Source organism: Pogona vitticeps, chromosome 3 (genome assembly GCF_051106095.1).
Source record: "Pogona vitticeps strain Pit_001003342236 chromosome 3, PviZW2.1, whole genome shotgun sequence".
NCBI lineage: Eukaryota > Metazoa > Chordata > Lepidosauria > Squamata > Agamidae > Pogona > Pogona vitticeps.
The window spans coordinates 77115275-77259453 of NC_135785.1; the positions used below are offsets into that span (position 1 = coordinate 77115275).

General features: G+C 41.1%; 1 long non-coding RNA gene across 1 annotated transcript; it reads left to right on the forward strand.

The window, feature by feature from the left end:
- The first annotated feature begins 29904 nt into the window (after nucleotides 1–29904).
- Nucleotides 29905–119736, forward strand: LOC144588397 (uncharacterized). The gene is made up of 2 exons (XR_013543941.1): nucleotides 29905–40743; nucleotides 118992–119736. It is a non-coding gene; the product is annotated as an uncharacterized LOC144588397 (long non-coding RNA).
- The last annotated feature ends 24443 nt before the right edge of the window (nucleotides 119737–144179 follow it).

Below are 144179 nucleotides of genomic sequence, written 5' to 3' on the forward strand. Positions count from 1 at the left end.
AACAGGATGGTGCAGATTCACATCTACCGATCCAAGGCCAATTAAAGGGGCACCCCTCCCCTAACATCTAGGCAGGGGCTTGGTTTGTTTTATCTTGCAGATGCCATAGCAATGATAAAAGGAAGCACATCATGATCGTTGGCCGCAGCTATGTTTTTGGCAGCTCAGTACAGTGCCATATCCCCTGGGGGGCAGTCTCAGCCTTGGAACTAGTGCTTGTATTGTAGGGAAAGGACACCGTGGATGCTGTGAGGCCAACTTTGCCATGCGGCTGCCTTTGGTCAACATCCCCCAGATGTGTTGGTACCCCTTGGATGGGAATGACCTGACCAGGATCTGCGGAAAGGCCTTGATCCTTGATGCGATTCAGGACCACACATGGTTGAGGGTTACGTACCCTGCTATGGACGTTGTACGGTCAGTGATCATCCTCAGCCAGTATGGAGGGATGTGAGTCATTTTTTGGCCCGCTAACACTGCACGAAAGAGTGTTAGCAGGGTGGTCTGCAGAGCTGTCTGCAGTGGCCTGGATTGGTGACTGGTCACCAGAGGATCCACAGATAGGCCTGGATTTTTCCGATTGGTGATGGCACAATGCCCTACTATGAGCAGTGTATGGCTGATGATCATCCCTCGGATGGCACAATAGGATGTGAGACTTTTTTTGGCCCACTAATGCTGCACAAAGTAGTGTTAGCAGGGCAGTCTGCAGAGTCGATTGCAGCGGCCTTGGATTGGTGTTTGGATCCGCATGGATAGGCCTGATTTTTTTGGAACGATGGTGTACATCCATCCAAACAAGGTTTGGATGTCTTCCTTGAAGACATCAAGGGGGGGCTGCTGTTGGAGCTTGGTGTGCTCGATGGTGGGCATGGGACTTAGCTTGGCTAGTCCCTATGGTGTGGCAGGTAGTGCAGATATAACAGGTTTTGTTGTCGAGTCCCATTGCAAACTCAGGTAAGCTATAGCCCATCTGACCTCCCAGTGCTGTGGATCATGCGATTACAGTGCTTGGGGAGGAAAGATGCACTGAGGCCACACCCAGACCAACAGTCAACAAGGAGAAACTGGCTTGAGGCCTGGGGGTGGTGAAATTGGGGCCGGCCGGGTTCTTGCAGTCTTTAAGACCATGAGAACTTGGGACCAGGGACTCGCCCATTTGTTGCTTAAGGAGTCTTTTGAGACCTCTGTGATTAAACCCGATTCTGCACTACAGCAAGACCTCCCTGTCGCCAAAGGATGGCAACACTGATTATGTTTAATAAAGTGTGACCTGTGATTAACCCATAATTCTTGTCTCGCATCTTCATTCCAGGGTTGGGAGGGCAACTTTATAGACACTTTTCTACAGAAGTAACACAAAGAAGGCAGTCTTTGGAAGTCTTATAAGACCTGCTTGAGATCCAAAGTGGTATAATGGTCAAAGCAAAAAATTATAGGTCAAACTAGACATTTGGAAAAATGTATGTTACTTGCCAGTACTTGCTTATGCCAGAAAAGACATCTTGCTTGTACATCCCCCCACTATACCATAATGTCTGTGGAGGTAATGAGACTGAGTCATCAGACTATTTATTTGCACTGATGACTGACCACAAAATGAAGCTTTCTGAAATGCTGAATGAAATCATTTGCTGTAACAAAAAGAAACTTCTCAGAACCTAAGAATGTTTCATTTCTAACAATGCAAAACGAGAACTGCTCTCTTTAGCAAACAGAACCTGTTCCCCTCAGGCAAGAATTATCCTTCCATCATACAGGTCACCCATGGGTTATATTACTGTGCTTCAGACACCTCAGCCCTGTAGAGCATATGTGCTTGTAATATTCATTCATTCATTCATTCATTCATTCATTCATTCATTCATTCATTCATTCATTCATTCTACTTTTATACCACCCATCTGGCTACCAAAACCACTCTGGGTTGTTCACAACATGATAAAAGAAACAACACTTGAAGAAACAGAATAATATACAAAAACCAAAATTAAACATTCCAATCTATATACACAAAACACAACGTCAAAATAACAAAAACTAATTTTAAAAGGCAAGATCATGGGATAGGTGATATAAATACTAAAAAAAACATTCTTACTCCAAGGTAGATTTTAGGGTACCCCATGTAAAGGAGTTGACATGCTCACATGGAGTTGGAATTCCTGAATTTTTTTCACATACCTTTTTATACTGAACTCTTTATGAATCAATTAGGAGGGACCTGATCCATCCCATGTTGCATAAATTTCAAGGTTGCTCAGATAAGTGGCTGGTCTTGTAATGCCTGTCAGACTAGAACTCTCATAAAACAGCTCAGGTTGCCAACTTCTTCCTGGCTGCAATTTGTAGAAAGGCTGTGTCACTCACCAATGTTTGAATATTGTATATGCTCCTGTTATCCTTCTCTCTCTCTCTCTCTCTCTCTCGTACTTTCTGGCTTTGATTTCATATGGGTCATATGACCACAATAAACAATTACAATAGTACCTCGACTTACGAACGTCACCACTTGCGAACGTTTCAAGTTACAAACAGCTCTGTTGGCAAAATATTGCTTCGACTTCCGAACAGAGCCTCGACTTATGAACCAAAAAGAAAAGAAAAAAAACTTTTTTTGACCTAAGTTCATCTTAGGTCAAAAGAAGAAAAAAAATTTAAAAAATTCTCCCCCTAGTGGTAGAGTACGGATTAACCGGCTTTGCATTAGTTCCTATGGGACAGCGCCTCGACATACGAACGAAAAACAGCCTGAACGGATTAAATGGTTTTCAATGCATTCCTATGGGAAATCTTGCCTTGACTTACAAACTTTTCAACATACGAACGCCATTCCAATACGGATTAAGTTTGTAAATCGAGGTACCACTGTATCATCATCTAAAAATGCACTGTGTTCTATATTGTAGCCTTATGACTGAAAAGACTCATGTTTCTAGTGCTCATTCAGCTCACTGGGTGAACCTGAACCAGTCACTATCTTTTCACCTTGCCTGCCCCATGAGCTTGTCATGTGGAATAAATAAGGAGGGCAGGGGAAGAATCATGTATATTACCATATGTTCTTTGAAAACAAGGCAGGATGTCAATATTATAAAGAAAATAGTGTATACGATACTTCGTTGGGTTTACCTCTGGAATTCAGAGTGGGCAACAACTGGGAGAGAATGGGCAAAAACTGTGTGAATCAAATTGGACATCATTCCTTTTGGGGGTGGGTGTAAGACAGGACTGTATTTTGTTACCTCTCCAAGAAGTTGAAACAGTGGTGTGGGTGGAGGGTCCTACTTAAATCAAAATATACAAAACTAAAAAAAACAAAACCTTGCATAGGAATGTTTGTCTCAACTAGAATAGTTCTATTGCAATCAATGGGATACATGAAAGTGGTGACTGTAGAGTCTCACCTGTATCACCGGGGCTTTTCTACTTGGCACTAGCATTAGATTTTAACCTCTAAAGAGTTGCAGCATTAAATTTTTCCTCATTCTACAACTATTTTGAACATGGACTGGAAACTATCACAAAAGAATTCACCATTCATCATTTTCAGATTGCCATCTACAGGATGGTTAATTATGGAAACTCTACAGTGTTATTTCAAGAGCCAGTCCTTGATTGAATGAAATATTTAGAACTACAGAAAAATAAAATTGACCATGTCAGTGACAGATGCCAGGCATTATTTAACAGAACAGAGGCATATACTATAGCTGTTAAAGCTATTGTACATTACACCTTTCTAGAAAAATAATTGTGTGGTCTCTAAGGGGTTGGTTACTGCTTAACACAATGGGTTTCTAAGTCATAATAGAAAATATGACATTGATTTACTGCTACTGTACTTTATAATGGCAAAAATCCCCAAGTGTCACATAAGATATGAAGTAGGAGGGATTTGCTGCCCGTCATTCAGGTTTAACATTTCAAGATTAATTTCAAAGATGCTTTTTTTGCTTCCAAATAGGAAGGACAGAAGATATGTGCAGGGTTTTTTAAACATTTTTAAAAAGAAACCTTTTTTAAAATCACTATAATCTATCGCAAGAGTGACAACCATTCTACCTGACATCAGACGTAATGTAACATAAGGATAGGGTAAAGAATAATTTCAAGTAATGGATGATTACATTCAATTTACATATATTTTCCCTTAATTATTTTATGCATAAAAATCCTTGCACTGCTAAATGATGTGAAGCCTTTTTCCATGATGTATTTCTAGCAATTTGCCTAACTCATATGTATAATTAGTTTAATTAGCAGGGTAATTATTAATGGGAATAACTATATCTACTGTGTGTGTTTTCTTGTTTACTGGACTGTGGACTTATTCTGAAAGCTGTATTTCTAATTTGAGCTGATCCTCAAGAATTCCAGCTATTACATTTATTGGTGCAAAATACGAATAGAACAATATGTTCTACTTTGTTTGGAGTGCTCTGTTACATTCCTTTTAGGTTAATTATACATACTCACTCATCTATACTTAGGGAAAAAGCTAAAGTGCTCCACATCGCCATCATATGCACTTTAGTGCGTTTTTAAGACACAGTGCTTAATAAGCAGAGTGCCTTATGAATGCATTTGGGGAACATCAAAAATAGCCTCCACCATCTTCTGAAAATATGTGACAATAATCCATTCTGCAGTAGATAAATGGAAATATCAATGTACTGCTAAAAAGTCTGGTTCTTCCGACATCTCTCGCTTCAAGAAAGCTTTCCGTTACAACACTTGAACATGCTCCTCCATTACTGTTACTTCAAGAGACTAACTTGGTTAACTTTTTCAAGAGTGAAGATTTAGGTCCTTCTAAATGCTGTCTGGAGAGCAAAGTGGCTTAGGTAAGGCTTAGGTATCTGACTGTGCAGCCAGAGGTTGGGAGTTACATTCCTCATTGTTCCTCCTGGGAAATAGCCAGCCTGTGTGGCTTTGGGCAAGCTGCACAGTTTCAGAATGTCCCCCAAAAAGAGAATGAGAAACAGCTTTTGAGTACTCTCTACCTGGAAAATCCTGGAAAAGATTGCCATAAATTGGAATCAACTTGAATTCCAATTTATAAAATTCCATAAAAAATTGTGGAAAGGACATACATTCCCCAGATGAGATCTAGATCCTACAAAATGGCATACAATATACTTTGCTGCATTATACTTGATCTTGTAAATGTGCAAGCGGTATAGCATACCTAACTGGCTCTAATCTGCTTTTGTCTCATTATGAATGTTACTAGCCAAAATCCTATTGTTTTGTGAGTGAACAGTACTAAAGAAGGCCCCTTGAATCAGTGGGGATTTGGGAAGTCAACTCCTCCATGAATCCATTAATTCTCATCTAAGTGCAACTCGCAGTGTTACAGTGCATCATAGTTAGAGTAGGTCCATTTGAATCAATGGACCTTAGGAGAAGTTGACTCACCCAATCCCCACCGATTCAATGGATCTACCATAGTGTGATTTACTGCACTAAGTAAAGGACATTGACCAATATTTTACTGAATACAATTTTAAGGTGTATTGGAAATTTTACAGTATTTGCTAAGATAAATAGACGAGTAATCCAATTAAAGAAGTAGTGAAAGGAATGAAAGAACAAGAGTTCAATTAAACAAAAGAATAATAATTTTTTAAAAAGATCATACATTGGAGGTTATTTTGCCATCACATCAAGCATGTATACAATAACATATTGTATTCTCGAAGGCTTTCATGGCCGGGATCTGATGGTTGTTGTGGGTGTTTTGGGCTCTTTGGCTATGTTCTGAATGTTGTTCTTCCTGACGTATCACCAGTCTCTGTGGCTGGCATCTTCAGAGGACTGGAGTAGAAACTCTGTCCATGTCTGTTGCTGTTTGTTGGATAGTTGAGTATTTATAGCTGAGGGAACAGCTTTTGTCATTTTTTGGAGATAGGGTGATCAGCGTGTTTTTGTTGTGGATGTATTGTTGTGATAAGGGGGGGAGATTATCTGTCACTGTGGTTGATGGGTGTCTTTAGCTGGTCTTTTTTGTGCAATGATCCCTGGTCCTTGTGGTTGGGTAGAGTTCATTGACCTTTTGCAGGCTGCATTTTTCAATATTGGGAGCCAGGCCGTGTTTAGTTTTAGACTCTCTTCTTTTTTGTTGAAGCTGCTGATGTTTATGGATTTCAATGGCTTCCCTGTGCTGTCTAACATAATGTTTGCTGGAGTTGTCCAGTACTTCAGTATTTTGAAATAGAATTTCATGTCCAGCTTGTTTTAGGGCATGTTCAGCTACTGACGATTTTTCCAGTTGTTTTAATCTGCAATGTCTCTCATGTTCTTTGATTCTGGTGTGCATTTTGTGGTTCCAGTATATACCTGTCCACAGGTGTATATCCAGATCCAGCTTCCCAAGGCTTAGATAAAGACCTGTGTATGCTGAACAGATTTTCAGAAATGTGTCCATACACTCTAGCCTTCCTTATCTGCCACCTGAAATGATGGAGCATGATTTCACTTATCATTACTGTATTTGCCAGCATACAAGGCGACTGGGCGTATAAGGCGACCCCCCCAACATTTCCACTCAAAATATAGAGATCCTTATATACTCGCCGTACAAGACTACTCCCTCTTCCGCACACCTTCCACACAACAAATGTCTGGGGTCGTGAGTTGTCTGTTTCAAAGCATCCGAAACACTTTGAAGTGCTGCCTCTGTTTGTTGCGTGGAGGACTCTGCTGCCAGAGTGATTCTCTTTCCCTCCAGAGGACCAGCGAGACAAAACAGAGAAGTGCTGCCTCCGTTTGTTGCCTGGAGGACTCTGCTGCCAGGGTGACTCTCTTTCCCTCCGGAGAACCAGTGAGACAAACCAGAGAGACCAGCCAAGAGGAGGGGGGGAGAGATACTTTTGAAAACCCCTCCGTGGATTGTGCCTGCAGGGAGACCAACTTGAGCAGCTCGAACAGAGGGAGAACTGTCGGGTCCAAGAACCGGAAGCGGCATTTTTGGGAGTTGGGAATGTTGGTGGAGCTTTGCCTGGGCTTTGACTCGGGGGAGCTCCCTCCTAGACTGGAGCTGCCGAACAGAGGGACGTGGTGCCCTGGCTTTCGGAGTCAGCCACTGGAGGGGCACTCGGAGACACGATTTGGCTTCACGCTGTCAGGAGCGCGTGGATATACCCACTCTGGGCTGGTGGGGTTGAAGTGCACCCAGCGTACAAGATGACCCCCCCACCTGGAGGCATGTTTTTCAGGGCCAAAAAGTCATCTTGTATGGTATATCAATAAAACCTATGGTTCCCCCCCAACATAGGATTGGAGATTAATTAGAATTTTGTTTCAGTACATTTTCAGTATGAATTTGCCAACATTCTCACTGTTTTCTTTGAGTATGAGATTATTATATATATAAAGAATTGCTTGAGAGAGAAAACAAAAGTTACACATCCATGTATCTGGTCCAGGGCTTCTGATGTTTAACTTTGACAGTGTGATCCCATGAGCATATAACTCACATTTTGGACCATTTGTGGCTTGTTCCGGTGTGAGCTATTTCCTGGTGATCTCACAAAATATGGGGTATTGCACTCCAGCTGGATCCAAATTCTTGTCCAAGCTGGACCTTTTTAGTGATTCCATGTTGGATATAATGCTCACTTGAAGGGATTTCAGTCACAGCAGTTACCTTTTCCAATGTGATTAGAAGAGCATCTTTCTCACAGTCTGATTGTACCCTGAGTTTCAATTTCTATCTGGTATACTGAACTAAACTAGGTGTTCCTTCCTTCCTTCCTTGGGTTAATATATTTGATATATGAAAGTAAGCACAGTATAGGATTGCTCTCTCTCTCTCTCTCTCTCTGTTGATTTTTTGAAAGGCTTCTCAACACCTGCATGACAGGTCCAAAATGATCTTCTTAGTTGTGTCTATTAAATCTGATAAGTGTAAATGTAAATAGGGAAAAGTTTCCTTTCTCTTCAGTTATGAAACATATGCCAAATATTCCACCAGGAATGTTCAAGATAGAAAGAACCTGAAATTTAAAATATGGGAAGATGGGAGAAAGCAAAACTGCCAGATTTTTCCTTTCAGAAAAGTGCTACACAGGAACACATCTGCATTTTAAAATGGAAACACTGTACTCTGCAGACAATGCAGACTTTCCTTATACTTGGGTAGTTCTAAGGAATGTGCATGGAAGTTGATGGTAGAATACAAGGTTGAATTGTGAGTCCATACATGTCTACTTTATACATTTGGCTGTGCCGATGTCTAGTTTCTGTAATATCAAAGACCATTTATGCTTTGCTCAGAAATGGAGGTCAAACTAATTGCTTATTCTCATAAAAAAGAGATATGATTGTCCCAAGAGGAATAATAACACCTATTTGTAAACAACACAGTAAAGTCCATATGCAATGGACAGTGAAATTCAGATAATTGCAAAATGCAAGGTAACACTTAGTTTTGCCCTAATATGCAGAACAGAAGCAGACTGAGTAGGAATGTAAACCATCGCCATTGAATTATTCATTGCATAGATTTAAGCTGATTCGGTTTTATAAGACATCATGAAGAGGGATTTCTAAGCCCCACAAAATTTGTCCTCAGGCAAAAGTGAGGCAAACAGCATGATTCCCTCTTGTCAGGGTCTCCATAATTTGTGCAAACTGTGTATGTGTGAAAGTAGTGTCCTTTCCCTTTGAGAGGGAAAGGACACTCTCTCACGCACACAGAGAGCCTTTCAATACTTTCTAATCCTAAAAAGTCTAAGCAACAAAACAGTTGTCATTGCCATTTTGTGCAAGCAGCATTATTTACATTAAGGGGCTCTTTGCAACAGAAGTGTTATTTTGTGTAATATTGCTTAATTTGAGCCAATAGGTGAGGGAGGGGATGTTTTCTTCTTGTCTCTTTACTTGGCATACATATAGTAAAATATCTCACCCTATTCTAGAGTTCAGAGAATAATTTTGCAGTTCCTTATCTGTGCAAGGAGGTGATAAGTGAGAAATTGCATTCTTAACACCCAACATTGCGTGTCCTTAAAGCAATTTCTTTTCCACAGCAACAAAACAAAACAAACACATAAGGAGGAAGACATCAGAGGTGATACCCTTCATTAGGACCAGAATATCTTATACTAGATTATCTCTGATCAGCAACTGTATGTAATAAAAAGCAGTGCCTTTGGTTATTTTATATGTCCTGTCCATAATGAAAGTCATCTCATGCTTAATGTTAATGCTCCTGTTCAATTGAAAGACAATGATACCAATTCTGAGATTACTGGGATGAGAAATTTTATTTTTTGAATTACTACTGGTTCAAATAAAGGCTACTCTGAAAATAAGGGCTGCTTTACATTTTATAGAAATGGAATAGTAGTTTTGTGAAGACAATGTTCTGCTCCCCTAGCTGATGCTGGCTTTTTTTAACCTTCCATTTGAGATATGCATGCCTTTGGATAAATGTGTCAACCCAAACAAAATCAGGGGTATTTATTTGTTTCTGGGGCAACAGCTGAGTGGAACAAAGGCCCAGAAGCACTAACAGTCAAAACCACAGATTCCTTGTGTTAAATCTGGCAATCTTGTGCTGTGATTAGAAGTCATTCAAGAGAAAGAAAATGCAGGAAGATGGAGGACAATATGCGCTGCCTTTAAAATGCACCTTTTTGCCTTTCCTTCTGCAAAGTGATTGATGGAACTGTGAGTCTTGTGGCTGCACCCTTAACTCCAGATCCTGGTTACAGGAAAGGTGGAGGAGAGAGAGAAAGGACAGAGAGTGCCGAAAACAGGCCCCCCTGCATTGTACCTTTAAAAATAATGCGAAGTGGTTGTGGCCATTTCTTTTCTAAAGTCTTTCAAGCAGTCCCTTCCTGGTGGCTGCCTCATGCTTGAAAAAAAGGAGAAAAATTAAAACAGAATGGGCAGCTCTGGAGACTAGCACTGGTTCTCTTCCGTCAAGTTTGCATCATCCTGTCCCAACATTTACTGTTGACATTCACATTTCCCCATTTTTCTGAATGGAGTTTTCATGGAGAACCAGACATGCACAAATGCCATCATGAACCTGGATGGGGATTGGGTTGGAGTGTCACCAGTAGGGCAAAAGGTAAATTGTCCCTGAACTGTCTACCCTTTATTTGTACACATAATGGGTCAGGAGAGGGCATGCACACACTTCAACTTTCTAACTGAGAAATAATTCAAATATAGGAACAATTAAAAAAACACTTAACTCTGTAATTCAGTGGCCCTTGCCTCAGTTGAAGCTTTGAGCTAGTAAGAATGGGAATACATTTTCTGTTCTCATTTGTGCAATGATGCCAAATTCTGGCAAATTGACAAAAACAAGGTAAATACTGCCTTGATGTTGTGGGTTTTTCGGGTTCTTTGGCCGTGTTCTGAAAATTGTTCATCCTGACATTTCGCCAGTGTGGCCGGCATCTTCAGAGGACTGGAGTAGGAACTCTGTCCATGGTCTGTTGCTGTTTGTTGGATATTTGAGTATTTATAGCTGTGGGAACAGCTTTTGTCATTTTTTGGAGATAGGGTGATCAGCATGTTTTTGTTGTGGATGTATTGTGATAAGGGGGGGAGATTATCTGTTATTATGATTGATGGGTGACCTTAGTTAGTCTATTTTGTGCCATGATGCCTGGTCCTTGTGGCTGGGTAGAGTTCATTGACCTTTTACAGGCTGTATTTTTCAATATTGGGAGCCAGGCCGTGTTTAGTTTTAGGCCTTCTTCATTTTCGTTGAATTTCTGTTGATGTTTATGGATTTCAATGGCTTCCCTGTGCTGTCTAACATAATGATTGCTTGTGTTGTCCAGTACTTCAGTATTTTGAAATAGAATTTCATGTTTTAGGGCATGTTCAGCTACTGCTTACAGTATTTTTCCGGTTTTTTAAGGAATGTGTCCCTGTTGGTTCTGCTGGACCTTTCAGCAGTTTTCAATACCATTAACCATGGTATCCTTCTGGGTCATCTCTCTGGGAGGAAACTGAGAGGCACTGTTTTAGAGTGGCTTCAGTCCTTTCTGGAGGGGAGGACCCAGAGGGTGGTGCTGGGGTACTCCTGTTTGACACCCTAGCCATTGGCCTGTGGTGTCCCTCAGGGTTCTCTTTTATGCGGATGACACCCAACTCTATCTCTCATTTCCATCTAAATCTGAGGAAGCTGTTTTGGCTCTAAATCAGTGTCTGGTGTAATGGACTGGATAAAGGCAAATAAACTGAAAATTAATCCAGACAAGACAGAGGTGCTCTTGATCTGTTGAAAGGCAGATCAAGGAATAGGGGTTCAGTCTGTGCTGGATGGGGTTACACTTTTTTCAGAGGTGCACAGCTTGGGGGTGCTCCTGGATTCATCTCTAAGTCTGAATGCCCAGGTTTTGGCGGTGGCCAGGAGCAGCTTTGCACAGTTAAAACAAGCTTCATCCATTTTTTTTGAGACCTCTGATTTGGTCATGGTGACACATGCCCTAACTACATCTTGGTTGGATTACTATTATGCACTCTATGTGGGGCTATCTCTGGAGAGTGTTTGGAAACTTCAGAGGATTCAAAATGCCGCAGCTGGATTGTTAACTGGGGCAGGTTACAGGTAACATGTAACACCCCTATTACAATAGCTCCACTGGTTGCCAGTCTGTTTATGGGCAGAATTCATAGCCTGAAATGGCTTTGGTCTAAGCTATCTAAAAGACTGCATCTCCCTCTGTGAGCCTGCTTGGTCATTAAGATCATCAGAGAAGGCCTTTCTCTTGGTCTAATCACCCTCACAGGTGCTTTTGGAGGGGACATGGGAGAGGGTCTTCTCTGTTACTGCTCCCAGACTCTGGAACTCCCTCTCAATGCAAGCTATGCTGCCCCTATCTCTGCTGTCCTTCCACAAGCAGGGAATGACCTTTCCCTTCAGACAGACTTTTCCTTTGTGACTGGAAGCCTGAGGGGTCTTTTTGTGCTCCATTGCTTTTAAATGTGTTTTTAGCATTGATTTCATTTACCATTTTAAATATTATACTTGTTTAATGTTTTTTAAATATCTGTTCCTGTTTTTAGCTTTTGTACATAGTCCTTTTAATTATGTGAGCTGCCTTGAGTCCTTTCGAGCAGAAAGGTGGGGTAAAAATATTATAAGTAAGTAAGTAAGTAAGTGAGTGAGTGAGTGAATGAATAAATGAATGAATGTGTTTTAGCACACCTGTAAAATCAGTTTCTTCCTAAGCATTTTGGCATTGTGAATGCCTCTGTCAATGATGTAAACTGCCTTGCAATGGTTGCCTCACATAGCCATTCCCTCTCTTGCTGTGGGGAGGGGAGACACAGCTGGGCTGGCAAGAGGGGAAGTAAGTGAAAATTTATGAGCCAGCAGAGTGAAAGGTTTGCTGGGTAAATTGTTCCCTCCTTCGCAAAGCAAAATCAAGATAAGGAGCTTCTAAACTTGTGGAGGAGGAGGAGAGAGGATTCTTCCCACTGAAGTTGCTGAGAAAGATGCTGTTGCCAGCAGCTGCTGTCACCGCCTGCAGCAAAGAACCAGCTGGTGCCAACTCTCCCCATTGGAGCTGCTGGAAAAGGAACTGCTGCCAACAGCCATGCTACCACCACTTCCCACAGCACAGGACCAGCTTGAATCTACTCTTCCCATCAGAGCCACTGGGAAAGGTGATGCTGCCAGCAAAACACTAAAGTGCCAACTCTTTAAAAACAAACAAACAGAGGTTCAGTTGCCTCAGGAGATGCACACAGTGATTCTAAGACCATGTCACTACCACGTGACCATAAATGGCTTCTGTTCACACTATGGCATATTCTGAGGTAATATTGTCAATGTAATACTGTAGTGAGTCCAGCAAAGCAACATCAAGACAACTGTCCTTTGCCTCACTTTTGGCCAGAGGTGAGGAATCTTGTTGACTTTTAAAATTCTTAATAGAGGTGTCTTGCTCTATTAGAAGAGTCAAAACGGACAAGTCCATGGAATTTAATAAGCATTCTTGTCATCCCTAGCAATGAAGGCACAAAACACTTCCTCCTCATAAATATATGACCATCACATGGAAAATTGCTACATGTGCTTTCAAGTGATCGCCTTCCACTCCTCATAAGTAGATAGCCTCCAGAACTTTTTTCATTTTTCTTGCTTTCTGAAAATGTTGTGGAACATCATGTAGCACTTCTACTGCTGTGGTGCTTACTGTTCCAGTCAGTTTGGATGTTGTCATCTTGTCAGTACCTGAGTCCATCTTCCTCTTGGAGGCATGATTACAAATGTCTTGTTCAGTAATATGGTCTCCTTCTCAGCATCTCCCTTCCTTGACAGCAATACCTATTGAACAGCTGATGTTGTCTTGCTGGACTGGCCATCACATTGTCTAAAGAGGGCATGACAGCTTGGAGTAGGGCAGCCTTGACTATAAATAAAGATATGGGCTCACGCTGAACATTAAGTTTATGTTTCAGTTGCCTCTCTTCCTCCTCCTGTTTATGTGCTGATGACCTCCATTACACTGAATAACAACAGAAAAAAGAAGAATTGCAGTGAGAAGATTGGAACCAGTACATCACTGTAGAAGAGAGAGAATATTAAGGAAAAAGTATTAAACCTCTCTTTTGTGTAACATGCACTTCTTAATTTCCTTCTTAATTGGAATTAAGCATATTAGATGTATCAGCTACACTGATTCAATCATGTGCACGAGCTGCCAAGATTGTAAGTTAGTTAATATAGGCCTTTTTAAAGCAGGATCACTGGTGGGCTAAAATTGCTGGCCCCAGGGTTACAGAGCATTGTACGACACACAGTGACTAAGGGACAAATTTCCTTCTAATGACAGCTGTACGGATTACTATATGGGTAACAATTTTAGTCCACCTTAATGTAGGAATTACATGCCATCAAGCTGATTCCAATTTCGTTCGTTCGTTCGTTTAGTCGTTTAGTCATGTCCGACTCTTCGTGACCCCATGGACCAGAGCACGCCAGGCCCTCCTATCTTCTACTGCCTCCCAGAGTTGTGTCAAATTCATGTTGGTTGCTTCGCAGACACTGTCCAGCCATCTCATCCTCAGTCGTCCCCTTCTCCTCTTGCCATCACACTTTCCCAACATCAGGGTGTTTTCCAAGGAGTCTTCTCTTCTCATGAGGTGGCCAAAGTACTGGAGCCTCAGCTTCAGGATCTGTCCTTCCAGTGAGCACTCAGGGTTGATTTCCTTTAGAATTGATAGGTTTGTTCTCCTTGCAGTCCAGGGGATTCTCAAGAGCCTCCTCCAGCACCACAATTCAAAGGCATCAATTCTTCGGCGGTCTGCTTTCTTTATGGTCCAGCTCTCACTTCCATACATCACGTCACTTCCAATTAAGGGGAACCCTTTCCAGGATTGCTGCCTTGTCGTGGCGAAGGGGCTTGAGTAACTCAGAGAAGCTATGGGCTGTGCCGTGCAGGCAATTCAGATCTAAAAGTTACACTATTTGCATAATTACACAACAGGATTTCAGCCTATGCATGTATATTCAGAAATGTCCTGCTGACTTTAGTGGAATTTAGTCTTACTGCCTAAATCCATACTACATTTATCATGCAACAGCGTACATATTTACAAGTGTTTATTGAATTAAACAATTAGAAATCATTTATCCCTTTAGTTTTTCACAGGATTAATATGTTTGTTACAGAAAGATCATTTTAATCCCATCCCAGGCCTATTAAGAATTAGGCAGCAGTCAGCGGATTTTGTTTAACTAGCCCCACTTAATTATGAAAGCATGTTTCCTATTCTAATGCTGAACAGTAATAACTTTGTCAAATAAATCAACACACACACACACAAACACATATACAAGCTCCCACGGATAATATGCAATATTCAGTGTCAGCTCACCTTCCTCCACATACACTTTGTTCCTATATACAGTAGATTGCCTCTGTGCCTTATTTTACATAGGACAGTCCTCTGTTAAAACTGCTGTCGAGTATTGTTCTGATATAATGATAAAGACCACGAGGAAGACAATCAGCGGCCTTGCAATTACTATCAAGCGTGATCATGTAGGCTACAGACTAAGGAGGCATCCAGGTCACTTGGGCATTGTCTTCCTAATAACAGCAAGACATACTGGTTTTCTAGTCAAATGATGATTCTTATTTCTAAATTTGCATTTATGAATATAAATTAACATGTGCATATGTATGCCATCCCTTATCCTTTTTTTGTTGACACCTTTTCTCTTTTATGACAATGCATAAACCATCCGCCTCATGAGCAGCATAACTGGCACAGCACTTAGTTGGATCAGGCACAAGGATCTTACATATGCTCTCAGTTATCCCAATTATGAACAGTCTGTAGAGGAGCCTCATCTCTCAAAAGTTGTTTTGGCTTGTTAAAATGGTCACTTCTGAGCAGGAGAGTTTCTGCTACACAGAGAATCAGTTCTGCAGAACCAGAATCAAGATTTTCTAGGATTCCAGGTCACAGAGAGACTTTCCATATATATGAGATCCCCTCTTGGATTATGATCTCATTGCACTCAGAAAATGCCAAATTACTCCTTGTTCAAGATGTAACCTGACTCATGCTGCACTCAGTTCAGCAGTGCTAGAAGTAAAACTAGTGTCACTGTGTCTCTGTCCAGCTGAGTCCTCTTATTACTACTATGTATGGATGTGAATATAAGACAGGTGATCTTTTGGAACTGCTGCAATATTTGGCTAATAGAGGATTTAAAAATTTTAAATAGAAGTATAGGGTGAAATGTAAGCATTTGGTTAATTTCTTTTTATACAGTGGTGCCCCGCATGACGACGATAAACCGTTCAGGGAAAATCGCAGTTTAGTGAAATTGTCCTCATGCAAAATAAGTTTCCCCATTGGAATACATTGAAACCCGTTTAATGTGTTCCAATGGGGAAAATACCTCGTTGTCCAGCGAAGATCGGCCATAGGGAAGCCATTTTGCGAAGCACCGATCAGCTGTAAAAATGGCTGCCCTGTGAAACACGGGTCCAGAAAAGACAGGGCAGCCATTTTGCGGAGCTGGAAAAATCGTCATCTGGCAAACAAACGGTTTGCGAAGCATGGACCTAATCGACGTCAAGCAAAAATCTCCCATTGGAATGATTGTTTTGCGAATTGCTATAGCGATCGCAAAAAGTCATCATAATGCGGATTAATTGTTCAGTGGGGTCATCGTCTTGCGAGGTACCACTGTATATTAAAACTGAACACTCTGCAGCCTTTGATGTGGGAAGCTGGAAACCATTAATGTGTTGCTAAGAAGAAGAGACCATTTATATGAAGAGCATGTTTGTTGTATTAAGAAACAAGATGCAATATAGGAAAGGGGAAAAATGCATTTATTTGGTGGGATTATCACAGAATCATAGAATAATGGAGTTGGAAGAGATCTATAAGGCCATCAAGTTCAACCTCTTGCTCAATGCAGGAATCTAACTCAAAGCAGATCTGACGGATGGTTGTCCAATGTTCTCTTGAATGCCTCCAGCGTTGGGGTATTCACCACCTTCCAAGTTAATTGGTTCCATTATCATACTCCTCTAACAGTTAAGAGTTTTTTGCTAATATTCAGCCAAAGTTTGGATTTCTTTAACTACACCACTACAAGCAAGTCACCTTCTTGTAGCTCAGGCTACAGGAAGGTGACTTGCTTGTAGTGGTGTAGTTAAAGCAAAGCTTCAGGGGGAAAAAAAGGATGTGCTGGAGGACTCACAAATAGAACTGCTCTGACAGGAAGCCCAATTCTGAAGTGATTACTGCTGCTAGAAGGGCTATGTTTTAATGATATGTCAAATGCTTGGCATGCAGAAAATTAAATGTTTGGCATTTCCAGCTAAAGAAACTGGGCCAGCAAAGCTTGAGGTGGGTCGAAGGAGGCAAATTTGGACTATAATGGGGCTCATCAGGCTCAATATAGAGCAGTTCCTTGCAGCCTTAACAGAAATTGGCCTTTTGCAGATGAAAGCAATTCACATAGCAGTTCTGGGTTATATGATTCCAATTACTTTTGTTCTGGAAACCATACTGTTGTCTGAACTGTAAAGAATATTAGGCCACTGTGCACGTCCTTCTTGAAGTAGTACCTTCTGTTGAATGAGGTGGCCCGGCAGGTTTCAGTAAAGTTCATGACAGGCATCAGAGAAGATTAGAAAATTAGACCAACTGCAACTGCAAGGACTTGCGAGATGTTTCTCTGGTAGTTTTTCTCTCTCTTTTTATTCTGTTTTCATATGACTCTAAAGCAGATGCAATTTCTCCATGATCTCATCTCAGATTGATTATTAGTGGCAATATCTATGAAGTTTGTAGGCTAATTTATTAGTCACTTAATTGTATTCTTTTAAAAATAGTTTTCAGTGGTGATTAGAGATGGGCACGAAGCGCTGGTTCAGTGGTTCATGCTGTTTTTTTTTGTTTTGTTTTGTTTTGCCAGACAGATTCAGTGTTTCCCTTCAGTGGGCACCCTGACTTCCTTGCCCTGTCTCCTCTGGGCACTTCCTCCTCTGGGCACTGCCATCAGAGGGTGCGAGCTGAGAACTGCTAAGCACTTGTTCGGCCAAGAAACAAACCAGTTCATGCCCCTCTTTAGTTGAGATAATAGCCTTTTTTGAACTTTTGATTGTAAATTTAGGTGAACAGTAAAATCTGTGTTTTCTCAGAGCCTTATCAAATTTTTAAAAATTGCTGTAGCACAAGATTTGAAAGAAGACAGCTGAAACTTACCCATCAAGCAGAACATGGTCCAACTCATGCATATTATGACCTGTCAAGTCCAGATAGATGTGGAAAATGGTTTATCAAACTCCTAATAGACCACCATCCATAGCTGATTCTTGGCAGATGACATCTTTTGCAGGCCTGATCTGAGCAACAATAATCCTGATTTGCCACCAGCCTTCACATAGTTTAGATGCATTATCTGTGAAAGTTAAATAAGCATGCATCCATAGAATGTATGTATGTAGGAATGTATACATATGTTCTTCTGTGTGACAGACACATACACAGTGGAGTCCTATGACTTTGTACCTCTTCTTAAGACAATGGTAATCACTTGAAGAGATGATGATGATGATGGTGATGATAATTCAAAAACACTAGACACAGTCAATCAAAGTTATAAAAACATTGATACAGGTTTTAACCAAAAATCAAGGTATCTGTTAAATATCAGTGCAGTATGTCTGCTGTGGGTGGTTTACAAGTAAAAAACAGATAAACAATATGAACCAATTACCACAACATCAAAATTAAACATCAAATAAACAGACTAGCAACATACATGTAAACTAAACAAAAGCCGCCTAGAGTGGTCGTTCGACTAGATAGGCGAGGTATAGATAGACAGACAGACAGACAGACAGACAGACAGACAGACAGACAGACAGACAGACAGACAGATAGACAGATAGATAGATAGATAGATAGATAGATAGATAGATAGATAGATAGATAGATAGATAGATAGATAGATAGATAGATAGATAGATAGGATAGTTTAAAGGGTAGATGGTGGAACAGATAGAATAAAACACTGAAACAGCCACTGTGTTAGGATGTTGAATACTCTGGTAAAGCCTGCCTGAAAAATATCATGCTTCAGGTGGGAGATTGTTCCAAAGATGCTCTGTGTGTGTGTGTGTGTGTGTGTGTGTGTGTGTGTGTGTGTGTGTGTGTGTGTGTGTGTGTGTGTGTGTGTGTGTGTGTGTGTGTGTGTGTGTGTGTGTGTGTGTGTGTGTGTGTGTGTGTGTGAGAGAGAGAGAGAGAGAGAGAGAGAGAGAGAGAGAGAGAGAGAGAGAGAGAGAGAGAGAGAGAGAGAGAGAGAGAGAGAGAGACCACTGGGAAGTCCTGGTGGCTTTGATCTTGTCTTTATAGGCCTCTCTCAGGATCACTGTTCTCAACTGCCCAGCCTGGGAAGATCATGTAGAATGGGCAAATCTCATTGGAAGGAAGTGTTCTGCCAGATATCGAATTCCCAAACCAATTAGAATGATGCTAACCTCAGCTCCAGCAAGTGACCACTTGACATTTCATTTCAACGGGTGAGTGATGTATTTGCTTGCTTGACCACAGAGGCTGCTTATTGTTTTACAGTATCCATGCTGACGTATCCTTTTAACTCACCTGCTCCTCAATACCATCCCCACTTTCAAATGAGGCCTTGTTTGTTCAGTCTGTAGAGTGTTATGTAAAATTCCTTGCCTCCCTGCATCCTTTTCTCTCTCTTTCCCTCTCTCTAAAAGACACATACTACCCTGCATATACATTTTCTAAACTATGTATCAGGCATAATTGATTGAAGAAAAAAGGGGGGAAGACAACATGTAAAGAAGTAGAAAAAGTATATTGAACTAAAGACATTTTGAAGGAATGTTTTGTTTTAACCTCATATGTACTTTAGACCAGATTCAGATGGCATTAGTCTTTTCTATTTAGGAAATATTTTACTTGACTCCTTTACGCAGGAATATCCAGCACTGAATGTACATGACAGTAACACAAGCAATTTTTAAAAACATATCTTGACATCCCTACAGGACCTTCTTGTTAAGAGGATTATAGGTGATGATAAACGAAAGATGCATTAACAAAAATTTCCACCCAAAGGGCAAGCCTGAAAGATCTTCATCCCCAACAGAACCATTTACTTGGAGAAAAATAAACTGACAAAATATTGAACGCTTGATGCTTTCTTTAAAACAACCTCAAAGAATTAGAATCACCAGCTAGGCTTGGTGTACAGCAATCTACTGCTATCAATTTCTAGTTCATACAGAGATATTTGCCCTTTCTTGACCTTGGAGCATCTGTACTGTGGCTTTGAAGGCAGTTTCAATTAACAGAAGGGATAGAAGCTGACCTTTTGGAGACTGTGGTTCTGTCCTTGATTCAGTAGCGAAAATGCGTGGGGGCATAGGGCTGAAAGGGTCCTTCGTTCTAGAATCGATATGAAGAAACCAATAAGTAACCCAACTCCTATAGTTTCAGAAAACAAGGTGAAACAACTCTTCTAAAAACATTATGTTCTGCTGAACTGAAGTGAGCTAAGCCATTTCTGCATTGCAGAAGGAGACAATTTTTGGTGACCTAGGAGGAGAAAGTAATCAAAAGTTGTTAACTGCCTGCTATAGGTAGTGAGTTACCATTATTTAAGATGAGGCACTGTTGTTGTTGTTATGTGACATTGAGTCACCTCCCATTTTATAGCAACCCTCTGAATGAGCATTCTACAAAATGTCTTGTCCTTGACTGCCCTGCTCAGCTCTTATAGACTCAAGTCTGTGGCTTCTTTTAGGGAATGAGTCCATCTCATCTTTTGTCTTCCTCTTTTCCTCTGCTTTCCACCTTGCCCAGTATTGTTCTCTTTTCCATAGAACCCTGCCTTCTCATTATGTGCCCAAAATATCACAGCTTTAGTTTTTGCCTCCCATGACAGTTAAGGCTAGATTTGATCTAGGACCCACTTGTTCACCTTTCTTGCAGTCCATGGTATCTACAAAACCATCTTCCGTCACCACACTTCAAATAAATCATTTCCCCCCTGTCAGTTTTCTTAACTGTCCAGTTTTCACACCCATACATGATGATCAAAAGTGTGGATGATCCTTGTCTAAGTCTCCAGTGACACATCCTTACACAAGAAGATCTTTTCTAGTTCTGTCATTGCTACCCTTTCTTGGTTGCAGTTTCCATTTGGATTGATGACTTAGCCAAGGTATATGTCATGAGTTCAGCTGAAGATCTGGAACCTGAGGGGTTAACTGTAGCTGAGGATAATGCTGAGTGATTAGAAGCACAGACAGCTGAATCGCCACTTGATTCTCCTCCCCCAGTAGCCAGGGTAAGGGCTAGGCTTTGGCAAAAACTTCTGATGCTAAGGTCAGAGGATCGCCTGAATGCTGCTCGCAGAAACATCCGGTCAGCTAGTCTTGAATTTTGACAGGATGAAAAGGCTTCCAGCAGTTTGATGACTGTTTTGCTATATAATCAGCTCCTAGACAGCTAGGAAGCTCATGGAATAAACAAGTCAAGTCCTCTGGCTCACATCCATGCTCCTGCTCATCTTGGACCTTGCCTTCTGGACCCTCGGCTTTGGATTCTGACTTCTGACTATGGTTTGTGTTTTGGCTCTGGCATTTTGGTATCTGTTTTGCATGTAGTGGACTTCTGACATTGGACTGGTTTATTGGACTTTTGCCTATTAAAACCCCTGGGAATGTGACAGTATACAACATCTTTAACAGTTTGAATTTCTTCATTGGTTACACTGAAATTGTTGTCTGTAGTTATGATTTTGGTCTTTTCAACTGCAATCCTGCTTTGGCACTTTGTTTTTTCACCTTCACTAAAAGTCATTTCAGGTCATTGCTGTTTTCTGCCAGTAGGATGGTGTCATCTTCCACCAATTTTCTCTCCTCCGTCTGAATCCAGTCTGGCTTTCTGTATGATGTGTTCTGTGTACAGACCTAACAGATGAGAGGATAAAATGCACCCTTGTAGAAGAGGTTTTTGGTCTTTTCCCTTAGACATGGTGGAAAAAATGAGGTTGTAGCAGACCACATTTGAGATAGCTGCTAGTTTTTCTATCTGAGAAAATCCTTCAAAAGCTCTGGGCCTAAGTATTTGGCACAGCTTTAGTGTGATTGTGTTGTAAACTGCAACATTGACAATACTGGGAATTCTAGGTCTAAGCCGACAGCATTTGAAACTGGGAACATATACTTCAGTGTCAATACAGATCAGCAGCCACGGCCTGCCAGGCAACATTTAGAGTGTGACGAATTAAAGAGGGATGCATAGATTCCCTGTGATCTGACTGGGTCAGAATTTCAATTACTTCTACATCGCGTTCCTTCTTTATTCTTTTTTAATCAAGACAATTTCTCAGATTCTGGAGTTGCTGCAGCTCTCTTTTTCTGCGGACCACCTCTCCTTAGCTTTTTAAGAAAGCATTTGGCTGAACATTTAACCTTGCTATATAGAAACACATTGACCTAAATCCAACAAGATGTTTGCAGTAGCAGCAGCAGCAGGATGGTTGACCTTTCCCTCCCCTGTAGCCTCTGCAGCTGCAGGGAAACGGTTGTGGCGGGTTTTGCAGCCAGCCAGATCATGTTTTGGGTACGCTTTGAGGCTTCAATGGAGAGGGGGATTGCTTATGTTGGAGCAGAGCCCTAAATAGCAACTTTAGAGCCTGGGTCAAGTGGCATGGTCTCCCACCAACCTTGTCAGGAAGCATGGGGATGAACCCACTCCTTGGGAAGTAAAAGGAAGAAGAGAATATGGTGTCACCCCTCCCTCCAAAAAAAAAAAAAAAAAAGGACTTCATGCTTTGCAAAAATGAAAGTGAAAAAGTGAAAATAAATATATTTATTTTCCTAACAATTGTCACTAGCCTCACCTCTAGATTTTGATGCTTTCCAAATTTTGGTGCCCTGCAGCAATGCATCAATTGCCCTGTTCTCATTACAGTCTGGAATTTGAGGTAAACAATGCAACATTAAATACAGCCTGTGATTCTTTGGATTTATTTATTTAGATTTTTTTTAAAAAAAGTTCAGCACTGTGAGTTGTCTTTTGGATGAAAAACAGATGGAAAAGCCAAAAGCAAATTATGCATGCACTTTTTTTCCTGTGCAAAATTTGGATATAAATAACAGAAGAATGACAGCTCCTAGTAGACCTAGCTCAGATATGAGACCATGTAATTCAGTGAGCAGAATTTTAGAATCACACCAGCTAGGAACATGATGCCCATAATTGCATGGTTTCTGTGCGCACCAGAGTGTAATGTAATTGTAAATTTAATTTTAAGTGCTGGGGAAATTGCGTCCTTTATATCAGCAAGCACCGGAAAGCTTCACAACCATTTTTCTGCATGGCTTTCTGTACCTAATCATAATTAAGCAGCATGAGCTGAACAGAAAGGTCTTCCTTCCGTAACTCTAAAAAGACCATAACAAAAGTACCTCGCAAGCCTCTCTAGTCTGCCTTTGAGAAGACCCACTCTCTAGTAGGCACAGGCTTCCAATTCATTAAAACCTCTGGAACAAAGCTTGGCTAAATGGAGAAGGCAGCGATATTTCAAAAAAAGTTGCCTCCAATCAATTAAGGAATTTTGAGGTTAAAGTCAGCACTTTAAATTGTGCTCCTTCTTTCAGTCGGGTTTACTTTCTACTTCAGAAACTGGCTGTAGAAGAAAAAAGTTAAAATAGTGGAGAGAAGATAGCAAAAAGCGAAACACTGACACTGTGAGAATTGGGAAGGATTGATCAACGGCAACCACTATTTCTTCTTTGCAGATGTCATCTGCCACCAAATTTGCCTGAATGGCAGTACAGTACAGGTATTTGTTGCAACACCTAAGCCAAGTCAGGCTTCACCCAGGCTGATCACATTTAAAAATGCCCTTACTTTCAATAAGCTTGTCTTCAGCCCAAAACATATGAGCACAAGTGGTTTTAAGATTGAAATATTTTTTGAAATGATCTTTGTTATAACATAGGTAAAGGTAAAGGTTAAAAGTTCCCCTTGACAATTTTTATCCAGTCGTGTTCGACTCTAGGGGGCGGTGCTCATCCCCGTTTCCAAGCCATAGAGCCAGCATTTTGTCTGAAGACAATCTTCCGTGGTCACATGGCCAGTGCGACTTAGACACGGAACGCTGTTATAACATAACAACTGGCAAAAGAAAACAGAATCCAACTGTGTTACACACTAGTTCTCAAACATACAACCTTCCTCTCACAGATTCAAAGGAATTCTCTCCAGTTCTAGTCTGCTCTTAAGACACAACCTCCCTCCTCAAGATGGAATCATAACTCTCCTTGTTCTCTTCAATTCTCCTTCACTCAACCTCCTGCAGTCTCTTCTTGATTGGTTCACCTCTTACATTCTTCCAGCCAACCACCTTCTTTCTGCTGTTACTAGATAGAACTGGTGAGGGTTCCATCACACAGGCATTTCTAAAGTACCCAGGATGAGGGGAACATGGTCGCCCTTCCTCCTCTAATGTCACTTTCAACACATGGAAAAAACAGTCTGAAAAGGAAAAAAAAATACTCTTAACATTTCCTGTGAACCTTAACTGCCCCAAATTGGGTCCTGGTTCATCTAGGGTAGTCAAGAAGCAACCTCCTCCTTTTCAAACTCTCTTTCACATGTTGAAAGTGAGGAGAGTGGGGCTAGGGCTAGTAGCCTCCGCTCCTCATGTGCAGGCCTCAAAGGCTTGACAAATGCTGGAGTAGGGCTTCAGTTTCACCCTTTCTGCCTGAGACTGTATTTTGTTAACTTTGCTTCTTGGGCACTTTTTATTAATGTTTATCTAGGAAAAGGAAAATATGAGAACAGGCTATGTAATGAGTTGAAAATAGCCTGGCCTACTTCTCTATGTATTCTGTGATATTGTGACTAGAGGGGGGGCATAAATTAAAAAATGAATTACCAAATTCATTCAAAAATTGCCAATTCATTGATTTTTATTCTTAGGGCAATGTGTAGCCTGTATAATGAAATTGTAAACCGCCCGGAGAGTGCTTGTAGCACTATGGGGCGGTATATAAGTCCAAAAATAAATAAATAAATAAATAAATAAATAAATAAATAAATAAATAAATAAATAAATAAATAAATAAATGCCCCCAATGAATACAAATCAATGAATTTTTAGTGATTTTTGATTAGTTTATTCATTTGGCAGGGAAGCTTCCTCTTATCCTCCCCTGCAATCCCTCCAGGTTTAGCAAAGATTGGGTTTCCCATTGACTATGCAAAAGCCTTTGACTATGTGGACTACAGTAAACTATGGCAAGTCCTTAAAGAAATGGGAGTGCTTGACCACCTTATCTATCCAGAGAAACCTATATGTGGGACAGGAAGCAACAGTTAGAACTGGATATGGAACAGCTGATTGGTTCAAAATTGGGAAAGGAGTATGACAAGGCTATATATTGTCTCCCTGCTTATTTAACTTATATGCAGAATACATCATGTGAAAGGCTGGACTGGATGAATCCCAAGCCAGAATAAAGATTGCTGAACGAAATATTAACAACCTCAGATATGCAGATGATACCACTCTGATGGCAGAAAGTGAGGAGGAATTAAATAACTTCTTAATGAGGGTGAAAGAGGAGAGTGCAAAAAATGGTCTGAAGCTCAACATCAAAATAACTAAGATCATGGCCACTGTTCTGATCACCTCCTGGCAAATAGAAGGGGAAGATATGGAGGAAGTGACAGATTTTACTTTCTTGGGCTCCATGATCACTGCAGATGGTGACAGCAGTCCCAAAATTAAAAGACACCTGCTTCTTGGGAGGAAAGCGATGACAAACCTCAACAGCATCTTAAAAAGCAGAGACATCACATTGCCGACAAAAGTCTGCATAGTCAAAGCTATGTTTTTTCCAGTAGCGATGTATGGAAATGAGAGCTGGATCATAAAGAAGGCTGACCGCCAAAGAACTGATGCTTTTGAATTGTAGTGCTGGAGGAGGCTCTTGAGAGTCCCCTGGACTTCAAAGAGAACATACCTACCCATTTTGAAGGAAATCAACCATGAGTGCTCAATGCAAGGACAGATCCTGAAACTGAGGCTCCAATACTTTGGCCATCTCATGAGAAGAGAAGACTCCCTGGAAAAGCCCCTGATGTTAGAGGTGTGAAGGCAAGAAGAGAAGGGGACGACAGAGGACGAGATGGTTGGACAGTGTCATTGAAGCTACCGACATGAATTTGACCCAACTCCGGGAGACAGGAGGGCCTGGCGTGCTCTGGTCCATGGGTCACAAAGAGTTGGACACAACTAAATGACTAAACAACAACAAAAGCCAGCTGCTAAAGGGCACTTTTGGGGGGGGGCAATTTATGGGTGTATAGCTTGGATGTCTGGAACCCAATCTTCACCCAGCTTGTAGATATTGTAGAGGAGAGCCATGGGAAGCTCTCTGTAATTTTGGTGTCTCTATGTGCCTGGAGGAAACTTTTGGGGTGGGGCTCCTTGTGGGTTTATAACTCAGATGTCTGAACCTAAAACTTTGCCAAATGTGCAGGGCTTGTAAAGAAGAGTCAGGGGAAGCTTCTCTGCAAAATGGTGTCTCTAGGTGCTGTGGATGCATTTTATAAGTTTTAAAATAAAAAAATTGAGGAATATTTCATTGATTCATCAGAACTTTTAAAATAAATTCATAATTTGTGATTCGTCAACTTTGACAAACCATGAAACCAAATGAATCACCATTTTTCTGATCCATGCCCATCTCTAATCTTTACACACTATTTTATTCTTTTTATCCCTCGTCCTACCATGCTGCTATATCTATTTTTACTAGGAATATACAGACACTCTTGAGCCTGCTCAGTGCCTGCAAAAAGGGTACACAGATCTGAGCCAGCTCATCCTGAGTTCTTTTGGTGATACTCCAGTTCAGTACTTTGTCTAAGTTTGTGACAATATTTCTTTGTCTATGGTTCTCTGTAAAGTCTATGGTTCTCTGTAAAGACTTCCGTAAATGGAGAAATGTGAATGGCAATAGTTTGAATGGTGCAGGCAGGACAGAAGGGTACCAATAGCAGTATGCAGAGCTTGGTATTCTTTTTAAATTTTTCAAATATTGTCCCCTGTTCCACCCACCTGGAAAAGTTACCATCAGTTTCCTGTGGCAGACACAGAGAAAGGAGGGAGTGAATTGATCTACCCGGATCACCCGCGCGAGTCAGGAGGTGAGGCTGAGGAGCCTAACACCGAGGGAGGCCCGGATGGAAAGGACACGAAATTGGGCCTTCTCAGTGGTGGCTCCTCGCCTTTGGAACAATCTCCCTCCGGTGATTTGTGCAGCCCCCACGCTGGGCACTTTCAAGAGTCAGTTAAAAACATGGTTATATGTTCAGGCCTTCCCTCCAGTCAATACTTAATTTTTTTCCTTCTCCTTTTCTTTCCTTATTTGCTTATTACTGGATGTGCTCTGATTGTCTGTAATTTTTATGTTTTATTTTAAATATTTATTGGAAGCCACCCAGAGTGGTCGACCAGACCAGATGGGCGGGATACAAATCAAATAAATAAATAAAAGGCAAATGGGCATAGTTCTCTCCAATTTCTTCTTAGGAGAACCATGCAATGAGCCTGCACTTCTATATTTTCCAGCCCTGCTCTCTACCCCACCCTCCCTCATTCCTGCATCTGAAATCACTGGTGCTGAGGCTAGAATTCAATAAATGAATCCATAAATTTGCAACTTTGCTTTAAAGATGGCTCATCTTTAAAGCAAAGAACATGCTCTCGTTCATGTTCCAATTTTTCATCCTCTTTCTCCACTTCTAATCGTGACTGGTGAATTCCTGATTTAACATACGAGATCCACTGGTATGCTGCTTTACTCTGGACTCTTAACTCTTCTAGGCATTTTGCTATTCCCTGTGGTCTCAGACCTTATATACACAGAGATGCTTGCCACAAAACCCTTTTATGAATGTACACTACATCTCATATTCATCTTGTATGTGAGATGTTGAGCCAATAAGAAAATGAATGAAATAATCCACAGATGGGAGACAGATGACAGATACATGTGTATTCATATTCCTGTTTGTCTTGCGGAAAGTATCCCGGCAGAGTGTAACTTACAAAAGCAATCCATTGTTGTGGCCCAGCATTTGGATTGTTCACTGTGATACATTTAGCATCATTGTCATATGCCAGGGTCAGCCTGTGGGTTAAGACTTTCATGCCACCTTCATGAAAACTTCAGTTTGAAGCAATTTGATGCAGACCTAAAAGAAAGGCTGGGCCTTATTTACTGGAGTTTTTGCAACCTCACATGTTGCCTTTAGTCGGTTTGGCTAGGAGGGACCTTTCTGGGTTGGGTTGACTGTCAATCTATCCAGCACTAATCAATCGTTCCTTTCCTGCCTCTGAATTGAAAGAGAGCCCCGCCTCCCTGCTCAGTGCTTTTTCCCTCTCTTGAGTCTGTTGAAATCTGTTTACTGAAAGCAGTGACACTCATCAGTTTGCTGTTGATCTGTAAATGAAACATACTTTATTCTTTCTAATACTAATGTCTCACAGTGAATTATTGAGACTGTGTGCCAGTTAATGAGTACTACGCTGGGGAACATGAAGCTATTCTGCTCTGTGAATTCTTGAACTTCTGCTACACAGCTAGAGGAATTTAATCAGGAATTCAAAACTCTACAACATATATACATAAAACAGTAAAATTGGAGACCAAGAGGGGGCCAGCAGCAGGCTTGAGATCATTTAAAATTTTCTGTAATTGTAACACTGGAGGATGCATAATATTTTAGAGGATGTTGGGGAAGAGCCCAATGAGGACTGAATTTAGTCAAAGGACATGTCTGCAACATTGTGCTACAGTACCACTTGCTAGGCCTCAAATTTTGTTGACAGTGCCCGTCTTAACTATTGATCATTGAGAGTTTTCAGAACTAATATTATGATGGAAACTTTGATGATAAGATTTCCAAGACAGATCTATTTTTCTGTTGTTGTTTTGACAGGTACTCCAGGCTTTTCTGCATAACTTATTAAAGTGTAGATTAAAAGTGACATGTTGATTTGCTGCAGACTTTGAGGATTTCTTTTTATACTTTGCGCCTCCAGCATTATACAGTCCACTGAACAAACAGGTTTTATATGAATCTGTTTTCTCCCCTTTCTCTTGCACTCGATGAGCCCCCCCCCCCCGAGCTTCTCTAATCTTGGGACTTTTGTGTTTCTCATTCTAATATTATGCATGCTGAATTCATAGGACAAAAAGAAAACAGGATGACTGAACCAGTGCCAGCAAGAGCAGATACACGCTTCACAGCCAAAACATTTAATGACTCTGAAATTGGTCATTGAGCTTTCCTGCTATGTATTGTGTTGGCACCGTTCTCTCCAATTGAAGAGAGATGAAGATGGCTGCACCAAAACCAAAGCCTTAAATTCACAGTCCCATCCTCTGGCCACAAAGCTAGCTTGTGTCCATACCGATAACAGTATTCATAATGAAGTCTCTCTGAAACAGAGGCAACAGGTAGAACCAACGCTCTGGGGAGAACATGCAGAAAGATGGATGCAGATACAGATGATTGCTATAAAGATTTGTCCCTTCCACTGTCATTCAGCTCAGAGGGATTCTGTTAACTAAATCATAAGGGTCTAATCCCTGCTTCAAGGGAAACTACTCCTTTTTGTCCAAATCTGAATCTTCTGAACTTAAACATTATAATAATGCTTTCTTGCTAAGGATTTTTCCATCCACTGGACTAAAACAAATAGGCGATGGGGGTTTGATGAAAACGTTGATTATTTCCAGCTAGATAGAGACATAAGGGCTGTTGTTGTTTATATGTTGGTTTGCTATGATCATTGGGCCTTGGATAACCTCATATTGATTGAAATGAATTATAATCCTGAGAGCTTTCAAACTGCAAGCCAATAGTGATGTCCCTCAGTGGTGTTTTATAAAAGCTTCTCCCACCGCATTCCTCATGATTATTTCTGCCTTGATGGGACAGTAATTGTTGCTTAAGAGAGCCTGATAGATAATCTGATTCAGATTCAATGCAGGCTGAAGAATATTCCAAACTTCTTCTCTTTCTTAAAGTAAGAGTCATTTTTAACCCATCTAATACGTACATCACGTCTAATACGCCATCTAATATGTCTAATACGAAGAATTGATGCTTTCGAATTGTGGTGCTGGAGGAGACTCTTGAGAGTCCCCTGGACTGCAAAGATAATAAATCTATCTATTTTGAAGGAAATCAACGCTGAGTGCTCACTGGAGGGACAGATCCTGACGCTGAGGCTACAATACTTTGGCTATCTCCTGAGAAGAGAAGACTCCCTGGAAAAGACCCTTATGTTGGGAAAGTGTGAAGGCAAGAAGAAAAGGGGACGACAGAGGACAAGATGGTTTGACAGTGTCATCGAAGCTACCAACATGAATTTGACCCAGCTCTGGGAGGCAGTGGAAGACAGGAGGGCCTGGTGTGCTCTGGTCCGTGGAGTCACAAAGAGTCAGACACGACTTAATGACTAAACAACAACAAACAATATGTCACAGATGTGTCGCCTCATGTAAAACTGCTGACAGTTTCATTAATAAACATGTGAACAAACCCTCTGCACAGACTACACAAAGGAATAATTAGGAGCATGCTGAATTGTGCAGAATGGAGCATTCTAAGTCAAAATATGTGTAGATACCATGAAGTGATCCAAACAGTGATCTATTCTATATCACTGTCTGCAAGACAACTATTTTTATTCTGTAGTTAAGTCAATTATCTCCTCCTGTTCTAATTTGTATAAGATATTGCTGTGTTTACTATTACTATTTGTGTTTTCAGTGAACGTTGTTTTCATGGGACAAATCTGGTATTCATATTTCTAATTTTATTAACCTAAATTGAAATTTAATTAATGATATTTCAATTTTTTTGCACCTTAAGGGCAAAATGCAAAAGATTTGGAGGGCACTTCTTGTCCCAACTATTGTTTGTTGGTTTAAAAAACCTATACTCACTGGCATATCATGAGAATGTTTAAAGCTCTTGCAAGATGTCCCACCTGCTCACTCGTGTTCCGAAGAAGAAAAAAGAAAAAAGCTAAGTACAGCCTTCAGAGCAGTGACAATAAATGGTTGTGCTTTTTGTCCCTCAACCCTCTTTGATGCCATTCCTGTGATGTACATAAACATAACGTTTTCCTATTTTGTGTCAAAAATTTTTTTAAAAATTCTTTCTAAAACAAATTGGAAGTACTGTGAATATCCATAAATTCTACAAATTCATTACTTCCAAGCCAACCATATTATTTACCACTATGTACCTATCTTAACTATAATTTACGAAAGCAATATCTTGCCTCCAAGAACCAGAGTACTGCCCATGACGACCCTACACATGCCCTCTATATTCATTACCACTGAGAAGATAATGTTATTTACAGCTAATGTCAAATAAATGATTAACTGTCTTTTTAATATTACATTCAGCCTAGCACTAAAATCACAGCAGAATAAGCATAATAAAAGCTTCAGATTTATGTATGCTCCTTTGTACTTATTTCTATAAGTAAGGGAATAAAGAGAAGCCAAGCAGATACACCAACCACTTCATGGAGCTGTTTCAGTTCAATGTTATTCAGAAGATCATTTTGTTGTTTAGTTAAGTTGTGTCCGACTCTTCATGACTCCATGGACCAGAGCACACCAGGCCCTCCTGTCTTCCACTGGCTCCCAGTGTTGGTAGCTTCAATGACACTGTCCAACCATCTCGTCCTCTGTCGTCCCCTTTTCCTCTTGCCTTTGCACTTTCCCAATATCAGGGTCTTTTCCAGGGAGTCTTCTCTTCTCATGAGATGGCCAAAGTATTGGAGCCTCAGCTTCAGGATCTGTCCTTCCAGTGAGCACTCAGGCTTGATTTCCTTTAGAATGGATAGGTTTGTTCTCCTTGCAGTCCAGGGGACTCCCAAGAGTCTCCTCCAGCACCACAATTCAAAAGCACCAATTCTTCGCCGGTCAGCCTTCTTTATGGTCCAGCTCTCAGTTCCGTACATCACTACTGGAAAAACCTTAGCTGTGACTATGTGGATCTTCGTCGGCAAGGTGATGTCTCTGCTTTTTAAGATGCTGTCTAGGTTTGTCTCAGAAGATAATAGGTTACTTTGAAACAGATTTCTTTGTCCATTTTATCCCCATGGATTAGTACCCCAAACTCTGAAAGAGGAAGATACCCATGCATAGCACCTTTCTAAACTCATCCTGTCTATACTTTAAATAGAAGAACATTGACAACAAATAAAATGAAAACTAAAAACTAGTTAGTCTGAAAGGTGCTATAAGACATCTGGTTTCTATTGAAAACATCTCTCCTCTTTCTGTTCTCCATACCTCATGGTAATCCCAAAGCTTATCACTGAAAATAAGTACATGTGTATTTTTTGAAAAATAATCTATACAAACACAAGAAGCAGACATTCTCATCCTCTTTGCTTCAGCCTATCACTTGCTTTGAGAAGACAACATACTTTCTGATGTCTACCTCCCATAGCTGACCCAGGATGAGTAAAGGATTAACCCAAGTCAAGATGCATAGGGCCCAATGCCTAGTATGTTATTATTTCACAGAAGGCAGAAAATCCCACAAGCATCTCTTCACATTTTTGGCAGTAAAATTCACCGCTAACAAATTAAGTACGTTAATTTAACAGTTTAATTAACTAACAGTTTCACGCATTTTAAGGACAATCAAAATCTCCTGCCTGAGGTAGCTGCCTCTGTCCATGTAACAGTAAGGATGCCCTTCCTTCTCTTATCTCCTTAATTAGTGAAAGGAAAAGAAGGAAACATTAACATTATTTTCAACAGCCAATATAGTTTGTGCTTGCACTACATAGTTGTCCATGAACCAGCCCCAATCACAACCAGTTCTGGAGCAGAGTCAAAATGTTAACATTATTTTCTGCTCCCTGGTAATCATATAAGAAGTGAATAAATGGGGCCACAGCAGGCTAATTAAATAATACATGTTTCTTAGCTGTCAAAAAATCTAATAGATTTTCAAAGAAATGACAAAAATGCACATATTTCACAAGTGTTATGATGAACATATTTCTGAGGTGACATCCAGCCATGAGGGAACAAGTCCCACACAGCTGTGAGAGTGCTTAAATTATATGATTTGCAACTGAACATATGATTGGTATAACTATAAAAATGGGTGTGAACATCACCCATTGTTTAGCTTCCATGAGATGCAGGCCTGCCCGTTACACAAAACTGTGGCAATAGATCTGGATTTGCAGCCTCCTCCCCAGTAGACTTAAACTGAAACAAAGAACAAAATAACAACTGCCAGCAAGTGTGCTTTTTACTGAGGGAGCAATTGAACATATATCCTGAACTGGTTAGAAGTCCATTGTCCCACCTTCTGTATGTTCCGTTCTCATAGTATCCTGATGCAGCCATGGTCGAAGTTGCTCCAGGCTGGAATGAGTATGTTCCAAAACCCCACCCCTCAATTCCAGCACTATTAAGCACCTTGGGCATCACACTCCAAAATAGGAACCTGGTGAGAGGGCTCCCATCAGCATGTATAAACAAAGGGCTTGTACAAACATAGTCAGCTGTGACCCTAACGGGTCATAGCTCCATAACAGAACACTGTCTCAAAGTAATGTCCATGTCCGAACCCAACTGGTCAGTCTTGGACCGATGCAGATGGAGAACAATAACTGGAGTCAGTGATCGCCTAATGTCAGTGCTTTCCCTGATGCATCTGATTGTAATGCCATCACCAATTTACTAATTCTAAGGGCACAAAAAATGGCCACCAGTGGCAAGGCATAAAAACTAAAGCCTCAAATTTTTATCCCTACAAAACTTCACCCAGGCCTCTGCTAATCTGCCCAGAATAATAGGCAAAACTGGGTCTAGAGTCAGGCACTGTGGGTCTCTCCCTGATCCATTCCTATAGCACCTTGTGGACCCTAAAAACACCTGTTCTGTCATCTCAACCATATCCCTTTGTGTAAAAGGCCAGGGCTGATATCCTGGCTTGAACTGAATGAGGGGCTAGTTTGTTATGGTGCAGTTAAACTTCAAACTTTAATAAGTACAGGAGCAAACCAGGCCTGCTTTTGATTCAGGCTTTAAGACCTGAAACTCAATGCATGCTGCCCTGTCACTGTGTCATGAACTCAGTGCCACAGCCATACTAATGGTCCTGTATGTCTCACCCCTGCAGGATTTCATATTTCCACAGGTGGAACTTCAGATTACAAACCCCAAACCTTGTAATCTTTACCCCAGAAACAGCATAGTCATAGTTGCACCTCACTTTTGGGGTAATATGTAACCTCTTTAGTTGGCAGAAGCCTTTATTTCTCTTCACAAGGAAGAAGCATGAAGGGGCTACTTGTGCATATCTTTGGATCCTGGCCAGCGTATGAAAATTATCTGCACCAATAAACTTGCTGGATCTGGTTGGAAAACGAGGAAGACTGGTGCATAACCGGTTGAATATGCTGCTCTTGGATTAGCTAGAAAGGTGGTCAATGTCAGCAACTCAGTAAATTAGCCTTTCCTCAAATCCCCAAACTTAGAAACATCTGCTATGAAACTGAAAAATTAAGAGAATCTCAACATTTACTAGGACTGGCTTTTACCTTAATGAAAATTAAATAAAAGTGGGCTCAGATGGGGAAGGAATAACAGACATGGATGCAGGAATAACTACCTCTCAGTCAAACCATTTTTTATTAAAATTGTGCTAGAATGTTTATGTTTCATTTCATTTCCTTTGATAGTGAAACATCCACTTTACAATGTTATTCTCTTTTTATTTCTGTTTGCAATTGTGATTCCCAATTTTAGAGTCATGGACTTTGTTCAGGAGTTTAATAAATGATGGAATTTACATTGTAACCTGTAAAAGTTAAATCATGGGGATAAGACACAAAAGGTATGTAGGAGAAGATTTATTATTATGAGTATCTGAGGAATGAATAAATATATATATATTCTCAGTCTAGTCCACACACAGACACACATTCCATTGTACATGAAATGGCTTTTTGTTCCTTTGCTATTTACAGTGCACAGCCTACTGGTTAAAAGTATCAGTGCTGAAATTTTATAAATATGCATGTTTGGAGATGTTTCTTGGATGAACAATCATGTATATTCTTTCCTCATTAATTCATACACATTGCTAGAGCATAATACCGTTAAAATGTATTATTATTTGGGAAGGCTTTAGACAGCTGACTAACTCAGGTCTGGATGTGGTAATGAATGCCAAAGTGAACCAAAAAAATCTAACAGTTGCAAGTAGAATCCAACTGAAGTCCTTTTACCAGGTCCAGTTAGGTACATACGACGTGGTACATATCTTATTCAGAACATAAGGCAAATTTATTCACAAAGGCTTTCATGGCCGGGATCTAATGGTTGTTGTGGGTTTTTCGGGCTCTTTGGCCATGTTCTAAAGGTTGTTCTTCCTAATATTTCACCAGTCTCTGTGGCCGGCATCTTCAGAGGACAGCAACCGGAATTTACACTTCTCCTTTGAATTTCATGGGTCTGAGCAGCTGATTCTTTTCAACAAGTAAATGAATATTCTGTAAATACAGTGCTGCTATTTGTCTCCAGGAAGTGGCCTGAGAAAGGCGTGTCTCTGATTTACCAAGGCCACTGCTATTAGCAGTGTGGCAGCTGCTGGTCCAATGGTGGTAGGCCACATGGCGCCCTCTCCTGGTATGGAAGCTCCATGTAGCAGCCAGCCAAGGAGGGTGCTGGAGCATAACAGGACGCTGATGTGGGTCAGAGGAGGTCTGTAAGTGTGTGTGATAATCAACTGTTTATGCTTTGTAGTTACATTTTTGGGAGCATTAGAGTTATACATAGATTTTGAACTTCACGGGGGTCTCGTGTCTCTAAACGCAGTGTATTTTTATTTTTTTTTTTTTTTTTTTTTTGCCCTCAGGTTGCCCTTATATAAATGCTGCTCTGTTCTATGTGGAATTTTGATTTATCTAAACAAATATTTTATTTTACTTTTCCATCTTGTCTTCTTGACAATGTGTGTTCTGCGATATAAATGCAAGTGATATATACTGTTAGTTGCAAATCAAAATAATAATAATAATAATATATAGTGAAAATTAAATAATGAAATGAAGGCAGCTTTCAGACATTGTAGTCCATACCATCACAGCATTGCCAGTACTTTAAACTCTCTAACGTAGCCAGCCCCTTTTTGGCTGTTTTCATCTTCCAGCTTTCTTAATGTACCATCTGTTCACAGTGTCGAATCTGTTTTCAGTCATGTCCATGACAACACACAGGAAGTTTAGTTCAGGCAGTCTTACCAGTGATTGCAGCTCCTAAGAAATACACATACACTTTCAGAGAATCTTCTTTTTTTGAAGAAATACTGCTGTTCCGGCACTTGGGATCGTTTGGGGTGAGAATGACAGATAAGCCAGAATGCTTGGTTCTTTTTCCATTCTCCATTTCTCTTGCGTTCTTGTGTTGTGGCTTAGTGGAGTAAAATTTCTTCTGACATCCAACTAGGAATGTTTTAGAAACTGGGATTGCAAACCATGGTTTATAGGAAAAGCAGTATTGCATTGAAACTGGGCAGAATCTGCTTTCCCTTGCCTTGTAGCCCACTGCCACATCCGAACATTAGGTATTCCTATGACTACAATGTGATTAAATTCATCAGCATGAATCAGCCAGCCATGTGGGCTTAGACTGGCAATTGCTCTTTTTGGCAAAACTCGGAGATCCAAAATAAATCGATCCTGAAAGTAATTGTGTGACAGAATAATCTATGTTGTAACATAGCATCTGATTCACATGATTAGACTCACTGCGGAAATTTGAGGTGAAACATATATGCACACTCCCACAACTATTGAAGAGAACATTTTCCCCCAATTTGGTCTATTTTTGTGAGTTGAAAATTTCCCATGCTGTAGAACACTGGTTCTTAACCTTGGGTTACTCAGGAGTTTTGGACTGCAACTCCCAGAAGCCTTTACCACCAACTGTGCTGGCTGGGGTTTCTGGGAGTTGCAGTTGAAAAACATCCGAGTAACAAAGGTTAAGAATCACTGCTGTAGAAGAGGGCTCTCCAAACTTTACAGAGTGAGGGCCACAACATATATGTTCCAGATTTGTGAGGGCTGAAGGACGATGCGCGTGTGCATACACCTGCCTGTCCATATTCTCACCTGCCTGCCTGCCCACCTGCTCCCCCCTCCCGGCCAGATACAAAGGCAAGACGGACCGGATGTGGCCTTTGGGCTGCATTTGAAGATCCCTGCTGTAGAAGAAGGATGTGCAAGTCATCCTTATATCTACATTTGTGCAGTATTTTACAATGTGTACTCTGGCAATATTATAATCCATTCACATCAAACCATCTGATGCTTAAAAATGGCTTTTTAGGATACTTTTGAATCTATATTTCAAAGTGACTGAAATCAAAGTAGGTATACCTGAAAAATCTTAGACTGTTAAATGAACAGATAATTCTTGTAGAGAATTGTTTTAGGTGTTTTGGACACTTATACTTTGATAAAAATAGACTTTTCCTGTGGTGTGGCTCATGCATCTTTTCGTACCACAGCCACTTTGCAAAGAGTTTGTCCACATCCCGGTAATTATCCCTTAATTCCAAATGTATCAGCTTCTGTGCAAAGAAAACAGAGACGTAAATGCCTATCAAGCTGGATAATGGTAGCAACTGAAAGAAACTCTCTTATGGTACTAATAGCAATAACAACAGGAACACATTATTCATGCCACGTGTGGTACATAAACAGAAACAGCTGAAAATGTGATAGCAGTGACAGCAAGATCTTAGGGAGAAGGGCTGGAAAAGTCCAAACCAATAGATTTATGCCCAAAGCAATTCTTCCTCCATAAACAGCCTTCTTTGGGACATAATTTATTCAAATTGAGTTTATACAGGGTTAGGAAGATTTAGGGAATAATTTGCAAGGTAGAAAGGACTGCCTGGGAACAATCACATAGGCAAAGCCAGGAGAGATAAACTGGAATTAGGAATTCTGAGAAAATATAGCCCAACAAATACAGACACAGGATGCTGTATTGAACTACAGTGAGTTCTTTCTAAATTATCTTTTTAAGATTTCTCTGCTCCAAGAGACATTTCCCTTTCCAGCAGAGTGTCCTCATAGCACTAATATGAATTTCAGAAGCCATTTCCCCTGAATGCAGTTGTCTGTGTTTACTGGTCTCAAACCCACTGTTAAGGTTCCCTGCTTAAAGCTTTCAGTTCCGATGTATGGTTGGTTGTGAGAGGGAGAAAGGGAGTCAGCAAGAACATTAACTCTCTTACCCTCATAGGATGGTGACTGTATATAGGAAATATTTACGGTAGAACTGCCATATCCACGGGAACAGTATCTGCAGTTTCACTAATCCGCTGCCTGAAAATATTAAATAAGAAAACCCAGAAATATGCATTTCTGAGGTGTGTTATCAGAAATGGCCACTAGAGGGAACCAGAAACACTAAACATGGCACCATTGTTATAACTATGTAGGGTAGGTAACATTCATAGGTACATGTCCTACATATTCTCCCATCAATCAGTCAAATAAGATACAGTTGGAACTGAATGCTCTTTTCTGGCACAGAGGAAAGGAAGCTCTCCCTTTGGCAAATGGGTGAATCCTGGGTGGTCACTGATTGTGCCTCATTACTGTTGGATTTTTAGCATATTTCGTTACCCCTTTGGGGAAATAATTTATTTTGTCAAATTACTGTGAGCTTAGACTATGATTACGGATTGTTATAAATAAATAAAAGAACAATGGACAGTCTTCTCTTACTATTATTATTATTGATTTTAATGCCATAAATAAAACAATCACTAAACTGTTTATTCAAAACATTTTAAATGGTGTTGTCGATCCAAGGATATGAATGAATGACAAGACATGCTGTGATGCAATAAATTAAAGTTGTATGGCATTAAAGAAATAGGTCCCCCATATGTCCATATAAAAAAAGAGTGCAATATGGACAAGCCTCTATCATAGTAATCAACAAATGGATAACAATTATATAAACAAAGTTTGAGCCATTATGTTTGTGTATGTGTATGAGCATAGCTAAGGCATTCCCTCTTTCATCGGTTCTATAGACCAAAACTTGTTTTCCATGATTAAAAAAGTCAGTTTTCCCCCTCCTCCAGCTTCCAAGTTTGAATAGTTGTTATTCAAGTGGCTAGGTACTGTATAAGAAACTGATTCCCTTTTTTCTGAAGTACTGTCACCCAGAGGCATGTCTAATGTTGTAAATGTACAACAAACATTGATTAGTTACGTTCTTAATGTCTGAAAAGAATAATGTCCAAAACTGATGCACCTCAGGCCAGCTTCACCACGTATGCAAGATCTTGTCACATGCATTTAGGACTTATGCCTTTGTTAATTTAATTTAATAATTACTGGGAATAAAGTGCCACCTATAAATCACTTCTGCTGGATAGCTCAGTGATTTAGGTATCTGGCTGCACAGCCAGAGCTGGGAGTTAAATTCCCCACTGTAGCTCCTGGGAGAAGAGCCAGCCTATGGCACCTTGGGTAAACTGCACAGTCTCAGGTCACCTATAGAAGAAGAAAATGGTATACAACTTCAAACAGTTTACCTAGAAAACCCTGGAAAGGGTCTCCATAAATCAGAATTGACTTGACAGTACATGATGATGATAAATCACTTCCAGACAGCACCACATAGTTTCATCTATAACACGGCTAACTTTTTTCCACCAAACAGCTCTATGGCCTTAAGCAATGTCATAATAATAATTGTGTGCTTTCAAGTCAGTTCTGAAGGGCCTTCTTTTGGCTCTTTTCAGGATTTTTTCAGTAGGACTATACCATTCTCTTCTTCTGGGGTCATCCTGAGACTGTGCAGCTTGCCCAAGGCCACACAGGCCGGCTCTTCTACACAGTGGGGAATTGAACTCCCAACCTAGCTCAATGAACTGTCGAGCCAACTCCAAGCAATGCCATATGATACATTAATCAGTAAGTAGGTTTGGAAGCAAGCCCCAATGTTTCTCAGTTGTCTCTTGTTTTGTTTTTGTGCTGACATTATTGAGAAACATCAGTTATGAAATTAATTTGAACATAAATGTTTAACCACAGACTTAGAGCAGGCTTCTCTGGTGCACTCAAGGTGTGTTAGATCACTGGTTCTTAACCTTTGTTACTCAGATGTTTTTGGACTGCAACTCCCAGAAGCCTTCACCATCAGCTCTGTTGGCTGGGGTTTCTGGGAGTTACAGTTCAAAAGCACCTGAGTAACAAAGGTTAAGAACCACTGTGTTAGATGACAATCCCTGGAAAGGATGGAAGTTGTCATCCATCTTAACTGAAAGGTACCATATTGGGAAAGGCTAGCACAGAGGTTAGCATTTGCCAGAGCTGTTACATTTAACTTCAAGGTTTGGTCCTCCTGCAATGGGTCTATTGGGCCTGTTTGGTACAGGAACAGAGGACACTGTTTTGCCTTGTGAAATCATCCTTCAACGATGTCGCTAGCAGATGTGTCATCAGAACAGTTTCCTGGCAACAGTTGCAAGTTTGTTTTGCAACTGTCCTTTGGTAACCGCCTAGTTAAGAAGAGAATAGGCACTCTTTACTTAAGGCTGAAGCTGTGCTGATATCTCCAGCATGTTCCCTCAACCATACATTAACACCCACCCACCCCCAATTTGAGGAATGGCAAATAATATTTGTTTAAAAACAATCCTCTCAAGTATGATATTTCCCCCTCTTGATTCTTCAGAATAAAAAGGGCTTGATCATCCCTCTTTAATCCTTGGCTTCTTGGAGGAACTGGTTGCATCATCACTGAAGCAAGCAATTCCCCCCCTCCAAACACTTATGAATTGGGGGGGGGGGGAACCTATCTTGCTAAAAAGGTTGGAACGTGGAGAAAACTGTTCAACCAAGTGATGTTTCCATTCTTTTGAATGTGGTGGTGGTGCTGAATCTGTCTTGCAGGAGGGAGGGGCTTGAAAAAAGCATCCTTTCTCAGGAAAAAAAAAACAGTTCAAAGATATGGTTTGCACTCCTTAGGTTCAAAAAAGAGAGAGAACACAATAGAGAAGAACAAGATGCCTTTCCTTCCTCTTTAGCCTACTGCTTAGATGGAGACACTGCTCCTCCCCAGACAGCTGGAGGTGAGATTAAATCTCTGCTTGCACAGAGTCCAGAGTCCAGTAAGTTTGACCTTTTTCTTGCTGTACTGACCTCACTTTCATAGTGATAAAAGCTCAGCAGTAATCTTTAAGTGACTGATTGCTGCTCTGAGTTTGCTGTTCTTACCCACTGTATTCTCTTTTTATTTCTTGTTTGCGTGTTTGTCTGTAGGTCGCTTTTGCCTTTGTGCTTGGGGTGCACATTGGCTTCAGCCTAATCCAGAAACCTGAACAGGGATGGGCCTGAACCGAACCAGAAAAAAAAATATGAACTGGGCTGGTTTGGTTTATGATTCAATTTGGGGATCTCGTCTTGCCAAACCTTTTTTTTCCCCCTCAGCGCTTTGTTTTGCTTCATCCAAACAGGATGCCCACCTGCATGAAGCTAAAAAATGAACCATGAACTGGTTTATCTTTTGGGGCGCTCGTACTAGTTTGTGGTTCATGAGTAGCCATGAACTATCACAAAATACTTTTTTTTTTTCTGGTTTGTGCCCATCTCTAATCCAGAATCAAACTAGCCTGATCTGAACCAATTTGTGCAAGCTCTGGATTGAAGGGGAACGAGGAAGCAAAGCAAATGCTCTTTGGACTGATTTAGAGATCCAAACATTTTTAAAAAGGAAGGGGGCAGATATGCAGAGTGATTATGAGAGAAGGAAGGAAGCTGGGCTTTGCTCTTGTAAGAGCCATAATGTGTAAGTGAAGGTCAGAATTTCATTTCAGTCCCTACAGTTCCCAGAATCTCCCACTACCAGGGGGATTCTGAGAGTTGCAGCCCAAAAATATAACTTTCTCAACTCCTCCTCCCTTTAGATTACAGGACCATACAGAATTGAGAACAAGATATTCATCACAGAAGGTAAACTAACGAGACTAAAGAGAAGCAATTTGCCAGAGAAACTGAACACACAGCATTTTCAAAAAAAACAAAAACAAAGGAGTCCAGTCCTTTCTTCCAAAACTAGATTTATACTGAGCAGCCCAACCTTGACCCTACAAATGCATTTGAATCATGATACCCAGAAGTTTCAGTTATAATTGACGATGACATTTTTTCAGGGCTTCTGGGAGTTATAGTCTAATATGGCCCCAAGTTTTGGGGCTGAACCATTGCTCTGTTGGCCAATCACTCTTTTACTTCTCAAGCACAGCATTATAGGAAATTCTGACTAGAATAAGCTCCAGTAAAGTAGATTAAGTGATCTTGAGGCCTCATCCAATATAGCTACAGAGATGTTGCACCCTATAATTCTTCAATCAGTTCAAAAGCATAGTTCACAAGTAGGGGTGGATTGGCCTGGTTCCAGCATTTCATGGATAGTGCTTGAAAAATAATGTTATTTGGAGGGGGAAAATATACCTAGTCTCTATGCAAGATGTAACAGAGGTGATTTGGATGGCCCCTCCCTAAAGATTTCTCTAAACCAGAGAAGAAGGTCCAGCCTATTGCTGATGGTCCAAATGAGCTACTCATGCCATATATGCCTGAAAAAATTGCCTGTTGGAATAAAACAAATACAAACTGAAGTTAACGAATATGAGAAAGGGAGGGGAGAAAAAAACCCTCAATTGATGCAAATAGGTTCTATTTTTCTTGCTGCAGAATCTGTGCAGGCCCATGAAACTGGAAAACACAACTAAGCTAAACTAGATAAATTGCTGTATTTTGAATCAAGTCCTTTTTGGCCGGTTGAACAGTGCAGAACCTAGTTCCACCAAGAGAGATTTTGTTTTGTTTTGTTTCTTTTTCATGAACATTATTCACTTTATACATACTCTTTCCTTGAACACAGGAAAGTGATCTTAGATGAAATGACCCAAGATTAAAAAGTGGTCACTTACAGAAAATGAAGAGAGTCCAAGGTTCCCATTCTCATCAGGCTTATCTGGCTATCATCCCCCTGTCACTATATACACAGTGCCATTGCACGTATTAATACTTCTTCAAATGTCTGGAGCTGGCCTGATAATGCAGCTTCCTAAGCCCTCTCTTCCTGCACCAGAAAACTCATCACACTGGCCTTCGTAATTCCTCTCCACTCTGTCATGCTCTTCTACTGAGCTCGCCGCCCATCTCAGTTTCTCAGTCTCCCCCTGTCTCTTGGCATCTAGACTCTAGTTTTCAGCTTGGCATTCTTGCTTTCCTGTCTCTGATCTCCAGCTTCCAATTTTTGTCCTCCTGTTCCTAGTCTCCAGTTTCACATTGTATCATTCTATCTTCCAGCTTCCAACTTCATTGTGTGGGCTTCCAGCTTCTAGCACTTTGCTTTGCCCTCATGACACACAATTTGTGGCTCCCAGGTTTGTGATAATGACTTCCATTTCTTAGCATCTCTCTTAGCCTTCTTGACATCCAGTCTCTGGCCTCCAGCTTTACATTCTTGCTGTCTGGCTTCTGACCTCTAGCTTCCAGTCTCCAGTTTCCACCATCCAGCTGAGTCCTCTTGGCAATAAGTCTCTAGTCTCCTGCTTTCTTGTGTGTGTGTGTGTGTGTGTGTGTGTGTGTGTGTGTGTGTGTGTGTGTGTGTGTGTGTGTGTGTGTGTGTGTGTGTGTGTGCGCGCGCGCGTGCGCGTGCGCGTGTGCGTGTGCGTGTGCCATTCAGTCTCTGGGCTAAAAAAATAAATAAACAACACTCTTGACTTTCATCCTTGGGCTTAAGCTTTGGGTTTTTTTCCATTCCAGCCTCTGGTCTGCAGCTTCATACTCTTGCATTTGACCTTCTGCCTCTTCTTTCTGACCTTGGGTTTGTATTCTTGGTTTCTGGTCTCAGCTTCAAAGCCTTGACTTCTAATTTCAGGATCCCATCTTTCTGGACATGATGTCTTTCCTCCAGCTTGCACTCCTCTCAATTGCCTTCATTTCCCAGCTTTGTGTTCTTTGCACCTGACATTCCTAGTGTTGGTGTCTAGTCTCTAGTAGAGATGGGCATGAAATGGAAACCAGTGGTTCATGATGGTACATGGTTTGTGGCTACCCATGAACTATCATGAATCCACACCCCAATGCACCGATTCATGTTTCATTTTTTTGGGCTTGTGCTGGGCATGCAGCTTCTGCACATGCGTCCACCTGTAAGCTGAGCACTGGGCATATGTGCACAGGCAGCAGGCCTGGCTTCCATGCAAGTTGGCTTTCACTGAGAGAAAGGTATGGTGAATTATTTGTCCAAGGGCCAGGGAACTCTGTGTTTTATCTCATTTCACAGAAGGTACTGTAAGCTTTTCCTTTGCTCCATCTCTGCCATCTCTTAGTTTCCCCTGCTATCTTCCCCAATCTCTCTTTCTGTACCAGCCAAAATACCTCTCCAGTCTCTGTCTCCTTCTACACTAGCAAATGTACTCAATCTGCTTCTCTCCCTGACATCTTCTGATAATGGCACTCCAGATTGAGGTTCAGCCTCACCAAGAAGTCTGATGGTCCGATAACATCAGTTTTCTTCACCCTAGTAGCAGCCTTGTCATCACAGAACCAAACAGACCTGAGATTAAATGAAATGTTGCCACCTTCCAGAATTATCTTTTCTTCTCTCCAAAGCTGATCAGATACGTGACAACATTGTGGTTGCTATGCAGATGGCGATCCATTTTAGGCAAAGAAAGGTGATAAGATTTTGTAAGCCAGAGACAATAAACAGCAGTGTAGAGTTTTACTGTATGAGCTGTTGTATGAGCAGGAGCCTCATGGTGCAATGGTTAAACTGCAGTATTGCACTCAAGACTCTGCTCACGACCTTAGTTTTAGGCTACAGAGAAGACAAAAATGTTGTTTTATCTTGACATGGTGTTCAGAAACCCTGCTAAATGCTCATGGTGTAAAGCACTCAGTGGACTCCCTAAAGGAAGCAGAAGGCTTCACAAAATAATCTGTGGGACTATGAGCCGGTTTAGAGGCCTGACTGTTGTGGCATGAACTGCAGATCACTGCAAACCCTCATGGTGCAGTTAAACTGCTGTGCTGCAGGGAAAACTCTACTCACAACCTGGTTCAGTCCCAGTGGACTCAGCTAGCTCGCTCAAGATTGACTCAGCTTCAGCTGGTAAAATGAGTACCCAGCTTGCTGTGGGGGGGGGGGGGAAATATGCATAATTGAATTGTAAACCACCCAGAGAGTGCTTTAAGCACTATGGGGTGATATATACCATATTTTTTGCTCCATAAAATGCACTCCCCCCCCAAAATGGGGGGGAATCTGTGCATCTTATGGAGCGAAGGCAGCAATTTCATCCCCGCTGACCCCGTGGGGGGGAGTGTTGCAAGGGTCTGGGTGAGCCTTCCAGGACCCTTGCGACGCTCCCCCCAACCCCCACGGGGCCAGCGCAGGCGAAATCGCCAGCTTCTGGGAGTCTTTTGAGTCTTGGGAAGCTTCAGAAGACTCCCAGGAGCTGGCGATTTCACCCCCTGTCCCCCTGGGGGGGCATGGGGGGAGCATCGCAAGAGTCCAAGTGAGCCTTCCAGGACCCTTGCGACACTCCCCCCACCCCCACACGGGGCCAGCGCAGGCGAAATCGCCAGCTTCTGGGAGTCTTTTGAGGCTTGGGAAGTTTCTGAAGAGTCCCAGAAGATGGCGATTTCACCCCCCTCGCCCCTGGGGGGGCATGGTGAGTCTCTAAAGGGTCCTGGAAGACACCCTAGGACCCTTTGGAGGCTCACCCTGCCCCCCCGGGCCGGGGGGGGGAATCGCCAGCTTCTGGGACTCTTCTGAAGCTGCCCAAGCCTCAAGAGTCCCAGAAGGTGGCAATTTCACCTCCTCTGACCTCCGGGGCGCAGGGTGAGTCTCTAAAGGGTCCTAGGGTGTGTTCCAGGACCCTTTAGAGACTCATCCTGCCCCCCCCCAGGGACCAGAGGGGGTGAAATCGCCAGCTTCTGGGACTCTTTTGAGGCTTGGGAAGCTTCAGAAGAGTCCCAGAAGGTGGCGATTTCGCTCCCTCTGCCCGGGGGGGGGGCAGGGTGAGCCTCCAAAGGGTCCTGGGGTGTCTTCCATAAGATGGACCTCTCCATAAAGCTCACCAATTTTTAGGAGAAGAAAACAGATTAATTTTTCCTGTTTTCTTCTCCTAAAAAATTGGTGCGTCTTATGGAGAGGTGTGTCTTATGGAGCAAAAAATACGGTAAGCAGCATGTTTTGCTTTTGCTTTTCTCCAGCAGTAAGAGGAGAGACATAGAATTTACAGAACCCAACGACAGGCACAAAACATTTCAGGGGCAACTACAGCCCTTTTTGCATCAAAAATACACATTGCATAAACACAGCATTTTCCTTTTCCTGTAATGATATATATTCATTAGATACAGATTAATATTATTATTAAACATTCCTTTGTGATTCCTTGTGATGTGGCTCAAAATATTGTTCTCAAAAAAATAACCCTGCTGCTGCAGACCAACTTAGTAATGTGAGATAAACAAAATTCCCTGAGGGCTGTTAAATAATTATGCACTTACGTTCACATTATTAAAGAAGAAAGATAAGTACAGTATGCATTTTTCCCCATGAAACTAAAGCATAGCCATCATCTGCTATAATTTTTTAACTTACTATAATTTGACTTATATTGATATAACAAATAATAATTGCTCTTTTTATAATTTTATTTTACAAATGTTTTAATTAGAAGAATTTGTTTATACCCCACATAGATGCTTCATCTATTCATATGTTCTAGAGCTGTGAGTTTTCCTTACTCTGGGCCTTCTCACTTGAGAGTTTGTATCTGTTTTGAAAAAAAGAGATGCTTCATCACGTATATCAGCTGCTGACGTCCACATCACTCTTCATTTGAAGCCCAGCAGATATTCGCATTGTGCTGAACATTTGATAACCTTCCAAATTCTTGTGCAATACAGTTTTGCTGAAGCTAACCCATCCATTCTGATGTATTGATATCTGACAGAAAAATCAACAAATCTCTTTACAAAGATGGCTGATGGTCTTCAGCCCTGAAGACATTTACAAATCAGTAACTGTGGCAGCTGGTGCCCACGCTGCTGCTGGCAGCAAAGAAATGGATGGTGGTGGCATCATTCTTCTCTTCCTCTTGAGCTTTGCAGTCATGATCCAAACATTCATGTGGCCCCATTTTCCCTTTATAGCTAACTCTTGCCTTGCTCTGATGACAGAATGCTATCAAAATCATCGTCATTATTGTGATGGGAACTTGGCCTCAGAAAGACATAGAAAACTAAGAATCCAAGAAGCAAGCATGCTCTAAAATGAAACCGGGGTTACATGAATCTCTATACCATGAAAATAGACCATCCTAAGAGCAACTAAGAGCCTGTCCATGTTAGCATAGAGATATGATCTGTGGATCCTTGAGGGCATTGTTTGGCTAGGAAAAAAAGCCCACATCCACTTGTGCTTATATTTAGATTGAGCCACCCTTCCCCTTTAAGAGCTTCTGGTTCATCTTTCTGACTCAGTGTTAAGACATGCTTTTTTCTTTCTTTCGCATGCTCTGTTTAGCTGGGAGAAAGCACCCTGCAGCACCTTGGTATCATGGCTGCAGATTTCTAGGGTGGGGAAGAAAGGCAGGGAAGTAGGGAGAGGGAAAGGAGAAAACAGAATGGCAGCCAGAGAAAGAGAGAGGTGCAATGGTAAAAAGTACTCCTGCTTTCCATGACCCTTCACAGATGATCAGGGAAGGTGCTTAATTGATAGCTGATCAGGCTACAAATGGTTGTTTGCTGTGAGGATCACTCCTTCTCCTCACCCCAACAGACCCTTTGTAGCCCGATACACCCCATACCCAAAAAGGCCAGTCTGGACAGGCCCTAAGTATATTTTAAAAAATGGCTGCAGCCAGTAAGCTATACAGGGAAGACTAAAATACACAAACAAGACCATGTGTACAAAACACAGCATCCCAAGCAGGGCGGGATCAGAAATGGTTGAAATCACAAAAAGACTTTTAAAAGGAAAAGAAGAACCACCAGAATGAAAACTGCCCCAATCAAGCCCCAATCACAAACAGAATTTTTTTAAAAAGAAGAAAGGAAACGGAATATCCCTGACAGCCTAAGCATCAACAAGCAGAATTTTTAAAGGATCACACAGGCATACACACTATTCCCAGCCCTGCAACTGCAGGCAGACCTTTGAGAAGGCAAAAGATGCAAGCATATTTCATTTTAAAAGGAAAACATAATAGTGCCAGACAAAGCTGCAATAACAACCACAAAGAGATGGAACTTAAAATGGAAAAGGTTCATGTTCCACAACATAAGTGAGAGAAGAAACTTTATGACACATCACCAAGTAGAACTTGGTACATCTACTTCTCATGCCATATGATGGGGGCGTTTATATAGCACTCAGACAGTTCCATATGGGCACATACCTTTTTCCCCCTGCTGCCTTCTTTGCCTGCTGGATGACATTCTGAGGAAGCAATACAGCTGGAAAAATATTGCCATTTCACCAGCTGTATTGCCAAGAAATAGGCCCGAAAATGGGCTCTAAGTCCTGTTCAATCAGACTCCCAGCGAAACTTCCTTCACCTGTGCTCCAGCCGTCTCACAGGCTCTGGCTTTTATTTATTTATTTATTTATTTATTTATTTATTTATTTATTTATTTATTTATTTATTTATTTATTTATTTATTTATTTATTTATTTATTTATTTATTTATTTATTTAATATCCCACCTATCTAGTCAATAGACCACTCTAGGCGGCTCACAACAGGGGTACAACAATAACTAAAAACGAATTTACAAAGAAGAAAACTTTCAACCATGAAATTATACACTAAGAAAAAGAAAAAAGGAAAATCAGGATTAGCTAAGGGGGGGTGGGGGAGAAGGCCTGCCGAAACATCATTGTCTTTAATTGCTTTTTAAAAATACCCAACGAGGGGGCCGCGCGAATGTCCGGGGGAAGGTTGTTCCAGAGGCGAGGAGCCACCGCCGAGAAGGCCCGATTTCTAGTCTTTTCCTTCCAGGCCTCCCTCGGCGTTAGGCTCCTCAACCTCACCTCCTGGCTCGCGCGAGTGACACGGGTAGAACTTGGTGGTAGAAGGCGTTCCGCCAAATATCGAGGCCCTAAACCGTTTAGGGCTTTGTACATGAGCATCAACACCTTGAAGTCGATGCGGAAACGGATGGGCAGCCAGTGCAATGCGGCCAGAGTGGGCGAGATATGTTGGAATTTTCTCACCCCACTAAGAAGTCTGGCCGCCGCATTCTGCACCACCTGAAGTTTCCGCAGCAGCCTCAAAGGTAGCCCCACGTAGAGCGCATTACAGTAGTCTAATCTTGAGATTACGAGTGCGTGCACCAAAGTGGTGAGCGCCCCAACATCAAGATAGAGCCTCTTCTCCCCTCCAAGCCAGGTGGCTGATGTTGAGAATGGGGTGGGGCAGCCAGAAGCAGCAAGGGCCCAGTCCTGCAAGGCCAAGGGAATCCAGGTCATACTGCCCCACAACACTGTCTCTCACCCAGTGCCCGAGGGACGGTGGATGACAAAGAAGATTCCCCAAAGGCAGGAATGCTGTTCCATATGAGATTGGTGCATGCATCTTGGTTCTGCCCTGACCTCAATGGTGTTTTGTTTCCTTCTGCCCCCTGAAGGAGTAGCTGCAGATGATGTACATGTGCGGGGTGGGAGCATTTGCGCCCTTGTAGTAGGACATTTCAGCACTTGGGGTCAAAGCCCCAGTAAGTCCCCTGAAGTTATGGCTCCAAGAAAAGCTAGCATAGGGAGGACACCCACCTGTGCATACTGCTACAGCAGCATCAGTATAAGGAGCAATGCTTGAGCTGCCACAGAGCCAGCTTGTCTTTGCTTCCCTCCCAGGAGATCGTGAGACTTTCAGCCTCATGATAGTACCTCGGGAGGAGGGGGGGATAATGGGCTATTTAAGGGCCATTCCCCCCTCCCTCCTTCCTCTTCCTTGGCTGGCATTGGGCAAGTACAAAGTTCCACTGCTCTGTGTCTTTTGAGCTGCATCGCATCAAGAGGCCTACAGCGATCATCGATTCAGAGCTTGGGGGGATGGCATCGTCTTCCCCCTGGGGTTTGGCTACAGCGTTTCTTTTGGGAAATTAATTTTTCTTAATTGGGTTTCATTGAGCTTAATTGGAATTGGCTTTGGCTTAATTAATTAATTTATGGTGATTTTGGGGAGAATTACCAACGGTGAAAGGGGGGTAGCAATTGCACAGTAGCACGGGTTGCGCTTCCGCGCAAGTGGAGCGTGAGGCCTTTGGCTGCCCGACACAGTGGTGAGTGGTGCGAAGGGTGAATGGTACCTGGGCGCTAGTCCACACAGTGGTGGATTTAGTAGGGAGCGGCCATTTAACCTACCAGCGGGTTAACGATTCAATCTCTTCCCCCCCATCATACCTTGTGGGGTGGGGGTATGAGTGATTCATTGGGCCCGGTTTTGATTTGCACCACCCGCTTGGCGCTCTGCTATCATGCCTCTTTCCTTCTCCCTTATGAGGACAAGCATTCCTGGGTTTATTGGTTGCTCATTTGGCTGTGCCACGATTTTGGCAGTTAGTTTAAAAAAGGGGGGGGAGTAAACGGTGGAACACCTTCGGGTTGTGCGACATCTAGTGGCAGGTTGGCCTTATCGGCCTCTAATTTAATTTCTTAAACCTTTATTGGCATTAATGTATGTGTACATCAGTAACAGTTGGCACCATACTATAGCAAACAGAAGGAAAGCAATCCTGAAGGTACGAACTAGAGAGGTTATACAGGAGGGGATTGGGGAAGGAGTTTTGGCTTGGAGACCGCTAATAGAAAATCCGCTACCAAGCTGGAGATGGTCGCCGAGTAGTCACTTAGAAGGATAGGAAGAGGGTCAGCAAATGAAACAAAGAGAGAAGACAGAAGGGGTTCGAGGATATTGTTTCGTAGGTATTGGTGAGCCGGGCAACGGAGTAATATGTGATCTAGAGAGTCTGGCTCAGATGAGCAAGAGGGGCAGAGTCTGTTATTGCGTGGTATGTTAGCAAATCTGCCAAAATGAACGGCTGATGGAAAGATGTTTAGCCTTGCTAACATAAATGCTCTCCTTTTACTGGGATTAATTAATTTACTAAAATAATTGGAGGGTCTACCGAGAGAGGGAGAGAGACCGAAGAAATGAGGGGAGCAAGTAGGATTTAAATTGGGAAGTAAAAGGTTGAGTTCCTGTTGCCAGAGTTTGGATTTGATGATTTGTTGCGCTCTATAAAGGTTGATGTCTGCGAGGGATTCAGGGGAGAGGTCCAGAGATTCAAGCTTGGCATCGAGAAATTTAAACCACTTGGATGAGAAGGGATCTTTTAATAGGTCATTGAGTATGGAGTCTGGGTGAGTATTGAGGTGCAGTCTAAGCCAAAACTTGAAAGTTAGGGGCCAAGCGGTGGTAGAGGGAAGATGAATACCTAATTCAAGTATCAATGTATCGGCCTCTAATAGCAAATAATAAATAAATAAAATAAATGTTTAAAAGGGAATAAAGTAAGGAATAATAATATTAATTTAAAAGTAAGGAATAATAATAATATTAATTTTTAAAAATAAGATAAAAATATAATTAATTAAATAGAACTACAATTTAAACAAAAGAAAAGAAGAGAAACCACAAAGTCATTACGTAGTTTGGAGATACAGGACAGATGGATTCATCATAATTCAGTGGGTGTTTGAATTTAAATCTAGAATTAATAGATTTAAAGGCAAAAGGGCACTTAAACATTTGATTCATTAATAGTACATGGTTAATTGATACAATTAGTCATTGGAAATTGATAATTAAGTGCTTCTGTTTAGAATAAATAGGGGGTGTTAGTCAATTGATCAGAATAGAAGAGACTGTGCAGCATAGATAGGGTTGCATTTCTGTGCAGCAGGCCATAGTAGAGAAACAGTGGCTGGTGTGCCTCACAGTGATCAAAAAGTAGTTGCATTTGCAATTTAAACTGGCATTACAGCTGGTGTGACACGCTGTGCTTGGTGATACGTATCAAGCACTCGGTTCATAATTGCTTCCCTCAAGGGGCAGGGGAATAAAAAAGGAAAAAAATTGGCCAAGGAAAGGTGGATTCCCCAAGTTTCTCCACCCTAAACTTCATCAGATGAAGAATCCTGGCCTGTATAGCAACAGTTGTGGGAAAAAAAAATCTGCTTTGGAAGCAGAAAGGGAGGCGAGACAGACCCCACAGACTTGCGGGGTACAGCCACGCCACTTGGCTAGGGAGGCGAAGAGCCATCGTAAAGCCAAGCTTAGGGCTATTGATGGCAATCTAATGACTAGGTTTGCTTCTCTTGAAGCTGAGCAGCTGGCTGAAGAGACACCCAGATGTGAGACCAAAGGGGCAGCCGCAATGCTACAGCAACAGTGTTGTGATAAAGTAACACCTGTTCATGCATCATCTAGTTCAGTTGTCGGGGAAGAGAGATAAATTACCCCAAATTGGTTAAAAGTGAAAATCCTGGGGGTAATGAGCAGAGCGCTACCCCCTCCTTCCCACCCCCACCTTCTGCAGCCAAACCTCAAATTGTAAGCCACCTCTCCCTGTTACTTCCTTGGTTGCAGCAGGGCACTTGTAAATCCTCCATTCTTTCAGAGATCAGGGATAAGCCTGCTTGATTGGTTACAGCTGTGGAATAGCCCCGGACAATCAATCAATCTGGGGGCTTGTGAATGCTTCTGCCGGAGATGACTGCAAGCAAGTAGTAGGAGGGAAAGGACCAAGTTAATGAGGGAAGAAGGAAAGGAAGGTGTGAGAGACTGAGGGCTTCATCAAGCTTATTTTAAATGTATGTAGAAAATGTATGGAGAAAATGGATGGATGGAGGGAGGGATAGATGGAGGGAAGGAGGGAGGATGGATATGTGTGTGTGAGAGAGAGTGATTGAGAGAGAGAGAGAGAGAGAGAGAGAGAGAGACTGACTCAAAACTATGAAAAAGAACAGGCAAGCAGAACAGAAGGCTTGAATGAAGTCAGGGAGAAAAGGTGATTTTTAAAGGTGCTGTCAAAGTTTATCATCGCTTTCCTTACAAGAAGCAGACACCTTTGAATTTTGTGGCTGCTGTCACCATCTGCATGGAGCCCAAGAAAGTAAAATCTGTCACTGCTTCTATATCTTCCCCTTCTATTCGCCAGGAGGTGATGGGACCAGTGGCCATGATCTTGTTTTTTTTATGTTGAGCTTCAGACCATTTTTTGCGCTCTCCTATTTCACCCTCATTAAGAGGTTCTTTAAGTCCTCCTCACTTTCTGCCATGCTTCTGCATAGTCAATGAAACAGAAGCAGATGTTTTTCTGGAACTCTCCAACTTTCTCCATAATCCAGCTCATGTTAGCAATTTGGTCTCTAGTTCCTCTGCCCCTTTGAAATGCAACATGTACTTCTGGGAGTTCTCAGTCCACATACTGCTGAAACCTACCTTGAAGGATTTTGAGCATAACCTTGCTAGTGTGTGAAATGAGTGCAACTGTATGGTAGCTGGAGCATTCTTTGGCACTGCCCTTCTTTGGGATTGGGATGTAGACTGATCTTTTCCAGTCCTCTGGCCATTGCTGATTTTTCCAAACTTGCTGGCATATTGAGTGTAGCACCTTAACAGTGTCATCTTTTAAGATTTTAAATAGTCTGACTGGAATTGCATCACCTCCACTGGCCTTGTTGTTAGCCATGCTTTCTAAGGCCCACTTGATCCTGATGATATATCCTGCTAGTTCGGTACATAGCCTAGCAGCCAGGGTTGCAACTTTTCCAATTGTCTTTTTTTACCCTTCAGATGACATCAATTAGAAAAAGAATATATCAGGAGGAATTTCTGGATTGTGGGTTTACCCAAATTGATGACAAAGGAGTAATGAAATCACAGTGTGTTGTTTGTTTGAAAGCCACAACTCATAGTGCTGGTTTTAACTTATAAAGCCCTAAACAACTTGGGCCCAAGCTGTCTCAAGGACTGCATCTTCCTTTATGAGCTTGCCCAGCTGTTAAGATCATTGGGAGATCTTTCTCTTGGTCCTACCACTTTCAAATGTGTGTTTGGTGGGGACATAGGAGAGGGCCTTCTCTGTTGCTGCTCCCAGGGGTTGGAACTCCCTCCCACAGAAAGCCAGGCTGGCCCCATCTTTGCTGTCCTTTTGCAAGCAGGCAATGACCTTTCTCTCCAGGCAAGCTTTCCTTCAGTGACTATCTGCCTTTTTAAATGGATGGTTGTGCCTTACTGCTTTGAATGCCTTTTTATGCTTTTATTTGTTTTATTTGCTTTTTTTAGTGTGGTATCAACTTGATCATTTTTAATACAGTGGGGTCTCGACTTACGAACAGCTCGACATACAAACGTTTCGACTTACGAACCGCTCTCATAGGAATATATGGACTCGACTTACGAACTTAGATTCGAGTTACGAACTCTTTTTTTCCCCTTTTTTTTAAAGCTAAGTCATCTTGGGTTAAAAGGAAAAAAGGAAAAAAATATCCCCCTCTAGTGGCAGAAGGCAGAATAGCAGCTTCCCATTAGTTTCTATGGACAAAAAGAGGAGATACGGATTAAATGGTTTTCAATGCATTCCTATGGGAAATGCAGATTCGACTTAAGAACTTTTCGACCTGAGAACTGCCTTCCAATACAGATTAAGTTCGTAAGTCGAGACCCCACTGTATTTGTATACTTACTGTTTTTAGCTTTCAATATTTGCAATAGAAGTAGATTAACATAGTGATCCCTTTGGAAATTAATCTTAAATTCTAATGCTGGGTATTACAAGTCCATTTTCCAACTCAATGCTACCAGAAGCCTGAGAAGATGATGATTTAGCATCTATCCCCTAGAAGAATGAAACATGAAGAATAGATTGGTCTGATTGCATTTTTGTTGTTGTTGTTGTTACTATTGTTGTCATGTGCTGTCATGTTTCTTCCTCCTTTCAGTCACCCTACAAATTCAGGACCTTGAAAATATCCTGTCATTAGTATCTCTGCTCAGGTCTTAAAAACTAAAGGCCATGGCTTCCTCTATTGAGTCAATCCATCTCATATTCAGTCTTCCTGCTTTCAGCTTCTCATTTTGACAGCCTGACAAATGAAGAACAAAAGTAGTCATGCTTATTTAAGGTAGCATACCTGATATCTATTTAAAGTTTACTTCTATCAAGTAGCAAGTAGTGTCTCTACCCTATTCTACCTGCCCAATGAGCATCTTAGAGTTCAGGGCTAGTTGGTCATCCATGGGGCCTAGTAGGAGTTTGCCGCCATACTCATTCCCGAATTGGTGGCAGGAAGGGAGCTCCCCACCCCAATCTTCTCTGCCTACTCTGTCACATTGTTTGGGTTTAATAACCAGATTCATTCATCTTCAGAACTTCCAGTATTTAAATCAGGGATGCGCAAAGCACAGCCTTGGGGGTTCATGTACTGTAATTCCCAAAACATTAGGCAAGTATTTCATTTATACTTTGCCTTTTTACTTTAAAAAAAAGCACCCAAAGTGGGTTTTTGCAACTTCTAGCTCCAACAGGCTCTTCTGCCCATGTAAAAACAAAACAAAAAGCATTGTTCCTAGTCCCCTCTCAACACAGCCTGCTCCTATAAATCCCAAAAAGCAATGGTTTGCCTTTTAAATCAGTTTCAAAGACCCTGTGCAGTGTTTAACACCACAAGTATATTCAGTTTTCCAAACTAGAATTAGATTTCCACTAATTCTGTGTTTGTTGGTTTGCTTGAGTTTCTCATGCTGACAGGGTCTCCTTGTCATATCTTTCAGAGGTATGTGCAATAAAGAGCAAAAACGAGTTGTATAAGTAATTGGATTTGTGGAAATTCGGTGGGGTCATGTGGAAATATAATCAACAGGATAAACCATCTCCTGGGTTTTACCTCAGTGCAAACATTCATAGTACTGTGTTTGCACTGAGCTAGAAGCAGTGGGCTTCAACTTCTAAAGTAAGCAATCAATCAATCAAATAAACATGTAAGAAAATAGAGTTGTATGGCTCCTAATTCATCCTAATTAGAAGATCTTAGAAGTACAAAGTAAGCACTATCATGTATATGCTTTGGGCATGCTCTAGATTTTCCCATTCTTCTTGAAAAAGATGCATTTCTATTATCCAGGAAGGGATCACCTGGATTTGCAGATGAGCAATAGCTGCCATATCCAGCCAAAGAGGTGGTAGTGCAATCACTCAGTTTCAATGTTCTCAAAAAAGTTTTTTCACCTACTCTGGTCTTTGCCATGAGAGTGGATGTTCTCTAGATGTTCTGGAATATATACATGGCAACTGATTGGCCTCCGACCTGCCTCCTGAGATCCTCCACGTAGGACTGTGCAGTGTACCATTGAAAGCCCCAAACTTTGAAATGGAGTGAAGAATAGCTAAAGTCGGCCAATAGCCATAAAAAACAAGCACAACAAAGCAAATACAGAGGCATGGAGACTACCACAGGGCACATATCTTTGCAGTAGTGGCATTTTTCTCAAGGAAGGCTTATTAGGCTTGCTCCTTTGAGATGTCTTTTAGGAAATGCACAAAAGCTGAGCTTTCTGTATATGAAAGCCTTGACTGTTTTTAATGCTGGCTATTAGCAGATGCCGGCTATTCTTTGGTAGGTTGGGGTTTTTGTGTGGATTGAAGGTTAGGTTCAATTATAAATAATGCTTAAGCTAGTCCCTGTGGGTCAGTCTGGACCTCAGGGTCTTAATACTAATAGTACAAATAAATATGAGAGACTAACTCTAGAAGTCCATAACTGTCAGCAACCTGAGAGGTAAACAAGATGGAGAACAATGTTATTATTTCAATGGGTGACCTTCTCCTTTAAGGCTGAAATTGCAAGAATGCAGCTTTGTGGTAAAAGTTTTAAAAGCCCCAGAGAAGGAAAAATAAAGTGACAGATCTCAAGCAGCTGATATGGGAGCATTAAGGAGGCAAGTAGGATATATAAGCCAAGGAACTGAAGGTCTGATGCTAGCAAAGCCAAAGGGTTCTTTCTGCTGAAAACCTCCAGAGTTTTTTTGCAGTATTCTAGATCTCAACAAGATGTGTAACATTATTAGCATTTTAGAAACAGCTGGTGGGCTCCAGTGACGAATGGCAAATCAATGCAGTGCGGAGTACACTGTGCTAAGTATTGGGCAAACATTAGACATGTTTACAGCCAAGTGCAATTAAAAAAAACCTGTGTATTCGGCTGGAAAATACTTATGTTGAAGAGACAAGTATTACAGCAATTGAATGTGCACGTGTTCATTCACCTCACTGCCATTTGAGCCTCATGAAAACATATTTTCAGTATTAAATTCAGGCCAAAGTACCCGCCTTTCTTTGCAGCAAGTTTATTATTTCTCTGCACTAACTAGCATATTTGCTTACCTTCTGGCAAATGTTTCTCCCCACCCCAACCGTATAAAAATGGGAAATAGGAAAACAACATAGAAGGTAAAAGGACTAGGAGAGATGGGGGAAGCAAACCAGGCTCTTGTTGCAAAGTTCTCTCCGCACACACTGGAGGAGTTGTAACTACAGTGGGGTCTTGACTTAAGAACGGCTTGAGTTAAGAACATTTTGACTTAAGAACCACTCTCATAGGAAAATATTGACTTGACTTAAGTACTTAGATTTGAGTTAAGAACTGAAAAAAAAACCACATGGGAGGCAGGGAAAGTGCAAAATTTGAACTTTCAGTTAACTGTTGGCCAGTGAAAAGGGTGCCTGTCTGCTTCCTCACTCCTCCCAGCGTTTAGAGAGTGGATTGGGAGACAGTCTTCGGACTGACTGGTACTGTACTGCCTGGACTGTATTTTCCCTGCCTTCCCTGAACCTTTCTTGACCTAAGAAAAAAAGAAACAAAATATCCCCCTCTAGTGGTTGAAGGCGGAATAGCAGCTTCCCATTAGTTTCTATGGACGGAAAAGAGCAGATACGGATCAAATGGTTTTCAATGCATTCCTATGGGAAATGCAGATTTGACTTGAGAACTTTTTGACTTGAGAACCGCCTTCCAATACGGATTAAGTTCTCAAGTCAAGACCCCACTGTAAATGGATAGTTTCATCAGTGGCACTTGGCAGGAGGGAAGAGGTGCACTGAGGTTTGATAGATTTCATATCAAACAGACAAAGTTCACCACAGTGTACACAGAGACACACCACAGTGGCTTCTCAGTTGTGGTGGCACTGGCAGAGTCAGGTGGCAGCATTGCCACGATGGGGTTCAGCAAAGCACAGTCTGCCCTCTTGCCTCTGGGCACTTGTCCGTCCTTAAGACAGAAGAAAAGGAACCTTTTGGTTTTAGTTCCTTCCTGATTTTGTGCACTGCAGCTCACTCCATCAGAGCTGCAAACATAAAATGTTTGAGATGTGGTGATATCAGGTTTCCATATTAGGTGCTGTAGAATTAATACTCTCTCTTAATCTTTGTAGACAGAGGATGGCTTCTGTGCAGGCTGAGCCAAAGCATCCAGAAACATAGCAGTTCTTATATTTAAAAAAAGCTGGAGATTAAATTTAACATACATTTATTAACTCCTATAGCTTCAAATGTAGGAAGGATGATTTTTGGACTTTTCCCCCCCTCCACCCTAAGCTCTGTTGTGACTAGGCCAAGGATAGGTGTTTTTATATTGTAATAATAATCCTGTGCCATCAAGTCAATTCTGATATATGGTTACCATGTTCAGGGTTTTCCAGGTACTCAGAAGTGGTTTGTCATTCCCTTCTTTTGAGGGCATCCAGGGACTGTGCAGCTTGCCCAAGGCCACACGGGCTGTCTCTTCTCCCAGGACGGACAGTGGGGATTTGAACTCTGAACTTCTGGCTCCACAGCCAGATGCCTGACTCACTGAGTTATCCAGCTACCTTTACATTTTAGTGCTCCAGAATATGTTTCTCATAAATCCAATAACTCTGTTTCTTTTCGGTTTCTGTTTTTCTGTGAAGAAAGTGAGGCTAAGAAAGAGGAATTGATTCAAACTCACTGAGTAAGTTTCATGGCTCTGAGGGCTAGAATCCGTGGCTCTCATGCACCACACACACACCCCTGGTATCAACAACTTTTGTTCCTGCTGCTGTTATGCCAGCATAACAGTAGGAAGCAGAGTTTGGACCATAAAATATGAAATACGGCAGCAGATAAAATAATACAATTGTATGTATGCAGCAGGACATCACTTAATTCATGCAACCTTTTATAATATGAAAGTAGTTTTAACATGAGACCTAAAAAGAACTGAGAAATCTTCTGCCAGAGATGCACTCCATATAACTCTTGAAGTAATGCTGCATAATTAGAGACCCTGTAAGGAAATTCTATTTTAGTGCTTGCTTTTTAAAGGTGGGCACAAACTGAACTATGAACCAAATAAAACCATGAATTAGGCTGGTCCGTGGTCCATTTTGTGAGCAGTTTGGGGCTTACATTTTCCTCAAGCAAAATGAAATGCTGAACTTTTTCAGCACTGGTGTTTCAGGAAAGCACTATCCCTTGCTTGCCCACCTGCCCTCTTGCCTCTGCCACTGTCACCTTGGCCTACCTGTCATTGCTGCCACCATTGCCACTGCTGTTGCCACCACCTTGGAGTTGGCCTCCCCCAGTGGTCCGGGGGAAGCCTGCTGGAGGAGCCAGGTTGCTGCCTCTTTACATGTGCCTGCCAGCTAATCAGGCAGGGAAACCCCAGCACCAGGGCTTCCATCATCTCTCTGGGCCACCCTGGGAGGCTGAGGTGATACAGCGGCAGTGATGACAGCAGATAAGTCAGGCATCATTGGTGGGGGCGGGGACAAAGCTGAGTCCAAATCACCACAAACCACAAACCAGTTCATTTTCCAGGTGGTTTGTGGTGGTTCCTGGTTTGTGGCTACCCACAAACCATCATGAATGTCATTTTTCTGGTTCATGCCCATCTCTGTTCCTTTTGTATCACTGCACTTCTCATCATTTTCATTTTGAAAATGATTGATTAGAAGGTCAGGTTTACATGGTGGCTGTACCTTCATCCATACAGTCCACTTTTGCATCATTCAGCATTGTTGTGACCCAAACGTTGTACTCTATACTGCTGAAATGAATTCTTCTCCTAGCTTTCTGACATCCTGAAAGCTATTAATTTCTTCTGAGCTTCAGCAGTAGGTTTCAAAAACAAACAGAAATAAAACAGCCGAAACCACCCAGAAAACAGATGAAGAACAAGGACTAAGTGACATTAATGAAAAGCCCAACCTGCACTTTCCTTGTGTTAGCAATCCTCTCTTCAGCTTCCTCTTTTCTTCCTTTATAAAAAATAAACCCCTTGCCTACTACAGTATTGACTTGTAGGTAAGAGTCAGACATTATCTTATCTTTATGGGGAAAAAAAGGATTTTTCTTTATTGGATACAAGAGAAGAAAATCTATTATCTCTTTTAATAAATTATATTTATGATATGCCAGTGTGACCGCATTTCCAGGACTATAATTTTTGCAGTAACTGCCATTTTTGTTACTACCCTCACCCATTTTAAAGCAACAAGGTTCATTCATCTTGTAAAATGCAAAAGCAACAAACAAGACGCAGCCATCTTCAAATAAAGATAATGGTCTTCATCTGCTTTCATGCTGACTTGTATATATTTACTGTAAGCAGAGATGCTGTTGCTAAAATATCACTAAAAATGAAATTTGATGCAAAATCGGGGAAGTCATTAATCGAGAAATGAAGGAAATAAAATTGTTTTGATTAGAGTGCTATTACTTCTTAGTGTTTGCTTCCTCTTCCATTGAATTTCACCAAAACTGAAATTCGGAATGGCCCTAGAATGTCTTGTTTCAGCAAAACTGCTGTAGAGGTTACACCTAATTTAACAGGAGAGATTTTTAAAAAAAACATATATAGCTTTGAATTTGCAAGCTAGCCCAGGATAATATAGGGAGTAAGAATAAGCCTGGATTCATGCTTTGTCTTATCCTAACCAGATATATAGTAATGAACACCTAAAATTCTGAAGATTTGTGTGTGTGTACTCATGCAATGTACAGCATTTACTCTTCATAACATACTGATCAGGTGAATGTTTTGCAAAAGGGCAATTTTCTGCAACACTTCATTATTAACAAACAGATATGGAGAAGCATCTGCCATCTGTTTTCTAATTGTATAGTATCTGTAAGTGTGTTATTATAGGTTATAATGAATTTAAATCTATTTTAACTCTGCTTTGAGGATGGAATAGTAAACAAGATACATAACATTATAGGGGGAAAGAATAACATATATTACAAGCAAAAACCTTCCATTTAGTTTTCTTTAATGTATTTCAGCATAAACCCATTTGCTTTATCTTTCTTTCTTTCAGAACAGCACCAGTAATGTCTTCACCCAATTATAATCCTAAAGAATCTCACCTTCACTGACAGGGTCATAAACTCATTTTGCTAAACTGTTCTCACATAAAACTGCTGTGTGCGAGCTTTAATTCTGTGTTGGCGGAATAATCTCATCTGTTCCTAGCCGGGTTATTAGGTGAATTATCATTCATTTTAGTAACTGTTCTGGGGAATGTGGGGAAATCTAGTAATGAAAAAGTGATATTTAATATTCATTGCACTGCAGTCCAACAAGTGTACATATCATCATGGACTCTGGAGCAACTACAGGATAAAATACCCTGTTTCCCTGAAAATAAGACCTAACCTGAAAATAAGCCCTAGTATGATTTTTCAGGATGCTAGTAATAAATAAACCCTAGTTAAGTGAAAGCCCGCCCTCCACCACTGTACAGCAACCAGAAGATGACATGACTGTATTTGAATAAACGTAGATTGTTGTATATGAAAAAAAATAAAACATCTCCTGAAAATAAGCCCTAATGCATTTTTTGGAGCAAAAATTAATATAAGACCCTATCTTATTTTCGGAGAAACATGGTAAGATACAGGCGAAATCCTGCTGATGCTACATGAGGACATTTAAGATGATATGAGATAATAGTCCTGTGATCTAGCAGCAACCACTTTTTTCTGGCTACAGCAGAGAGAGAGAAGAATAGCAATATTTCAAATGCTATATCCCAGCCTGATAAAGACAAGAATTATATGTGAATATAATATTGATTATTGCCAGGAACTGGAAAATGTCTCATAATGTCATGTTAAGTGAATGGTAATAAGAAGTTTAGGATATAGCAATTAATGATACATTTAAACATGATGCAAGAGTTAAGTGGGCAGTAATTGGCAGAGATGTGTTTGTAGTCATATGAGGACTATTTATCAATTTTGTATCAATACAGGGGAAGGGATAAAGCTTAGCTCAAATGTCTCTACAATTTTGGAAAGGCAAAGGTGCTCTATATGGATAAATGTTGTACACAGTATTTCCCTGCAGTCCCAGTGGTGGGCTGCATTATGTACATAGTTTTTTTCAGGATTTTTTATTAGATGTTTTAATGTTGATAGATGTGTTATTTTTGTTTGTATTTGTTAAAATGTTATAAATAAACATTTTAAAAGGCAAAAGTCAAGCCCATACAAACTGATCCATGCTTCCCCTTGTCCTGGGGTTCTTTTTGTTTTAATTTGCAGCATGACAGATAATTAAAGCCTCCAATTAAGAGTGGCAGCTAGTTTTAAGGACAGGGCCAATGTATTAAGAGGACTTTCAAGCAATTCAGTGAATACAATGGGGAGTGGGTGCACATATGTACACACACACACACACACACACACACACACACACACACACACACACACACACACACACACACACACACACACACACACACACACACACACACACACACACACGGAAGAGCACCCAGAACTCAGATCACTCAGGACTTCCCTTGAATGAGGGTGGATTTTTCATGATCACCGTAGTTACTTCAATGATCCTAGAAAAGAAAAAAAGAAAAAAACTCAGCCTGTAATGTAATCCTTAAAAAGTTAAATAACAATAGAATGTTGTAATATACCTTCTTTTGCTCCACTTTTACTTTCCGTTTCAGCTGAAGAAGGGCAAAGTGCTTCTCTACATAATAGTCTAATAATATTGAACCAGTTTTCAAAGTGGATCTGGTGTTGACCCCACAGTTTTTCAACTTAATCAAAGAGAGCAAAACTGAAGAGCAATTTTGTTAAATATTTTATTTTGGCGGCATATGATTATTCAACAACTGAAAAAACACACACACACCATCCCCCCCAACAAATTAGGAAAATTATTTTATTCATGAGTTATTTTAATCATGAAATAATTTTCATGAAAAAAATTTTCTTGAAAATCTCCAGTTGGTCACACTCACAGTCTCATTACTTCACCGCACAGAGCTAAAGTATCATGCATGTTTTCATTCTGGACTATAGGTGGTATCATTGCTGAGATGAGTTTAAAATACTGTATGAACCTTGCTCTAAGTAGCATCCTAGCAGAGAATTGGCAAGAGGGGAGTAATAAGTTGTGATTTGAAGCAGTAGGAGAAAACTCTCTCTCTCTCTCTCTCACAAACACACACACACACACACACACACACACACACACACACACACACTCACACACACACACACAAACACACACACACACACAGAGAGAGACAGAGAGACGCACGCACGCACACACACACACACACACTTTGGCAAAGACTGTAAATAGAGCTCAGTTAGTATCCTGTTGCCTACACTGAAGAGTGGAAAGGAAATTACTTAAATGTCCCTCTTGCTGTGGCAGGTTCCCCGTTGCATGACAGGTTGCATGATCAGTCTCACTGCCAGTTGTATGACCAGTTCCAGGTGCCAACTCTGAATGGGCATGCTTAAAGGAGCCTTCTGGAGTGTGGGAAATGTTTATGCAATTTCCCTTCCACTCTGCATTTTTTAATCCAGGACTACTAGTCTTCAGCATGTACTGTGAACAGTTTGTGACCCTCCAAATATTATTAGGTTGCTAATTATGATGATGATGCATTTTTGTTAATACATCCCCTGGCCAGCTACTTTGAAATCTGGAGCCATACCACGCGAACTTGGTACCAAAAGTGCTTTGATTTGTTTGGTTAAAATAAGGTGTGCAGGACACATACATCTTATGTTTGAATGGAGAATTGCATTCAAGAATGTAGTAATATAGCCCCTTGTTTTAAGCAAAAATGTGGCAATATTAACTGGCAATGTGTGTGGGTTTTTCACATGCAAATGTTTTTGTCAGACCTTTTCAATCCTCAATATGAAGATATTTGTGGATTTTGACTAATTCATACTAAAAAATAAACTGAAACAAAATTGTCATCCACTCTATATACTAGGATGGATGACATACTAGTGACATAAGAACTGCATCACCTGTATTATTGTAATAATGTTTTTTTTCCTTCAGTTGATTCACAGATGGAATTGTACTTCTATTGGGCTCATAATATAAATGAGAATCTGTCACCACTCATTTGGAAGAGAGATAGAAAATGTGACAGTGTATTTCAAATATAATCAAAATTCTGTAGAATCATTTTGGCATCAAATCATTGGAGCGATCTCAGACATAACCCCAAAATATAAGCCATGCTTGCTTCACTATTCTCTATTTAACGGCTCCGAACACTGCATCTTCCACACATAGATCCTAATATTTATGACAGCAACAGGTAGGAGGGAGGTTGTCAAGCACTGGAAAAACATTATGCATTACATAATCCAGACTCACAAAAATGGTAAATAGCATTAGCTAAAATTTATTTTAAAAAAATAAAATAAAGATCTTCTGTAGCAGACTAGCAGGAAAAATATCAAAGCAGGATTTCTTCCTAGATTCCAAAACTTCAAACGGGCATTTTTAATGTTGCTCCTTTATGGTTTGGGGTAACATTTAATTGTTCCCCCAAACAAGGATGCTTAAGAAGTTGAAAGGCAGAGGAGTTCTGATGTACCCACTGGAGAGGAATCAAACCAACTTTTAAAAAATGTATTTATTTTAAGTCCTTCTGATCAGTATGCCGAGCTTACTTAATTTGAAAGACACAAACAGTAATTTATCCTGAGCTAGAAATGTGTAGTATGGTGCACAGAGGCCCATTGGCTAAAACTCGTGAACAAGTTCTTATAGCATGTTTTCTCAAACAGACAAAGATTAAGAACTTTGATCTCCTTGAAGAGAGATTCCTACTAAGAATCCCCTGAATTCAGAGTGTGGTAGCTTGAAGTAAGATAGAGAGCCAAGACACTTAACTGTGTATGTGTGCTTTGGCTCATTGATAGAAGTTTAGAATAAGAGATTGTTTAAGATAGCACATGGTCTCTTGAAGACAAAAGTTATTCCAATAGTTGTAGCTTTTCTTCTCTTTGATTCTGACTGGAGCCATATCTAGTAGTTTTTTCCCCCTACCTGCCTTTGATTTCCCACCTTGAAGACCCATGCCATTAAAATCTCATGATTGGAATTCTGAGCTTTTTTGTCAGTGCCTAGGATGTTCGAGCTTCTATTCAATATCTATTTTCCAACGTCTTTATTTTGAGTTAGAATCAATAAGAAGCTAAAGAGACCATAGCTTATTCAGCTGCAGAGAGACCTTGCCTTATTTTGCCAGGTTAGGTCCAAAGTTGCCTATAAATTTACAGTATCTGCAATATCTACTAGTTTTTCTGTAATTTTGGTAATGTTACTTTTTAAAACAAGTAATAGAGCCCCTGGCCAGTCAGCTGTCATATTGCAGCTTAAGTGCTTGAGGGGTGTTCTTTCACTCATCACTGCAATGTCGGTTGATATTTTAGCACCTTTCAAAGCCCTTAAAGAAGTCTGTGCCTCAAAGGAACCCTCTTTGCATACTGGGTCCTTTGGGATGCTCAAAGAATCTAGAAGCATCAAGCAATATCTGATGATTCATTCTCAGTGCAAGGGCATCCTTTTCTGTATTACCTACCCACAACTTTATTTATCACTATTACGCTCTCAATGTGGCTGCTATCTGAAATTCAGAATGTCTAGTAGTTTAAGAATCCACAGACTATGTCTCCATGCTTCCCATCCCAGTTCAAAATGCTGATGGCAATAGTAGAGACACAATAAGAGTAGCTTTTTTTTGTTTAAATCTTAAATCTATGTTGCATCTGTTTTCCCCATCTCCCAGCCTACATAATCATATAGCGAAAGTTGAATCTGCCTGTATTACCCATTTCTTTGGGGTCATTGAGAAGTTTTCTTCATGCTAAAAATACTTTCTCTAGTAAGCCAGAAGATCTTGAGATTTTTAAGCTGTCCAACCACATTTCTCCATCTTCGCACTTCAGTCTCCACTGCAACTCTGGAGAATTCCACCAGAATACTAAATGAAAGATCTTACGAATTCAAGACCATCCATTCTCATTGGTATTCACTTCTTAACCTGGTAGGCTTTAGGAAGAGAAAAGTCTCATAAGAACCATGCAAGGATATGTGGGAAATGCTGTGAGAACACCTGTTTTGGCAACAGCAGATGTTAGATGAATACAAGATTAGCTACTCAGCAATTACAGGGGGTTTTCCGATCTCCCCCAATATATTTCTGGCATAATGCTCCTGCTATCTACCAGGCACATGGCTGCAAAATGCTATCATCTTCTCTGTTATATGCTTAAGTAGTTTCAAAGGGGCTGATATCCTTGGTTACACAAAGGTCTTTGCCCTCAAAAGTATATAATGAACGGAAGTCATAAACTATATTTGGAAGCATATTGCTTCCAAATATATGCACACAGAGAATTATGATACTGGAAGTGCAGGCTGTTTTCTTAAGCACAGGGGATAAAGAAGAATTTGAAATACACAAGTGCAGGATGTAAATGATACTTGAACTTTACCAAGCTCATTTTAAGTGTTTATGCACTTCAGACATATTATCCAAAAACTAAGTTCACTTCACTTGATCATCACTATGGAATAAGCCGAAGGTGGGAACTGAATCCATTGGAAAGCAGTGTATTTGAGGTAAAGCCCAACTGGATCTATATTGAGCCTGCAGTGTAGAGTGATGTAACACAGTGGTCCCCAACCTTGGGCCTCCAGATGTTATTGGACTTCAACTCCCAGAAATCCTGGCCAGCAGAGGGGGTGGTGAAGGCTTCTGTGAGTTGTAGTCCAAGAACATCTGGAGGCCCAAGGTGGGGGACCACTGATGTAACAGGATCAGGACTTTTGGAATTTCTCATTACCTGAGAAACTCTTGGAATTTTTTGAACTCTTGGAATTTCTTGTTACCTGAGAATACTAATAGCATATATCACACACCCTCAAGCACCCATTTTCTCTGCATTTAGTTTAAGTTCACGGTGGGCAATATTGTTGGTATGTAGTGCCAAATTGTTCCTGACTTTACAATGATTGTATCAATTTACGGGTGGGGCTTTTTGTTGAAAGAGAAAAAAACATATGTCTCAACATATGTCTGCTACTCCTGCCACAGAGACTGGCAAAACGTTAGGAAGAACAACCTTCAGAACACAGCCAAAGAGCCCGAAAAACCCACAACAACCATGTCTCTATTTTATTTTCAAGTTCCTTGGTCAATTACCAAAAATGAGCCTCTACAACACTAATGATTTGTGTTAATGAAAGAGGAGTATATGACAGTGTCACATTATTTTGGATTCTTTCTTTCATATAATCTTTCTTTTGATCTGTGTCTGTCAAATCACCTGGGAAATTGTTCATCTGTTAGTATTGCTGTCTGCAGCCAGTCAGAGCACGCCAGGGGAGAACAGGCATTTTGGATCTATAAAAGGCCCTGAATTGAAGAACAGAAGAGTAAACCATGAAGAGGTAGTGGTGAGAGAAATTCCCGCATATTTTTGTTGTTTTGGTGGAACTGGGTGCTATGATTTATGCTACATGTGGCATAAATTACAATACTGGGTTTCAAGCTTTATCTAAGTGTTAACAAACCAGATTTAGTTGTCTTATTATGCAGTGACTGGCTGCCTGAGTTGGATTTTTAAATGGATTGTTATGCCTCACTGTTTTGAATGTGCTTGTGTTTATCATTGCTTGTGTTTATCATTTCTCAAAGTGGCATTTGTTTGTTCCTTTTAAATATTTGTATACTTATTGTTTTTAGATTTAAATATTTAAATATTGTCTTTTAATGAGGTAAGCTGCCATGGGTCCTTTTTAAGGAGAAACATGGGGTATGTATGTATGTATGTATGTATGTATGTATGTATGTATGTATGTATGTATGTATGTATGTATGTATGTATGTATGTATGTATGTATAAATCAATCAATCAATCAATCAATCAATCAATCAATCAATCAATTTTGCAAATCCCACCTGTTACATACAGCACTGATGTCTGTCATGGGTTTGGAGGGAAAGTTCCATCCTATGGGGAGTGGAAGGCGGGACATCAGGAGGAGGGGCTGTACTGTATATATATATGGAGTTTGTGTGGAGAAGTTAGGAGAAGCTGGAGGAAAAGCTGAGAGAAGAAGCTTGAGTGGGAGTCTGTGTGTCAGACAGGGTACTACTGTGTGTCAGTCAGTACCAACCTGATAGGTTCAGGTGTCTGTATGGTTAGCCAGAACTGATAGGTTCAGGGTCTGTGCTTCAAGTTAAGTGTTCTGTGTGAACCAAACTGTGTGAATGTATGATTGAGACTAAGTCACGTTACTGTATCTTATTCACCTGATCATTTTATTTTTCCCTGTGTGTTATTTAATAAACCTTGTTCGTTTATTTGTTAAAAATCCATCCCTGGTCTGTGTGACTTCTTATAGGGAATGGTTGGTGGCAGCTTAGTGAAACTGTGGCAGATCCCAGTAGGTCTGGGTTTGTCACACCACCTATTTACATGACCTACAGTGTTGAGAAAATGCATTTGGTTCATGCCCATCTCTGGGGGACGGGGCAGTGGTGGTGCGGCTGCGGGCGGGGTAGCAGTGGTGGGGTTGCAGTGGCAGCGGTAGGGCAGTGGTGGGGCAGTGATGGCAGCGGTGGCAGCGGTGTGGTAGCGGTGGCAGTGGGGGTTGGGTGTTTTTTAAATAACCCTCCACGAATTGATGAATATATTCATTATTTGTCACTTCATGGGGGTAACTTTGTGCTTCATGAATCATCAACTTTTGACTACTCACAAAGTGGAATGACTCGCCAAAATGGTGAGTCATCCCAATCTCTATTTCTGAGTCATTTAAAGCCCATAGATAGAGCTACAAGTGACTTTTGTTTTCTTTAAGTATTATATTAATAATTAACTGTGTGCTGTCAGAATGCTTCTGACATATGGCAGTCCTTCTTAGGGTTTTTTTAGCTATAAAATATTCAGAACTGCTTAACCATCATTTCCTGGGGGCACTCTGGGATTGTGTAGTTTGCCCAAGGCCACACAGGCTGCCTGTTCTCCCATGAGGCACAGTACGGAATTGAACTCCTGACCATTTACTTTTCAGTCATGTTTTCCAACTTGGTGAGCTATCCAGCCAGTGCCTGTGATGTCGGTAACTTGGAAATGTTTGTACATGTTTTATTCATTTAGGTTGTTCTCAGAGTGTTAGCCGTGCATTGTTTTTCTATCTCAGTATAATCTATTTTGTACAATAATATATTGTACTCTTTCTAAGATACATAAGAATATTTCACGCCTTCTTAGATAAAATCCAGTCTGTCTGTCCAGTGAGCATTTGCTCTGCACTAAGACCTGAGACTTCCCCAGTAAAGAAAGGGAGAGGAAAGCCTTAGCTTCTGTTTGCTTGTTTGCTTGGAGGTATTTTTGTTTGTTTGTTCACTGAATGTCCAGGTTCCAAGGAGAGGAACAAGTACCCCACAACAGAAATTTCCCCATTTTGAGAGTAAATATAACTCACTTTTGCCTCTGTAGGATGAAGGGAGTGGCTGCTACTGCAAACTGAGCATTCTTCTGTCCCCTCACAGAAAGGGGGCTGAAGAAGAACCTCCACAAGTTTCTTCTGTGTTCTGATCCAGATCACAACCCCAATTCTTCTTCTTCTTCCTGTTGAAAGAAAAGTACCTATTGGTATTAAGTAAGTTTTTCTTCCATTGTGAACAGTAGGAACATGGAATCGGGGAGGCTTGAAATTGGGCATTAGCAATTTTCAAAGTACTTTAACATTCCATTTGCCCAATTTCTCCACATCCACTTTTTAACCTTTAAAAAAAAGTGGTGGGGGGGGAGGAAGACAAATCCCTTCACACAATTGTAAATTCCAAGAGTGGCACTGGCTCAAGTTTGGCCTTAATTGTCAGTGACAGTGTGTGCTTATGAAAACTTACTTGGTGTGTCTTTATGTTTATGGAACATCATGTATTGTTTTCAGTGCCAAAAATCATCAAGCTGTGGTACACATGGTGAGATGGTCTGCCATTTGTTGTGACCTTCCATATAAATAATATTTTCTAAAAATCTCATGGATTATAACAGTACTGTAGTGTATCCTTTACAGATTTTCCTTATGTTCTTAGTCATGTTCTTGTGAAATAAAGGTTTGCAGCCCAGCATTATGCTCCGAGGAAAATAGTAAGCAACAGATAAAATACAAAGGTCATGCTCAAAGCTCTTTCAATCTGCCATGGAAGGAATGACACAAATTACAAGGGTTGTATTGCTGTTGTTCCTTGAAGGCATTTTCTTACCAAGCCATACATTTGGAACATCATTGCAGGATGGTCTCCTTAGATGCAAACGTCTTTCACCCAAAAAGAAAGCAAGTCTCTAATATAATACAACAAAGCTTCTTATGGATTGCTGTTATTTTTCTGACTGTAGCCCTTGGGCATTTTCTAAAGCAGTCCCACATTCTCTTGTATGCCAGACACATCCATGGCATTGCTGAATATAAATCCTGGATGCAGCAGTACCGCTTCTTTTTAGCTCAAGCCACCTGGATAAACAAATCTTTATGTGTTTAAATGTTATAGCTTAACAATCTAGCGTAAGGTGGGGACATTATCTGCATTGTATAAGCCCTGCCTTTAACTGAGTTTACCAGAGTGTGAAAAACAAAGAAACATTGCTATATATATATATATAAAAAAACCACAATAGGTAAGATGTCAGCCTAAAACTTTCAATATACAGCTGGAGTACAATGTTAATAGTGCCCTGTCACAGACAGCCTGATCCCGCTCACATGAGACTGATCTTAGAATACAGAATCAAAATAACAATCTAAGAATCCCATTAAAACTCCCTAACGGAGGCAAAGCTGACAGAATAATAATTTGGGGGAAGAGGGAGATAATGTGGGTGGCAGAAAGGGAGAAGCGGGGGTGAGCTACTGTGAGAGAGTCCATGAACAGACTTCGACAGATGAGTTTCACTTTCAAGGTGAACAAACAAACCTTTCAGGTACCATTCAACAGTATTCTCTAGAGTGTATAAGCCAAGTTAGTTTGTTAGTTTGTTTGTAAGTCATTGGTTGAACAAAGGGAGGGGGGACAGAAGAAAAAGGAGAAAAATTGAAAGGGAGAATAGTAAGATAACAGACTAGTGCTTCAGAACATATTTGGGAGAGCCTGTGAGTCAAACTACAGTCCCAACAGTTGTCTCCCATGTTACTAGCATCTAACTGTGGGCAAGGGGCATTAAAATGAAACAATTACATGTAAGAAAACACACACACACTGTTCATACACAAGCTTCTTAAATAATCAAATGTTCACTCTTTAGTTGTCTTTTGGTTTAGCTGCCTTAAACTTCACAAATGTGAAAACAGGTGCACACACACATGCACACACCCACACCCACATACCATGATATTTAATTCCCTATTGCCTCTGTTATTAAGGGTGCCTGAATTAGGGCTTGTGGGTGTTGAATGAGGAAAAAAATTACTTCTCATCCTGTCACTGTGAAATCCAGATCATCTCCTGTGTGTACCATGAGGTGTTGGGTTTTTTTTAAAGCTGTAACTGGTAGTTTGACCTGCTAATCCTTCCTTAAGGGTAAAAATGAAATGTGTATTAGCCATATTTTAAAACAAATATATCTTGTTATTGCACTGCCTGTATTGACAGGAAGATGGGCTATTAGAATCTGCTCCCTAATAGTTGGGGAAAGGGACAAATTCTCTAGTTGCAAAAATTGGCCAGGAGGACATTACTAGTTGTATAGTGCTGCTAAGATATTTTCCTCATTATTTTCATAGATCCATGTAAAGTTCTATTGAATAACAATATAACAGAAATACCCAAAGGTGTGGTCCAAAAGAGTTGTCATAGCATGTCCATTTACCCTAGCAAGTGCAGAGTTACAACCATAAATCATCTAGCTTATTAAAAATGGAAAGTCTTGTCAGCACTGAAAAAGTACCACGCTTCACACATGATTTATAACCTTTAATGTTACTGTGTCTTAATGAGATTATATTATGGGCAAAAATAGTCAGAAAGTAGGTGACTCAAGGACCATTGACCTTTTAACATGAAAACAATTTACTCACTTTATGTCAACCAAGGCATGTTGATGATGCCTCATATACCCATCAAGTAACTGCAGGCTGCATACAGACATGTCTCACTAAACCATGGGACCACTTACTTAAAATGAAATGCAGCTTTGGTGAGAAGGAGAAAAATTTATGACTGGTTGAGAGGTGGTGCATATTATTCAGCTTCTCTGCTGCCACTGTTTCTTTGCTCGCTATCAGTCCAGTGGGGCTTTTTCCACCCTCAATGTTCCTCAAAATGTCTTTGCATAATTGGTTGAATCATGGCAGAAGTTCCACAAATGTCAATGTGCTGTTGATGAGTGATCTGTCTCCCTGTATAATTGGTTTTCATTCTCTTTTGGAAAAGGTTGGATTCCCTCTGAAGGGACTGGTCCTCAAATTTAGATATTCCTCAGCCCATCTTTGTCACTGGAGTAGAACATTGTCTCTGTAGCACAGAACTCCAATCATGACCCCAGATAACGAAAAATAGCCTGGCTTTGCTTTATCAATGCTTTGAAGCCTCCAGATAAGACTGTTATATGTGCCTATGAAGGATTGTTTTGAAGGCTGTTCAGAAACTGCTGTTAGTTCAGAATACAACCACTAGATTACTAAATGAGACCAGATGTTATAATCATGTAGCTCCCATACTTTGTCAATTGCAGTAGCTCCCAACCCATTGCTGATCTTAATTTAATACATTGTGCTGTGAATCTGAGACAATGGGTTTAGCATTCCTGGCCACTGAAGCTGGTTGGAATTAAATCCAAGTGGACTTGATATGGACACAGGTAGGAAATCAGGTGATGAGCTGGAGGGGCAGCTTCACCTTTATAGGCAGGCCAAGCAGGGAAGATGCAAGTAAGAGACTGCTTTGTACTTTTCTGCTCTACACTTCTTGGAACACAAAGATTCAAAAGGAGGAAAGAAATAACTGGAAGAACCTCAGAGAGAGGATGGCTCTGGAGACAGTGATTTAGCTTGTAGGCAGGCCTCAGACTTTCCTTGTGATACCTAAGATCCAATGGGTTAAGTCCAATTTTTAGTTGCAGCTAGAAGAAACACACTGAATGGACATGTTAAATCAACTCTTAGTGAAGTCCCATTGATTCAATAGTCTGCTTTACTGGTGACCAAATAGATTAGGATTCAGCCCTAAGAATCTTTGGGATGGGACTGTAACTCACCAGTGGACCACATTTTTATATACTGAAGGTCCCAGATTCAATCCCTCACATCTTGAGGGATAGGAAAGAAAGACTCTTACCTACTGGGCTCAATGGACCAAATGTGTGACCATAGAAGGCAGCTTCCTCCTATGTTCCATATCCATATGTTTATGTTTGGTACAATTTCTCTCTCTCTTGTAACGGTGCCATCAATAGGAGAAGTTCCCTGATGAATGTGAATTTGGCCCTTACCACTGAATCTTTTACACACCACCAATCCAACCAAAGCTGGTGAATCCATCTTTAGTGACCTTTGATGGTGTTTACAGAATGCTCAATGAAACAAACCGCTCCATCCTCATTTGCTCAGCTTATTTTCCCAGTGTTCTCTATAAAAAAAGAAAGCATGGAACGGGCTAAAATGATATATTGATAAACAGCTGTGAAATGGTTGAACCAACAGTTCACATAATTTGGGTTCTGTTCTGCATATCTGAAATTTAAAAGCCATAGTTTGAGGCTGATTTAATAAAAAGCACAACTGCAGGTGCTATCTGTAACCAACTGAAATATCATTTCACAGCTTTCTTGACACTGGATTTTATAGTGCAGATGCTGGACGTATATTTTTATTAAACTTAACCCTCAGTATATAAAGGACTTGACGTTTCAGGCGTGAAGACTTGCTGTGCATTTCAGGTGAAGTAGGAGGCAATTATTTGCTTCCAAGTTCTCATATTATCTGTCAGCCATATTATGATTGACAAATCAGCTCTATTCTACTTTTTAAAAATACTGTGCAGGGTGGCAATGGGTATTTACAGATTATTCAATGAAGAGTCAATGGAAGTAGCTCTGCAATATTTAAAAAATGACATTATGCAAGGCTCTAAACAAAGTCAATATTGCCATTATTGTGATGAGAAAGAAACAAAAACAATTTTCAGATGTTAACATAGATTTTTTAAAAAACTATAGCTGTATATTTGAGCAGAGCAAATCAGCCACCTCAGGCACAATATCATGAAAGGACAGCAATTCTGTTGTTGTTCAATTTATTCTTATATTTTTTATCACCAAAAAAGCAAAAGAGGGTCTTATGGGATTTTCTGCCTCAGGTGTCAAAATGAGCCGCAAAACTGAATGATCTACTGAATTTCACACTTCTGGAACATTCTAATACAGTTCTCACCACAAATATATCAAAATGCATTTAAATCTATAACTTTCAAAATACAATCTGTTTAGAAATCTGTTTTGAAATATATCACTAGCATGTGTAAAAATGTATATTTAAATGCTATGAATATTTTTAAGTGTGCAGATGTTTAAAATAATAGCTTATAATGGAAATGGGACAGATGGATTTATGGAAAACATTTCACCTTCAAAAAAGTATGTTGATCAGAAAGACATTAATTCTTCCCTCTCTGTTGTTTAGTCATTAAGTCGTATCCGACACTTTGTGACCCCATGGACCAAAGCATGCCAGGCCCTCCTGTTTTCCACTGCGTCCTGGAGTTTGGTCAAATTCATGTGGGTAGCTTCAATGACACTGTCTAATCAACTCGTCCTCTGTCGTCCCCTTCTCCTCTTGCCTTCACACGTTCCCAACATCCTGGTCTTTTCCAGGGAGTTTTATCTCCTTATGAGATGGCCAAAGTATTGGAGCCTCAGCTTCAGGATCTGTCCTTCCAGTGGGCACTCAGGGTTGATTTCCTTCAGAATGGATAGGTTTATTCTCCTTGCAGTCCAGGGAACTCTGAAGAGTCTCCTCCAGCACCACAATTCAAAAGCATCAATTCTTTGGCGGTCAGACTTGTTTATGGTCCAGCTCTCACTTCCATACATTGCTACTGGGAAAACCATAGCTTTGACTATGCGGACATTTGTCGGCAAGGTGATGTCTCTGCTTTTTAAGACTCTGTCGAGGTTTGTCATCACTTTCTCCCAAGAAGCTGGCATCTTTTAATTTCATGGCTGCTGTCACCATCTGCTGTGATCCTGGATCCCAAGAAAGTAAAATCTGTCACTCCCTCCATATCTTCCCCTTCTATTTGCCAGGAGGTGATGGGACCAGTGGCCATGACCTTAGTTTTTTTTGATGTTCAGCTTCAGACCATTTTTCTCTTCCTTCACTCCTATTAAGCGGTTCTTTAATTCCTCCTCACATTCTGCCATCAGAATGATATCATCCGCATATTTGAGGTTGTTGATACTTCTTCCGGCAGTCTTAATTCTGCCTTGGAATTCCTTCAGTCCAGCCTTTCACATGATGTATTCTGCATATAAGTTAAATAAGCAGAGGGACAATATACAGCCTTGTCGTGCTCCTTTCCCAATTTTGAACCAATCAGTTGTTCTATATCCAGTTCTAACTGTTGCTTCCTGTCCCACATATAGATTTATCAGGTGATAGTTAAGGTGGTCAGGCACTCCCATTTCTTTAAGAACTTGCCATAGTTTGCTGTAGTCCACACAGTCAAAGGCTTTTGCGTAGTCAATGAAGCAGAAGTAGATGTTTTTCTGGAACTCTCTGGCTTTCTCCATAATCTAGCGCATGTTAGCAATTTGGTCTCTAGTTCCCCTGCCCCATCGGAATCCAGGGAGTTCTCGGTCCACATACTGCTGAAGCCTACCTTGTAGGATTTTGAGCATAACCTTGCTAGCATGTGAAATGAATGCAATTGTATGGTAATTGGAGCATTCTTTAACACTGCCCTTCTTTGGGATTGATTTTTTCCAATCCTCTGGCCACTGCTGAGTTTTCCAAACTTGCTGGCATATTGAATGTAGCACCTTAACTGCATCATCCAAGATTTTAAATAGTTTAACTGGAATGTCATCACCTACACTGGCCTTGTTGTTAGCCATGCTTTCTAAGGCTCACTTGACTTCCTTTATAATCTCCAATTTTCTTGAAAAGATATCTGATTTTTCCCTTTCTACTACTTTCCTATATTTCTTTGCACTGTTCATTTAAGAAGGCCCTCTTGTCTCTCCTTGCTATTCTTTGGAAGTCTGCATTCAATTTTCTGTAACTTTCCCTACCTCCCTTGCATTTTGTTTCCCTTCTCTTCTCTGCTATTTGTAAGGCCTCGTTGGACAGCCACTTGGCTTTCTTGCATTTCCTTTCCTTTGGGAAGGTTTTTGTTACTGTCTCCTGTACAATGTTACGAGCCTCCATCCATAGTTCTTCAGGCACTCTGTCCACCAAATCTAGTTCATTAAATCTGTTCTTCACTTTCACTGTGTATTCATAATGGATGAGTTTCAATTATTGAGATCGGGGGATGTGGATAGGGTGCTTGGATCTGTCCACTCTACCACCACTCCACTCGACCCTTGCCCATCTTGGCTAATTCGAAGATCTGCCAGGGGGGGTTCACACCTGAGCCAGGAGGCCGAGAATGCTTCTTTAGGAGAATGAGTGGTCCCTACCACCTTGAAAGAGGTGGTAATTCAGCCATTCCTAAAAAAGCCTAATCTGGACCCAAGGTTGGTGGTTAACTACCAACCAGTGGTGAACCACCCTTATTTCAGCAAAGTATTGGAGCAGGTTATGGCTGGGCAACTCCAGCTGCTGCTGGATGAAATTGATTTTCTGGATCCATTTCAATTGGGTTTCAGGCTGGGTTTTGGTATGGAGACTGCCTTGGTCGCCCTGTACAGTGACCTTTGCCAGGAGAGAGACAGGGAGAGTGTGACCCTATTGATACTCCTGGACCTCTCAGTGGCTTCCGATGCCATCAACCATGGTGTCTTTCTGGATAGGCTGACTGGGTTGGGAGTTGGGGGCACCACTTTACAGTGGTTCCGCTCCTTCCTGGCTGACCATGTTCAGAGGGTGGTGCTGGGGGAACAGTTAATCTGTCCCATGGCATTTATGTCATGGAGTTCCTCAGGGCTTGATACATGATGTCTAACATCTACATGGAACCTCTGGGAGAGGTCATCAGGAGGTCTAGGCTGAGAAGTCAGCAATATGCTGACAACACTCAGCTCTACCTCTCGTTTTCCACCAATCCAGGTGAGGCGGTTTCTGTGCTGAACTTGTGTCTGGACCTGATAATGGACTGGATGAGGGTTAATAAATTGAAACTCAGTCCAGACAAGACCGAAGTGCTGTTAGTGGATCCTTCACCGGATAGGCTGGAGGGCCATTTCCCTGCCCGGAATGGGGTTACACTCCCTCTAAGGGACAGGGTCTGCAGCTTGGGGGGTGCTCCTGGATCCCAGTCCCACTCTGGAAGCCCAGGTGGACTCGGTGGCTGGGTGCCTTCCTTCAGCTGTGGAAGTTCTACCAGCTACATGACAATTACACACGCATTGGAAACATCTCGTATAGATTACGGCAATGTGCTCTACATGGGGCTGCCTTTGAAGATGGTCTGGCAACTGCAACTGGTCCAGAATAGAGCTGCACGGCTGGTGAGTGGTGGGGCCGCTAGGGGACACAACAAGCTGATTCTGTTTAAATTACATTGGTTACCAGTTGCTGCCCAGGTCCAATTCAAAGTCCTTATTTTGACAAATAAAGCCCTAAATGGCTTGGGCCCTGGATACCTGAAGGTATCCATATGAGCCTACCCGGCAGTTAAGATCTAGCCAGGGGGGCCTTCTGAAAGAGCCGTCCCTCAAGGAGGTAAGAGGGACGGCTTGTAGACAAAGGGCCTTTTTGGCAGCTGCCCCCAGACTATGGAATGCCATCCCAATTGAGATTCGTCTGGCACCAACGCTGATATTTCGGCACAAGGTCAAAACCTTCCTGTTCCAGAAGGCTTTTAATTGAAATAATGTCAACTGTGGGTCCTGATGGCAATTTTTAGAGTATAAATTTTAATTGTATTTTAATTGTTTTTTTTTTTTTTTACTTTATTTAATTGTTGTAAGCAGCCCAGACACCTTTGGGTAGTGTGGACGGTACATTAGTTGAATGAATGAATGAATGAATGAATGAATGAATGAATGAATGAATGAATGAATGAATGAATGAATGAGTGAGTGAGTGAGTGAGTGAGTGAGTGAGTGAGTGAGTGAGTGAGTGAGTGAGTGAGTGAGTGAGTAAAATAAGGGATTTGGTTCAGATTATACCTGACTAGCTGAGTGGTTTTTCCTACTTTCTTCAATTTAAGCTTGAATTTTGCTATAAGAAGCTGATGATCAGAGCCACAATCATCTCCAGGTCTTGTTTCTGCTGACTGTATAGTGCTTCTCCATCTTTGGCTGCAGAGAACATAATCAATCTGATTTCAGTATTACCCATCTGGTGATGTCCATGTGTACAGTTGCCTTCATTTTGAACTCCAAGGCTTCATTTTGAACTCCAGGGCTAAGCTTCATTTTGAACTCCGAGGCCAAGCTTACCTTTTATTCCTTTTATCTCTTGACTCTCTACTTTAGCATTCCAGTCCCCTAGAATGAGAAGAATATCTTTCTTTGGTGTCAGTTCTAGAAGGTGTAAATTTTCATAGAATTGGTCAATTTCAGCCTCTTCAGCATCCGTGGTTGGTGCATAAACTTGGATTACTGTGATGTTGAAAGGTCTGCCTTAGATTCATATTGAAATCATTCTATCATTTTTGAGATTGTATCTCAGTACAGCTTTTCCCACTCTTTTGTTGACTATGAGAGCTACTCCATTTCTTGCCCATAATAGTAGATATGGTAGGCATCTGTACTGAATTTGCCCATACCCATCCATTTTAGTTCACTGACGCCCAGGATATCAATGTTTATTCTTGCCATCTCCTGTCTGACCACATCCAGCTTACCAAGGTTCATACATCTTACATTCCAGTGTTTTTCTTTGCAGCATCGGACTCTCCTTTCACTTCCAAGCATGTCCACAGCTGAGCATCCTTTTGGCTTTGGCCCAACCACTTCATTAACTCTGGAGCTACTTGTCCTTGTCCTCTGCTCTTCCTCAGTAGCATGTTGGATGCCTTTCAACCTGAGGGGCTCATCTTCCAGCACCATATCTTTTAGTCCTTTGTTTCTGTCTATGGAGTTTTCTTGGCAAAGATATTGGGGTGGCTTGCCAGTTCCTGTTTCAGGTGGATTGCGCTTAGTCAGAACGCTCCACTGTGACCTGTCTCTCTTGGGTGTCCCTGCCTGGCATAGCCCATAGTTTCTCTGAATTACTCAAGCCCCTTCACCATGACAAGGCAGCAATCCATGAAGGGGCTTCCCTGTCTAGTTTGCACTTTTGGTTTTCTGCAACTTTCTCACTAGACAAGATTCTAATTTTGCATCTAGAAGCAGTGGACTCTTATGAGGAAAGTATTGTCTCTTTATTCAAACAGGAGCTTGTGTCAATTCACAATTGACAAATTAGCTTGCTTTTGTTTTGTAATTCTTCAATGGGAGATAGCATGTCCTTGTTTGCACATCTCATTTCTCAGGTACGTAAGACTGAAATAATGCCTACCTGGAGGGATAACGTCATAGGAGGAGGAAGTATCATTTGCTTTAACCCTATCTCATCTAAACCCAAGTACATGAATTATTATTGCTGCTTTGGAATTCCTCTTCATGTTCCACACAAGACTGATGCATTTCTTTTAATGGGACTGGTTCTGTACCTAACTGTCTAGTCTGATTGTCCTTTTAAATGTGTATGGATTGCAAAAAATAAAAATAAGATATTTTTTTTGTTCAGACTTTGTTCAAATAAAAACATGCTGCTTCTGAAGTCAAGAAAAGACATCAACAGGGGGAGTAAATATATGAGAGATGACACCAAAAGAAGTATATAAAGAAAAGGGATTGTTCAGTTCTTTTGCTTGGTGAATGAGCTTACTGCACAAACGTCCAGAGACCGAAAAGATGAGAAATATTATTTCAGATGTCTGGCTTTCTACTATTAACCTCTTCTCAACTAGTAGTAATTCATATGTCATCACAGTCTGTAAAATAGCACATGACATGAGTAAATGTCTGACAGCATTATATGAAATGTCCACTTCCCATCTCTTCCCTTCTCTAAAGACAAGTTATATGTCTTAAGTGTTGTGAAGTGGAGCTGTTTCATTGAAAGGAACAGGTTTACTAGCTCTGGAGTGGTCACAAGGGACAGACTGTATATTGAGGTCCTGCTGTGCCATCAAATAAGGCACTTCTTTATCAGTAGAAAATACACATTTATATGTTCAGATATGAAATGCAATGAGGCCAAGCTTGAAAAGGGAAGACATATTTTCCCACTCTTCTTTACAAACATAATATTCTTCACTAATATTAACAGATTAGAGGAATGCTATTAAAATTAAATCTCTAAGGCAGCTATCATAAAAACATTTTTCTGGCAGATAATGAGCAAATTATTTCCAGTAATATCACATAGGGTTGAATCTAGAGATGTAATTCTGGATTTGCTTCATTCTTGTCCAGCTAACTGAGAAAGTATCAAAATTGCTTTTGCTATAAACTGTTCTAATGCAGTTTATAGACCTTCTGGTTGGTGTTAGAGAAAATTTACGCAGTTTATATTTTTATAAAATGCACAGTATTAGTTGCTTTGTTTTTATAAAATGCACAGTATTGGTTGCTTTGTTGGTTAAAATATTAAAAATTGCAACATTAGTTGGGATATTTGGTTTTTGAGCTCAACCAGCCTGACCTGTTATGTTTGCTAGGTGTGCATGCTTAGCTTTGCAAAGGGAAAGTATGTATATATGCAGAAATGGAATTTATATGAAGAAGTTTAGACAAACTGGAAAAATAAATGTAATGAAAAACATGCCACCTTTGCTGATCTTGACTTCTGAAAGATACTTGGTCTGTATAATCTTGACAACAGCAGGATTTTTTTAAAAATATATATTATTATTTGTATATAATGTTGACGTTGCTGTAATAGAAATTCTTCTGCTTACAGAAATCAAGGCATCCATCTTGTACAGTTGCTTTCTCCTGACAATTATTTCTCCTATTTGAAAAGCTATTCCTAGGTCATAAAGAACCTGTACAATGACCCATCTAGACCAAAGTAGATTATCAGTGAAAACAGGGGGCCCCAACCTGTGTAAAAAACAATTTTCTCTTGAGACAGAGCTACAGTGGGAAATACTTCAGTATTTGTAACAACAATTACACTATTTGAACAGTATTTGTAAAAACAGTGCATTCCACATCAGAAGGGCCAAGAAATAAAACTAGGAAGAAACTGTACAAACGAGTAGACTTGATGGATACTCGTGGGGTCCTGTGGAGAAGGCTTATCTGTGCAGCTTTGTGAGGGGGATAGGAAGGAAAGGCCAGTGCCAAGGGTAATGCTACAAGTGAGGAAGAGGAAGAAAGCCATGAATGTCTATACAACAGAGCAGTGGTTCCCAACCTTGGGTCCCCAGATGTTCTTGGACTAAAATTCCCAGAATTTTAGAAAAATCACCACTAGCTGTGCACGCCAGGGTTTCTGGGAGTTATAGTGCAAGAACACTTGGAGACCCATGATTGGGAACCCCTACCATAGAGCAACAGGCTAGCTGGAGTAACAAGAAAATGGGTTGAAGCACTACAGATTGGCGAAGGATAAGGAAATGAGCTTGAAACCTCTCCAGCCTCTCTCTTTCCCCATACATTTGAATATTTTTCACTGTTTTTTTTCTCTACTTAAAAATAATGTCTATTAATGATGATCCTATAATGTACTTCTCTTGCTTTTGCTGCCTCTGCTAGAATTAGTCTACTCTTCTTGCCCCATTGCACACCCTAAAAACATGCCCTGGAGGCTTGGGAGACCCTCAGGTGCAGTCTTTAGATTTTACAGAGGTTTTCAAGGGATAATAAGAGGAAAGTAAATCTCAGTTCTACAGGTACACCACTGAATAAGGAAGTACAGTATTGGATCTTAGTCTATATTTTTAATGAATAATAAAAATGTCAATGTGTAATGATAATGGGGTTCCACTACTCCAACTAGTGAATTCTTCAAAATGAGATTTATAAAACACCAACAAATAGCACCTATTTCTTTTCAGAACAGTATTTTATGGGGGTTTTTTGGCACAGAAAAGACTTGGCTCCTGCTTCTTTCCCTCGCACTGCTGTTATCCATGCCTTCTATTGTGACAGAGCTCTGTGAGCAGATGCGACTTTATAATCAATGAGCTTCTGAGGAGTGCCACTGTGGATGTGTTTTATGTGTTTGATTGCCATAGATGTTGGCATTTTGTTCACTTAGTTCATCTAGCTATCAACCTCCATGCATAGTGGCAAATAAACTGCCTCTACTGAAAGCTGTATGTTGCTCTTGCAATTTTCATGGGGAAAAATAATAATAAATTAACAAATACTGTTTATAGGTCAACAATAGGATGGAGCACCTGAGGATCAGGAGCTTAACACTCCCAGTTCTGGGAGTATTAAAGCCACATGCATTAGAATGTACACCTGATTTTGCAAATGGAACTTGCCTACTTATTTAATCACCATTCACAGCGTCCTGAAGGAACAAATTCTAGATTAAAAAGCATTCTTAAGATCATAAGTAAAAAAAATACCTTAATAAGTGGAATAGTATGGTCCAGTTTTCTATTTAACAACCATGTTCATCCCCATATCTCTTTCATGAATTTTTGCAAAGTTAGTCATGTTGTCGTTGCTGAAACAGAATTTTCAGAAGTGCCTTTCAACAATTGAAATGCAGGGCTTGCTTTTGTTTGTCCAGAAGTCCCCAAACTCCTGAATTTATTATTTTACCAGAAGCAAAGAACAAACAGACTAAAATTGCCATTCAAAGGCAGTCTCTCTCTCTCTCTCTTGTCTTAGAAAGAATGAGAGAATATTTCCTCCCTACAGCTTTTGTTTCTTTATTGTCCTATAGCTTCACTCTAACCTACTTTCCACCTAGTCTGAACTCTAGCTTAAGTAGGGGCATAAATAAAAGTAATGTCCAGTTTTTCCCAGTTTTTAAGCACTTCCAGGTCATTTGCATATTTTCTTTCCTTTTTTGTGGAAAACAAGCAAGAGAATGTTTGATAGAGTTGTTTCATTATTCAAAGATTGTATTTCAAGGTATAAAAAATCCTTTCAAGGCAGCTCACAAAATAGAGCAACACAACAACAAACATCAGCAGATCATATAACATTGACAGCTTTGATGCGGTAAACCTTTTCATGAGTCATGAATGAGGTCCATGTTGTGCCTGGCCTGGATGAGGAAGCTAGATATTGATGGCCAGTTAGGTTCTTATACTATGGAAAGGTTGTTTCAGTTCCATAGACTCCATGAGTCTCTATTCCAATGAAGGACAATCCTGGGATGTAGGGCTACATGAGAGGCTTTTTAAAAACCTCACTACCTATACTAGCTAGCTCCTTTGTCTGTAAGATGTTGTTTTGCCATATGACAACTGTCACAATTGTCACCAGTAATTTTTGTTGGAGATTCGCGAAGGCTTTCACGGCCGGGATCTAATGGTTGTTGTGGGTTTTTCGGGCTCTTTGGACAGAGTGCTGTCCTCTAAAGATGCCGGCCACAGAGACTAGTGAAACGTTAGGAAGAACAACCTTCAGAACATGGCCAAAGAGCCCGAAAAACCCACAACAACCATTTTGTTGGAGTATTTACTACCTCACGTGCTGCCTCTAGGAGGTGCACCTGGGAGGGACCTTTCTAAGATGGGGTGACGGTCAATCTATCCAGCACTAACCAATATTTCCCTCCTGCCTCTGAATTCAAAGAGAGCCCTTGCCCCCCTCTCTCAGTGCTTCCCCTCCCCATTCAATCTCTTCAGGTATGTCACTGGAAACAGTCAGGTTTGTTTGTTTTCTGTTAGATCTGTTCAATTGTGAATAATGAAATGTTCATATTCTTTCTCCTACTAATGTCTTAGATTGAGTTATTAAGTTTGCAAGTGCCAGTGAGAAATCGGGCGAGACTATTCTGGAGAACTTGAAGTTCTCTTGCTCTGCGAATCTCTGCAATTCTGTGATATAGCTAGAGGAAGGTAACAAAAAGAATCAAAACACTGCACCAATTTTTGCTGTTGTATTCCCTCCTCCCTGTATGATTTCAGTCATGCAGCAACTTTGTATAACTATAGAGTGATTTCTTTAATATTCAAAATAGTTTAAGGTTAACCTTGAGGGTACAAAATCCTCTCAGAGCAGCTGGCAAGATAAAAATAAAACCACAATAAACATCACAGCTAATAGCAGACTTTTACAGTGGCAGCCATTGAGGACAAAGTTTTTTTCACCATACCTGTTTTAATCTGTTCCTCTATGCTTTGACATATACTTGTCACTTGTCAATGACCTTTACAAACTCTTAATGTCTATTAAGAACTGTACCTGTCACTTTCCAAGGACTAGAAAATGACCCTTAAGAGCCACTTATGGCAGCCCAAGAAATATTTGAAAATTGCTTCTTCCGGAGTTCAGCAGATGCCAAGGTTTTACCTTTGTTTATTATAAAGTATATTTACTCTGTTCCACCATGGCTGAAATAGACAAAGAAAAGCAGAATTTTACTAGCGTCTCTCAGAATTCATTTGATGACTGAAGTTCTAAAGAACTAACAAAAGGAATAAACAGATGCTGGAGAATCTTTTGTGCTGTGTCAGTGTAGTTAACAGAGTCAAGAGGCAAAAATGAATGCCAAGAGGCAGCGATCAATTTCTTCAGTATGTTATAATATCTTAGTAAACGCAGACATGTCTTAGCACATTGTCACTTAGACCTGCGGTCCCCAACCTTGGGCCTCCAGATGTTCTTGGACTACAACTCCCAGAAGCCTTCACCACCACCTCTGTAGGCCAGGATTTCTGGGAGTTGAAGTCCAAGAACATTTGGAGGCCCAAGGTTGGGGACCACTGACTTAGACTACAGCGTCTGTGGTTGTCCCCCCTGACAGTAAAGGTCCAAGTAAAGACTTCCACCCAGGTGGGTACTTCTAACAATTTATTTAGGATACTATGCAAGTGATGGCCACCCTTTGGGAGTTCTGTTGCTTGCTGGTTTAAACTGTACGTATTGTTCTGATTGCTGGCTGCCTATTTCTTTAGCAGGTATATTGCCGGTTAATTGTCCAAAGTGGCCACTGTTGTTTCTTTAGTGGCAGCTAATGATTACCGGATGGAATCTTGATACTTGAAGGGAACTATGTTTGATTTTAAATAAGAGATTAGTCAGAATTCTGTTGGGGATTTACTCCAGTATAAGTATAATTGTGTAAATCATGGTGACAAAGTGCCACTCATTAGCAAGTTAACAATGCAATTTAACAAGTTACTGCTCATGTTCCTTGTTTATTTTATTTTCCAACACTGCTTGTTTTGATTTGCTAGAGCACTTTCCAAGTCTTTTAAGTCATGACTGCTTTTAGCTCAGTCATTTGCTATCCATGCTACATTTTTATAAAAAGGCATTTTAATGAGGTAAAGAGAACACGTTAAAATAGATTTTTCAGAATATAATTCTACCCTAATTTATTAATATTAATGCAATAATACACAATAATAGGGGTGTAAATCTGCATCTACCAGATAAAATTTGAGAAGAAGAAAAAATCAATACAATGTATTCTCAAAGGCTTTCATAGCCAGGATTGATGGTTGTTGTAGGCTTTTCAGGCTGTTTGGCCGTGTTTTTCTTTCTAACATTTTACCCGACTCTGTGGCTGGCATCTTCAGAGGACAGGAGTTAGAACTCTGTCTGTGTTCTGGTGTAGTTTGTGGGATAGTTGAGTATTTAGACCTGTGGGATCAGGTTTATGTCCTTTTCAGGAGATTGGGTGATTATGGTGATCAGGGTGTTTTTGTTATGGGTGTATTGTTGTAATCTGTCACTGTGATTGATGGGTGTCATTACCTGGTCTTTTGTGTGCAGTGATCACCAGTCCTTGTGGCTGGATAGAGTTTGTTGACATTTTGCAGGCTGTCTCCAGGAGGCAGTGGAAGACAGAAGGGCCTGGTTGTGCTCTGGTCCATAGGGTCACAAAGAGTCTGACATGACTTAACGACTAAACAACAACAACAAATTTTTCAGTGCTAGGAACCAGGCTTTGTTGAGTTTTAGACTTTCTTCTTTTTTGTTGAAGCTCTGCTGATGTTTGTGGATTGCAATGGCTTCCCTGTGTTGTCTAACATAATGATTGCTGGTGTTGTCCAGTACTTTTGTCTTTTGAAATAGAATTTCATGTCTAGATTGTTTCAGGGCATAGCAATACACTTTGAATTTAATTTACCTTTTGAGCGTGAAAGTGATCTGCCTTTCATGTTTCCTTTCCTGCAAAAATGCTTCCTCGGTGGAGAGTTCCTCCCCTCAAGCTGAAAGAAACCCCTCACCCACAGGGCACACTCCATACCCCACCACCTTCCTGGTTCATATTCTGCACTTTTTTTTTGCCCTTCTTGCCTTCCCTCTCCATAACTCAGGCAGGGCCCAGAGGCATCTCGCTGCCTCCTCTCCCCCTTCACTGTACTGCCATCGTTGCCCTGGATACAGCCAGATATTCAGGTGGAGCAAATGGCATCACTACTGAGGAAACAATGGCTTTTCAGTTCTGCCACCATCTTGGATGTCAGTATTCCCTACATGTGCAGCATGCTCACCTCATTCAGGCCTCTTTGAGTCAGGTTAATTCTCCAGTCCAAAGGGCTGACATCGATCCTCCAAAGCTGCATGCAGAGGAGCAGAGAGAAATGAGCAACTGTGACTCATTCGGAGAGGATAGGAATGATGTGCATGCATAAAAGGAAAATCTCCCTGAGGAATACAGAAATAAATAGGAAATCTAGGTTGCCTGCAGTTCCAGTTCAGATTGAATTTATCTATCAGTTGGCCAAGAGGATTAAAATAAAACAGCATCGTATATACCATATTTAATATAATAAATAGAAAAATAATTGCAACTAAAAAAAATGGTGGTGACCTCCCCCAAAAAAACTCTTTGCAGCCCCCTTGAGGGTCCTGACCTTCAGGTATCTGTGCGCTAGAGCTTTGACTCAAATCACAACTTAATTATTCCATCATATTTCATCCTTAATCCAATTTTACATTATGTTGCTGCAAACAGTAAAAGGATTACAAAGATTACACTTGGAGGGGGGATGGACTATGGGAGACAAATAGAACATTTTTTTGAAAAATTAGCCAAAAATGTTGTTTAGGGTTCAGATAAATTTTCAGCCCTTTTTATAGAAACAGGTTGGTCTTAGTAATACCCCTGGAACAAAATATGTCAGTGTTCTTTTTCATATTCTGTGTCTTCACTAAAATTTTACCTGAGTACTTGGTGTCTTTAATGCATTTTTCTCACCCATATATCTTCTTTCCTATTCATATCTGTGTCAGAGAGTTTGTTTTATCTCAAAGATTTATGTGAGCAAAGGAAAGGGGGTCTTATTCAATAGGAGGTATAACAATGGAAGTACTGACATCACTTGATAATAAATGACAGAAAATTGTTAAGAGGGTTTTATGCAAATGCAGAACATTGGACAAGAGCAAAATGCTTATAATAAGCTGACAAGGAACATCAGTAAGTGTCAAAAAAGGAAGTAGCAGAAATACTACCTACTTTTTAAAAAGTAGCAGAGCAGTGCTATATTTGCAATCCAGACAGTCAAATCTTTGGATAAGAATCCTGACACCATCATAATAGATGACTTGGGGAAGTGAACAATGTTCATACAGTGGTTGAATATATAAAATTATTCATATTACAAGGTGCTATCCACAGTGTTAAAGCAAATACCACAGAAAAAATTAAATAAATCAACTATCAATTAAATAATTGCTGGAAAATGAAGAATTATGGGCCTGCAAGGATACTAATTAAACATGGAGACAAATAAAAAAAGAATTGTTATATTTATCAGAAATGGCCCATGGGCAGAGAAAGCAGGTAGCCTGCCAGAACTGTTCCAGCTAGCTAGTTTGCTCTCTCTAACTCTGCATGAGCCAAACAGCTGATTGGTATGTGCAGCATCAGAGAGAGCAGTTTAGCCTGCCAGAATGGTGGTTTCCATTCTGGCAGCCTAGCTTCCATTCTGCAGTGGTGACAGGAAAAGGTGGGGAGGCAATGGAGGGCAGTGGGAAGGGGGTAGGTAGCAGGCAGAGTACGGGGGATTCAGCTTTTTATCAAAAAAAAAAAAAACCAAACCCAGGGGAAATTTGTGATTCATGGTTTGTCAGTCTTGATGAACTACAAACCACAATGAACCACAATTTTGGTGGTTCATCCCTGTCTCTAATACAGTGGTGCCTCGCTTAACGAGCGCACCATATAACGATGAATTCGCATAGCAATCCCTTTTTTGGGATCACTAATGCGAAGGCATCCCAACCTCCGCAATGCGCAAAACTCGTATTGCGACGATCTTTAAGCGTTTCGCTTACCGATCTTCGCATTGCGACGCCTGCAGATCAGCTGTTCGGCGGTTTCAAAATGGCCGCTGGACACCCAAAATGCCCACGCGCAGCGTTTTCGCGCCCTGCCCTCGCTTACCAAGGGCACGAAAATGGTTGCGGATGGGGAAAACTTTGCTTAACGCTGAGCACAGAAGCCACTGGAATGCATTAAACTAAGTTTAATGTGTTCCAGTGACATTTTCCATCCCGTTTAGCGATGTTTTCTTATAGCGATGGTTAATCTGGAACGGATTAACCTCGCTGTGCGGGGCACCACTGTACTGACCTAACAAGTTCCATATCTGCACTCCACTCTTCTTTGCTTACTGCTCTGTTGCAGCATTTCAGAACAGAAAAAGGACGGTGATCCTTGAATTGGATGTAAATCCTTCCATTTATGTCTTAGAGTTATCCTCTGCAGTTTTAGGAAGTGACATCATGCACACTGTTGCCTCTCCATTGGCTTTGATGTGTTCATGTATTAGTTTCCAATAAATTAAATCGCCTAAAAAGATTTACCTTATTGATTTCATGGGAGCAAGTATCATATTAACCATGTCATGTCAAGTAGAAGAAGATCAAGACCTTCTGAGTTCTTCTTTGGCTTGGACCTTAATTTGAACCAGTGAAATATTCAACTCCCCCCACCCTCTGCAAACTCATGCCCTTTCAGCTTGCTTCTAACATCTTCTCACCCATTATCTTCTTTTGCTGCTGCTCTTATTCTGATAGATAAGGAAGAAAGGACCATTCTCCTGCCTTTGATACTAAGGATGTAATGAATATTCACATGTTTTCTTGTTCTATGTATACTGTAAAGGAAATGGTATATTAACCCATCAAAACAGAAAACTAAAAAATGGTCATCCACTGCAAGAGTTTTCATTCTTGTACAGAGGCAAAAAGATCAGCACTTCTTTTTCAGCTGCAGCTACATTAATGAGAAAAAGAGGATTTTATTCACCACAAAAACCTGTGTTCTGCACAAAAGCCTTGCATTTTACACAAAAGCTTTGTATTTTTACCTTATGATTTTTTTTAAAAAAAGAAACAGATCTCACGAAATGCAGGCTTTTTGTGCAATAAAGAAAGAAACCCCAGAAACACAAAAATAAATGCACAAAACTCTTGCAATCCATTCTAGCAGTTTGTGTTCTTTGTTTTAACTTGGTTTGGGTTGGGTTTCACTTGTGAGGATGAGAGAAACTGAGACTTTGCATCTCTACCTGATATTAGCAAGTCAGCTATTAAAGTGGCAGGAAAACTCCCTTCCAAACCATGACCAGACATCGTCGTCGTCGTTTAGTCGTTTAGTCGTGTCCGACTCTTCGTGACCCCATGGACCAGAGCACACCAGGCCCTCCTATCTTCTACTGCCTCCCGGAGTTGCGTCAAATTCATGTTGGTTGCTTCGCAGACACTGTCCAGCCATCTCATCCTCGGTCGTCCCCTTCTCCTCTTGCCATCACACTTTCCCAACATCAGGGTCTTTTCCAGGGAGTCTTTTCTTCTCATTAGATGGCCAAAGTACTGGAGCCTCAACTTCAAGATCTGTCCTTCCAGTGAGCACTCGGGGTTGATTTCCTTTAGAATTGATAGGTTTGTTCTCCTTGCAGTCCAGGGGATTCTCAAGAGTCTCCTCCAGCACCACAATTCAAAGGCATCAATTCTTCGGCGGTCTGCTTGTTTTGCTATTGTCTGACCATACAATAGCAAAACAAATGAAGGAGAGCTAGACTTCCTCTTCTTTTTCTTTTCTTCTGCAAAGTCCCTTAGAACTAAAGCAGCCTTGATATATAATACTTAGAACTAGAGATGGGCACAAATCAGAAAAAAATGTGATTCATTTTAATTTGTGATTCATCAGGGTTGACCATGAATAATGAATTCATGAATTTTCTCTTGACAAATCGATGAATCGATTCATCAATTCATTTTTGCCTTTAAAACCCTATAAAGCAGCCCTCTGAGAACCTAGAGGTATCAAAACTGCAGGGACACTTCCCCTTACTCTCCTCTACAACTCCTCCAGGTTTGGTCAAGTTTGGATTTTGGATGTCCAAGTTATACACTCACAAACACACACACCCAGAAAAGTGCCCTTTAGCAGTTGGCTTGGGGAAAACCAATCTTCATCAAACTGGAAGATACTCTATAGGAGAGTCACAGGAAGCTTCTCTGTATTTTTGGTGTCTCTAGTTGTTTGAGGTGAACTTTCCTTGGGGGGGGGGTGTCCTCTGTGCATGTATAACTCAGATATCCAAACATAGTGAGATTGTAGAGTAGCATCACAGGAAGCTTCACAGGAATTTTGTTGTCTCTAGATATATTATATCCTAACAAATCAATGAATCAAAAATCACTAAAGATTCATTGATTTGTATTCATTGGGAAGCATTGATTCATACAAACATGGATCAATGAATTAGTGCTTTGATGAACTTTGTAGTTCATTTTTCAGTTCATGCCCATCTCTACTTAGAACCACAGAACTGGAAGGGAACCTCTGGATCATCAAGTTCAGCGCCTGTCAAGGAGTCCCAGTGAAGAATCAAACTCCCAACCTCCGGCTCCTCAGTCAAATATCTAAGCCACTGAGCAGTTCTATAAGAGAAGGAGGCAGGAGAGTTGAATGTTCAGGGCGGGGCAAAGAGGAGGTAGGGTTGTAAGGTGGTGCACAGATAGGAAGAAATTAGGAGATTTTCTCGATTGGGGGTATAGTATTCTGACTCAGATTAAAGCAGAAGAATAGAATAGAAAACAGGTGAACTATGTTTCTTTTTGTTTGTCTCTTATTTTCTGAACGTGGAAGTGAGATAAAGTAGGGGTCTTCTTTCATCATGAATAATAATATTGAGGGTTGTCATTTCATGAGATCAATGTGACATCATCTCAGAAAACGGGTGCCTCAGCCCTCAGGTATATGGTGGTATGTGATCCACAGATTTCTTCTGTCTCCTATACTTTTGGAGTTTCACATATCCTAGGTAAGGATTCACAAACTTCAGGAATTATAGACATAGAACCATAATAGTATAGTGTATATTCATGGTATCTCTGTGCTAGTTGCAAAAAGCAAAATAGTGCCAATTAGATCTCTTTTGTACTTAATATACAAATTAACTCTGTCTATCACTGGTCATGCATATCAGACAGAATAATACCAGCTATTAAGTTGTTTCTATTCTGAGCCATTTGAGTGTGAGGTTATGGGGGCAGGATAGATTATATGGAAGGACAGAGAGGCTGCATCACAGAAGTAGTTTTAAATGCTGATTTACTTTATTTTCCCATTTCCTCTAGCTAAAGTCTGCTGCTTTTTTGGCCACGTTGCAGCCTTCATCACACTGACTCCATTTGCTTTATAAACGGTAACATTTATAAACATGAAGCCACATATTAACTCACAGCTGCAAGGATTGTATTTTAGCTGTTCAGCTGGGTGTTTGTTATATTAAATTAGCGGTATGGGAGCCACAGCAGTGTCACTTCTTCTTTGGCAGTGTGATATGCTTGGGGCCACACAGAGCTCCTGCCCATGTCTCTGGAGGGGAGGGATGGGCTATGCCTTTTGATTGTTATCACAATTCCATATTTTTCTAAATAATGTAATGACAAATTTTGTGGCACAGTTTTGAATTTCGGATGAAATTCCTTTTTGCTATGAAAACATTTCAGAGACTCACAGAGGACAATAGCTACAAGTTCCCAAGAGCTGTCCTCTTATTAGCTGACACAGTCTCACTAACTCACTTTGAGACATTTGTAGGAGAAAGAATAAAAAAACCCAGCATTATTTACAGATAATTGAAGTTACAGGCTTGTGCATGCTGCTTTCTTTGCTTCACATGTACTTAGTAACCAACAGAAGAGATCAAAAGCAAACAAATAACTGACTGCTTCCAACTGAGGAAAGAGAGAGAAACAATAACACTAAGCAGAGAGGCAAGTCTCTTTTTGAATTCAAAGGCTGGAAGGAATGATTGGTTAGTGGTAGATTACCTCAGATCACCTTGGAGTTCACAAAGAACGTCAGTGGAAACCAGTCAATATAATCCATAATATGTGAAAGAAAGGGAAGAAAGACAGGGAGAAAAATGAGCTCATTTGAAATGTGGTATTGGAGGAGAGCCGTAAAGAATGTTTACATTTGGAACGTTCATGCTGATAAGAAAGGAAGTTTTTTGCCTCTCAAATGACTATTATCAATATCAGTATTAAAGCCCCAAATGCCTGGATTCCTGCCAAACACAAGAAAGAGCTGAGATGGATCATTCTCTTTCAAGAGAATCAAGTTTGGTCTTTTCCATGTATTTGATTTGTTTTAAATCTGGAGTCACAGAAGGTCGCTGGTGTCTGTCCGGGGTGGGGGTAAAACAGTGTTAGTTTTTTTAAAAAATCATAACCTAAACACTCTTTTCCAAAGTCCCCAGATTTATCACAAAGCAAGAACAGACTGTTTTCTATATCTGGGCCATGTTTGGTGCTTCTCTGAGGTCCAGTTTCAAAGTCATGATGTTTGCTTGGGGCACCCCTACAATATGGAATATAGAATTCTGACCTTTTATGTGTTTGCTTTCCAAAAACTTATTTTGATCACTAAAACTCCTTTGAACTGTTCTACAGCTTGTGAAGAAATGGGGTTGCCAAAGATAAATTCTGATCATTTAACATTAGTTAACTGAGGATTCGGAAGTTCCATATAAGAATTTGAAAATGTCAAACTCCTCACGCTGGCAGGTAGGTAGAAATTCATTTTATGAATGCCTGCTCTCAATTTCTATGACCTTCAGTATTGCCTGACTGTAAGTGTGACCATACAGTGGAGCAAGGTGCATGTCTGGTTGCACCGGAAAGGACCGCATTGCCGTAAGCAATCTTCCTTAAAGTGACCCTTCTGCCCTACTGCTGTACTAATATTCCTTGTACATCAGGTTGGAGCGCTATCCCCTGTACATTGTCTGATCACTGGGAAATAGCTTGCACTGCACCATGCCACAAGCAGTCCGAAATGTAAGCAATATGCTCATTTGTCTTTCTAATCTAACAGCATTGCCTGATCTAACAGTATTGTCTAATCTAATGTGATTAAATAAACCAATTTACCCATGCATGAAACAACCATTTCATTTCTCAACACTTGAGAGCTTGACACTGAGTGAGGTGTAGAGCACTTCAAGACTCATAGCTCCACGTGCAAACAGATACCATCATAAAGTATTGCTGTTGCAGAGAGGGAGGTAGTATCAAATTCTGGCCTCTAATGTCAACTGATCCGGCTCCTTTATCCATGTGAATTGCCACTTTATGCTGCAGTTATCAGCTGATGTGAACCAGTCCACTGTGCACCACACATGCCATATTCAGTGCCTTTATGGATAAATATGGATTAGATTTTTTTCTGATAGTTTGAGACAGATGTCATTGACAGACATGTTGCTGTTGTACCTGGTAGTCTGTTTAGATATTTGTAATGGAGCAGGTCACTATATTGTAAATTAAAGTCTTGAACATATGAAATGTGCTCATGAAAGTAAAATATGTAAGAAAAACTGTATGGAAAGTGCAAGCATACACCTGTTGCTGGTTAACAGGCAGAGTTTGAGGCCTGAGTCGCCTCTGGAAGGTGTTGCTGATTAAAGGTAAAAGTTCCCCTTGACAAATTGTCCAGTCGTGTCTGACTATAGGGCGCGGTGCTCATCTCCGTTTCCAAGCCATAGAGCCAGCATTTGTCTGTAGACAGTTTCCATGGTCCCGTGGCCAGCGTGACTAGACATGGAACACCGTTACCATCCTACTGTGGTGGTACCTATTTATCTACTTGCATTTTTACATGATTTCGAAGTGCTAGGTTGGCAAGAGCTGGGACAAGCGATGGGAGGTCACTCCGTTGCATGGATTCGATCTTATGACTGCTGGTCTTCTGACCTTGCAGCACAGAGGCTTCTGTGGTTTAACCCACAGTGCCACCAAGTCCCTAGGGTTGCTGATTGTGGGACGCGAGGTGAGAGTGTAGAGGCTCTCGCCGGAGTGTCGTCCTCCCTCAAAAAGGAAAAAGAGGCACAGACAGACCCACCTGCACCACCCATCGAGACCAAACAGTGGGGAGTCAATACCCAGGAATTAGAGCAGGAATTGTCAAAGATGACAGTGACCACCCAGACCGGGAGTGAATTGGTGGGAAGAGAGAAATCCGTCATAGAGGTGGGAATGGGAGATACAAAAGGGAAGATGGATGTAATACCAGGAGGTTGGGAACTGATAAGGGTGGAAGACCCGTGGACTGGGAAATGGGAGTAAGGACGGGTTCACAGGGAGGAAACTGATTATTGGAGAAGAAGAGGTCTACCACAACGTCCTTTTTATTGAGGAGAGTCCAAGTCCACAGAGTGATGCCGGAGACTCCGGGAGGAAAAGGAGGCAGTAGACAGAGAAGAGAGAGAAGGCCAGGCATGGTGTCTGGAAGAAGTCCAGAGGAGGGGCTACTTATCAGACTGTGGACCTCTCTATGAGGAGAGGAAGACCCTTATGGGATGGAGGTGTGAGATGAAGAGACCACCCTGGTACTAAACCCTGAGTTAGAGACTTACAAGTGGGAGAACAATAATCCCTTTTTGAAAGGACCTTGGGACAAGTCGAACGGTAACCCTTTTGTTAAGGACATTTGGATGCCCTCGCTGGACCCGTTGGTGATGAGAGAAATCACGGAAGCTGAGTTTGAGCATAAAGATTTATTATTACATATTCCAATAAAACCCAGTTATGATTTTTCAACACAGGTGTCTCCAGAGTCTCAATTAAAACCAGGGGAGGCTAAGTGTGAACCCTCACACTGATAACAGAGGTTTTATTTTCTCTGTATAAATGTAGCTCTGTGAGAGCATTACTTTACTGCTCTGGTTCAGGAGCAGCCAGGTTGCTCTAGTATAAGAGCAGTCATGCTGTTGTGTTTTACTGGGTTGTGAGTAACCAGTTACTGTATATGGACGTGCTGTTATGTTATCATGTTATGCTGAATATGGATAAGCTGTTATGCTAAAGATAAGCTGTTTGTTATATATGTAAACACAGAGTATTTTTCTAAACTAAGTTTGGCCTGTCTTAAGTTTTGCATGCAGAGTTAAAGGAAGAGCACTGGATTCTGTTAAGTTTCCACCCGTTCTCTCCAGGGAGCCACATTCTTTCTTGAATCAGCTTAAAATGTTTCTGCTAGTACATGTTTATGTACACATGTTCAAAGTATAGCAGATATACTCTTGACATAGCCTACTTCAGGTAATCATAGAATCATAGTTTATCATAGTTAGCAGCCTTGTGGAGCACTGGTTAAACTGCAGTACTGCAGTCAAGCCTCTGCTCACGACCCAAGTTTAATCCTGACAGGCTCAGGTAGCCAGCTCAGGGTTGACTCAGCCTTCCAGCCATCTGAGATCAGTAAATTGAGTACCCAGCTCACAGGGAGGGGGGCAATATGCAGCCAGCATAATAAAACTGTATGCTGCCCAGAGAGAGCTTTAAACACATTTTAATCCGTTCCTATGGGCTTTTTAATAACGCTTAGTGATTAAATCACTTAGCGATTTTTTTCCGGAATGAATTAACATCGCTAAGTGAGGCACCACTGTACCTGGAAAACCTTGAAAATGGTCACAATAAAACAGAATTGACTTGATGGCACATGATCATCATCATCATCATCATCATCATCATCATCATCATCATCATCATCATCATCACCATCATCATCATCATCATTCTCTCAATCTTTTCTTCTCTAAGTTGCTTTTTCCAGCTGTTCTTTTTTTGGGACACTTCCTTGGTGCCTTCACCATTCTGCTCACCCATTTCTTGACATGTTCCAGTTTGTCAACATCCATTTTCAAATGTGACACCAAGAACTGAATGTTGCACTCCAGATACAGCCTGATCAGCATAGACTAATGTCTGACCTGGAACTGTGCCCAGAATCACGAGTGTGGTTGCACAATAAAATGAATGTTCTATCTCAGCTACTGAGGGAGAAAAAGATGTTTCCTGACATGAAATAAATAACAGACAATAGCACCAAAGGTTTTTGGCAGGAATATTTATAGTTCAGCTGTGCCTTTTACTTTCTGAGATAATGCACTGAAATAAATATGTTTTAATTCTTCATAGACGAATTATCAAGGTCAATGCAAACGCAAAGTGATTTATTATCAACACAGAAGAATTAAGTTTGATTCCTTCTACATCACAGGAACATTATGAGGTATAATTAACTAATGTATCTAAAATGCTTTGCAGCTGTAAACCACTGTGAATGTAAGCCCACAGTAATCCTGTTCTGTTCAGAACTTGACAGATGCAGTTAATATAAGCAACCAAGCATGGTTAACAAAAATGAGCAGACTTGTTGGCATAGTTTGCTTTTACAGGACTGCGAAAATCATATAAATGTATTGTTCAAAGACACTTGTGCTTTTTATCATTAAGACTATTTGATGGAAATACTTTTCGTTTGAAAAGGATTTCCCACTGTGCCTCCTTGATAGGGGTTGGACTCAATGAGCCAAAATGGTATAACATCTGTAATGTTCTGGGGTGGGGGGGAGAGAGAGGATTCTTGAGAAGAAAAACACTAATGATAAGAATTGTAGTCAAAACATACGTTGGATTGCTTTTCAACACCCCCCCCTTTATTAAAAACATCTGGTTGTCTTTCTCATTATGTAGCAAAATAGGAGTGGTTGCCTCACTAATCAGGCAGGAATGGGATAGATCCTTTCTTTCTCATCCTTCCCTTTGTTTTTGCATTTCCTGTTTGGGAGAAATACATGTTTGTCTGTTTGGATTCCAAATATGCAAAGAAGCAGAATGAAACATGAAGTCTGAGTGGATTTAAGAGTGAATGAACCACGGGCTATAGTGCAGTAAAGAGAACTGTCTGAATTCCCTCACAGTTTCACAAGTCAGTGCTCTTGGATTTTGCAGCCAATTCTTCTCATTTTTCTAACAATGAGACCTTGTTATGGGTCGAACCACAAATAATCAGATGGTTTGCCCTTGAGTGGATCCCTCCCAAACAACGTTCATGTTGGGAGCCTTATTGAGGTTTGGCTGCTGGAAAAGAGAAGGGGCTGTATCTTTTCCTTACCATTGTGTGCCTAATCCAGAGCACCTACTCATTCATACCTGCAGTTAATGCAGGGACGGGAAAGCTCCCACTGGAAAAAAGCAAGCTAATCCACTGCCATACAAATTGCCACTATAGTAAGGTAAAGGTAAATGTTCCCCTTGACAATTTATCCAGTCATGTCTAACTCTAGGGGGCAGTACTCATCTCCGTTTTCAACCCATATAGCTAGCGTTTGTCTGAAGACAATCTTCTGTGGTCACGTGGCCAGCACGACTAGACACAGAATGCCGTTACCTTCCCACCGTGGTGGTGCCTATTTATTTACTGGCATTTTGCATTTTGCATGCCTTCGAACCGCTAGGTTGGCAGGAGCTGGGACAAGCGACGGGGGCTCTCTCCGTCATGTGGATTTGATCTTACGACTTCAGGTCTTCTGCCCTTACAGCACAGAGGCATCTGTGGTTTAACCCACAGTGCCACCACGTCCCTCTACGTGTCAGTATAGTACACCATCAGATACATGATAACTGTCCGTGTAGGCATCCTGATATAGACTAAGCTCCCTTTGCTGTTTCTTTCTGAAAATGCCGGTTTAAAAAAAGAGAGGAGGAGGGAGAGAAACAGAAAGAAAGCAAAATAGACAAATCCACTGATCCCCAGCAGTTTGGTTGTAAATATAAAAGAACTCAGAAAACGTCACTTATGTAGGAATGCAAATACTTACCTCATCCTGGCTGGGAAGGATTATGCATTGCAGTATTTTTCTCCTCATAGGCATGGATGGCAATGAATTCCCTGGGTGGGCAAGAATGATGTTTGGCATAAAATTGCTTTTTATTGTACAAAAAAGTTTGTGTTTTGTGCAAATTTGTGCAAAATTATACAATTTGTGAATTGCATGAATTGTCCAGTGGCCTAAAACTGGGACAAATTGCTGCCTTTCTTAAGAAGCATAAGTGTTAGGTAGGTTGAAGGCATCTTCCCTGACAGTCATCCAGGCCTTTCTATGCTTGGCATCTATGTGTGCACTTTGGTTTTCAAAGAGAAAGGACACTACAGGCCTTTTATGTAATTTGCACAGATCTTGAAAGGAAGGGAAAAAAAACCCTTTATCTCATTTCTGGCTGAAGGCAAGGAATCTCAGGAGGTTTAAAGTTCTTTGAGCTTTCTCATCCTGTTGAGACTGCCTAAATCATTGAGAATGAGAAATTTAGCAAGTATTTCTTTTTCCATCCCTGTTTGCTTGTCATGCTAGTGCATAAATATGGAAAGACAACAGGTCTGTAGTGGATATATTAGTAAAATCGAAGCCAATGAAGAGAGCCAATAAAGAGGGAAAGTGGCTTTACATGGGCAGTGTAGCAGGCAAATCCAGCAAAACCTGCAGGCAATAATTCCAGCTACCCTAAGTACTTTTACAAACGTTCTGTCTCTCTGCTCAAAAATGATCCATTGACAAAACCTGGACTTACACAAGAGATTTAACATATGTCAATAGACTCTCACCATGCCCAGTATGCTTCACAATGAACTGAAAATGTTGTCCATTCTTTCAGCAATATTTTAGATCCAAACAGCCATAAACAGCTGAGATTCTGAATGACTCTGTTTGAAAAGCAAAGGTGATGAATAACAAACACTAACAAGCTGGGCTTGAATGGGTTGTGTGACGCTGGTGCAGTTCTTTTATCTACATGCTACAGACAAGTCTGCCACCCATAAATAAGCGCTTTGTTTGATAAAGCCTTCTGTGAGGTAGGGAGAGCTGTGTCGTTCGTCCGACCGACTGCATATTGCTTCTTCTAATTGAAAGCAAGTCTTTGCAAATGAGTTTCTCCACACGTCAACATTTTGCTTACACCAGTCTCAGCTTCAGATTGCATACCAGCCATCATCAATCTCCTGCTGATAGAGATCTTCCATTCCAGTGCTGACATCTTTGTTATATTTGTTTTGTTGTCAGGCACAAAATATTCTTGGTTTGCCATTTGAATTACCTTTGTTTCATTGCTTTGCTGTCTGTTAATATTATCGCTCCCTTCCTCTCCATTTTTCTCTGGGCCACATGGATCCAGGACAAGAATTTCCAATATTTTTTTTACAGAGAGTCTTTTTACCAAGCATCACATTCCCATATTATATTATCCATGTCAGATTCCTTTCATGATCTTGTGCTGGCAAAGCAAATCAATATTCTATAAGGCAATTCTACAAATGTGGGCAGGCCAAAGAAAGGATTATAACTTTGAATCTGGATTTTGGATCAACACTAAATTTGGCACAGTTGAAGCAGAGGGTAAGCTGGGTGGTCTTACTTGATGCTAGCAAAGCCTTGGTGCCTATATCCTCTCCCAGCCTATGACATATAACCATTCCACTCATCTTGTAACTATTCAATGTTTTAGTAATTAAAAAAAAAAAAAAACCTCCAAAGATGTTCTGCACCATCAAATCATTTCTGATGTGTGGTAATGACATGAGTTAATGCTCTCCAAAATGCTATATCATAAACAGTTATGCTCGGAACGTCCAAACCAACATCTCATGTTATATCATTCTCTCTCCCTTGTGCAACATCCCCTCCCCTTCCTAGCAATATTATCTTTTACAGGAAGTTCTACTCAGGTCTTGCAAACTAACAGCTGTGGCATCCTTTGCTGTCTCATATTAGGACTTCCTCTCTTCCTTTTCCCAGCAATATTATATTTTTTTGGTCCATTCTGTATTCTACTTATATGTGTGTGGTAGGATAGCCTCAGTTTACTCATTTTTGCTCTAGTAAATTCAGGCTTGGCTTCACTGAGCATCCACTTTTCTGCTTATCTGTGGTATCTGTAATACTCTCTTTCAACACCACATTTCAAATGAGTTGATTTTTGTCACTGCCTTTCTTTCACATAGTGTGGATGATTTTGATCTCCGTTTTCAGCGACAGTCTTTGCTAACTTAACTCCAACCTATTCATTTTTTAATTTCAAAAAGCAAGGCAACATATCAAAAATATTTTGGCACTGAGGGACTGTGCTGTTCCCAGCTTCTGTCCTCGTGCAACTACCATAGTACAGATCATGTGCTCATCTTCTGGGATCCTCTAGTGTTGGGTAATTCTACATGAAGGAAGTTTCTGTTGGAATTTGTGTGCAGTGCACATCCTCTACCAACACCGGCCACCTGGCCCAGGGGGAGAGAAAGGTTTTAACCGGAGCTTCCTTTGGGACCTGACCGGACGAGCGTGCCTGCTGATAGAGGGAACAAGAGACCATCTGCCGGCCACAGCCCACTGGGTGAGAGGCAGTGGAACTGTGGTTGGGCCCCTGTTGGATGCCAGCTCTTTCTCAAGGGAGCTGGCTCAACCTTCCCCTGTGCTGGCAGGATCAGGCCCTGCTGCTCCCGGCTGCCTCATCCCCTACCAACACCGGCCACCTGGCCCAGGGGGAGAGAAAGGTTTTAACCGGAGCTTCCTTTGGGACCTGACCGGACGAGCGTGCCTGCTGATAGAGGGAACAAGAGACCATCTGCCGGCCACAGCCCACTGGGTGAGAGGCAGTGGAACTGTGGTTGGGCCCCTGTTGGATGCCAGCTCTTTCTCAAGGGAGCTGGCTCAACCTTCCCCTGTGCTGGCAGGATCAGGCCCTGCTGCTCCCGGCTGCCTCATCCCCTACCAACACCGGCCACCTGGCCCAGGGGGAGAGAAAGGTTTTAACCGGAGCTTCCTTTGGGACCTGACCGGACGAGCGTGCCTGCTGATAGAGGGAACAAGAGACCATCTGCCGGCCACAGCCCACTGGGTGAGAGGCAGTGGAACTGTGGTCGGGCCCCTGTTGGATGCCAGCTCTTTCTCAAGGGAGCTGGCTCAACCTTCCCCTGTGCTGGCAGGATCAGGCCCTGCTGCTCCCGGCTGCCTCATCCCCTACCAACACCGGCCACCTGGCCCAGGGGGAGAGAAGGGGCTTTAGAAAAGTTTTATTTTATATATGTTTTAAATGTTTTTAAATTGTTATTAATTGCCATCAATGAAGAAGAGACCCACAGTGGATCTAATGGAACAGGAAGGGGGGAGGGTGTTGGAGGGGGCAGCCATTGAGGTGGTGCTGGGTAGGGGAAGGAATGGCGGTGGGGGTAGGACATGCCCGCGTAGGAGAAGAGAGGTTAGATATCTTACATCTATCCCCTCTTCTAGTTCTACCCCCAACCAGATGGTATCAGGCGACCATATCAGCAAACCCTCGAGCCACACGGTGCTGTTGATGAACGCCAGGTCAGTACAAAATAAAACTGCCCTCATCCATGATGTAATTCTGGATGAGGGGTCTGACCTGGCGTGCATTACTGAGACCTGGGTGGGAGAGGAGGGTGGTGTTCCCCTCTCCCAGCTATGTCCGCCTGGGTACTCAGTCCAGCACCAGGGTCGCTCGGAGGGTCGGGGAGGGGGAGTTGCTATAGTCTATAGGAGTTCTATCTCCTTGACCAGGCTTCCTGTCCCTTTGAGAGGAGGTCTCGAGGGCCTGTATTGTGTGTTGGGCTCGCGAGACAGGTTAGGGATTCTGTTGGTGTACCGCCCACCCTGCTGCGTACCAACAGTCTCCCTGCCTGAGCTGACAGAGGTAGTCTCGGACCTGATGTTGAGGACTCCCAGGCTGTTGGTGCTGGGGGACTTCAACATCCATGCCGAGGCTGCCTTGACTGGGGCGGCTCAGGACTTCATGGCCACCATGACAACCATGGGGCTGTCTCAATGTGTCATCGGTCCGACGCATGAGAAGGGCCACACCTTGGACCTGGTTTTCTCAACGGGACTGGAAGATGGTGGTTTGGATGTGGAGGGGCTGGTCGTGACCCCATTGTCATGGTCAGACCACTTCCTGGTCAAGTTCAGTCTATTAGCGTCTTCTTCCCTCTGCAAGGGTGGGGGATCTATTAAGATGATCCGCCCTCGGAGACTAATGGATCCAGATGGATTCCTGAATGCTCTGGGGGATTATCCGTCTGATATGGTCGGCGCTCCTGTCGAAGCTCAGGTCACCCTATGGAATAGGGAGATGACCCGGGCGGTTGACACGATTGCGCCTAAGCGTCCTCTCCCTGCTCGCCGAGCCCAGACAGCTCCCTGGTATACTTCTGAACTGCGGGCGATGAAGCGAGAGGGGAGACGGCTGGAGCGCAGGTGGAGGAAATCCCACTGGGAGTCCGATCGAACACGACTTAGAGCCCATTATCGGGCCTATTTCGTGGCAATACGGCTGGCGAAACGGCAATATTTCTCCAGCCGTATTGCTTCCTCAGAATGTCGTCCAGCAGAGCTGTTTCGGGTGGTCCGGGATCTTCTTCAACCGGGAAATCCGGTGGAGGTCCCGGACTGCTCATCAGCTCGCTGTGATGAGTTTGCCATACATTTTGAGGGAAAAATCGCTCAGATTCGCAGTGGGTTGGACTCCACAGTTACTGCAGAATCAGAGGATGTGTCCAGTGCACCGTGCTTAGGTCCAGTATTAATGGATGAGTTTCAATTGTTGAGACCTGATGATGTGGACAGGGTGCTTGGATCTGTCCGTTCTACCACCACTCCGCTCGACCCTTGCCCATCCTGGCTAATTGGAAGATCAGCCAGGGGGGTTCGCACCTGGGTCCAGGAGGCCGTGAATGCCTCTCTGAGAGAGGGAGTGGTCCCTACCGCCTTGAAAGAGGCGGTGATTCGACCACTCCTTAAAAAGCCTAACCTGGACCCAAGGCTGGTGGTCAACTACCGACCAGTGGCAAACCTCCCTTATTTGGGCAAGGTGTTGGAGCGGGTTGTGGCCGGGCAACTCCAGGCGCTGCTGGATGAAACGGATTTTCTGGATCCATTTCAATCGGGTTTCAGGCCGGGTTTTGGTACAGAGACTGCCTTGGTCGCCCTGTACGATGACCTTTGCCGGGAGAGAGACAGGGGGAGTGTGACCCTGTTGATACTCCTGGACCTCTCAGCGGCTTTCGACACCATCGACCATGGTGTCCTTCTGGATAGGCTGGCTGGGTTGGGAGTTGGGGGCACTGTTTTACAGTGGTTCCGCTCCTTCCTGGCTGACCGTGTCCAGAGGGTGGTGCTGGGGGACAGTTGCTCTGCCCCATGGCATTTATGTCATGGGGTTCCTCAGGGCTCAATACTGTCCCCCATGCTGTTCAACATCTACATGAAACCGCTGGGAGAGGTCATCAGGAGGTTTGGGCTGAGGAGTCAGCAATATGCTGACGATACTCAGCTCTACCTCTCGTTTTCCACCAATCCAGGTGAGGCAGTTTCTGTGCTGAACTCGTGTCTGGACCTGATAATGGACTGGATGAGGGTTAATAAATTGAAACTCAATCCAGACAAGACGGAAGTGCTGTTAGTGGGTGCTTCGCCGGACAGGCTGGAGGGCCATTTCCCTGCCCTGAATGGGGTTGCACTCCCCCTAAGGGACAGGGTCCGCAGCTTGGGGGTGCTCCTGGACCCCAGTCTAACACTGGAAGCCCAGGTGGACTCGGTGGCCAGGGGCGCCTTCCTTCAGCTGCGGAAATTATACCAGCTACGGCCCTACCTGGACGAGCGGAGTCTCATGACAGTCACACATGCACTGGTAACATCCCGCATAGATTACTGCAATGCGCTTTACGTGGGGCTGCCTTTGAAGACGGTCCGGCGATTGCAACTGGTCCAGAATCGAGCTGCGCGGCTGGTGAGTGGTGCAGCTGCCACGGAACATATCAAGCCGATTCTGTATAAGTTACATTGGCTACCAGTTGCTGCCCGGGCCCAATTCAAAGTGCTTGTTTTGACATATAAAGCCCTAAACGGCTTGGGCCCTGGATACCTGAAGGACCGCCTCCTTCCATATGAACCTACCCGGCAGTTAAGATCTAGCCAGGGGGCCCTTTTGAAAGAGCCGTCCCTTAAGGAGGTAAGAGGGACGGCTTGTAGACAAAGGGCCTTTTCGGCAGCTGCCCCCAGACTATGGAATGCCCTCCCGACTGAGATTCGTCTGGCGCCGACGCTGATGACATTTCGGCGCCAGGTCAAAACCTTCCTGTTCCAGAAGGCTTTTAACTGAAATAATATTAGCTGTGGGTCTGATGGCAATTTTAATTGTATTTTAATTGTATTTTAATTATTTTATCTTTTGCTGTATTGAATTTTAATTATTGTAAGCCGCCCAGAGACCTCTGGGTAGTTTGGGCGGCATATAAATTGAATAAATAAATAAATAAATAAATAAATACTTAAACTTCATTTTTAAAAATTCAGGATATTCAATTAAAAAATGCCCTCCATTTTATGAATGTGTGATATTGTGCTTTCGTACTCACGATTCAAAAAAAAAATCAGGAAATGGCCTGATATTGCTGCACGATATTGTGTTTCCTGCATTACCAGGAGGAAAAAGGATGCCAGGATTTACATAGCAAAGGGCAGCCTGGATGTTAACAAAACCAATAGCAGCAGTCAAGATGGTCTACAGCAGTGGTTCTTAACCTTTGTTACTCAGATGCTTTTGAACTGCAACTCCCAGAAACCCCAGTCAGGACAGCTGGTGGTGAAGGCTTCTGGGAGTTGCAGTCCAAAACTCCTGAGTAACCCAAGGTTAAGAACCAGTGGTCTACAGGATAACTTTTTGGGCTCACTTCTCTTCACACTTGTTGAAAAGCAGCCATGCTAGATATAAATGTTTTTAATTTTTTTTTTAAAGTAATTCATGCCTTTCTAGGTGGAAACCTGATCACACTTAGCTGGGATTACTTCTCAATAGACACGTACAGGATACCCTATGCTAAGCTCTATATTTTCATTTATCAGACTTCAGCTATTAAAAGCATAGAAAGCAATTTAATAGAAATTTCCTAGGTATTACTTGTAAAAGCCTCTGCTTTTATCTGAAAAGAATATATTCTAGGGTAGAGCTTTGTGCCTTCAAAATGTCCAGCACTCAGGCAGGTAGGCCCATATTAAAGTTGAACAGAGATAAGTCAAAGTATTGTTGCCAGTGATGACATATTTGGAATTGAAATCTTGGTTCAATAATACACAGAAGTTGCAAACCATAGTGGAAAGGTTTATTAAAAAGAAACCCTTCAAGGTAAGTGGGATGAAAATCTCTTACATACTGATTTTCTTTTTTGCTAAATTGAAAACAGATAATTCATTGCAGTTTCAGATTGGAACCTTAATCTAGCTCTTTAAACATTGCTTATAACATTATTCATTAAGATTAATTATACTGAGGACAGAGAAAGGAAGGATATTTATAAGCAATATTCAATCTTTTACTGGGGATTTAACATAAAATTATTTTACTGTGTATTTGGTAGGAAGGTGATATTTTAATCAAACCTGGGTGAAATTATGCTTAAAACTGTATTGCATTGTAAAGATGAGAAAACTCTTTCTATAGGGACAGTATTCTACTCTATTCAGGAACAGTATCTTCTCTTGACAATTTTCACACTCAAAAAAAGACTAATATGATAGATGTTAGGGGAAATATACAGTGGTGCCTTGCTAGACGATGATAATCCATTCCACTGAAATCGCTGTTCAGCGAAATCATTGTCTAGCCAAAGGCATTTCCCCATTGGAATGCATTGAAACCTGTTTAATGTGTTCCAATGGGGAAGAATCATCATTGTCTAGCGAAGATCAGCCATAGGAAAGCCACTTTGCGAACTGCCAATCAGCTGTTTAAATCGCTGTCTTGTGAAGCTTAGGTCCTGAAAACACCTGTTTTGCAAGCGTGGAGGGAGCTGTCAAAATAGTCATCTAGCAAAAATCGGTTTGCAAAGCAAAATTCAGCAAAATTCCCCCACAGGAATCACTGTTTTACGAATCGCTATAGCAATTGCAAAAAGTCAATGTCTAGCGAAAAAACTGTCATGCGGGGTAACCGTCTAGCGAGGCACCACTGTACATGGAAGAAAGGAGAAAGAGACAGTAAACAGAGAAGGGAAGGGAAGGACGGAGGAGGATGAATCCCGAAAGTGTGAAAAAGAAAATGCTGAAGAATGTGTGTTTGTGCAGATATAAACACAAGGGCTGCACAACTAGCAGAAATAAAAGAAGTTGGTTCTGAATGTATGAAGTATACTTTCATTTCCTTCCTTAGCCAGCACATCACTTAGGTTTCTGAGGTAAAAGTTTGTACTTTGAAATGGGTTCATCTTTGGCTGCCACATTACATCTTGGGTACTTTTTAAGGAAAAAGGTGGGGTAAAAATATTTTAAATAAATAAATTTTAGTTTTGTATGCTTTACCAGGGAGAAAGAAGGAGAGAGAAGAAAGGTCTCCAGGATCTCTGAAATGTTTAATTTTTTTTTCTTAAGGAGGGGAAAGTTCAGGAGAAAAAGGAAGTTATGTCTCTGACTATGCTATCTGTTAAAATGTCCTCTGAAATATTTTCTTCAAAATTTCTGCAGACCGTCAGGAAATGTAGTGACATTTCCCTCCTGTTTTTCTCTTACCCTGAAAGTATAAAGGAGGGAGGGAAGAGAAGATCAAGGCCTTGTTGTGGTGTAAATTTCTGTTACCTTGGTCACTAGCTTGTTATTACAATATGAAGAGGCATTGCCAAGTGGGTTCATAAATACATGTAAGTGCATACACTTAGGATATGTGGTAATAAAGGGCCTTGAGGAAAGATGTGAAGAATAGAATGAGGTGACTAGATAGAAGTGTAAAAGAAACCATGATGCTGAAGGTGAAAGGAGGTAACAAAAAGATTCTGCCCTCATTGAACTGAGATGTCTTCTGAGGACAGTTCCAAATGGGAATTCTATATCTATTCTGATCCCTGAAATTCATTTATTTTTTATGTTAGCATCCATCTCGTATGCACATACACACATGTGAGTGCTCTCTCTGTGTGCCTTTCACATACACCCACCCACAAAGCATCAGCACAAGCAATATTGAAGTCAGGAAATGAATTGTGGGTTTAGCATTTCTTGCTTCTGTTCCATCACTGATTAACTATTTTCCTTGTTGTGCTACATTAAAAATTAAAATTAACATCTAAATGAAGTGCCACAATATGGCATGGTATGCGCAACATTCAAAGTACATTGCATACAGTTTGATATGCAAGTTAGCCTTTCTGCCCAAGTTTCGCAAAACTCAAAATTTAGCTAGCTTTTTCAGAACAGATGGAAAACTCTAGGGCTATAACACGTATTTTTGTCTTGCAGTCTTTTTAACTGCACTTATTCGAACATACAAAAAATATTCAAGGTTATTTAAGTTTGCTTCATTGCTTCCATCCCAAGCAGACTTCTGCCTTCTGAATAGAATAAACGGAATATATGCAAAACGAGACCATCACTTTACAGTTTATCAGAGAGTTGCAGATGTAAACATTAGGAAGAGAGCATTAGGAAAACACTTAAAACCACTCAAGAAAAAAAAACTGAACAAACAACCACCAAAATGCATTTCTTTCACATTTTGTCTGTTCCCCCCCCTCACAATACACTGATTTGTTTTGTTCAACTTCTTTTCTTTGTTCATATCCAGAGTCACACAGAAATGAAAACGTATCCATCTTGACATTAGAGGTTCATTTAGAAACTAATTTTATAGAGTTCTTTCAAATATTATATGAATGCAGGTTTAAAATGGTTATGTGTTTAATATTCATGAAAATAACAAAAGATGGAGAATTTTTGAGTCTGGTATTTCGCACATGAAATAAATAGCCTATGTTATATTCTCAGAATGATAGGTTAATTAAACCATTTTACTCTTTAGTTTCTTTCTCTGGGTAATGCCTTTAATTTATCATAATCCCATGTAATTCCTGCTTTGGCACGTATTTGTTTGAGCTCAGTGTTGCTTAGTCAGAAACAGACTGCAATGTCTGGAATTAAGCAGGTTCTTGCAGTCTTATGTTTTGAAGTTTGGATGTTCATATTACTGTTCCAATTGTCTCCTTTAGTTAAGGTCACATTTATTTGCTTTTAACACATTAATTTGCCGATCCAAGATATCAGGATTCTAGTTGGGCAGAGCTCATCCCGCTAAAGGCAGATGTCACAGAGATTTGCCCCATACAACTAGAAGCCCCAACTTATCATAAGAATTTTAAAAAGCACAGAAAAAATGAATGTATACTTGAGTGCTGTTTTAAAGCATGCAAAAAAAGAAGCACCTATATTTCACAATGGGTTTTTAATATTATGATAGGGAAAGAAGCCTGAGGAAACTCTGTGGGAAGATGCAGACTGAGAATATGAAATGAATGTGGAGAAGGAAAAAAAATATTATTTTTGTGAAGGTGAATTTGTAGTCACTAATACTTGATTCAAACTACCACCAGGTTGACTCCGTCCCCACAAGACAGAGCTATTGCCAATATTAGAAGAAAATAAATACAGTAAATTACACCCAGTCAATCAGAGGTGGGGAAACAATATTGAATCAGTGAAAACTATCACAGAGCTGCCATAAATTGAGATTATAATCCCGTTGTTGCTGCTGCAACATACTTCAAGTGAAAGAAAATGTAGAAAAGCAAAAAGGGAAGAATTACAGAACTTGAACAACTGCATGATCCAACTGTACACATTCACTTTTCAGGGATGTTGGCAAGTATTTGGGTCTGAGTCCCAAGTCTGAATCTTGAGCCTTTGGTACCAAGTCTTGAGTCCAAAGCTCCAAGTTCCTATTAAAAACAGACTCTCCCCCCCCCCCCAAAAAGGGGATGGGGTGGTTGCTTCTGAGTTGCAAGTTGATTCCAAGCCATTAAAAAAAACCCCACAGGTCAAGTCCAATTTGACAAGTCCTGCAACTTGGTCTCCATCGCGCGTCTTTTGTTAAGAAAGAAACAGAAACTGTACAGAAGACACACAACTCCTTTTATGTGAATGAAAAGATCAAAGAGGTAGGAGGCACATTTAAAAAAATGCCTGCTGCTGATAAATAGCAATAATTCTCTTAATGTCAAGAGTAAAAAAAAATACAGGTTAGTATTTTACTGGGTTTTTTTTCTGTATATGGAAGCAAACCTGCAGAAGTTGCAATGGCTTATTGAGGTTTATTAATAATTTTGGAGATCAGATGACAAAAAGCACAGAAATAACAGAGAGGAGTAGGACAAGGACATACAGTATCACAATTGTTTTCCAATACGTGTTCTGAGCATATCTTGAGAGCAGCACTTACTGATTCATTTGGCCGATTCCTGTCAAAGGAAAAACTAGCAGTGACATCTAGTGTGCAGACAATACAGTATCAATGACTGACAGCTTATTGATTTGTTAATCTATTTTAATATTGCTATTGATTTTAGACTGCAGTCCTATACTTTAGACTGCAATCCTGTGCCCCAAGGGTCATAGGAAATAGTTGATCTCTCCACCATTAGGTGAATAAGCTTCTGCTGCAATTTCTGTTCCATCTCCAGAACGCCAGCAAACGGTAAGCAGCTGGAGCGAGGGAGACAGTGTGATTTAAGAAAAGTGTAGGATACGCTACAGTCAAAGCTCCCCCTTTTCCTCTGCCAAAAAAAGAAAAGAAAAGAAAAGAAAAGGTGGAAAAAATATGGCAAACCTGGAGGTGGTGAATCTGTTTTCTCCATAGAACTAAAATAATTGCAAGTGACACAGAAAAAGGTCTGAACGCCAAGTCTTATGAAAAAAAAACCTTGAGGAAACTGGTTCTGTTTACCTTGAGAGAAAAAAGACTGAAAGACAATATGAAAGCCATCATCTAATTCTTGAAGGGTTGCCACATGGAAGATGGAGCTAGCTTCTTTCCTATAGGTCCGGAGGGCAAGACTTAAAACTGGTGGATTCAGACTATGAGAGAGTAGATTTCTTCTAAACATTAAGAATCGCCTAACAGTAAGAGCCATTCAACCACAAAACAGACTGTCTTGAAGGTTTGAGGTTTTTAATCAGAAGTTAGATGGCTGTTTTTCAAGGATGCTTGTCATGGCTTTCTTGCTCTAGCCTAGAACTCTACAATTTATTGATTCTATGTTTCCAAGAGAACAGGTGTACATTAGTAGATTTGACACTGCACCATTCAGTCTCAACAGATGTTGGGAACAGCAGTTTCACTGCTTCCTCTGTCTCCCCTTCATCTTGTTCTCCTTCTCTTCCTTCTCTGCCTCCACGCAGACAACACAACAGGGCTGGGATGAAACATTCAATTCATCTTTTTTTCTGGAGCATTCAGCAGGAAGAAGGAACAAAACATTCACAGAAGAAAGATGTATGTGTTGGGTGGCACTTCTTGCATTGTACAAAGTAGTCCAAAAGTTATTTTTTCCACACTTGCTTTTGATTACTTCCTTTTTAAATGGGGTTGCCACTCCAAGCTCTATCAGGGCAGACATGCCCCTGGGAACAAGCATTATTGTGATCTTGCTTTTGCTTATAGCATTTTACCCCTCAGTTTTAAAGGACTGATTGGAAACCCTACTGAAAGGCTTATCATTCTCCTTTGTGATGCCCATGTGGAATGAATGTAAAGTGGTGGGGGGATCAGCAATACTAAATACCAACCCACTTGGGTGGTGATTTCATACTTCAGACATGGTGTATGAAATCTTATGGCAATGAAACTGTTTGCCTGCAAACTGCCATAAGCTTTTTTTTTTCTTGTTACACGCTACAATCTGACATTTCCCTTGCAGTAAGTCACATTGATCTCAATGTAGTTTCCTTCCATTATACTCAAACTTAACTTATTTCCATGACATTGCAAATCATAATTGAGGCTATTGTCACACCAGCAAAATGTTTCTGAGTTACTCCTTGTGAATTTTAACCTTTTTTTTTGGGGGGGGGGTGTTCAGATAATGCAAGGATCTTGTCAATTCTTTTGTTTCCTTCCATCCTATTTCCACATCAAATCCAGCCCACTGGGATGCTGTTCCTTGATTTGTTCCAGATTTCAGCACACAGTACAACCAATTTCTCATTGAGTATGTACTTCAAAACTGATTCATTTCCTGTTCATCTGGTGTGTGTTCCCACCTCCTTCACCAGATGTGGTTTGAGTCCCTTAATTTTTTTCAATTAATTTTCAAATGGGAATATTGGAGTGTTCATAGACTTCTGTCAAATATGGAACATCCATTTACCTACTGTCTTTTGACCACCACTGTAATGTGCTATGAGTTCTCCTCCATAGAGAATAACAGAGCACAGAAAGAGGAAGAAATGCCCCAAATCAGTACATGACCAACATGGGTGTTTTGCTGACATAGCGATGTGCCCACACAATTTTTTATTATATATATTTTTAAGGAAGGCGGCAGAGAAAGGCACAAGAAAAGGAAAGGGGTATGTCCCTGTGATGGACAGGTCAGTAACCACTCCTGTCCATCACAATGGAACTCTGATTCAGAAACCAATAGTTAAACAGAAGAGGCGGAACTAAGGAAATATAAGAAGAATGGAAGACAGTTAAAGATCAGTTAGGGATGAGTAAGGGATATGAGTTAGAGTTAGGGACTTCAATTAAGGATATTAGAAGCATTTTAGGCAGTTAGGACCAGTATTGTGTTAGAGAAGAATAGAGAGATAGAGAATAAGATATGAAATGAATAAATAAAGTTAAATAAATAAATAAAATTGATTAACATGATTATACATGAACAAATATAAATATTACCAAAGCACAACATATTGAATGAATAAAGTAAGACCATCCATGATTTACTTTATATGATTTACTTATAAACACTTAAATAAACATTGTTTTATTGAATAATACTGATTTAGGAGTCATATTTAATAGAGTGAGGAATAAATCTTCTGGTGGCAGCGGAAAGGGTTGAAAAGTAAAGGTCATACCTGAAAGTGAACCTGGGTTGTGTGGAAGAACAAACAGGGGAACTGGGTGTGTGTGCCAGTCCCACTTGAGGGGTGTAGACAAACTTACCATACCTAATTCACCCCTCAAAAAAAGCAGAATGATTAAAAACATACGAACCACTATCACATGATATATGCTATGTGACCACAATGCATAACTATACAGAAAGCAGAAGATGCAAGAAAGAAAGGGAGCATTTCTCTTGTGTGACCACAGCTTGAGGTTTTTTAAGATGGAATTTTAAAGTTTTAAATCAGTCGGTGTATTTTAATTACTATTAAAATTGTTTTTTAATGTATACAGTGTGGTACCTTGAGTTGCAGACATAATTTATTCTGGATGATGGTTGTAACGTAAGTTGGTCATAACTCAAAACACCATTTCCCATAGGAATAAATTGAAACTTAGTTCCAAAAGTGGTTAATCCGTCCACTAGAGGGAGATTCTTTTTTTAACCTAAGATGACCTCTAAGGTTTAAAAAAAGACAGGAAAGGAGGGAGGGAATAATGGGAAAAAGAGGCCTTCTTTCCGGTTGTATCTCAAAGTGCTGGTTGTAAGTCAAAGCAATATGTTGCAACCGGAGGTGATTGTAACTCAAATTGGTTGCAAGTCAAGATGGTTGTAAGTCGAGGCACCACTGTAATTTATTGTGTTTTAATTCTACTTTTTTTAACACTGTGAGCTGCCTTATCAGGAGAAAGGGAGCCTATAAATAAGACAAATAAAAATATTCATAATGAAATGCTGATACAACCTAAGCGTAATGTTTCCAAAGGTATTGCTGGTTTTTTTTTTTTAATAAAGATTGTGCATAGGTCCCCCATTTTGCTTTAGAGAGTGATTTGGGCTGTAAGATCCTACTCTGTGCTTTGATCCTACTGTGCTTTGTCTGATTTAATTTCTGCCTCATGAACTTTGTAAATTCACTTCAGAAACCTTCCATTGACTTGGATTGGGAAACCAAACTCCTATACCATGTTTGGTTTGGGACTGGTGTACATGAAATTTGGCAGCATGATGGCTTCTACGAAGTTGACTAAGCCTGCAGAATTTCAGACAGAGAACTTCATGGTTTGCATATCAAGCACCTTTAAATTTTGCTTTGAAGGGAGGGGGCACTGAAGCTTTTTGTGCCCTACCTGATTCAATTTGTGATCTGATGTGGATCAATCCATCAATTCACTATACTTTTCCCAGGAACTGAATCTGGCCATTCTGCTTTGATTGGAATCCCATGCAAATTGGCCCAAACCAAGCTGAATCAGTTACTAATTGAGTATTTTTCTGCAGCAAGACCACAGCCTGAATTTTTATTAACTACTGGAATCTGTTATTCTAAAAACTGGAAAATAATTAAAAAACAATTATAAAATCAAACAGAGATCTTATTCTTGAGCCCTAAGAAAAGTGTTTTCTTCAGGAAGTTATTACCATTTAAAATGCAAGACTTTTTACATTGAAATATCATTGTGGGTTGGAAAACAAGAAAGAAAATTGGGGCTAAGCAAAATGATCAATTTACTGTATTTCCACTCAGCATCAGCAATGACTTGCTAGATTAAAACAAGAAACATAGATCTAATTCAGCAATCAGTTTCTGAAAATAAATAACTTGGCTTCTGGGTGGAATTTCCAGGTTGAAAAGGAAGGTAAGAGGCAGAGAGAAATGTGAAATTCCCATCTAAGGATAACAATTGAAAATTTTTTAGTATGTTCCCAGTGGCCAAAATCCTATTGGTTTTTGGATGTGATTTGCATAACCTGCCATAGCTAATTTCAGCAAATTGATGAGGTGCTAGGATGTATTTCAGTTGCATGGATGGGCACATGCCTGATTGTGCAACCAAGAGGCACTGCAGCATCTTTTCAATTGCCCACAATTAGCTGTGGCAAGTTACACAAACCTTTCATGAGCACCAGAAGGATTCTGGCCAATGTGTTTCATCATGTGAGACAAACCTGGATGATCTCTGTCTTCTGTTGGTATTATTATGGTTTCATACAGACCAAGGTATTCAAAGTCAGTCTTATGAAATCAATGAGACAAATTATTGAGAACTATGTAAGTTATAATTAAAAAGAAATTGACTGTAGTTATAGTTGCAAGACCCCAAGTATAGTTAAACTAAGTATTAATTTCCCACTTCTTTTTCATTATTTAAAAAAACATCTGAATGCTACAAGCATTCTTGATAGCCTTTCATTTGTTTGGTCTAATTAGCCAGACCAGACAAATATAATTAGCCAGGATACAATTAAACCCTTCCTACATCAGAAGGATTGGCTCCACTGACATACCTTCCTGAACCAGTGGAAAGTCCCAGAGGAAGACAGACAGCTAGGGACACCTATCAGCATTACCCAAAAGCCAGGGCTCAGGCTTGGAGCAGGGTGCCTTTATGAAACAGAAACAGAAACCTTTATTGGCATGCTGCATAAATAACATAAAAACACAATAAAATACTGGGGAAAGATTCATTACAGGCAAGAGGAGGTGCCAGGAAATCGTAATTGGAGCCCCTCGTTTTGGGGAAGCATGTGGCGGCGTCTCTGAATAATGGCCTGGACGTATCTAGCAGTGGATAGAGTGACTTCCTTACTAAGGTCACATAGAAGGTATTGTATTTTCCTCAGGTCTGCCCATCCGGAATGAGAGAGGAGAAAAGCCGTCAGATGTGACAGACGGATGTCCTTGTACAGTGTACAGTAAAATAGCATGTGTTGCAGGGATTCAGTCTTTCCCTGGCCACATGGGCAAACTCTCAGTTCTGTTGGTAAGCCCTTGTACCTACCCTGCACTAGACTTGATGGTACTATGTTACATCTAGCGAGGGTGAATGCCCAGCGGTCTTGTGGCTGTTCTAGATGATGTAGGTAACTGGGTCTGCGTCCGAGGGTAAGGGGTAGCTGAAAGTGCAGCGGGGAGCAGACTTTCAGGGCCGCGCTAAACAGCGTTTGCCCTTCTATGTCCAAGACCCTGTTTTTGATGGTTTGGAAGACGCTGGGGGGTGGAATTGAACCCATTGAGTCTGGTGACAGCCCTAGGGTCTTAATTTTTTTGAGAAATAGGGCCAGGCCTTTGGGTAACAGACTGTCAGCAAGCAGAGCTTGGAGTAGGATGTCCTTGGAAGAAAAAAAGCAAATTTTGACCCAGTATTTTAAGAATCTAAGCCAGGCCCTAGTTTCAATTCTCTGTTGACCGCCTTCAAGACATAGGGCAGCATATGGAACGCAATGGGGGAGGCCTAGGATTTTGTATAGAAATACAGATTGGACTCTCTCCACGGAGCTGTGTAGTGAAGACATCCAGATGGGGACGCCGTATAAGAGCTGTGAGACTGTTTTCGCGTTGAAGATCTGCAGGGCTGCAGGGATGTAGCCGTGGCCCCAGGTGTGATGGAAGCGTAGGATGGCTTGTGCTGAGAGCTTGGCAGACTTAGTTGCTGCCCGTTGGTGAGTTGTCCAGGAGTGTCGGTAGTGGAAGAAGACACCCAGATACTTGAACTCTCTGACCTGCTGGATGGAATTCCCGTGGAAGGACCATGGGAAGGATTTCCAAGCTTTGCCGAAGACTATGATTTTGGTTTTCTCGAAGTTTAGTTGCAGGTTGTTATGTGATAGATAGTCAAGACAGCAGGTAATTAGCCGCTTTAGACCGACCCTTGTACGGGAAAGGAGGACCATGTCGTCCGCGTAGAGTAGGATTGGTATCTGTAAATGACCTAGTTTGGGACTGTGTCCGATGGTATTGCGTAGAAGTGGGGCGAGGTCATTAATAAATAAATTGAACAGGGTAGGAGTCAGGACGCAGCCTTGCTTCACTCCTCTGTTGGCGAGAATGGGATTGGAAAGAGCCCCCTTCGACGAAATTTTTATACGGCATGTGGAGCCTGCATGCAATCTTTGAATTAAGAATAGAAGTCTCCTATCGATGCCCAGCCTAGCCAGCTTTAGCCATAAGATGTCTCTGTTGATAGAATCAAAGGCCCCTTTTAGGTCTAAAAAGGCTGCATAGAGACGGGTGTTGGATTGTGAGGCGTATTTAGAGATCATGTGAGATAAGATCAGGCAGTGATCTAGTGTGGACTTTCCCGCCTTGAAGCCCGCTTGTTCGGGTCCCAGGATGTCTTGATCTAGAAGCCAATCTTGGAGTTGGTGTAGTAGGTGACTGGCGTACATCTTCCCAATAATGTCGAGCAGGCTTATAGGTCTGTAGTTGGTTGGGGATTTCTTGTCGCCCTTCTTGTAAATCGGGATTACTATAGCCTGTGTCCACGTCCTAGGCATCAAACCGGATTCATTGACGGCCGTGAATAAAGCAGCGAGCACCGGCGCCCACCACTCTGTGTATGCCTGGAGCAGTTCCGAAGGGAGGGCGTCGGGGCCTGGGGCCTTTCCAGTTCTGAGTTGGCCTATGAGTTTTGTTATTTGGCTAGTTTTGTTATTTGGGAGATCGCAGGGTGGAGGCGAATCAGTTGGCACTGTGGGCTTGCAGCTGTCATGAAAAGTGGCCAGAAAGTGATGTTCCCACGTCTCGGCTGGTATATGAGGGAGGTCCTGTGCGGTCTTCTTAAAGATGAAGGAACCGGAAACCACATCCCAGAATTTTTTGTTGTTGCCTGAATTGATCGCCTCAGCTAGATAGGACCATCGGACCATTGCAGAGCGGAGCTGAAGTTTCTTTAGGGCTGACCTGAGGTGGGTTTTCAGCTCAAAGTACTGGGAGGGGAGCTTAAGGGCCTTAGAGGATCTGTAGTTGTTGTAGATCCTCCTCATGTCCTGCTTCAGGGCGATGCAGTCCTTGTCTAATCTCGGACGTGTGGGCAGGGTCTGTCTTTTCTGAAGTTGTTGGGGGGGCCGCCCAAGGCTAGCTGCTATGAAGTCTATTAAGTTCTCGTATCCTTGGATGAGGTCTTCGGGCTTTGGTGAAGATAGCCAGTTGAGGGAGCCTTGCGGTGTCATCTCTAGATTGATTATTTTTTCAAAGTATTGTTTGGTTCTATAATTCCATTTGATTCTGGGCAGGGTCACTAAGGGCTCCTCAGGGGCCAGGTTGGTCAAGGGTGTCGAGTCTGTGTTGGGAGCAAGACTACAGCATAGGGGGAGATGATCACTGGCTAGAGGCTCACCCACCCGGAACTCAGTCACACGCGGGAGCAAGGAGATCGGGATCAGAATGTAATCTATTGTACTGGATCCGCGTGGGGAGATGAACGTGAACTCACCCTCGCAATCAGCCTCTGTAAGGCCGTTTAGCCAGATGAGGCCTCGGAGTAGGCAGAGTTGAGCCAGGTGGATCCCCGCGTCGTTGATTTGGTGGTCTTTGGACAGCCTCCCTGAGACATAGGGATGTAAGGGGGAGGCGTCGCTGAATGAGTCCATAAGACGGTTGAAAATGGCCTCACCCTGGCCTACGCAGGGTGCCTTTATAAGATGATCCTGCCCCCAGCCAACCATCTTTTGCTGCTGAGTAACCTGCGCTCCCTACCTGTGATCCAGTGTAAGTAATAGCTACTTGTTTCAGGGCCATATAGGAATTTTGGGTCCTTCTCACCCGATTGGCACATTGAATAAAAAATGGGGAGGAATTTTTTGCCTATCCCACACTGATTGCTCATGAGGCATATAAAGGCTGATCAAGAGTGATACTGAGTTAAATAGGTCCCACTGGCAGGTAGTGAAGACTGGGAAGTGAGTATTGTTGAGTTCCCAAGGGGTGCAAGAGGTGCTTTCGCACCCCACATTATGACAACTTGGATCCCAAGATCCGCTTGCCAGGTTGGAAGGGTGCATATGGGGCTGGCCCTGACCACTGCCTAAGTCATGAGGCTTGGAGAGCTGGCAGCTGGGGAGGGCACTCCAGGTTTAGCGGGACAGGCTGTCTATGGGACTCTCTCATTGAGGGACAGGGCAGGGGTAACCTGGTGCCCCTGGTTCTTGCCCCAGGTATCTGCACTGCATTAGAAAATATATATACTGTATATCAAAATGATAAATAGGGAATCAATGAACTTCAGAACCACTTTACGTTTGCAAGAGCTGAGTAAAGCTGTTGAAAATAGGACTTTTGGGGACGCTATTAATAACTAGGGTCACCATAAGCTGGAAGTGACAATGCAGATAATATTATTAATAGGATAATGGCCTAAACAGTAAGAGTGTATCTGCCATATTGGCCAGCAGTGATACCCAAGGGCAATATTTTCGAAAGCAATAAAATGGGATTTGAGTGCAACTAACGTCATGCGGATCTAGCCACCTGTCTCAACAAGTACACAGCAGTGAGACAAACATTGCAAAGAGGGAGCTGAAAAAGCCCAGTTACTTTTAAAATTCTGATTTATTAGGGGGTGACACTTGGTACTAGAACTTCGTACTTCCTTTTTGAAAGTAACTCTTTACCTTTTATAGAGAATGAAGGAATTGGAAAGGGACTGTGAAGACCAAACAAATGAAAAGCTATAAAGAGGTATTCCGCCCTGACCCCAGTCTTTAAATCCTGATTACATAAGACTAAGTTTGTACATAACGATGGTGCAGTTCAGTAAAGCCTTTGCATCCTCCTTCTGTCCCATTCTCTCCCTTTTTCCTTTCTTCAGTTCCCAGTTCTTTTATTCATTTATCACTATGGGGAAATATCAACCTCCTACATAGGACTTCATTTCGGGATTACTAAAAGATACAAAACACTGTTGGAGATTATGATAATGATGGCAGTGGGGGTAATGTACTTGAATTATGTCTCAACATTTCTCATGAGAGCCCAAGGCAACCCCCATTTTAAAAAGCTCGTTAAAAACCCTATTAAAAACATTTTTTTTTTTTTTTTGGTTAAAAGTGCAGTAAAAACAACAGAGAAGAAGGTGTCAAAAGACCAGCTGAAGTATTGCTTATTTCCTGAAAGTTTGGCAAGGATACAGGAGGAGTGAGGAAGAATCATTTCTCCGTAGCCTGTACTGCACTGATCATCCATTACAAGTGTATCACTCTATCTGGATCATAGATAGGGTCCATCAACTGTGGGTCCTGATGTCAATTTCTAGAGTATCAATTTCAATTGTTTTATCTTGTTATTGTATTTTAATTTTTATAAGCCACCCAGAGACCTTCGGGTAGAGTGGGTGGCATATAAGTTAAATAAATAAATAAATAAATATAAATACATAAATACATAAATACATAAATACATAAATAAATATTTGTCAGAAGTCCCCCCCCCAAAAAAAAACATACACAATTGTGGATATATTTGCAAGCCCCTATTGCACTCATTTCACACGCTAGCAAGGTTATGCTCAAAATCCTGCAAGGTAGGCTTCAGCAGTATATGGACCAAGAACTCCCAGAAGTACAAGCTGGATTCCGAAGAGGCAGAGGAACTTGAGACCAAATTGCTAACTTGCGCTGGATTATAGAGAAAGCCAGAGAGTTCCAGAAAGATATCTACTTCTGCTTCATTGACTATGCAAAAGCCTTTGACTGTGTGGACCACAGCAAACTATGGCAAGTTCTTAAAGAAATGGGAGTGCCTGACCACCTTATCTACCTCCTGAGAAATCTATATGTGGGACAGGAAGCAACAGTTAGAACTGGACATGGAACAACGGATTGGTTCAAAATTGGGAAAGGAGTACGACAAGGCTGTATATTGTCCCCCAGTTTATTTAACTTATATGCAGAATACATCATGCAGAAGGCTGGACTGGAGGAATCCCAAGCTGGAATTAAGACTGCCGGAAGAAATATCAACAACCTCTGATATGCAGATGATACCACTCTGATGGCAGAAAGTGAGGAGGAATTAAAGAACCTTGTAATGAGAGTGAAAGAGGAGAGCGCAAAAAACGGCCTGAAACTCAACATCAAAAAAAAAAAAAAAAAAAAAACAACCTAAGATCATGGCCACTGGTCCCATCACCTCCTGGGAAATAGAGGGGGAAGACATGGAGGCAGTGAGAGATTTTATTTTCCTGGGCTCCATGATCACTGCAGATGGAGACAGCAGCCACGAAATTAAAAGACACCTGCTTCTTGGGAGGAAAGCAATGAGAGATCTTGACAGCATCTTAAAAAGCAGAGACATCACCTTGCCAACAAAAGTCTGTATAGTCAAAGCTATGGTTTTTCCTGTAGTGATGTATGGAAGTGAGAGCTGGACCATAAAGAAAACAGACCGCCGAAGAATTGATGCCTTTGAATTGTGGTGCTGGAGGAGGCTCTTGAGAATCCCCTGGACTGCAAGGAGAAAAAACCTATCCATTCTAAAGGAAATCAACCCTGAGTGCTCACTGGAAGGACAGATCCTGAAGCTGAGGCTCCAGTACTTTGGCCATCTAATGAGAAGAAAAGACTCCCTGGAAAAGACCCTGATGTTGGGAAAGTGTGATGGCAAGAGGAGAAGGGGACGACCGAGGATGAGATGGCTGGACAGTGTCTGCGAAGCAACCAACATGAAATTGACACAACTCTGGGAGGCAGTGGAAGATAGGTGGGCCTTGCGTGCTCTGGTCCATGGGGTCACGAAGAGTCGGACACGACTAAACGACTAAACGAACTAACGAATTGTTATTGTTATAGCTACAACTTAAAGAAAAATAATTCTTTACTTTCACATTTCTATAAAGTAACTAAAATAGTTGTTTAAAAAGACAACAACATAATGCCATAAGCTACTTGCCTGTGATAAAACATCCTCTAGTCCTGGTAATTTAATCATGTCCTTGACACCAGCAATACAACATGAGATACAATATGAGACAGTATCATGAGATAGACTTTGAACCATATAATATTCCTCCTCCACCATTTAATGGCCACATTCTCATAATTACAGAAGTAAAAGATTACAATTCTGCTGCAAAACGACTGAGGTTATTTCTTTTTAATCTGCAGTTGCAGTATATTATAATTATATCTTAATTACTAAGACGGAGTTCATTATAATTAGTTCCTTCCATGATATTGGTTGGCAGTTAGATAAGTTTGTAAGACAGAATTGTAACTTCTACTAACAATAGCTTCAGCTGCTGAGATTCCATGTGCAGGATATGATCGTTTTGGCTCATCCTTAATATAAGGATGTGACTGTCAGACAATCTATAACATATCTAAATATACTGTTTACCCTCCTGACCTCACTTACACTTGAAATGGTGTTCATCTGAAAGACACTTTTCTATAAGAACACTGTAAGATTCTTCAGGACTCTGAATCGGGGCTGGGGCTGATGGGAACAGCTGGGAACAGCTGGTATTTGAGCATCAGAAAGGAGAAACTCATAAGCAAACCATAAGGAGATCATTATTTCTGTACTCATTACTCCTCATGAAAAATCCACTCTTTGGTACTTCGGGGAAATTCTGTGAGCTCCCAGCTGCTTTTACTTCATGATAGACTAGTTCCTATGAGCTATCACAAAGAGCTCCCTGTATCTAGCATTCCATAAAGCAACCTTTGTGCAATCGCAGAATCCAGCAGTGTAGAATACAGGATGAAAGGTCTGCCTTCTTTTCATTTCTTTATGGTCTTGAGGAGGTACCTTTGTCCTGTGTTCCGTAATTCCTTCTGAATTCAGAGTATTTCCAAAATTAATGGCAGAATACCACGTGCCATATGAAGGTGTTTTTAGTTCATTTTCATCCCTCTTGTGTTACAAACAGGGCACAGAAACAATAACAACCCAGTTGTGCTGTAATTGTATCTATAATTTACACCAGTTATTCTCGTGCTGTAGTTCAGCAGTAAAATACAGCAAAAGAACATTGATGTGGGTATAAATAGAATAAAATTAAAATTAAATCAAGACTGGTATCATCATTGTCACACATAGGAAAAAAAAAGAATTCTGATACAATTTATGTACAATGTCAGTTCTCATATTTAATCCCTACATAGATGAGCCCTAGGTACCCAGCCTGAAGTGAGGAATAGGACTCTTAAGATCAGGTTTTGAATCCTCACATGGAAACTCACTGGGAGAGTGAAAGTGGTAAAACTACTCCTTAAATATCTCATTTACCCAGAAAGCCGTATTAGAGTCCCTATAACTAATTAAGAGGAGCCCTGGTCATTCAAAGCTAAATGAAGATACATGAAGTAACCAAAATCTGTGGGAAATGATACAGGCCTAGTGCTCTTTTTAATACTGGAAAATAAAAATATCCATCAATGTGATATTCCAAAAGGTTCTGTTCCAGTTTGGAAACCAAACTGAACGATACACAATTACAAAATGTGAGCATAAATATATATGAAAGGGAGAAAAACCCTAATCGAAGATCAATATGTATTATTGCATACCCCTCCCCCCCTCTTCGACAAGTGATGAGAAGTTTCAGGGACAATGTGATCAGAGTGTGGTTTTCTTCACATGAAAAATTGCTGGTGATTTACATACTATTTGTTTTATTTGTGAATATACACGCAGAGCGCAACCAGTAGCATGTACTCTGAAGAGGCAGCAAATCTACCCCCTCACGTGAAAATCTCCAGAGGGTGGCTCTGTGCTGCAAAATTCAGCTGACTCTCATGGCCAAATTATATAGAACATATATGCCACCCTCTGAGCTGAATTCATGTTTACTGTTCAAATGGCATGACAAAGACAATGTTTGTTTCTCAGACATCAAGACGTGCAAATGAAGAATGCTTTTGTGTGTCCTGAAAAACAATTAAGAATCCAACTAAACTAATTTAAAAAGATGTGAGGCAAGAAGATCTCCTGCTGTGACAATCGCACACCATTAGCCCTTGAGGAATCCTCTCTTAATGGTGGTTAATTGTGATGTACAATTTGACAGTCAGTTCTTGGCCTCTATCAGCCTTGCTCTCTCACTCTCTGCCTGAAACCTCTAAACTATTTGTTTCTTTGCACCCTTTTAGGTTGTGGACGTATGTGTCTGTAATGAGAAATTTTACTTTTTTTTGGACCAGTGTTTTTGAGAGCTGAAGTTCATAGAAACATAGAATAATGGAGTTGGAAGGAGCCTATAAGGCCAATCCCCTGCTCAGTGCAGGAATTGAAGTCAAAGCAGATCTGACAGATGGCTGTCCATTTTTTTTCCTCTGGAATGCCTCCAGCTTCGGAGCGCTCACTACCTCCCAAGGTAGTTGGTTCCACTCTTGTTCTGCTCAAACAATTAAGTTCACAGAAGTAACTCCAGAAGTTGTGTGTGTGTGTTTAGTCGTTTAGTCGTGTCCGACTCTTCGTGACCCCATGGACCAGAGCACGCCAGGCCCTCCTGTCTTCTACTGCCTCCCAGAAGTTGTAGTCTGGAAAAGAAACGTTTCACTTCTTTTCGTGTTTGACCTTCAAGAAATCAGAAAGCTCCAGGACTTGAAACCTTAAGGAAAAATGACACCCATCCTTTCACTCCCATTGAGAAAACATCAGCTAACCATTCCAGACTGCTAATAAGTGAAACAGGCCCCTCAGAAATGGAATGGTGCCCTGGTGTATCCCAAAAGAATACCAATTGTTATAAAGCCTCTCATCATTCCAGTGCCTCCCAAATGGCAAAAGGGGTGGGGAAAATAGCAAGAAGCAACAGTAAGTAGAGAAATTGACTGCTTCCTGATATTCCCTTAGAAACCCATCACAATATTTATGTGATCAGCATGTGGTAATAAGCCACATGTAGGCATTTTAAATTTACCCCCCATCCAGTATCAAAAACTCTACCATTTTCAGTGGAAAGTGTGAATGCTGCCAGCAGTCCCGCTGTTTGACAAGTGGCAGAGAGCCCGCTGCTGCATGAAGATATAAAGGTGAGAAAGAGTACAATTTAAAAGGAAATTGACTTTCTGAATGTTTGTCACCAATGCCAAGCAGGCTCACATACTATGAAACCCCGTCCATTAGAAGATCATAAAACCCTTGCTATTTTCCGAGGTGTTGCTCTGTTGGGATTCGCCCCCCTCCACTGCCGACCCTTTGGGGTGACATCCAAGATTGACTTGCCTGAGCCAGCTGAACTTCTGGCTCCTGATATCTAGTGCTTTAATAACAGCAGTGGATGCCTAAAAGAAATGTGCATTCCACAACACAACAGGAAAAAAGGCAGCAAGGACAAGAAAGTTATTGTCTTGTGAGTAGAATGGTTATGAATCTCGCCCTTCACAAGTCTCCAAAAGCAGCAGTGAAGAAATAAGTTCTTTTTTTTTTTGCTTACATTTCATCCCATAATTTTTTTTTAAAAAAGGCTGCACATTCACAGATAATCTATCACTATGTTATTATAACCTCTTAGGATCGGTAAGTCATGCCCACAGGAATAAACACAGATATTCATATTATTGAAAAAAGAAATTTCATAATACAGTATTCTATACCACTTGGATAGTTACTTTAGTATTCCAGCAACTGCAGTTTTTCAAATGTAGCTGGCCAGAGCATTCAGTTTGCTCATAAGATAGAAGCTCTGCTCTTACTCAAAGGTCCACCACAGGAGGTATAATTTCCAGATGAACAGATATTTTTTTCAGAAAATTACAGTAATAGAAAATTAGCAGCCATAACTGGGACTAGATGATACCTGACTGGATAGTAAACCTTGGAAAGCTTAGGAAGGTTGATCAGCCAAGAATGATTGTTATGTTCTTCTCCTTGGGAATGAACAATAGATGATTGCAGAAATAAGGTACAGATTACATCAAAGTGGCAGACAACACATTAATTTTGCCTGTTCATCCCTAAAAATTCCATTTGAAAGGAAAACAGGAGGTAGAATACCTCTGTTGGAGATCCCGAAAGGCCATTACCAATCAGAGCTAGGCAATGGCATGAAACAGGACCTACTAGTATGGAGCAGGTTCTTGGCAGATTTCAATGGGGTGTCATTCTGGAGAGCTGAACTGTTGCTTGTAACTTCCATGTAATATATCTTCAATTATCTAGAAATCATATTTCCACTTGGAAATATGGAAATTGTGTGTTCTGTGTTCCATATGGAACACAGAAGCAATTAGATGCAGAAAGCTGGTAGAAATATGCAAACTGATGTTGCCTGGAATTAATTTATGCTTGGAAAAAGTAGAATAAATTTGACAATAGTATCTAGAAAAAGGCTTCCTTCATCATGAGAGAAACAATGACTTATTCTCCTCCTCTGAAGAGAGATGGAGCATTTGAAAAATGCCAAAAAACATGTATTTTGACACCCAGATGAATATTGATAGGATTGACATGGTTGTCTGAGCTCACACTGAAATTAACCCCATGAAGGAAAAATGTCAGCTATGATTTTTGTTGTTGTTTAGTTGTTAAGTCATGTCCGACTCTTCATGACCTCATGGACCAGAGCACGCCAGGCCCTCCTGTCTTCCACTGCCTCCCAGAGTTGGGTCAAATTCATGTTGGTAGCTTTGGTGACACTGTCCAACCATCTTGTCCTCTGTCATCCACTTCTCCTCTTGCCTTCACACTTCCCCACATCAGTGTGTTTTCCAGGGAGTCTTCTCTTCTCATGAGACAGCTGTGATAGACTACCACAAACTCAAACTACCAAACAGCGCTATAATCTTATAGTGCTCTGAGGACTTTGCTTAAGTGTCATACATTTGACCTTGACAAACCATAGTGATCCTACTCATACAAAAAAAAAAGCAAACAAACAAAAACAACAACAGTAACCTCTGCTAGGGACTCAGGAATGTGTGGGTAGGCATGGTTAAGGGTCAGTTGGTTTGTGATTGACTATATGTTATGTGGTCAATGGAAAATTGAGTGAACCCGACAGTTCCCAAAGTGGTATAAACTGCAGGACGAAGCATAAACTGATTGCACCCTATGTTAGCTTTATAAATTTAACTTAAATGACAAATGCACACAGTGTTTTGAATTTTTTTGTCAACAAACATATCAACTTGCCATATTTACATACACATTCTCTGAAATTTCAAACATGTTTTCACTGCTCTCTCAACATTTTTCTACTGTGAGTGGGATAGTGCTTGCCTTCTATTACTTATGTGTGCCAGCTGTGAAATTAAAAAGACTGTTATATGAAACAGTGACACATGAAACGTGTGGACAAAATCCAGTGTTGCACACATGTTCTCCTTGTTCAGTGGGACTTTCCCCACCTTTCTTCACCCTACAGTCCCATAGCCCCCTTAAATTGCGGACAGCCCTCAACCATCAGGAACATATTTTGGCGATGCAAGGGAGAGGAGCTGCAGTGGGGCAAGAAAACCTTCATCTCTCATGCTGTATCATGTTGTTGTTCTGAGCCATCAAGTGGGAACAGCCTTATCATGACCCCAATAGGGCTATCAACGTAACTGAGATATTTAAACCGCGGTTTTACCAGTTCCTCTCTCCCAGTAAGTTTCCATGACCAAGTGAGGATTTGAACCCAGTTCTTGTCCATCACTCTACCCACTGCACCACACTGAGTATCCCACTACACCACACTGTGCAATGAGAAGAAATTAATTTGATACAACCTAGTATGTCTTTGGTCTCCATCTTTATGGCACATAGGTAGAAACAATTCATGATGGGAAACTGTATTTTTAGGTCTTTTTACATATGGGGGACACAGAAGGAAAGTACATCGGGGCATTTGACAGTCAAGGGGAAGCAGTGAGGTACATCATTATTGAAAAGCACTTTTCTGTATACAGGAGGTAAGCAAGCTCAATTGACCTTTTTTCCACGCTTACGTTAAACACAACCCTAACTTAGCCTCCTAAATAACATTCACATGGTCAGCAAATGACAAAATTGAAATCCTTTGTAAAGGGAAGTGTCCAGTTTTGTGAGGTGACCTGAAGAAAGTTAAAAACAAATAATCTGATTTTTGGAAATCATGAGCTAAGCTTAGTCCTGCAGCATGTCTACTTCCTTATCACAATTTGTAAATGCTATTACGTAAACCTCAAACAGCTCAAAGCCAATGAGGAAAAGTGTAGGAGGAAATCCCAATATAGATGAGATGTTTGATCTTCTTGCTTTGTAGTCATGAACAAGCTGTGAGCATGTTTGTTCCCCCTGCTCTCTCTCTCTCATTTCCACAGGAGTACTGATGTTCAAACACCGAGCACTGGAGCTTTTGTCACATCTTGCATTAGGTCAGGAGATTTTTTCAGAACCTCATTGTTATTCCATTGCCATATTAAATGTTAACCCTTTCAGAGAAGCAGCCAAGCAAGCTCTACCATGCTCACTGGCTTTAAAATGGCAAACCCCTCTCCCCAATAATCATTACCCATACAATTGCTTTTCCTCCCCTTCACCACACAAATATTTTAAACAATAACACTGATGCACCAGCAGGTTTGTGGTTTATTTAAAACTACAGTATCAGTAATTACAGGGCTGACATGCCAGCTTGATATTTTCTTTGACCAGCAATGAATTTGTTATGAAACAAAGCACCAGCTATGACTAGTTATTGTACAGTGCTGTGAGTGCAGCAGCACACTGAAATACTGGCATTTGGGTGGAACACATTCTGAATTACAAAAATGTAACTCTGCTTCATTCTGCTGCTAAGGGGGAAGTAGATGTGGTTAAAATTAATGATCCAAGGGCCATAGATGAGACAAAGTGAAAGGTAAAAACATTAACTACACTACAGATTGTATTTGTAACCAATGAAAGTGAAACAGAACATTTGCCAGCACGTAAATGTGATACACCTACTCCCATTTTCTTCTCTGCATATATCCATGTGAATGAATAGTGACTAGGGGTAGAGAAGAACTTTGCTGGTTTTGACAGCCTAAGCCAAAGTAAGATATTTACACCTTCCGAAGTTGACTGTGAAAAGCAATGAACCTCACCTCAAGAATTCTCACATTTGTGTGGCTTGCTGGGTGTTTCTGGCACACCATGTTGCGTGCAAGATAATGTACATATATTAAAATGCAAAAAGCCAACATGTTCATAACTGCAAATACATACAGACACCCTTCAGTGAACAGGGGGGAACCGGCATTAAACAAACAAACCAAAAATAAAATGTATGTTTTTAATAAATGTGTACTTTTCAAAAATGCATGTTAAAAAGCTCACCAAGGTGAATGTGACGGAAACATAAAATCTCACAATATGATGCAAGGAAAAGTGAAAAAAAATGCAGGCAACATTTGCAGCAGCAGCAACAACCCTCAAATGAAAACTAAGCTTTCCATACTTCTGGTGTTACAGTGTTTACTTGGGTTTTATTCAGTCCCTTTCTTCTTCCCCACATCTCCATAAAAGACAGCTGGAATCCATGCCCATCCAAATGTCTCTTTCCCTCTGAACACTTTGAGGAATGCTGGGCTCTGTAGAGGGCAGCACTATATGGAGTTGTCTAGAACAGGGGTCCCCAAATCCTAGTTTGTCACCCAGTGCCGGTCTGTGGGCTTCCTGCAACTGGGCCGTGGAGATGGATCTCTGCCAACCGCACAGATATCCGCACGGGCGGATATATAAATATTTCAGATAATTTTTACCCAGTAATGGGCAACATCAAGAGCATTTGGATCAGTTAACTTCAAGTCTTCTATGCCAAGAGTCACAGAGTGCACTATGAAGTTCCCTGTTCTTCTCCACTCTTACATAGGAATGTGTCAGGGTGAAAACCACATTTTCTTGGTTTGCCTTTGGTTCTACCAACTGCAGTCCATAGACTATTAAGTGACTTCCAAGTTACCCAGTTCTCTGTGTGGCCACAATCTAGTATTTCCTGTGGATGGATCTCTTTTAAGAGGGGGATGCAATGCTATACCTACTGAACTGGGAGTGAATTGCATTTAACTCAACTGGGCTTACTTTTGACAAAACATAGACATGTACCCTCCACTCTTTCTGTATTTCTGGACAAGCATCTCTGAAAGGTCACACCCAGACTTCTCTTGAGAGCTGATTCACACATTGAACCATAATATGTTAATAATGATCTGGTCATAATATAGCATTGTTTGTTTGTTTGTTTGTTTGTTTGTTTGTTTGTTTGTTTATACCCCGTCCCTCTAGACCATATCTACTTCATCAGCTGGTTAGCTAAGTCATCCTGAATAGAGCTTCCTTAGCCCCTCCACAGAGATGAGAAATCATTTGCCTAGGTTCAAAATGTCTGTCATATTAAGCCACTTCACAATATTGGGAAATTAGAGGAAGACTAGAGTTTGGTTTGTTTCCAGTGATCACACATACTTAAAAACCTTTTAAAAATTCTTTAAAAATGCTGAAAATGGGCAAAAACATAGTGATTCTGGTCTCACCAAAAGAAGAAGAGGAAGAGGAGGAAGAGGAGGAAGAGGAGGAAGAGGAGGAGGAGGCCCTGACAGTGGCTCAAAAAGATATGGATAGGACTGCTCTTGGAGTGGGTTGGTTTGCTCTAGCAAATACATTTTGCTCGTTCATTTAGTTGTTTAGTCGTGTCCGACTCTTCATGTCCCCATGAACCAGAGCACGCCAGGCCCTCCTATCCTCCACTACCTCCCGTAGTTGTGTCAATTTCATGTTGGTTGCTTCGCAGACACTGCCCAGCCATCTCATCCTCTGTCGTCCCCTTCTCCTCTTGCCATCACACTTTCCTAACATCAAGGTCTTTTCCAAGGAGTCTTCTCTTCTCGTGAGATGGCTAAAGTACTGGAGCCTCAGCTTCAGGATCTGTCCTTCCAGTGAGCACTCAGGGTTGATTTCCTTTAGAATGGATAGGTTTGTTCTCCTTGCAGTCCAGGGGACTCTCAAGCATCTCCTCCAGCACCACAATTCAAAGGCATTAATTCTTCGGCGGTCTGCTTTCTTTATGGTCCAGCTCTCACTTCCATACGTCACGACAGGAAAAACCATAGCTTTGACTATTTATACTTTTGTTGGCAAGGTTATGTCTCTGCTCTTTAAGATGCTGTCAAGGTTTGCCATCGCTTTCCTCCCAAGAAGCAGGCGTCTTTTAATTTCATGGCTGCTGTCTCCATCTGCAGTGATCATGGAGCCCAAGAGAGTAAAATCTGTCACTACCTCCATATCTTCCCCTTCTATTTGCCAGGAGGTGATGGCACCAATGGCCATGATCTTACTTTTTTAATGTTGAGCTTCAGAACGTTTTTTGCGCTCTCCTCTTTCACCCTCATTACGAGGTTCTTTAATTCCTCCTCACTTTCTGCCATCAGAGTGGTATCATCTGCATATCAGAGGTTGTTGATATTTCTTCCGGCAGTCTTGATTCCGGCTTGGGATTCTTCCAGCCCAGCCTTTCGCATGATGTATTCTGCATATAAGTTGAATAAGCAGGGAGACAATATACAGCCTTGTCGTACTCCTTTCCCAATTTTGAACCAATCAGTTGTTCCATGTCCAGTTCTAACTGTTGCTTCCTCTCCCACGTATAGGTTTCTCAGGAGGTAGATAAGGTGATCAGGCACTCCCATTTCTTTAAGGACTTGCCATTCCATATAAGAATACAATTCTACATTGTATAAGTAACTCTTTAAAATGACCTGAAATTCCTAAGGCTGCAGTTCTGTGCACACCTGCCTAAGAACAAGTGCTGTTCAAGAAAGACCTGTCTTCTGCAGAAACGTACATGGAACAGGGCTGCAAAGGAAGAGTTGAAATATCTGCCTTCCACAGTAATGGAAAGTGCCTGACAGGAGTTGTGGTTCTTCTGGATTCCAGGTCTCAAGGATGACAAGGCTCATGGGGAAGCATTTGCATCTTGTTTTCCTAGAACCTGGACTTTACTGAAGGAAAAAGGTGCCCTCCTTTCCTTCCCGGTTGCTCCCAGACAGCCTTGTCATACATGCCAGATGAGGCTTGTCAGAGTGCTCTGGGGGCTGCCCAGGGGAAGTGAGCAGTCTCCTTTCCTTGAGTCTTGTGTGATTGCCTTTCTTTGCTGCCATCTCTGCAAGGGAGGAGGAGGGAAACAAAGAGCTTGGGCAAAGAGAGCAACAATGGAGACAGAGCCAGGAATGGAGAAATGGTTTGTTCTCCTTGCCCCATCCCTTTGCCACAGTAGAGTGAGTGTGACTGAAGGACATGACACCTTTTCTGGTAAGCCCCCGCAGCCACTCCTGTGATGGGCTGGCCGCCCGCCCAGCCAGGAGCCAGGAGGAGGAAGCAGGCTCTGACGCCCCGCTGGCGCTCCAGCGCCGCCACCTCAGCGAAGTACTGGGCGAAGAGGGTACGGAAGCCTTTGTCCTGGAAGGCCTGGCTCAGGTGCACTGCCCGTCAGCTCGAGGTCCTCCAGGATCATGTGGGCCACCATAGCAAAGCTGCCTCCCCTCTGCTCAAGGCCGGGCTCGCCCAAGACATAGGCGTGTCATGCACAAGCGCAAGGGGTGTGTCATGCTTGCAAGCAATCTTGACACGCCCCTCTGCAAGCATAACACACCTACCTGCAAGCGTGACATGCCCACCCGTGAGGGCGGGGGTGCCCCCGCCTCCCCAACCAGTCCACAAACAGAGCCCGCACGCCCCAACCGGTCCCTAGTCTGAAAAAAGTTGGGGACCACTGGTTCACAACATTATTCCCATCTAACTCCATTACGTCTGCACATTCACTTAGTTTTGGATCCATGGAAGTGGCTGACCTAATCCGAACAGCTTTTTTTCTCTCCACAAAAAAAATGCTATGATGTGCTGGAATGGTCTGTCTGGACTTTGTATGGTCCTTTCCATCATTCCAATTGCTTCCTGAACTCCAAATTCACTTGGTATGGATGTCTAGCTGCGTGAGTTTCTCTTCTTGTTCTTCCTTTGCCACTGTTGTTGTTGTTGCTGCTGCTGCTGAATACCTTCTGATTGGGAAGGATTTAATGTACCTGCAATGGATTTCACTTCTAAAATGTTATTCTTGAGTGTCTCTTAATGCACTGCATTGTTGTTTCTTGGTCGGCAAGAATGCTTTTAGTAACATTGTATTCCGAGATGCTCCTTAACTTCATCAGCCTTGGAGACATTCAGCACTATGGTGGAAACTGAAGTCTAAATCCTGTTGAGAAAAATAAATCTCTGAGTACAACAGTAATAATTCAAGTAGTTCATGCCCTCTGGTGTGATTGGTCAGGCAGTTGCTTCAACAGACCTCCCACCAAAAGTTGCGGATCATCTGCATAATTGCCATTACTCATACTTTTCTTTTTTTCCAACAGGATCCGCACTTGAGATCGTTATGTGAGTAAGAGGCTGACTATATATGGGCATTTAGCCTGCTGTTTGGTCCACTGCAGGGACAAATTGGTTTGCTCCTAAAGATAGTGATCAGGAATTAAAGAACCTTGTAATGAGGGTGAAAGAGGAGAGTGCAAAAAACGGCCTGAAACTCAACATAAAAAAAACCTAAGATCATGGCCACTGGTCCCATCACCTCCTGGGAAATAGAAGTGGAAGATATGGAGGCAGTGACAGATTTTACTTTCTTGGGGTCCATGATCACTGCAGATGGAGACAGCAGCCACGAAATTAAAAGACGCCTGCTTCTTGGGAGGAAAGCGATGGCAAAGCAAAGCAGGGAAAATTCCCACCAAGTTGATAAATGCTGCCATTTTTTATGCTGTTAGGATTACCATCTATGGTCATTGTATTGGCCACATGAAATAGTTTCTGGTTGACCTTCTGCTTTTGTTAATCTGTTGCTTTTTTCCTCTGGCTGTGACAGAGGTGCTGCGTTACCAGACTACGCCAGGGGCGTAATGGTGAAGTGAACTGCCCAGAGATTAAACCAAACAGACACTGTTGTGGTGTTGAAAATATTATTTACATTAAAGTCCATATATACAGGGGTAAATACAGCTTCTCTTGGTCCTTATACAGTCCTGGTCATTCACAGTAGTTCTTCAGTTAGCAATGGTAAATTACAGTTTTCAGTAACCAAAGATTGTTACCAATGTAAATAGTCCAGCATCCACGAAGTCTTCTCCTCTCACCACGGAGATAGTCTTCCTCCAGGATCTTCTCCTTGCAATGCAGCAAGTCTTCATCCAACGATGCAGAAAATACAGTTCTCAGCAACACAATCACCAGCAACACAACCTATCCAACAGCCCAACTACCCAAACTACCCAACAGTTTGTCTCTGTAAGCTTGGCTATTTTTATTCTTGGTTCAACCAATCAACTTGGTTGTCCCACAGCTGCCTCAATTATCCCAGCTGTGTTCCTTTGTAACATGTTGCTTGACTAAATCTGATCCTGTAACAACTTATACACTGAATTGCAATGAACAATTCCCTAGGTTAGCTTTGAGACCTGTCAATCTCCTCCAATTGTTTATAGCAATTCTGTAACATATGTATCTTACATAGTACATTGCCTTGAACATATACAGAGTTCCTTTTTTTATTCATATACATTATATCATTCCCAACATTTCACATGCTTTATTATGTTTAGTTGGCCCCAATACTTTTGTTAAACAGTCAGCTTTATTGTTTTCTGTTCCACAGTATACCAGTTCAATTAAACCATTTTCTATGCTTTGCTTTACATTTTGGTATCTGATATCAGTGTGTTTAGATCTGCTTTTTACATTTGGTGAGTTCGCCATCTGTATGGCAGCTTGATTATCTTCAAAAACTTTTATTTGTGTTTTTATATTCATTCCCAGATCTTGTGCCAATTGTTTATAGAAAACTAGATCTGTACACAATTCAGATAATGCTGCATACTCAGATTCGGCAGAAGACAACGATATAAATTTCTGTCTAGCTGTCTTCCAGCTTATCAAACTTTCTCCCAAATGTACAGTCATGCCTGATGTTGATCTTCTGGTTGTTAAATCACTACCATAATTTGCATCGGCATAAGCAGTAATAGCCAGTTCTCCCACTGGTTCTAAATTTAGCTTTTTATTTTGTGCCTCCTTTAAATACCTAAGTACTCTTTTTGCTGATTGCATGTGCCTTTCATTCGGCTTGCTCACATTCCTAGATAGCAGGTTTACAGCTATAGAGATGTCTGGCCTTGACCATCTGCTCAAATATAGTAAGCTGCCTACCAGTGATCTATATACATCAATATCACAATCTGGGCCACTAATATCTTCTTTCTCGAACTCTATGTTCATTGGAGTTGCTGCACCTTTACAATCCTCCATCTTATACTGTTTTAGGAGTTTTAATATTTTGCTCTTTTGGGCTATTTTAAATCCTTTCTTACTTCTTTCTATTTCTACTCCTAAGTAGTTACTTATTTCTCCTAAATCTCTCAATTTGTAATGTTTCTTTAACATTTGGATTATTTCTTCAGTCTCTTTCTTACCTTTGGTAAATATGGCTAGATCATCCACAAATACTAATATTATAGCTTGTGTTCTCTCATTTATGAATAAACAAGGGTCAGCCTTTCCTTGCACAAAACCATTATTTTTTAAAGTTTTAGTTAAATGTTGGTTCCATTCATGGCCACTTTGTCTGAGACCATATAGACTTTTTTTCAATATCCAACATTTTCCTTCACTTTCAATTCCTGGTGGTATTTCCATATAAATTGTGTGTTTCAGGTCAGCATATAAATAGGCTGTTTCTATATCAACATGCCTGGTCATGAGATTATGCTTGGCTGCATAGGTTAAAGCAAATCTCAATGTCTCTGGTCTTAGAGCCGGTGCAAAAACTTGATCATAGTCGTTTGAAGTTTGTGCATACCCTTTTGCCACTAACCTTGCTCTATACCTCACATTACCATCGGCATCCACCTTCCTTTTAAATACCCATCTGGAACCAATTACTTTTGATTTTTCAGGCAGTTTCACCTCCTCATAAACCTTCAGTTGTTTTAATGAATTTAACTCCTTCTCCATTGCCTCTTTCCATTTTATTTGTTCTTTCTCAGGCATATTACATATGTCATCATATGTCTCTGGTTCAGCCACATTGAGACAGTAATAGGTCTCAGGCTTGTACCTGTCTGGAGTTTTTCTCTCTCTGCTAGACCTCCTAGGTAATTCTCTGTCCTCCTCTAGAGTTTCCCTCCTTTCTGAGTTGGATGGAATTTCTTTATCTGATTGCATTTCCTCAGGTTCTACCTCTCCTTTAATTTCTTGCTCTGTTTGTGAGTCACTTTCATCTGCACTATCTTCACTACTTTCATTCCTTTCATGCAATTTAATTATTGTTTCTGGGGGTTTGCATATTTTGTCCCAGTTACTGTGCTCATTAAATGAAGCACTGCTACTTATTACAAGTTTGTTGGTATTTGGCAACCCAAACCTAAATGCTCTCCTATTTTGCTGATATCCAAGGAAATACATCAACCTGGCTTTCTTCTCTCCCTTTCTCCTTATTTCTTTTGGGATGTGAACCCATGCAGGAGATCCAAATACGTGTAAAAATTTTAAATTTGGTTTTCTCCCAGTCCAAACTGTGTAGGGTATATTGTTTATTCCACTGTGCCAAAGAATATTAATATAAAAATTCGCACAAAGTGTAGCTTCACCCCAATATTTCTCTGATAGATTACTCCCCCTAATCATTGCCTCAGCCATGTTCTGCAGAGTTTGGCCCCTTCTTTCAATAAAGGCATTCTGAGTAGGTGTATAGGGAGCGGCTCTCCTGTGAGTAATGCCATTTTTCTTTAATATTGCTTGAAATTTGGCATTTGTAAACTCTGTTCCATTGTCAGTTTGTACCACCTTAACCTTTTTCCCTGTTTTACGCTCTACAAATTTGAGCCATTTTTCAAACTCTACATGTACTGCACTTTTATCCTTCATAAGATAACAGTATCCAAACCTGGACTTTTGGTCTTGGATAGAGAGAATGTATCTAGCTCCTCCTAATGATGCACTTTTGGGTCCAATTACATCAATTGACACCAAATCTAATATATTTTTCACTTGTACATCACTATGTTTCATTATAGGAGCTTTCTTACTCTTGGCTAATTGGCATGCTTGACAATTCACATATTCATTACATTGTTTTAGATTAACTCCTACTGAGTTTTCAATTGTTTTTCTAAGTGTTTTGTAGTTTGCATGTCCAAGTCTTTGATGCCATAAATGAATACAATCTTTGTGTATACATTTGTTCTCATAGACATTGTTAGCCTTAGTACAGTTTAGTCTATATAAATTATTTCTAGCATAGCAATTCAATTTTTCATTGTTCTTGCTAGTTATTATACATTTACTCTCATAGAAAGTGCTAACAAACCCATTCTTTGCTAATGAACTCACAGAAAGTAAATTATGCTTCAAATTTGGAACATGTAAAACATCTATTGGTCTAGCAGTATAAGGCAATTTCACTTTACCTTTTCCCAGTACCTTAGCACTAACACCATTTGCTAAGCATACTTGTTGGTTGGATACAGGTTGGTAGTTAAATATTAGCTGTTTACTCTTACACATGCTGGCAGTTGCTCCAGAGTCGACAATCCACTCTTCTCCCTGTTCAGAGTTATAAATTTCCTCAGTCAGGCTTAGTGTTTCTCTCTTGCGCCTGGTTTGTTTTTCTTTTCCTTTCTTAAATTTACAGTCTTTCATCAGATGTTTTCTTGAGCCACAGGAAAAACAGCGTTTTCCAGAATGAATGCTTGCAGCTGTGTCCCCCTCCTCCTCACTTTCTTTCAGCTTATCACGTTGATTAGTGAGTTTGGAGTCACGGAGCTGTTTGTTATCTTTTCTCTTTTGTTCTTCTTCCAACAGTTTGCTAGTTATATTAATTACTGTTAGCTCTGCTTGAGGAAGAATTTCTAAATTGGTCACCAGCTGATCATATGACTCATCTAATGAAGACAGAATAATAAGTCCATCAACATTGACTTCATTGCCTCTAAATGTTGAAGCATACACCCTCCAGCTTTCAGTCTAGTTCGGAAAAAGTTTCCTGGCAATTTGAATCTGGCTTCCAACGTTATCTCTTACGAAGAGTCTCCTTAAATCCTCCCATGCCTTCTTTGCTGAGTTTTGGCCTCTCAGGTGGATAAGAAGACGGTCTTCTAGAGTTAACCCAATAATAGCCAGTGCTTTAAAATTTAGTGCTCTTTTTTCTTCATCTAGGACTGCTGGGGGATTTTCTACAATGTCCCATAATGCTTCCTTTTGCAATAGCAACTGAACCTTCTGCTGCCAAGTTGCATAATTTTCCCCATTCAACTTTTTTATGCACAGTCCAGCCATAGACATTTCGTTGGCCATTTTCACCACAGACTGTAGCCCACACTACTTGGCTCTCTCTGTTCAGCAGTTTCTTCAATAACTTCTTAAATTTATACCTGGATGCAGTCTGGTGCGCTGTCTGGGCCCATAACCAATTGACAGAGGTGCTGCGTTACCAGACTACGCCAGGGGCGTAATGGTGAAGTGAACTGCCCAGAGATTAAACCAAACAGACACTGTTGTGGTGTTGAAAATATTATTTACATTAAAGTCCATATATACAGGGGTAAATACAGCTTCTCTTGGTCCTTATACAGTCCTGGTCATTCACAGTAGTTCTTCAGTTAGCAATGGTAAATTACAGTTTTCAGTAACCAAAGATTGTTACCAATGTAAATAGTCCAGCATCCACGAAGTCTTCTCCTCTCACCACGGAGATAGTCTTCCTCCAGGATCTTCTCCTTGCAATGCAGCAAGTCTTCATCCAACGATGCAGAAAATACAGTTCTCAGCAACACAATCACCAGCAACATAACCTATCCAACTACCCAAACTACCCAACAGTTTGTCTCTGTAAGCTTGGCTATTTTTATTCTTGGTTCAACCAATCAACTTGGTTGTCCCACAGCTGCCTCAATTATCCCAGCTGTGTTCCTTTGTAACATGTTGCTTGACTAAATCTGATCCTGTAACAACTTATACACTGAATTGCAATGAACAATTCCCTAGGTTAGCTTTGAGACCTGTCAATCTGCCTTGATGAAAATAGTACATACTCCTTCTGGAATCTCATATCTGAGTCTTTATTAATGTTTTACAACCAACAACTCATTTTAGAGCAGTCAATAATGATACAGGGTGTAACCCCAGGACTCCCTTTCCGAGTCTCGTATTGATTCATTGCTTCTTTAGTCCTAGCAGTGCCACCTACTGGTACTTTTGGAAGAGGTAGCTGTTTTAGTCTGTGCAAGCACTGCCTTAGCAAGTGTTATTTGGGCCCTAGGAAAAGCAAACGGACAAAAAGGACCGAACTATGGGGTAATGCAGAGTTCTTCTATCTTAAGGAATAATTAGGTTGCTGTAGATTTGCTGAAATTACAGAAGTGTATTTTCATGTTCTGTCTTGTCACAGCTCCCTTGTATTTATTTCTAAATTCTGATGCATGATGCTAGTAGAAGATTGGATAAAAACCCATAGGAAGTCACTGGGATTGTTTGGACTGATTTGTAATGGCTGCTACATAGACAATATTGCCTTGCCATGAGGTATTGGATGAGAATATGTTTTGGCTTGATGTGTGCAAAATTACTGGAGGAGTCCTTATATCAAATGCAATTCCAGTTCCTACCCTTGAGCCGAAGATTCTGTGGAAAACCCAGCAGGCAATTTAAATGTATATATTTTCTAGCATGCATGTTGGGGGGAGCTTATATCTTTCCTTTAATGGAAAAAGCATGAGAAGAGAAAGATTTAGAAGTTTGTTCCCACCATACCGGCATTCTATTTTGCACTGCAATGCAGGGCTAGCTCAAGAAAATTTTCTGCCTGAAGCCCAGTTTCCATTCCATTTATGAAAGTCAGTTGCAAGGAGAGCTGAATCTTTCTGCAGCACTGAGGATGACACAGTATCCTATACCTTACCTGAAGGCAGTGAGCAGCTTAAGGCGTATAGGCCAAGCACTGTCCTTCAGCAGAGAAGGCAACCACAGAGGTGTACTCCTACTTTGTTTGCCCTGCCCATAACTGCCAGATAGGGCAAGTATCTCATTCTGCATAATGCCCACAGTTTAAAGGTAACTTGTTGTAAAATAGAGTCATTTGTAATGTGCTTCTTCTTTGCAGTAATTAAAGCATCACCAAGTTACATTGTCACTGTAATATATTACATTATGATCTAATCATGAGAAAGCAAGTGCTACTTAAAAAAACAACCCTATACCCTGTGTCGTGAGATTGAAGGAGAGTGGGACTTGTAGTCAGAGATTAAAGGAGATTGGGATTTGTAGTCAATGAGAAAGAAAGAACATTGAGTCTGTTAGGCTTTAAAAATGAAAGGAGTTGAAGACATTGGAATGTGAGAAAGGCAGAGAGCTTGTTTTTCTTAATTTACAGCCAGCCTGGTACAGCGTGAAACCTGATAAGGATGCAAGGACAAGGAGGCCCAGTGCAAAGACCCAACAAATTCTTTTCTAATTGGAATGGAGATAAACCACCTGCATCTCCATGAGAATTGTGGGTGGAATGGACAGTTAAGCCTCTTTGAGTTGATTGGCTTATGGTCATGAAGAAGGAGATCCGAGGAATGTAGAATGGACGATGAGTTATGTGAGAGAAGTTCATCATTATTATCATGGTGTAGAAGAGAACTTGATGGTTTGTGTATGCAGCTTGAAGGAAAGAGAATGTAGGTAAAAGGAGGTGGGGCTAGCCCACTTTAGCCCAGTTTTAGTGTTTTTTTATTTTTAATGGGAATTAGCTGTATTTAACTGTGGTAATCTTTTGAACATGTTCTTTATGCTAACGCTTGAGCAAACAAACTGTTTGTATGAAACTATATTTTCTTAATACAAATAATTATAAAAATCTTCACACTATATTTTCTTAATAAAAATAATTATAAAAATCTTCACTAAGGATTGTCTCTTGGATCAGCAGGGTTTGGCTAAATCCAAAGGAGTGGTAACAACCATTGACTAGCTACCAGAGAAGTCCTAATTAACTGAGCTTTTGTGAATTCTTAGGAATCACAAAGTCCATATGGCTGTACTTGCAAAGTACTGAGTGTAAAGTGTTCTTTTAAGATCAGGCTTGTTCTAGGCGCGAATGCTAAGCACTGCTGGAGGTTGAAGACTTGCCCCAGTGTAATGGTGGTAGATTTGTGACTTGTGGGTCCTGACCAAAGGACCCATGCTCCTTAAAGAGATTTGGTCCTGACACCCAGTACAGTAGTTGTGCTTCCCTGGTAATTGGAAGTATAACAATCATTTTTTAAAAAATTAGAAGTAACTTTCCAAGTTCTGCTCTTGGTAGTGCCAGTCAAGTTGCAATATTTATTTTGTAAGAAAAAGAATAAGGGGCACCACACAATACCAACAACTCTGTGTAGCTAGTCTTGCATTTTTTTTACCTTATATAGGAATAAACCATATTTATTTATATTTATTTATTTATTTGATTTATATCCCGCCCATCTGGTATATTATACCACTCTGGGTGGTTATTCTTAATCCTTAGTTTCAAATATATGGTAAAAATGAACTATCTGGTATTCTGACAGATGTAGGGCATGACAACACCCATGCTCAAAATTTCTATTACTCACCGATTTCAAAGGGAAAGAGCAAAGTGTATGCTTAACTGTTCCACTGGAATCAGTGGGACTTATCTACAGTATGTTTAATTTGTCCCCTAATCAGTTCATGTCTCTTGCAGTATTTTCAGTGAGTCTAATCACATTGTATTGGTGCAAGGTCAGAATAAGAATAAGGCATCCTGTGCATTGTTAGGAATTCTTTAAATAGGAGATGAACCCTTCGCTGATGAGTACACTCGCAGCATGCAGAGACATTAAGTGATTAGTATTGATTGTCATAATGCCTCAGTTGTCTCACCATGCTGTTCAAAAACAAAATAATGAAGCAACTCACTGTGCTTCAGCTTCTCTCGACTAATTTCTCTTACCAACTTTTAAAACATATAACAAATTCCAAAATTTATTTGGTGCATTACTGAAAAGAGGTACCTGAAGGGCATTCAGACTGGCCCGTTCAGCGCCAGTCCCATTAACTGATGCAGAGTTGCCCTTACTGGAGCCAGCTCATTGTTTGGTCACTCGCTCGCTATCCCAAACTTCAATCCAACTATTGGCCAGCTCTTGTCATGACCATGGTTGGTGTGATACCTAGTGATAGGGAAACACCCAACAGATCAAGTCAGATCAAGTCAGCCATTTCAAGGAGTGCTGAGCTGGCAGTTCTCTAGTGAGTAATTGTGGCTTGGAATGGGAGGGCCAGACAGAACCAAGGATAATTTCAGAGCATGTTGTTCTAGGGTCTGCTGCTGCTTTCTTGGCAGTGGTGGTAACAGATGCCTTCCCACCTGCCTGCCTGCTTCTCTTTGGCACTGCCACAATGAGGTAAGAAGGAGTTAATTTAACCTTGTCTCAAAATACCACTCCAAAATTGTCACCTGCTTTCCAAGCAGCACCGCACTGGCCACGTGATCACAGAAGCTGTCTATGGGACAAACAAGCTGTCTATGGGACAAACGCTGGCTATACGGCTTGGAAACATGGATGAGCACCGCCCCCTAGAGTTAGACACAACTGGACAAATTTTCAAGGGGAAACTTTACTTTTACTTCCAAGCAGTATATTAAACGGTGGGCTGTTATTTGTCCTGTTTACATATATTATGGGAAAATGATCACTTGTTTTCCACAATGTGATTGGTTAATAATTGTGACAGTACAAGCATGTTCACACAATCTTTCTTAGAAAGGGAGTGCAGGTGGTGAAAGAAGCAGTGGCAGAATGATAAGACAACTCTGAGTGATGGTCTTTTGCCAAGCCTCATGTATTTCATTGCTGGGCACCTTTCTCTATGTTAGACAGAGATAAAGTAAGCAAGGAACTAAAGGTTAAACAAAGAAACAGACACGCCTCAACAAAGGATGAAAGCTACAAGCTAAAAGTAAGGTGATGTGGGAGAGTGCACTAGCACAAAAGTTGGTATGTAGGCCTATAATACTCACTGTGTAATTATAAGAAGATAAAGAATTTCAGGGCAATTAAATATATCTGGACATCATGACCAGAGGACATCCATTTTACAAATATAATTTGCTACTACAAATTTTCTATTTATTATCCAGAAATTTTGCATGAAGCAGAAATCTTCACCTATTGCAAGATCCCAGGTGATGCTAGGGATCATCTCTCAACATCCCTTAACGCTGGCTCTGCTGCCTTAGGATTTTAGGCATTATAGTCCAAAAACATCAGGAAGTTCATACATTCCCCAACCCCATCCTACTGGAAGGTGTTGAAATGGAAAGAATGCTGCAAGTCCATTATTTACCATTGGTAGCAGCATTGCTTTGGCACAATGCCATCCCATCAACTTAATGCTTATATGTAAAGCTCCAGTGAGTTTAGTACATTACTGCAACCTTATATTCACCTATCTGGGTATTAAGTTGCATCGGAACTCAGAGGAATACAGCATCTGAGCAGATATGCATAGGATTGTGTTGTGAAAGTAGTCATGATTTGATAGGTATGGTCAGGATATTTGTTATGTGCATTGCATAGATCCTTCTATCCTGTATTAAAATACCCTTGAAAAAGTGTTCTTTAGGAAACCAAATTCCAGATGTGCATCTCTGTGCAGGCAATGGCAGGGAAAAGATAAAAGGTGCCATGGCATCTTAGAGGTGTACTCGTCTAATGTAACATGAAGTTTGATAGGCAGGGGTTCGCATCCCACCGTGCTGATTTGACAGCATTGCTGCTGCTGATGCCTAGGAAAGTTCATGCCACAGTAGAGAGAAAACCCATTAGTCTTCTAGATGTCACAGCACTATTTGATCAGCACCAAAAAGCATCTGATGAAGTAGGCAGATTCCCCAGAAGCTCATTTCACAACAGCAAAACAAAGAGGCATTTCAAGAACTATCCCTCTCTGCTAGAGCAATGCCCCACCACATGCCATGTTTTGTGCAACTTATGAAGGACAAATGTCTAACTTTACTAGAAAATGGTTATTTGGAAACAGAGTTTCTAATCTTGTAATCTTTTTTTAAAGTGACCTTGCTGGAGGCATTGGGAAATGCAACTATAATTTGCAATTATATGCAAATATAATTATTTAAAATGACAATAATTAAAATAATTATTAAAATACAATTATATTTTAATTGTATTTTAATTGTGTTACCTTTTTATTGTATGTTAATTGTTGTAAGCCACCCAGAGACCTTTGGGTCGTGTGATGGCATATAAATTAAACAAACAAACAAAACAAACAAACAAACAAACAAATAAATAAATAAATAAATAAATAGTCTAGGTGAGTACCAGAATCTTCAAGCCTGTATTTTGTCTCCCTGCTTATTTAACTTATATGCAGAATACACCATGCAAAAGGCTGGACTGGATGAATCCCAATTCGGAATCAAGATTGCCAAAATATCAACAACCTCAGATATGCAGATAATACCACTCTGAAGGCAGAAAGTGAGGAGTTATTAAAGAACCTCTTAATGAGGGTAAAAGAGGAGAGTGCAAAAAAATGGTCTGAAGCTCAACATCAAAAAAAAAAAAAAAAAAAACTAAGATCATGGCCACTGGTCCCATCACCTCCTGGCAAATAGAAGGAGAAGATATGGAGGTAGTGACAGGTTTTACTTTCTTGGGCTCCATGATAACTGCAGATGGAGACAGCAGCCACTTAGAAGAAGCTTGCTTCTTGGGAGGAAAGCGATGACAAACCTAGACAGCATCTTAAAAAGCAGAGACATCACCTTGCCGACAAAGGTCTGCATAGTGCAAGCTATGGTTTTT